The following is a 144179-nucleotide window of genomic DNA, read 5'->3' as shown; positions in this document are numbered from 1 at the left end:
ATAAAAGCAGACAAAATACAAGTCGAAATCAAGTGTCAAGTTCTCATTGTAACAAGATGAAATACAATGTAACAACACTTTAAAGTTTTCAGAGAAGAAAAATTGCAAACCAAGGGGATTTACTTTGGAAAACAGAAATTTAAAACCCATCTGGAATTTGTGAAGTATTTGAGTATATACAAGGCATAGGTTTACATTAAGCAACTGAAGACATACATAAGTGTTTGGTTTTGAGATATGATAGTTTCTAATATTGTAACAATATTAAAAATTAACAAAAGTAGTGATCTTTGTTTATTATTATTAAATTAATTTAATGGAATTGAATGAATTACAGAATTTAAATAGCATGAACAACTCAAAGTAGAAAGGTCCTGAATTTGGCATTAAATTGATAGGATGGGAAAATGTAGGTAAAGAAGGAACTAGTTAAAGCCAAAGAGGGTACAAGTTCTTTTCTATACTGAATATAGTAAAATCCAAAGTAATTAGTTTTGATTATATGAAACTTGCCACACATAAAATGGAATAGCTTATTACAAGTTTAAAGTATGTATAACTGTACCAATTTATTTAAAAGATAAAGTGATATAAAATATGACACTTATCTAAAATTCTGATAAAATAAAATTATAGCAAAGTATTAATATTAAGTAGAGATAAAAGAAGATGACAAAGCCAGTGACCTGTTGTTTACAAATGTAGCCAATGCTACTCTTGGTATTAACTTTACCAATTCCAACATTGGAAGTCAAAAGGTCTATAATACACTTAAAATGATGATATGCTGTGTATGGAGCATTGCAGCTTAAAAGTTATGGAATATTTTATCATAGATCATCAGACAAATATATTCAAATATGAGAAAATAAGGAGCATAAATGTAATATTATATGAAATAGAACTCAGTATTAAAAATTTTTGAACTGAGTATATTGTGGCAAAAATAAAAGAATAATGAAAATAACATTAAAAAGTGAAAATTCTGAAACAATACACTTGTAATTACATTTTGACAGATGTATAGTTGAAAATATTATGATTCTTTATTATATTTGGTGGGTAAAGTGAAGAAGAAATCAAGAAAGCTATAAAGAAAAACACAATTTTAAAATTAGAATTTTCAGATTTAAATTAGATTAATATTTTTCAAAGCAAATGAACATTTGGATGTTTTGTTGTCCATAATCCACCACATTATATCTATACGAAACCTTAATTGTTTTGCTAGATAAAATACTGAAAATTAGTTAAGCTTTAATTTTACATAAATGGTAAAAGGCTTCATTTTACATGTATGTTTGAGATACAACTTAGCAACAAAAAAGTGTGCAGTTCATCTGAAATTCATATGTTACTGTGTATTCTGTTATTCCTATTTGCAAAACCTGGTAACCTGGCTTTAGCAAGATCTTACTTGCTATACAAAATTAGAATATTCCACCTAATGACAACATAAAAATCTGAAAAGAGAAATTGATAACCAAATAATCACATAAATGAAACCCAATATTAATTTCAAATTATGAAATTATCTCCTAAAGTGCAATTGACTAACAGAAGAATACAATGCAAGAAAACACAAGAGATTACTCATAAATAATAATTGAAAAACTGTATGTTATGGTCTAGAATACTTGTTTTACAAAATGCAGTCAATTGGTGGAATATCAGAGTCACCCTCACACTGAAGCATATTAGATAGACAGAAACATAAGCCCTATCACCAAGTAAATCAATACCTGTATTTAACATAATGCCTACATAGATGATGGATGTATGAAAGTTTGAAAAACACTGATCTACATAATGATAATAACTTTTATTTAAATTAAAAAATAGTATCTTCAAAAGGTTTAATAATCAGAAAATTTTATTTTAATTTTGCTTTTACAAGCAACAGAGCAAAATATGAAGAGAAAATAATAAAATATAATGCATGAATAATTCTGTAATTTAAAGCTAAATCATTAATGACTAAAAAATCTAATAGCGACATCTTTAAAAATAAAACAGTATATATTTATGTCAAATAATAAGGCAATTATATTTTAGAAATAAAAATGTATAAAATAGCCCACTGAAGTAATTTAATGTATCATATGCATAACTAAATCATATACTTTAAGTGAAACATAATGGAAACATATAATGAGAAATCAAAACTTTCTTCCAATAATATAACTTAAGATTGAATATAAAATATTTTGCTAACACATTTCAAGGCAGAAATGCCTTTAAAAATAAAAAAGATGTACATGAAATGATTTAGCGCATATCTGGTTGAGTATTCAGTGGTGAGTGAGGGTTAGTTATCTGTCACCTTCCTCCTTTCTTCCTTTTCCTTCTAAGTTCATTGTTCTATCCTGTCTTTTTTACCCTGTCTATTATCACTAGTTTCTCTTTGTTTTCCTCTTATGACTTTCTGATGAAAAGAAAAATTATAAAAGTTCTCCTAAGAGGCCTAGAATTAAAAAGGATAATTTATAGATAATTTTTAAAAATTATGTGTGACATCTCAAATGCAGATTTAAAAATACTATTGTACTTTCTATTCAATAGAATTGAATAAAATGAAATTCTTATAAAAAATTGTGAACGCTTATTGATGAAAGGTGGGGGTAAACTGTTAGAACACATAAAGGAAATGCAGACACAATTATATCTTTCTCCTGTTCCTTTATAGCATCAAGAAAACCTTGACCTGAGCACATTGCATAAGAAATTAATGATTATTTCCACATTCTGTGGAATTCTTTCCACATTCTCCTCAACAGGCCATGAATCACAGGCAGGAAACCTATTTAGGTTTAACTTCACTGAAACCAAAATGGTGCTAACTTGATTCTATTTAGAAGGTCTAACATAGTGATTCCCTCACAAACCAAACACACCAGAGGAAAAAAAAGTCACTCACGACATAGACGAGAAAAGAGAATACTGAGGATAAAAAAGAAGAAACTTTTTACAGAAAAGTTGATTCACAAGTTGTAGGAACCATCGTGGACAATAGGGTTTGAACTGATATCATTTTACTAATCAATCCTAGTCATTCACACATGCCAGGGGATGTAAAACTGTGTTGAACATCTGCTGATTTTACTAGGCATTGTAGATGAAAACACCCTTAGAAGCTTGCTGTGATCTTTTCACTTACTTTAGTTACTGCTAATATTTAAATCCTTTCTAACTATCTTTATCCTACATTTTTTAAGAATAAATGAAAAAGCAAGGTAATTCTGTTTACTGGAAATAGATTACAAAACAAAATTGCTTTCACAACCCTAAGGCTATGTACAGAGAAGACAACTGGATTTGCAGTTTGACTGAACTGATTCATCCCTTTACTCAATGGAAAATGCAAAGTGCAGATCTCATAGGCAAAATAAGGCATATCTATGTTCTAATTTTATCTGTAACACAGACCTAGAGGAGATATCCATCTCTCTCAACCTCAGTTATTAAACTGCTAAAAGGGGATACAAATTTTCAATTGCAGAGGGTTGTTATGAGCATTTAATGAGATAACTATAAAGTATATCGAGTGTCTAGTGCCTATATGCATTAATTATTTTATCTTTAGTAACAATATAATTAATAATTTTTAATAAATTTAATTTTAATTTTTAATTTGCACAAAACAAAAAAGTTAAAAGAATATTATAATTCTTGAATTCCTATAGTTCAGAAAAAATCACTTAAAGTCTTGCTGTATTCTATTTGAATTTTATCATTATGTACTTTTCAATAAAAGTAATACATGCTCATACAATATTGTAACAATACAGAAAAAAATTTAAAAATAATAAAATAAAAAGCAACATATATCACAATAGAGATAGATATCACTTGCTTTAAATTAATATATTAATATAGACATATATACAAATAAATTTCCAAGGTTAGAAAGGGGCTGGATGGATTTAAAGTCAAGGTCAGCTAACATCTGAGCCTGGGGAAGCTTTTTTTTAAATTTACTTTTAATTTTTTTATTATTGTGCAATTACAGCAGTGCCCATTATTCCCCCATTACTCTCCCCCCATCCCCATCCCCATCTCTCATATTCAGTCTTCTCCCCACATGCTGTCTTTGTCCATGGGTCCTTTATATATGTTCCTTGAATACACTTCCCCTTCTTTGCCCCATTATCTCTCTTCTCTCTGGTCACTGTTGGTTTGTTCTTTATTTCCATGTCTCTGGTTATATTTTGCTCACTTGTTTTTTTGTTGTTGTTGTTGATTAGGTTCCACTTTTAGGTGAGATCATTAGTATTGGTCTTTCACTTCCTGGCTTATTTCTCTTAGCATACTTTCCAGTTCCATCCATGCTGTCGCAAAAGGTAGGAGTTCCTTCTTCCTTTTTGCTGAATTGTATTTCATTGTGTAAATGTACCACCATTTTTTCATCCACTTGTTTAATGATGGCCATTTAGACTATTTCCAGTACTTGGCTATTGTAAATTGTGCAGCTATGAACATTGGGATACATAGGTTCTTTTGCATTGGTGTTTCAAAATTCTTAAGGTATAATCCCAGTAGTGAAATTGCTAGGTCAAAAGGCAGTACCATTTTTAGTGTTTTGAGGAAATTCCATACTGTTTTCCACAGAGTGGAATACACCAGACTGCATTTCTACCAACAGTGCACTAGGGTTCCCCTTTCTCCACAAAATTCTCCACAAATTCTGAAATGTTTGTTCATTTGTGTATGATGGCCATTCTGACAGGTGTGAAGAGGTATCTCATTGTGGTTTTAATTTGCATCTCTCTGATGGCTAGGAGAGCTGAGCATTCTTTCATATGTCCCTGGGTCCTCTGTGTACTTTTCTTGGAGAAGTGTTTGTTCAGGTCCTTTACCCATTTTTTAATTGGATTGTTTGCCTTCCTGGTGTGGAGTCATGTGAGTTCTTTATATATTTTGGACATCAAAACCTTATCTGATGCATCATTTGCAAATATACATTTGTATACAGTTGGTTTCCTTTTTATTTTGCTGATGTTTTCTTTAGCCACATGGAAGCCTTTTCATTTGATGCAGTCCTATTTGTTTTTTTGTTCCTTTATGTCCCTTGTTTTAGGGGATATATCAGTGAAAATATTCCTGCATGAAATATCTGAATGTTTCCTGCTTATGTTCTCCTCTAGGACTCTTATGGTATCATGGCTTATATTTAAGTCTTTATCCATTTTGAGTTCATTCTGGTACATAGTACAAGTTGGTGGTCTAATTGCACTTTTGTTTTCATTTTTTACATGCACTATTCCAGATCCAACACTATTTGTTGAGGAAGCCATTTTTACTCCCTTCTATGCTCCTGCTCCCTTTGTCAAATATTAATTGACCATAGAGACATGAGTTTATTTCTAGGATCTCTATTCTGTTCCATTGATCTATTTGTTCTTATGTCAGTACAAGACTGTTTTGATATTGTGATCTAGTAATATAGTTTGATATCAAGGATTGTGATCTCTGCTACTTTGTTCTTCTTTCTCAAAATTGCTGAGGCTATTTGGGGTCATTAATGGTTCTATGTACATTTTTGAAATGTTTGTTCTATATCTTTGAAATATGTCGCTGTTATTTAATGACTGTGTTGAATCTAGATTGCTTTGGGTAATATGGACATTTTGAAGATGTCAATTCTCCCAATCCATGAACACGGTATGTGCTTCCATTTGTTTGTATATTCCTTAATTTCTTTCTTCAGTGTTGTATAGTTTTCTTAATAAAGGTATTTTACCTCCTTGGTTAGGCTTATTCTTAGGTACTTTTTTTTTCTTGTTGCTGTATCAAGTGGTATTTTTTCGTGATTTCTGTTTTTGATATTTCATTGCTGATGTGCAAAAATCCCTTCAATTTCTGAATATTGACTTTGTAACACTCTGTTTTGCCAAAGTCACTTATAAGGTCACATAGTTTTTTGGTGGAGTATAGGGTCTTCTATGTACACTATCATGTCATCTCCAAACAACAACAGTTTTACTTCCTCCTTTCCAATTTGTATACCTTTTATTTCTTTATCTTGTCTGATTGCTGTGTCTATGACTTCCAATACTATGTTGAATAGAAGTGGTAAAAACAGATACCCTTGTCTTATTCCTGAACTGAGTGGGATAGTTTTTAATTTTTGCCTGTTGAGTCTAATGTTGGTTGTAGGTTTCTAGTATATGGCCTTTATTATGTTGAGGCATGCTCCATCTACTCCTACTTTGCTGAGTGTTTTTATCATAAATGGGTGCTATACATTATCAAATGTTTTTTCTGCATCTATTGATATGAACATGTGATTTTTATCTTTCCTTTATTTATGCGATATATAACATTTATTGATTTGCAAATGTCCTATCTTTGCATCCCTGGGATGAATTCCACTTGACAATATGCATGATATTTTTAATGTATTGCTGGATGTGGTTTACCAATATTTTGTTGAGAATTTTAGCCTCTATGTTCATCAGCCATATTGGTCTGTAGTTTCTTTGTTGTATCTTAATCTGGTTTTGATATTAGAATAATTCTGGCTTCATAAAACAAGTTTGGAAATCTTCCCTCTTCTTGATTTTTTTGGAGTAATCTGGAAAGGATAGGGGTTACTCTTCCTTAAATGTTTGTAAAATTCTCCTGTGAAACTATCCGGTCCAGGACTTTTGTGTGCTGAGAGATTTTTGATCACTGCCTCAGTTTCACTAGTTGTTATCAGCCTGTTCAGGCTTTCTGCTTCTTTTTCATTCAATTTTTGAAGATTACATTTATCTAGAAATTTGTCTATTTCACCCAAGCTTTCAAAGTTCTTGGCATATAGTCGTTCACAGTAATTTCTTATAATCCTTTGTATTTCTGTGGTATCAGTTATAATCTCTCCTCTTTCATTTCTGATTTTATTTGGATCCTCTATCTTTTTTTCTTGATCAGTCTGTTTAAAAGCTTGTCAATTTTGTTTATCTTTTCAAAGAACCAGGTCCTGGATTTATTGATCCTTAGAATTGTGCTTTTAGTCTCTGTGTCATTTAATTCTGTTCTGATCTTGGTTGTTTTCTTCATTCTACTTGTTCTGGGCTTTGTTTGTTGCTGTTCCTTCAGTTCTTGTAGATGTGGGAGTAGGTTGTTTATTTGAAATGGTTCTATATTTTTAGATAGGCCTGTATTGCTATGACCTTCCCTCTCAGGACTGCCTTCACTGTGTCCCATAGGTTTTGGACTGTTTCATGTTCATTTTCTTTTGTTTCCAGAAACTTTTTGATTTCTTCCTTGATCCCCTTCTTAACCCATTCATTGTTTAATAGCAGGTTTTCAATCTCCATGAATTTGAATGTTTCTGAGTTTTTCCTTGAGGTTGGTTTTTAGTTTTAAGCCTTTGTGGTCTGAGATAATGCTTGATATAATTTCAATTTTCTTGAATTTGTTGTGACTTGTTTTGTGTCCTATCATGTGGCCTCTCTTTGAAAATGTTCCATGTGCATTTGAAAGGAATGTGTGTTTTGCTTCTTTGGGATGAAAGATTCTATATCTATAGATATATATGTCAGTTAAGTCCATTTGATCTAGGGCATTGTTCAATGCCACAATGTCCTTGCTGATATTTTGTTTGGAAGATCTACCTATTGTTGACAATGTAGTGTTAAATTCCCCTACTATAAGTGTGTTGCTCTCCATTTCTTTCTTGAAGTCCTCCAAGATTTTGCTTATATAAGATTTATTATTATTATTATTATTTACTTATCTTTAGAGGGGAAGGGAAGGAGAGAGGGAGAGAAACATCAATGTATGGTTGCCTTTTGTGTGTCCCCTGCTGGGAACTGGCCTGCAGGGAACCGGCCTGCAACCCAGGCATGTGCCCTGACTGGGAATCAAACCGTGATCATGTGGTTCGCAGGCTCACACTCAATCCACTGAGCTACACCAGCCAGGGCCAAGATTTTACTTATGTATTTGTGAACTCCTGTGTTGGGAATATATATATTTACAGTGTTTATGTTTTCTTGATTGATTCTTCGAGAATTATGAAGTGCCATTCTGTGTCTTTTTGTATGGCCTTTATTTTGAAGTCTGTTTTGTCTGATATATATATTGCTACCGCAGTTTTTTTTATTTCCTGTTTATTTGCTTGGAAAATTTGTTTCCAGCCCTTCACTTTCAGTCTGTGTAGGTCTTTTGTTTTGAGTGGGTCTCTTGTAGGCAGCATATGTGTGGGTCATGTTTTCTTATCCATTCAGCTACCCTATATCTTTTGAATGGAGCACTTAATTCATTCATATTTCATGTTATTATTGATTATCATTTCCCTCCTCTGTACCTGTGTTCCTCTCTCTCTCATTCTTTTTCTTCATTTTCTTAAAGCAATCCCTTTAACATATCTTGCAATGCTGGTTTGGTGGAGGTGTATTCTTTTAGCCTTCTTTTGTCAGAGAAACTCTTTATGTTACCTTCTGTTTTAATTGAGAGTCTTGCTGGGTAGAGAAGTCTTGGTTGCAGGCCTTTGCTTTTCATTACTTGGAATATTTCTTGCCACTCCCTTCTGGATAGTAGTGTTTCTCTTGAGAAATCAGCTGCTAGCTTTTTTGGAGCTTCTTTGTATGTAACTGCCTGTTTCTCCCTTGCCTTTAAGATTCTCTCTTTGTCTTTACGATTTGGCATTTTAATTATGATGTGTCTTGGAGTAGGCCTCTTTAGGTTTGTCTTGATTGAGACCCTCTGTGCCTCCTGAACTTATGTGGCTTTTCCCCTCTCCAGGTTAGGAAAGCTTTCTGCCATTATTTTTCAAACAGGTTTTCAATCCCTTGATCCTTTTCCTTCTTGTATTCCTATGATTCAGTTGGTTTTGCCTTTCATGTTGTCCTGCAGTTTCCTTAGCGATCTTCAGATTTTTTTAGTTTTTTTTCATGCTGCGCCTCAACTTGCATGTTTCTTTCTACCTTGTCTTCCAATTCACTAATTTGGTCCTCTGCTTTTTCCAGCCTACCTGTAATTCCTTCATGTGTATTTTTTATTTCAGATATTGTATTTTTTATTTCTTCCTGGTTTTCATTGATAGTTTCTATTTCCTTTTTCATGCTGTTGTAGTTCCTGCTCAGTTCCTTGAGCATCCTTATAAACCATTCTTTTGAATTCTGCGTCTGATAGTTTGCTTGACTTCATTTTATTTAGCTTTTTTACTAGATAATCTTCCATTTCTTTCAATTTTGGGTTCTTTCCTTGTCCATTTTAGGTGAGTCTTTTAGTTGGTTTCTGTGATTTCAGATGCTCTGTTTTGCCAGCTGTCTTTGTGGTGTGAAATCCTGTAATAGGGGTTCTGTGGGACTCAGTGGTATGGTCCCTTTGATCTCCTTGTCTGAATGCTCTAGGGTTGCCCTTTCTTCTGTTTGTGTGGGTTTTCTTGTTTTACTTGAGTTTTACCTGTTTTTTTAAAATTTTATTTAGTTATTTTTCAAGTACAGAGCTTTACCTGTTGATAAGTTATTCGTTGGTGGGTTCTCTCCATAGTGGACTTAACTGGTAGTCACAACTTTCACTTTGTCTTGTATGGGGTTGCTCTTCAAAGAGAATTTATTCTTAATTTGTAATATCTAAGAAAATGTCATATTTCTAAGTTGTGATTTTTATTACACACTGTACTATACCTATTTATAGCACTGAGGTCAATCACTGAATTTAAACTATAGCTCATTATTTTCTATTATTTCTGTGATCATTTGTCTTATTCTTATTTGTATTATTATTTTATGTCTTAATAAAAACATTTACATTTTTAAATTACTAATTTACTTCTATATCCAACAATCCTGCCATTCTTAAAATTTGAATGTATTTTGAAGTGGCTTATTGTGACTATCCAATACAAATATTAATCACCAGGCCAAGAATGTGTGTTAATTTATACTGTATTCCATACTATTGATGATATCTTCTCAACATTATGTATAGCAGAGAAAAAAATACATTCCTCAAAATCCTGTATTGTAATAGATGTTCCTGGTTTGTTATACTTGTATAAAACCTGTAGAATTGCTCTGATCATTTCTAGGGAGTTTAGAATCTCTCTTATTCTTTCTGGCCAAAGTGTTACAATTTTTTAACTTAGTACCAAACTGGCCATACATTATTTGCAGATACGATGTTTGAAACAGAAACAAGAGAAGAGGATGGTCTGATTAAGTTGTATCGTAAATTCATCACAGTTGAACAAGTTTAATGAAAAGTCATGATGATGATGACTTTAGTTTAGCTAAGAATTAACTATGATGTCTTATATATTAAAGAGTTTATGTATTTTGGACCCTATTAGAAACGTGTTGGTGACAATAAACACTTTAATAACACTTTAGATATTGCAACACTAATTGTAACCTCAGTAAGGTTTCTCCTCTCCTCCCTTCTTACTTTTCTTCTTCCTTATCCTCTTCCTCCCCTACCCCAAGTTTGAGCTGACACATGAAGCATGGCTGTTGTTCCTCCTCATAGTTAATTATGGCCTCATTGATTAAGTGGGGGAAATAATATCTTGGGAAACTGTCCTGCATGCAACTTGCAGGTTACCTCTTTGAAAATGAAGCTTTTCCCCTTAAGGCACCTCTTTTCCTATCCCATGGGTAGAAATGTGTATATGGCAGTGTGCCAGTTTCAAACACTAGGACAAGGACAACTCTTTAGGAAATGGTAAAGTCATACATTAATAAATATACAGTCCTTGAAAGACCTTTCATAAGTAGAGCTACGGTTCTCTTGTAAAGATTTGTTTATGCAAGTTTAGTCCATGGAAAACTGTTCATGGACAGACATTTGATGATCTATTTGAGAAAATTGCTCGAGACTCCTCAGTAACACTTCTTGTTAGAGGGAAATTTCTAGTCTTTCCAACTGAGTAATAGACATGGGAGAAACATAGAAATCAAAATGGCATTTGTCTCTGGTTGAACTTGATGAAAAAATGTGAATTTTACTACCTCTCTCCAGGGTAACTACCTACATAATTTGTCAAGTCCTGTACAATATAAAAATGCAGAATTCCTTGTTTTAAAAAAATAAAAAACTCAAGATGAAAATAGCAGAACATTAAACCAAGCACTGGGACCTTGTCATTATGGGACCCTGTACACCTGCTTAGGTCACTCAGGCATGATACAGGCCCCATCTTCTTATATTTTACATATATAATGTATAATTCATTAGTCAGCTTTTTAGATTTCTTAAAAATTAAACAACAAAAAACATAACCCAAGGATGTGTTTATTGATTTTAGAGAGAGAAGAAGGGAGAGAGAGAGAAACATCGATCAGTTGCCTCCCATATATTCCCCAACCAGAGATCAAACCCACAGCCTAGGTCTGTGCCCTAACTGAGATCAACTCACAACCTTTCTGGTACAGGGGACAATGCAGGGCTGGAGTGTGGATTTATAATATACCCACAAAAATAATCCTGACTTTTTTACTTGTCAATCTGTGTATGTTCATGAACCAAAAGGAGCCTAGTCAGGGTTCTGACCCAGTTTGTATAACTCATGGAAGTGAGAGTAAGAGGAGAAGAAACATCGTTTACATTTAGAAAAACAAGTCATAAAGAGAGAACCAAAAAGGACTTAGGCTGCATATTTATAATGGACTCTTTCCTTTTCTGAACAAGCAAATTAATCCTTGGCCTGGATATAAGCCATGGACTAGAAAGCTGTAACCACCGCCTCAATGCTTACGCACACCCACAGTTTCTATTTGCTGGGCTAGGTGGTGTGTGTCTATAGGGAGAAAAGTGTCTTTTTTCCCTATGTAAAATGTTTCATTCACTTACACAATGAGCAAACATTGGTAACACCGATCTTTTGATAGTAAAATTCTTCCTTGCCAAGCGTGGGACACAGGGAAACTCCTGGTCAGCACCAGGAGTGCTGGAGTTAAAGTGCCGGTACAGGAGTAGCAGAACGATTCATTCCTGTCCACTCTCCAAATTTTCACTCAGCTGAGTAATTTGAGTAACATTCAATGGACATCAGACATCAGTTATTTTAAATATTACTAATAGAGTTGAATTGAAGAAGTCGGGTTTGACTGAAGGCCAAAATCAAGTTTAATACTATTAACCCCTTTTATTAACCTTTGAACTTGCATGTGTAAAGATTTGGTTTGTTTCATAGCAGATACTCATCAAACCAGTCAGGTGGAAGATTCTGTTTTATTTCAGACTCTTTATCCCTACAAAAGTCAAAGAAACCAAGAGATTTGTGATTTAAATCCTCACCAGAAGACATGCTTATTGATTTCAGAGAGAGAGATGGGATGGGGAAGGAGAGAGAGAGAGAGTGGGAAACATCAACATGAGAGAGAAACATTGATCATCTTTCTTGTATACAGCCCAGTCCTGCAACCCAGACATGTACCCTGACTGGGGATCAAACCCACAAACTTCCAGTTTAATAAACCATGCTTCAACTGAGTGACCCTGGCCAGGGCATGATTTGGGATTTTAACAGAGAACTGTGGAAGGGGAATGGCTGACTGAGACCATGTACCTTTAATTACAATAAGCCAATGAACAATAAATGGAAGAATGAGGCTTCTTCCCATGAAAAAGGATGACGATCCAATCTTATGGCATGGTAGGACAACGTGGAAAGAGAAAGAATGGGTCCTAAGTACACAATGACTGTACCACTCAGCTCTAGCAACCTGGCCAGGTATTTTTGTCCTGCAGAAAGGAAACTTGCTTTCTTCTCTTTTTCTTTTCTTTCTTTCAACCCTTCTATTGTAGCTGAAAGTAGCAGCTCTGGAAAATATATAAACAAATGAAACATTATTTTTTTTAAAAAACTGCAGGCCTGTTTGCTGATCCCTCTTCTAGAGCTATTAAATGATTCAATTTAATCAACATTTTCTTAAGATTCACAACATACTCAATTATAAATTTTCTTTACAATCAGCTTATTTTTTAAATCATGAAATACAAAGCATCACATAATAAAACTCATAAATTTTAAAGGATTGTTTTGAAAAATATTTGATATAGGGTATAATTTTTAAGAAGTATCAAAAAAGTCCAGACCAAGTGAATCAGTTGGTCGAAGCATCATCCTATACACTGAAAGGTTTGATTCCGCATCGGGATACAGACCTAAGTTGTGGGTTTGATCCCCAGTTGAGGTGCATACAGGAGGCAATCAATAGATGTTTCTCTTTGACATTGATGTTCCTCTTTCTCCTTTCCCCTCTCTCTAAAAATTAATACACATATCCTCAGGTGAGGTTAATAAAAAAGAATTATAAGTAAAAGAGAAAGTGAACAATCAAAACTAGATTTTCATCATGCCAGACATCGTGGCTTGGAAACTACTGAGCAGATGAATTCATTCAGAGAAAAGTTAGTATAATGTATTGGTACATTAACATCAAGAGCAGTGGTTTTTTACTAAACTGTTAGTCCTCTTGCCATTTATAAAACTTGCTTAGGGCTTTATTTTTTTAGGCAAATGGAAAAAAGATTAACTCCATGACTTTCATTGACTTTAATGGATTCCATTCATTTACCTTTCTATACTCTGCTCAGAAATTTACATGTTAAGGCTTATATTTACAATTCTATGTATTTTCTGTGAGCTTGCCTTAGGGTACAGGAAACCAGACATCAACCAAATCCACTAACTCAGATTATTTTAAAAATAATTCCATGAAAATTTGATGTATTTGTTTCTTATTAAAATTATACATTTTTAGAACATAGTTTCTCTTACATTTTATTTTTAAGTCAAATGAGGCAAATAATGAATCTAATCTGACTTTGGTTCTGTAACCATGCAGAAAATGTTTTCCTTTCATACGACCTTCTCACCTTTCTTTTTAATTCAAATTGCCTTATCCAGCACCCTGACATCTTTGCCCTTGCACAACCACACCTTAATCATTAAGCCCTGAGGAAAGTAAGGCCCTGATCAACATCAAGCAATATTAGGAACAAAGCTTCAGGTCTATTGACGAGAGACAATATTTGAATCAAACTAGAGATAACATCTAGGCCTGAGTTTTATTTCAGCTCAAGTCCCAGGAGAGCAGTGAAACCAGACGAAGAGATGTCATGGCTAATATCAGAACAGATGCAATGACCAATGACCCCCCCCTACCTCAGTGCTGACCATTCAACAGAGATGGAAACCCTGACCATGACCCTAACACCCTCAGTTACCATGATTAGTGATTTTTTTCTCTATGTAACCCATTCCCTAGAAGACATCAGGGAGCCAGGTCTTTGAGCATTATCTCATCTGTGGCTCTGAGCATAGGCCACTTCCTGTGCTTTGATGCAATGCAGACAAATGGACGCCTTTAGTTCATCAACAATCCAATCCCTACTACTAACTAAAAAAAAACACTACTTTCATTCAAAGAAATTAAAGTGTACAAAATTCAAGGTACCTTTATACATTTGATAAATAAATTTCTTTAATTATAATAACTGTATGTTGGAATATCTTGAAATATAAATAGTTTAAATATAGAACTGTAATTTTTCATCAAACATCTGAATAACAAATCAGCAGCATTAGCACAGTTCCAAGTTAAATATTATAAATACAAACATTTTAAGTGGCAAAACAAAAATCTATCCCTCTAAAACCATCATGGAATACAACTGAAATTATGCTTCCTTAAGTTGAATATTGAGTTGCAAAAGATAACTGTGGTAGATTGTTATTACTGGTTGAATATCAATCCCCCTTCATTTGAAAGGATCAAGGATCATATCCTCCCACTGCTATGTGTTTTGTAGTGTCTGTTAAGGAAGTAGTATACCTCTTCTACCCAATTTTTGCTGGGCTTAGCCACATGGCTTACTTATCTGTGAGCACACATCACACACGCAATATCTCAAGTAGAAGCATTAAGAGTAACTGTGTTTCTGTCATATTCCTTGTACTTTTCTAATGTTACAAGATCAAGTCTACTCAATTTACAAATCCAATCAGCAAACAATCCATACAGTCTTATACATTATATGGGTGAGAAATAGACTTTGCTATTTAATGTAACACTGAAAATATGAAATTATGTGTTACTGGAACATACCACAAAAAAGAGTTACTGGTTCATGATAATTTTTATAGATAACATATTGCAATGGTATATATCACTAAATTTACATAAACTAGAGAAGTCATTTTTAACAGTATCAGTAATAATTGCCACTTATTAATATATTTGTTTATGCTAGGATTTTCCTGGAATCAGATACAGGACTCCGGTATTGCTAAATACTCAGTATTTTCTGTGCTGATTGAAAAATTAGATTGTTTTTCTCCCAGTATTTCACAGGGGCTATACCTTAGAAAATGTGGCTCACTTGGCTTTATAATAGTGCCATAAAGATCCTGATCTACAACAGCCCTTCTAGAAAGAAAAAGTATGTTGTAACAATATTTAAAATGTCAACATTTATTATGAAAAAAACATATCTTCTATATGAATTATTGTGATTATTTTGTACTTATATTTACAAAAACAGCAGTTATTCACTCTCTACTTTATACCAAAGTAGAGGTTAGGCAATCCACCATTTCGATCTTATTTATAGATGAAGGAATGGGAGTTAGATAAATGACTGCTAACGATTAGTAGTTAGTGAGGGGGCTACATAGTATTTTAGTGGCATGCCTAGGCTTAAGCCTCCAAATCTCTGTTTAACCACGTCCTTATGCAATTCTTCACTACATTAGTAGTTTTCCAAGTATTTTCAGAGCTTTTTAAATCTAATTGATTTATTATTTTTATAAAAACACTTGACATGAGAATTACCCTTTTAACAGATTTTTAGGTGTGTAAGATTGCTATCTGTAGGCTCAATGTTATATAGTGGATCTTACGTGTGCAACTAAATTTTATTTAAATTGGGGAAAATGGCATTGTAATTTCTGTAGTGGTTACATTGAATCTGTAGATTAAATTGGGTATTAGGGACACCTAAACATTATTAATTCTTCCAATCTCTGTACACAAGATATATTCTACTTGTGTCTTCTTCCTCAAAGTTTAATAGTTGGCAGTGTACAGATCTTTCATATTCTTGGGTAAATTTATTCCTAAGTAGTGTATTCTTTTTTGATACTTTTATAAATGGGACGGTTTTCATAATATATGTTATTTATTTATTTATAGAAAGGGGAAGGGAAGAAGAGAGGGAAACATCAGTGTATGGTTGCCTCTCATACTACTGGGAACCTGGCCGGCAACCCAGCCATGTGCCCTGACTGGGAATCAAACCAGTGACCCTTTGGTTTGCAGGCCCATGTTCAATCCACTGAGCCACACAAGCTAGGGCCATAATATATGTTTTGGACAGAGGAAATAGTTTGTTGGCTATAGTGGTAGTGAGATCAATGTCCTTGAAGTTGATATGAAGTAATTAAGAGGAAGAGAGTGAGGGGCAAGGTTCCAATAGGAAAAGATATCCAAAGGGAGATGAGAGGGCACTAGGCAAACATTATTTATCTTAACACTTCAGTTGACAGAACTACATTGATAATAATCACAGCAAAATAACCATTTATGGAAAACTTACCTGTATCAGGTACTGTTACAATGACTTTACATATTGGGTTGACCCAAAGTTTCTTTCCTTTTCTGTAAGATGGCTCTTACAGTCCTTAGTCATCTTTAACTGCGTTGGAAACAGTTTTGTTAGATTTTACTGTGACAGCTTTCATATCAACTTGAAAATTATCAAAAATGGTGAATTTTTGTGTAGCCATTTTAATATTGAAGATGGAAGAAAATATGCAACATTTTTGACATATTATGCTTTATTATTTTAAGAAAGATAAAAACAAAAATGAAATGCAAAAAAAAAAGATTTGTACAGTATATGGAGAAGGTACTGTGACTGATTGAACCTGTCAAAAGTAAAAAATAACTAAATTCCCTGGAAGACTGCAAAGGATACCTGGAAGAGTTCTTTGCTCAAAAATATAAAAAGTTTTGGGAAGATGTAATTATGAAGTTGCCTGAAAGATGGCAGAAAATAAGGGAACAAAACAGTGAAAAAGTTGTTCAATAAATTATTGGTAAAAATGGAAAATGTGTCTTTTATTTTTACTTAAAAACTGAATAAAGTTGGCCAAACAATTTCTCTACTAACCCATCCAACTATGGTCTCAGGTAGGACATTACCACCCCAATGTTATTAATGGCAAATATGAGAACAAGAAATTTAAGTAAATATAATAAATGTTAATTTTATGCACTTAATAAATGCTAGAAAGGGTATAAAAAATCAATTTGTCTAAGACTCCATAGGTCCGTCCTCACAGGGAGGTTACTGGGCTAAGACCCTTCCTCATACATGTCGAGGAGCTAAGTTCTTCAAATAATACTCTTCAGAATCATTTTAAGGCCAAGTTACTAAACTCTTTTCTCTGCTTCTCCATACCTCGGTCTCTTATTTTCTGTTTTTATTAAGTTGAATTATCAATATATTTACACTCAAATAAGCACATTTGTCATTTTAAAATTCCCATAATTAAAATTCTTGACTCTGTCTAGAGAACAAGTAAGAAGTGGGAAGCTTAATACACAAATTATAGCTATGCACTTAACCTTCAATTCACAGCTGACTTAAAAGTATCAACATTTTTTCCTTATAAACTTTAATTGAATAACTACATAAACATTCTTTCAGATTAAGGACACTTCTGAGTTGTGTGTGAAAGCTGTATGAGTAACACAAGCTCACATATATTAAAGCAGCCTGACATCACATGGCAGAGATCCATCGTGAATGCACACGGGTTATTGGACACACAAACCATAGTAATGCGTTAAGAAAACTGTGAGTGGCTCCACCGCTCATAAATACTTTCTGAAGTATACATCACCATGACATATTCTTGAGCAAAGAAAGAGAGTCCCTTAGAGACATGAGTTTTTATAAACCCATTAAAATGATATCTTGCAAGCTGCTGCTCCAGTTTTCCAAATACTTGTTCAGTATTCCTGGAGGTTTGTGGCATTTTATGTCCCTTTTAGGTGCCTATATAATTTCTGATATTTTCAAATGTGAGGATCAGCTTTCAATTTTTATTTTACAGTTCAGAGGTGAACTTTATGCCTTTATTTCCTTTAAAGAAGTTATTTCTTTGTCCAAATGGTTCCTGAATAAATAGCTATGCATTATCACACACTATCTGGATGTAGTATGAGCATATCTGTACCTGTTGGCCCATGTTTACCTCAGTCAACAGCACTGCCTTTAGAACAAATGTCTCTGACCAGCACAGACATACACCGATCACAGACTACGTGGCAGAGGAGAACAAAGGAATGTGGATTGTCTCACATTGTCCTTACATTATCTCATTGTTCTACCCTTCAATTTTGCTAACTCACTGAATAGCATTTTTTACCAGAAAAAATATATTAAGTCCACAAACTTGGAATTTGCTAATGCTGCTGAGACACAGTTTAGTTCAGTCAAGTTTATAGAGTGGTACAATTTAAGATTGAAATGTTCATTTTAAATCAATTTCACCTTCCACAGTGGTTTGAAGTGCACACTAGATCAAAGCTGTGTGTTAATTTCCTACACTCATATACATAAAAATTATATACAAAGAAGCCAAAGGTATAAAGTGGATGACTTATCTGTGCTTTAAAGGCTGTAAATGCACATTTAAGTGTTCAAGGGTTCACCTAAATTACTATAATTTAGCAGCCAGGCATTCACTGGTCAGAAAATTTTCTTAAAAGCCTTACCTTCCATCTTTTGCCCAGGAAATTGCTGTGTGAAGGTACACCTTTAAACCTCAAGCAGTTTATAAACAATGGTTTAGTTTTCACTTCCTCAGAAGTATGGCACCAAGTTCAGGAGAGGACAATGACTGAGGCCTTTTCCTATTTCAGTTCTACCTAGAAAGGTATACAGCTTTCTACATATGTGTAGCCTTCTAGATCTCCAGGAATATGTCAAAGCTACTTAAAGTCCCCTGTGTCCCATCTTGTTCATTGCTAATTTCTTTTGACTAATGTCTCTGATTAGTGACAGGTTCTTGTATACCACTATTGAAATCTCAGCCTGAGTGGCTGTGATGTTGTGAGGTGATTACTATAGTTTCAGCAATGCCCCAGAGACAGGCCTTTTCCCACTCCTACTGAGATCAGCTCTGAGTCAATGTCAAACATTTTGGAAACGGAGTTTGATGGGAATATTCAATGTTATTAGGTGGGTCTTATAACTGAGGTCCAAAAGAGATTAGTACTCTGTACTAGCTATGAAAACACTAGATTTCCAAAACTACTGCACCATGGAAATGGGGTTGGTGGGGAGCTTAAAAGGGCATGGGAATAGACCTAAATTGAGATGCCACAAACAATGCCATCTTCCAAAGAAGTTCAGTAGTTTTTCTTAGAATTTTTCCATTTGTTTTATTTCATTGGTTAATTTCCAGAGTTCTAAACTTAATTTAGTTTTCTTGCCAGTATTTTCATTATTTTCCCAGAAGAACATTTTGCTCAGGTCCTCCCACTGATATTCCAAAAGTTAATTTAACCTGTTGTACTTTTAAAAAATGCTTTTGCTCACTATTGGTAGGAAATTATGATTAACCATGGTTTGAAGGGAAGGAAACATATTTCTAGGCTTTGCTTTCCATGTTGCCTAAAATCTGTGTAATTTTCTGCTTGTGTTAGAATGAAAATAGAGTGAAATGTGCCATTTAAACCTAGAAAGGAAAGGCTTTTTGTTTATGCTGTTTATGAAAGAAGGCCTGAATGGTATAAAAGTTAAATTATTAGTGACTAGAAATATTTTATTCTTAAAAGTCCTAATTTGTTTTCTTCCCTAGGCATGTGTATGGAGTGTCTCTTCCAGTCTTTCCTGACTTTCTTGGGTTAATTCTCATACTCCAAAAATAAGTTAAACGCTCGTGCTGTGCATAAGACTGCAGACACAGACCATGATAATAAGTGTTCATTCTAATACCAAACAGTGTGAGATAAGAACAAAGAGGCAAGTAAACAAGAAAGGGTCATTTGAACTTGGCAAAACGTGAGAAAATAAAGCTTCCTGGAAATTCAATAGAAGCTACTTTCGCCCCTGCTTAAATTTGCTGCGGGAACTTCTCTAATAATTATAATTGAAAATATCACCTGGATGTTAAGTACATATTAATACATTGCTTAAGTACACTTCAGCCTAAGGGTAAAAATTACATGTAGCTACCATATCAAACCGTATCATATTGTAGTTTCAGTAATCAGCATATTTTCTCTACTTATAATATATTGAGGTAAACATTCCTATGTGATTATAGAAATAACATTTCTTGACACATTTTATTTTCTCAATTAGGGGCAGATAACCAAACTAATTAAATACCTCCAAATTACTTGCTACAGCATAAAATTGTTCATTTTGATTAACATTTTGAGGGTACTAAGTATAATTCATTATGTTACTGAATCAGGTCAGTTTGATGTGATGCAGTTTTATCAAGGTTCCAGAGAAGGTATAGGTATTTCTTTCAGTGCACTCTTTCAAGAGATGCATTGTGATGTGGGGTCCTATGACTAGGGATACTAACTTGGTCTCTTGGCTTAGGTGGCGTCTACCAGGATTCTCCACTGTAAAGGTACTGTTCTCCTTTATATTTAGTAAAACTTTATGGGGAAATACTTTAAAGACTATGCAAATGTACTGTTTTTATCCAATCTTCACTCACTAATCATAGGTTGTATCCATGATTTTTGCCTGGAAAATTATTACTGGAGTTATTGCCTAATGGTGGTTTTCTATTTCTATAAATTGTTCTAGCTTTATGAGTTGAAGCCTGCTATAGGGAATAACTGTTCCCACATATTATTTATATACTCTTACAACTACACATTTATGCATTTATTCTGTTGTGCATATCAGTGTGCACTAATATTTTGTTTATTTTCTGGGTTATATGACATTATTGTCATTATTTATTTTGTTGTTAAAATTCTCAAAAACTGTACAGAAAAATAAATTTCAAGTTTGTTCCTCTGTTTTAGCTGTATATATATATATGTATGTATATATATATATACATATACACACATATATACACATATATATGTATAGACAACCAAATATATAATATATACATATATGTATATATGTATGTGTGTGTATCCCATTTCTCATTTCTAGATTTCTTGGGTGGTTGAGCTGATCCTTTGGTAGATACTTTGAGGTGACTAAGGGTGTGCAGAATTTCCTACATATATTGAAACCTGATTTTCCCACTAATAGCCTTAATATTTAATGGACAATTTGGTTGTATATAAAATGCTTGGTTCAGATCTTATTTCATTGTGCTAAAAATTAAATAAACACTGTCCAGTTGCTGTCTTCTTGTGCGTGTTATTTTTCATTAATCATTGCCATTTTAAGTTAGTTTTATTCTTTAAAGTTCTGTACTTTTTTTGCCTGGAAATACTATAAATTGTATTTTTTTTTAATCCAGTAACTTCATTGCGATGTATTTGAGTAGTTTGTCTTTGGTTTATTTTCCAAGAATCTGGTGGACCTTACAAATATATTAATTTTAAAAATATTTTGCTAATTCTGGAAAGTTTATTGAATTCAAGTTTTAAATATTCCTTTTTTCTTGCCCTGGCCAACATGGCCCTTCTGGTGGGAGCGCTGTCCCGTACACTGAAAGGTAGTTGTTTCCATCCCAGTCAGAGCACACACCCAGCCTGTGGCTTCAGTCTCCGCCTGGGGCACATGTAAGAAGGCAGCTAATCGATGTTTCGCTTTCTCCCTTCTCTCTTCTTTCTCTTTCCTTGGGTAAGGAAAGAGAAGTGTCCTCGAGTAAGGATTTAAAAGTTTTTAAATATTCCTTTTTGTTTCTTTTGATTTTTGTCTTCAGAGTCTCTAATAAAACAAATGTTATCTTTCTTTTGTTTTTTATTTTTGTTACTTCCTTTCTGACCCTTTTTGCTTCTTTACTGCATTTCCATTGACTTGCTCTTTTATAACTTCCTTTGATGTTTCTTACTAAATTTTCACTTCAGTCTTTTCTCTTTTAGGCACCTTGCAATTCATTCTTTACTTACGACAGAATTCTACAACATTCTTCCTGTTCTTTCTGGTGTTAATCGGCACTAATTTCATTTTTTCCTCCCTTTTGACCAATTTTCCATAGTATTTTAACTTCTGATTTCAAGTTGTTTTTCATGTTTACATATTTCTTTTAGTTTATTTATTTGTCTTTGAAAGGTTTCTTACCAGTTTCTTCTCTTTATGGCTGTTTTTCTTTTAGGAGGAATTTTCTTCACTTCATACATGTTGGAGTTTGTGTTCTGATCAAACCATTAACTATTTCCTAAAAATTTTTGTCTTACAAAATGAGGACTTTAAAATTGCCTATAGCATGACTCTCTCCTCTGTAAATACAGCAAAATAAAGGTATTTTTTGTTTTTTTAGTTTTTTATAATTTTTTATTGTTTTTCTATTACAGTTGTCCCACTTTTCCCCTCTTTGCCCTCCTCCCGCCCATCCCATCCCCCACTCCCATAGTCAATTTCCACCCTGTTGTCCATGTCTGTGGGTCATTCACGTACGTTCTTTGACTAGCCCCTTCATCTTTTTTTTTGTTGTTTAGTTTTAATGGTAGATGCAGGAGTTGTATCTATTGAAAGTTTAGTTCTCTTTTGTGCTCAAATTTTCATGTGTTCTTTACTTTTCCCTTAACCACTCAATTGTCAAATAAAGTTTCTAATTTCCCTTTCCATTTTTCTCCTGCAAAACTACAAAGTGTCATCAAGTGACCTATAGCATTAATTATATTCCTTACTATTGAGCCTCTTGTCTCCTCTGATACTCTCTTTAGTGTTTTTATACTTACAGTCAATTAGTCCTTCTGATGGTGGTTTTAGATCTGACTAACATAAGCCCTGATATTTACTCCCATTTCCTCAATTCCCTGCATTTTTTCTCAGTCTCCCCTTACTGCCCCAGAGACTGGCATTAGAGATCAAACGCAATGATTTTGTATTTTTTCTATTCTTACCATCAAGTAATTTGGTGTCTGGGCATTTTTTCTCTTGATATTCTGCTGAGCTTTTTCTGTAGTGTTGTTTTCTCCTGGTTGTCCCCTAGTTTTTGGAGAAAATAGAGACAGGACCTAGGCAGTCATTGTTAATCTTCAGCTATCAAGAATTTCTGATGACAGCTCCTCTTTTAATGCTTAAAAAAATCAAACTTTGTTAAAGAAGAGAACTTAATAAACTTAAGAATGTTAAGATTATTTGAAAGGGGATGAAACTGTACCTGTGGAATAAGACAAGTTAGTACTACTTCTAAAATGGCTATATAGCTTCAAATTTTCATTAGTGTTAGAATGTTTCAAACACTTCCCAGACACAAGAAAAATATACAAGCTTTAAAATACCAAGAGAAGTTCTTTCTGTTTCACGGTACTTAACAGAGATAGTTGGAGGAAACTCTATCTTTATTAAGAAGCAACCACAATAGACCAGCTCTATTAGATTGCCCCCACACTGAACATTCAACATTTAATTTCCTTACAACTAAATCCCTCACTAATAAATTAACTACAAATTGAAAACTGTATGAGGTAAAACTGAGTGAGACAGCTATCTCAGTTCTGGAAAAGAAAAAGGCCACACAATAACAATGGTCATTTAGATATGCCATTAGCCATTTGCCTATTTGAAAGATACCATTTTCAATGGGAGCGATACCATTCCACTCTTTAAGGTGCCCATAAAATTATTCAAATACAGAACATTCAACCCCATCTTATGACTGTGGCATTTGATGTGGTTTGAGAAGTAAACACGAGGGAAAGAGTAAAAGGGGAAATGAAAATGAGAATTGCTAAATAGATACAGAGATTGATGGATAATGTATTCTGAAAATCTCCCAGCAGTTGGTTATCACTTGCAACTTTTGGGTCTACACATTCTATTACTCTTTTTGAATTTCTTTCAAATATATAGACCTAATTCATTTCAATCAATTAACATTTACTGAGGCCTTTCATTAGGTTAGGCATACAGAAGTGAGATATAAAGGTTAATACAATTACTTTGAACTCATTCTCTTTTAGAAAGAAATTAAGTGGTGTGACCATATGCCTGTCTTTAAGAGTCTATGTGGTTTACATAGACTATGTGGTATTTGTAAACAAGACATGCAGAAAAGTAGTTAAGGAGGTAAAGATGTTATGAAAACCCAAGAGAGTGATAGAGTAATATTAGCTAGTGAGATGGCCTTTACACAGAATGTATCCTTGAGATAGACCTGTAAGAACTGGTAAGTTTTTAAAGAGAAGATAGCAGTGTGAAGTAATACTATGGAGAAGGGGTGGCATCAGCAAATTGTCAAGGTAGAAGGTAATTACCAAATAGTAGTGACTAGTTTGAAAAGTGAAAGTGTAGAGGGCCTTCACCGGATTGCAAAAAAACATTTTGATGTGTGGTTGTGGAGTCTTGGTTGTCGGGTTAAAGTAGTTGGATTATGATTTAAGTACTATGTATGGTGTCATGTTATTTTAAAATTTTGCCTGGAGTTTTTCGTTTTTTAATGAATATTTGTCCATTAAATGTTTCAACTAACGCACATTGTGTATCTGTCATGTGTTGAACACTGTTTTAGGTTATGGACTTTCAGGAAGGTAGCCAGACAATAGCCTGGTTTTCACCAGGTTTGCCTTGGAGTTGGAGAAGCTAGATTAGTAAAGATAAATAATTTTTGTACGTGGTAAGGGCAGTAAAGATGATAAGTGAAAAGCAATTGACCGATTGAATGGTTTGACTGTGTTCATGTAGCAGGAGCTTTTTGGGCCTATACCAGTCCCCTGCATTGCAGCTCGGGCAGAATGAGCTCTTGTGTGCAATTAGTATCCCATCAAATCCACCTTATCTCTGTTTTCCCTTCTGAGAGTTTCTTTAGAAGCCATTGAACTTCTTGAGCCTTTGTGCAGGGAAGCCACAAGTGTAAGAAAAAGACAGAAATTAACATCCCTAAGAGAGGAGACAGATCAATGGATCAGTGTCACAGCCTCCCTTCTTTGCTTTGATGGGACAATTCTAAGGAACATTCTAGATATTTCTTTGGAGGGGGAGGATCAGAGCAGGTTTAAATCTGTTTCCAATAGTGATAATATATGCGAGAGTGCTTTTATTTGGCTTCCTCCCACTTTCATCTCTCACTTTCCTTGCTCCAACACAGTTGTTGCTTGTTATCATTTCCCATACATTATCTGCACCAAAGATAGTTACACATAGGATGATTGTAGGGAGAGACATCCTGAGAAAATTAATTACCCATGCAAAGACCTAGTGAGAAGCACTAAAGATAGAGAAAATAGCAAGTGCAAAAGTCTTGAGGCAATGATAGGTGTGATATTTTTGAAGAAAAAAACTGGTAGGCTATGATGTAGAGCTAATAATAATAAAGGAGTAATAAATCATTTTATAAATTATAAGTTTATACGATATAAAATATTATTAAATCAGTATAATAATTTCCACAAATAATTGTATTTTTTAATCATTTGCTAAGAATTCATAAGGAGCACCAGACCATTTAATACAATCTATCACACAGCCAGAAAATTAGCCTGGCACCTGAAGAGAAACATCTAAGCTCAGTTTTAAAAACCTTTCTCCCAGTATAGGTCCTTTATCAACCTGATGACTCTCTCCCCAGAAAAAGATGCAAAGATACGAACCCTTTTAACATAAAAGAAAGCGTTCAGAAACCTTTAAAATCTTGTGAGTCCATGAATCCCTAAGAATCTACAAGCCCAGGTTAAAAGCGCCCCCTGTGAATAAACTCCAACAGGAGTTCATCTGGGCTTCTGTGCTGAATCTCAATCCCTGGAGCATCCCAGGGTAACATTCTCTGGTGCCCACTTTAGTCTCTGGATGAGAAGTGATTTTTTAAAAGTATGTTTTATTGATTATGCTATTACAGTTGGCTCAATTTTTCCATTTTGTCCTCTCTGCCAAATACCCTCTTCCCTCCAGAAATCCCTCCCCTTAGTTCATGTCCATGGGTTGTGCATATAGTTTCTTTGGCTTCTCCATTTCCTATACTATTCTCTATTCTTAACACCCCCCTGTCTATTTCATCCCTACCAATTTGTGCTTCTTATTCCCTGTACCTTTTCTCCCATATTCCCCCTTCCCTATCTCCATTGATAACCCTCCATATGATCTCCAAATCTATGATTCTGTTACAGTTCTAGTTGTTTGCTTAATTTCTTTTTCTTTTTGTTTTTGCTTTTCTTAGATTTAGTTGTTGATAGTCATGACTTTGCTGTTATTTTACTGTTCATAGTTTTGATCTTTTTCTTTAAAAAGTCCCTTTATAGCCCTTACTGGTGTAGCTCAGTGGATTGAGCATGGGCCTGTGAACAAAAAGATCACGGTTCAATTCCCCGTCAGGGCACATGCCTGGGTTGCAGGCCAGTTCCCAGCAGGTGCCAGTTCCCAGCAGGGGATGCACCAGAAGCAACCATACATTGATATTCCTCTCCTTCTCTCCTTCCTTTCCCTTCTAAAGATAAATAAATAATTTTTAAAAAATAAAAAAGAAACTATGAAGAAAAAAAAGTCCCTTTAACATTTCATGTGTATGGGCTTGGTGATGATGAACTCCTTTCTCTTTATAGTGTCTGGGAAGCACTTTATCTGCCTTTCAATTCTAAATGATAGCTTTGCTGAATAGAGTAATTTGGGTTATAGGTCTTTGCTTTTCATGACTCTGAACACTTCTTGTCAGCCCCTTCTGGCCCGCAAAGTTTCTTTTGAGAAATCAGCTGACAGTCTTATGGGAACTATTATAGGTAATTATTTGCTTTTCTCTTGCTGCTTTTTAGATTCTCTCATTATATATAACTTTTGGCATTTTAATTATGATGTGTCTTGGTGTGGTCCTCTTTGGGTCCAACTTGCTTGGGACTCTCTGTGCTTCCTGAACTCCTATGATTATTTCCTTCACCAAATTAATGAAGTTTTTTTCATTAATTATTCAAATAAGCTTTCAGTTCCTTGTTCTTCATCTTTTCCTTCTGGTATCCCTATGATTAAGATGTTGGCACTTGTGTAGATGTCCCAGAGACTTCTTATTCTTTCCTTATTTTTTAAAATTATAGTTTCTTTATTCTATACTGGTTCACTGTTTCTTTTTTATGTTCCAAATGTTGATTTGAACCCCAGTTCCTTTCCTCCATTGTTGGTTCTCTGTGGATTTTTCTCTTTTTAAATTTTATTTATTTATCTTTAGAGAGGAAGGAAAGGAGAGAAACATCAGTGTGTGGTTGCCTCTCTCGAGTCCCCTGCTGGGAACTGGCCTGCAACCCAGGCATGTGCCCTGACTGGGAATAGAACTGTGATTGTGTGGTTCACAGGCCCACGCTAAATCCACTGAGCTATGCCAGCCAGGATGGATTTTTCTTTATTTCACTTAGTGTAGCCTTCATTTTTTTCCTTATGTGTTTGCTGTATTCAGTGAGTTCTCTGAACATCCTTATCACAAATGTCTTTAACTCCGTATCTGATAGGTTGCCTATTTCTGTTTTACTTACTTCTTTTTCTGGAGTTTTGATCTGTTCTTTCACTTAGGGTATATTTTTCTTGTCTCTTCAATTTGGCAGCCTCCCTATGTTTGTTCCTGTGTATTAGGTAGAGCTACATTGACTCCCTGTCTTGGTGCACCTGCTACATTGTAAGAGGCAACCTCCTTCACCACTTTTTGGTGCTGTATGTGGGGGAGGAGTCAGAGGAGGAACAAAACTCTTGCCCTGTTTCCGGTCACTTCATCCACTTTCCATATGTGATTGGGACCCCTCTGGCTGTTGCTCCGTGGTTGTTCCCGGAGTGGGTAGGTTTGTGTACATTCTAGGACTATGGGGGCCTTTTATTTAGACTCTCCAGAGAGGCCAGCAGTTTCTTCAGCCACCCAGAATCCACTTGTTTTTACATCCAGAAGTTACGAGGCTTTATTTTCCTGAGCTAGAACCCTGGCCACCAGGGTCTGGTCTGGGGCTGGAACTGCTCACTCCCCAGGTGTCCCTCACCGTTTTTATCTGCCCTGTGTGAGTGTGGAACTGCCCATTTCACCAGCCAATGCCACTGTTGCCTCACTGCAGCTGCCTCACCGCCACTGCAGGACATCCTCTGGGCCCCAGCTCCCTGACTCTGCCCCTCCTTCCTGTCTGAGTGAATATTTTTCTTTAACTCCTTAGTTGTCAGATTTCCATACAATCAGATTTTCTGACATTTCTGGTTGATTTTTGTTTTGAAGTTAGTTGTGATCCTTCTTATTGTAGTGCAAGGAGGTGAAGCGTGTCTACCTATGACTACATCTTGGCTACAGTCAAATAATTGTTTTTTATGTTAATAATTCTAAACCTCTCCAAACCCCATTTTTTTCAGAATTATTTCCCTATCATTGCCTCAGTGGTATCTTTAAGACATCTGGAGCAAAAGCCACCATGTGTCCTCACCAGCATGGCTCAGTTGGTCGGGCATTGCCCTGCAAAGTCGAAGTTCTCCTGTTTGATTCCAGGTCCCTGTCAGGGTCCATATGAGAGGCAGCCAATCGATGTTCTTCTCCCTCTTCCTCTCTCTTCCTCCCTTTCCCTCTCTCTAAAAATAAATAAATAAAATATCAATTTTTTTAAAAAGCCACCATGAATGTGCAAAACTTAAGATATTGAATTATATGCCTATTATAGAACCATTGCTCATGAACCCCATATTTTACTGCACCTTTTTCGTTAGAGTTTTTTCATGTCAATGAAGAAGGTCTTCATTGTCTCAGGAAATGCTTAGTTGCAACCTTTGTTTCATGTTCTCAGTGCATAGGTTTTATTCTTATTTATTTATTTTTTTATTCAAACTGACATTTCTCAAATTTCTAGCCGTATCTTCCATAATCTTGGGAAAGGCATTTCCTGGGATTTATGATTTAAAAGTACTTATAAAAACATAAGTGTGCAACATGTACTTAGTAGTTATGGAGACAATAAACCAGTAATAATTAACATCTCTGCAAAAATTACTTGAGAACAAAATTCTAGGAAAAGGGGACTAAAATGAATTAACTCAATGAAACTGATAGAAGGGAAAGAGCTTAGGAAGAGAACATCAGGCCGAGGAGGCACGAGTAGTGGAGGTGTGTGCTGAGAGCATCCTGAAGACACACAGTGTACCCAGAGAGCAAAGCAACAGTGGTAAGTGAAAGCTATGACTGAATGAGTGAACAGGAACACTGAACAAGAGCCAGTCTCTGGCTCAGAAAAGTTGTCCTCAGGCCATTTTCTCTGGAGTGTGTCAAAATCACCGAAGTCATTCATGGGTCAGACTATGTCCTCTAATGTCACCTCCAGTTCTAAGGCTCTGCAATTCTAGTTCCTTTTTGAGGTTTGTTGTATTCATGAAAATCCCTCAGTAGAAATATTTGGGATTATTAACTTTAACACTTATGGACAAAAAGAGCATCAGGCTAATAGAGATTTAAAGAATGTTATTGCAATTTTATGTCATGCAAAAAGGATAAGAATATCACACTAAGAGAGTCTAGTAAAATTTTAAATTTTCTACGTTAATAATAGCATACCCAAAATGGGTCTTTTTTATTCTTAACATAGATAAGCATGCCAAATCTTTAGCTGAACTAAAGATGAGATGTATTTACTCCTTGGTGCAGTTCTTTAATGACGACTTTCACAAAGATGCTTTCTCTATTCTGTGTGTTTTAAAAATAATAAATATATAATTATATATCTTTCCCCTGGAATTTGTGAAAACACAGCCATGCATTCTGCTGTGTCTGGCTGTTGGCTGTTGATTGGGTCACATAAAGTAAGAAACACAGCACAAACAAGAAAATTTATAACCATCAGTATGAAAAGTTTTCTCCTTACTACATTTTTCTAAGTCACTCATTACATTATGATAATAAAAAGTGTATGATTTTTGAGTGGTTCAAATAATATTTTTGAGTTTAAGTATGAATTTAAGAACCTTGGAATAATTGTGTGGAAATTGAAATTGTCTGTTGGTTTAATTCTTTTAGAGGGAAATATTCCTAGTATATCTTCCCACAACTTTTTTTCAGTATTGAAAGATCAGATATACATTAAAATATATAAATATTTATCTTTTGCTAAATAAAAAAAACTACTGATAATTTTTATGCACTCACATTTTAAAACTTATTTAACCTCCTTATAAATATGTGGATCTCTTAGACTGTCACAACAATGAATGTCCAAGGATATTTAAAAAAGTGTGGTTAATCCAAATGTGTTCATGTTTTATTACTGGAACATCTGGCATCCCATTACTTACTTGACTGTCCATCTTCAAAGTAGATTTGTCCTAAAATTCTTTAGTTTGCATGATACTATAAACACATTTCTAAACTAGATAACAATAGCCCTGGCTGGTGTAGCTCAGTGGATTGAGTGTGGGCCTGCGGACCAGAGGATCGCAGTTCGATTCCCAGTCAGGGCACATGCCTGGGTTGCAGGCCAGTTCCCGGCAGGAGATGCATGAGAGGCAACCACACATTTGATATTTCTCTACCTATCTCCTTCCCTTCCCCCTCTAAAGATAAATAAATAAAATTTAAAAATATATTAAAAATAAAATAGATAACAATATCATGTCTGCAATTTTTTTTACTGTCTCTCCCCAGTTTAACAATAATATTTTTGTTATTTTCCAGGTATATATAGAAAGAACCTAACTTTGCCTTTTTATTGCCATACTGGTCACTTTTAATTTCCATTATACTTTTACTTTCCTTCAGCATGGTTTTTAAAGTTTGATTTATTTTAATCTCTTATATTTTAAGTCAGGATTATGTACCCATATTCCACAAAGGTCTCAGTGTTTGAGTTGAGAAACAAAGGGGGTCAAATACTTATGAATTACTAAAAATTCATATACCCAGGAAATGAAAATGACTATTAAAATAATATACAATTGGCTGTAGCAATGAATTTATATTCCAGAAGATCCAAATTCACCCTTTAGTCATTTGTTGACTTATAAATTAACGTATACTCAGCCAAAACAATTAATATTATTGAAACTGCAAAGATTTCTCAATCCTCACAGGCTTTGGAAATGCTTTTATAGCTTCCTGGAATTTTAGAAACACCTCTCTCTCTCTGTTTCTCACACACACAAACACACACATGAATAAATGCTCATTTTATGAATGATACACAAATATGAATTGCAATTTGAGAAATAGTAAACTTTGGGGCAAGTAGAATTGTATACATATACACAATGGAATCCTATGCAGCAGAGAGAAAGAAGGAGCTACTACCCTTTGCAACAACATGGATGGAACTGGAAAGCATTATGCTGAGTGAAATAGGCCAGGTGTTGAAAGACAAATACCATATGATCTCACCTTTAACAGGAAGCTAAACAACAAAACAAACAAGCAAGCAGAATAAAAACAAAGACACTGAAATACAGAACAAGGGGACAGTGACCAGAGGGGAGAGGGAAGGGAATTTAAGGGGAAAAAGGGGAGGGATTTGGAGGAACAAATATGAAAGACACAAGGACAAGAAGTAAGGGGGGTGGAAATGGGAGGGAGGTGGGGAGCACGGGGCGGGGGAGGCTGGGATGGGAGAAATAGAAAACTGTACTTGAAAAATAACTAAAAATTAAAAAAACAAAAAAATAAATAAGGTTTCAACATCATTAATATTTTCAAAAATTCAAACAGACGCATGCAGTTATTTTTATACTGTGATAATTACACTTAGTTACTCTTCAGGATTATATTGGCTTTGAAGATTTCCAACTGGCTTTAGCATAACTTCAACACGCCACATCTGAAGTTCACTAAGCATTTATTATTGTTCCTTCTGTAGTGGTCATAGTTACATATGGCATCATTTAAAGATGATTTGCTATAAGAGTTCTGTCCAGAAAGTATCCAACCACGTCATATGAAAAATAGAAATATTTACTGAAGAAGATACAAGATACAAGAAACATTGTATACAGGACAACGATGCCTCAGTCCACTTCAATGTAGGCACCTTGAGATGTCACACAGTTCTCCCAACCACCATCAGCTGCCCCATAGTATTTTCCTGAATCTCATTGACAGTCTGAAATCTTTTCCGTTTCAAAGGTGATTTTAGTTTTGGGAAGAGCCAGGAGTCAAAAGGTGCCAAATCTGAGCTATATCCTGGCTGAGTCACTTGAGTGATATGATGTTTCACCAAAAACTCTGCACAAAACATGATGCATCAGTGGGTGCATTGTTGTGATGAAGCTGCCAATCAATAGTTGCTCATAGCTGTGGCCTACTGAATCATTCAAATAGTTTCCATGAAGAAATGTTTAAGGGTAACACAAAATTTGATGAAGATTTATAACTCTAGTTGCTCAGTCATTTTGAATGTGACAGCCACACAGTACACATGCTCACTCTACAGTGTCTACCACCCCCACTGACTAGTGCAGTGAAGTTGTTATTATTCACTCATGTGCATTCCAGCCCACTCTCCTTGGCTGCCAGGTTACATCATGCAAACCATTCTCGTTAACAATGTCTGGACTTTTTTCATATATAAAAATTTTATATATGTTAATACTGTTGGCTTAATCCTCATAAGATTCAAATGTGTAGTGTAGTGAAGACCAAAAACTTCTATAATTTTTATACTAAAAAATCTTAAAAGGGAAAGCCATTAATACAAAATTGATACAGACACAATATATGTATTAAGTATATACATGTAATCAAAATCCAGAAGATGAAAAAATCATGTGCAAAGTCAAGTAGACATGTCCACTTATCTTAGATATTGTTCTTGGAATAGATGGTCAATCCATTTGTAAGCTGAAACTAATGCAATAATGACTGCTTGTCATATGAATCGTCTTGATTAGAAAAGATTGTAGGTTTCATTGAGACTCAGAAAAGTAAATAGTTTGACAGCGCTGCTCAGAGTGCTGTCTTGAGAAGAATTCTAAGATCATATATTTCATGTCTGGCTGTATATGATTATAACTCACTAGGAACATATACCATGGTTACTGAATGGAGGAGTGATAGCAAATGTAGAAGGGTCTTAACAACCCTGATCAAACTGTTACAGACCTATCCATTAATTTGAGCCTCACAGGATCCCAAAGACCAAGCTGTGAGTTTCCCTGTTCTTTCCTGACCTGCACCCTACCCAGTAGGGAAGACTCCCTGCCCACCTTGTACTCTTATTTTTTTAAGATTTTATTTATTTATTTTTAGAGAGGGGAAGAGAGGGAGAGGAACATCAATGTGTGGTTGCCTCTCACATGGCCCCCACTGGGCACCTGGCCTGCAACCCAGGCATGTGCCCTGACTCACATGCTGAGTGAAATCGAACAAGTGACTCTGGTTTGCAGTCCATGCTCAATCCACTGAGCTACACCAGCCAGGGCCTGCTTGTGCTCTTATAAGCCAGGCCACCTGTATTCTACCTAGTTCTCAACCTAGTGGATTTTAGTTCCCCAACAGTCTATTTTATTACCCTGTTCTTTTGACACTAACAACTCTGCATTCCACAGCCTTTGCTGGGTCATCTGCTCATAAGCGTAACCTCATGGGGTCCTGCATGGTGCGTGCTATCTTACTACTTTGAGCTGTGAGTGTACCTGACTAACAAAGCACCGGCAGTCTCACCTCTCTACTGTCAGGGGTCATGCATTCAGACAACATGCTTTCAGATATCGCATATTACTCAGGGTGAGGCACCCCTCACTGACCGATGGGTGGAGCAGGAGGGGATGAGAATACGAACATAACCACTTTGTCAAACAATAGACTATTTCCTTAATTCTCCCATTGTGCAACCCGATGCATAAATTGTTTTAACATATTATTCAAATTATTCTCCTTGTATATTAGACTAATAAAATAAGAAGTGGTTAATTTATTCATATTAATTGCATAATTATTTATGACTTCTATATTTGTAGTTGCTTGTCTAGTTCTATACAATGACATGTGAATAAGCAAATAAACAAAAATAATAGTTCAACTCTTAAAAGTAAGGAAATAAATCAAATCATTAAAGGGCATAGTCTTCCTAGCAATATGGTGGGCAAAATGCCTGAAAAGGAAAACCTCCTGGAAGAGAGCACCTGTAATATGGGTAAAGAAGAAAAAGACTATATATATGTAGACATATATATGTATATATGTATATATATGACATATATATGCCTATATATATATGAAATAGTTTGAGCTGAGGAAATAGTAAAAAATAATCCCTACAGAAAAAAATAACAAGAAAGCACAAATCTAGAAAATTAACCAAATACTGAAGCTGGCATCTACCCATCTCTAGTGTACATGGACTTGTTTTTTAATGGACACACCTGAGGGATAAGTACAAAGCTTAATTCAGCACAGTGAAAGATTAGAAAAAGAGGCTGGTACCCAGGGTCCTAAAAGATAACACTTAATACAAGAAGTAGGATAAACCCTATTTGGTTATAGAGATAGTGAAAATGCTTGTTTTTTCTCAGCCTTGGCTCTTTGTATAAGACAAAATACACACACATGCATGCACTTACACAACTCAAAATTCTGGAAAGATTTAAGAAGAACTATTTGGCCTTTATGTGGATTTGAGGCTAGACTTTACAATAATTCTGATCTTACAAACACAAAATAAATCATTGAGTCAATGTTAGTCCCAGAAAGATTAGTGCCCCCAGGCACTTGGTGGAAGCAAAGGTAAATTTCTAGGAAAGGCAATGCAACACAAACTCCAACTTGTTTCCTTAAAGACATAAAGTAAAAAAAAAACAACCACAAGACACAATCTGTCATGAGCAAAGCCAAGCAGAAACGGCAAACTACAGAACAAGACCCTTAAATAACTAATAGTGGGATTATCAGGTGAAGGATATACAGTATGCTTTAAGTTTTTTAACAAATAAAAGGAGACTATCTATATCATTAAATTGCAAGGGACTACAAACATTGGCCATAAAATTGAAAACAGGAATATGTAAAACTTTGGAAACTAGGAATGCAACAATTGCCATTAGAAATGGATTGACAGGAACCCAGATGCCTCGGGTTCATGACAGGCATTCTGAGAGCTTTGCCACAGCGCCCAATGACATGCTGCAGACACTCTCTGAACCACTGCTGTGTCGGAGGGAACAGAAGCATAACTTTCCACTTCCGCTTATTTTATTTTTTGAAAGTGTATTTTATTGTTATTCAGTATACATTGTTGCATTACAATATGAATATACTTAATGCTGTAAATTCTATATATTTACAGCATTAAGTATATTCATATTGTAATGCAACAATCACCACTGTCATGGTCACAAACTTTTATTTTCTCAAACCACAACTCTAACCCATTTAACAATGTCTCCCCATGTCCTCCTCCCTCGAAGCTCCAGACACTCCCTATTGGACTTCACGTATCTGAATTTGACTGTTCTAGGTGCCCCATATAAGTTCAATCATATTTTGTGACTGGCTTATTTCACTTAGCGTGATGTCTTTAAGATTCATGCATGTCACAACATGTGTTAGTAGTTCATTCTTTCTAAGGTTGAATATTCAATTTACGTATATACCATATTTTGTTTATTTGTCCATCGATGTACATTTGAGTTGTTTCCACCTTTGATGATTGTTAACACTGCTGAATAGTGGTGTACAAATACATGTTTGAGTCTCTTCTTTCAGTTAAGTTGATTACATGTCCAGAAGTAGAATTGCTCGGTATTATCATATTCTAATTCTGTGTTTAGTTTTATAGGTAAATGCCATACAGAAAAAGTCATTGTAAAAAGAAACATTTTCAGAAGCAATGGTATTCAAATTCAAATAAATATGTGTCAGAAAACTGTACTTGAAAAATTAAATTTAAAAAATAATAAATAATAAATTTATGTACAAAAGTTACATCTTTTATTGAAGAACTTAAGAATAACATAAATAAATGAACAGACATGCTGTGTTTATATATAGGAAGATTCAAAGTTAAAAAAGACATAAATTCTTTCCAAATTAAACTAAATGATTAATAAAATCAATCAAAATAGTCATATGATTAACTTTTAGAAACATGACAGTTTAGTTAGAAAAAATTAGAGTCAAACGCAAACATCAAAGTACCAAGTGATGCCCCTGACAAGGAACAGCCATTGGGTTATATTGCCTCACCTATTAGCATAGTTTTGATAACGATACCTTAACTGTAATTTTAAAACCTCATATTTCCCTGCCCCCTCAACATTCTCACATACGAGACAGTGAACACCCCACCAGGAAATCATCAATACCATAAGTCTCCCCAGGGACATTCAAATACACCAGTGGACTCCCCTCATGCATTTCATGGTGTGCTCTACACTGACCTGCATTAATGAAACTTGTGCCTGGGCACTCACTCTCTCCCAGAGCCTCACCTGCTCAGTTGAGCCCATTCTCTTGGCACTATATCCCATGTGACCCCCTCTTGTGCAGTGACTCTGTCTAGGACTTTTGAGTATGATAATTTTTAAAAAATATTTTCTTTGTTTTTTCTGTATTCCTTCTTGCAAACACATTTGAGTAACCATCATCTAACAGAGCACAGAGAAAATCAACACAATATTTTAGTGATATTGAAATAAAAGACATTGATCAATTGAATTAAGTCAAAAGCTAAGAACTAAACCTATGCCTATGTGAAGACTTTATGTATCATCAGGACAGCAATGTCAACCACTGGTAAAAGAGTTATTATCAAATACATAGCTGAGACATTTAATTATACACAGATTTACAATAAAATGTTATCTCTATCTCACATCAAAAACAACATTAATTCAAGGAACCTCAAACAAATGTATGTGAAGAATAAAAGAGTGAAACTTTTACTAGAAAATATAAAGATTTTTTTCTGTGAAAGAAAAGTAATTTTCAAAAGTGACAAAAATGTACAAAGCAGAGAGAAACAAACTTAAAATTAACATTTTATAGAATGAAAAGAAATAAGCTACAGCTAGTTGCACCAACATGAATATCTTCAGAATACCACATTGAGCAAAAATTAAGTAAAAAATCATTCAAACTATTTAGAAGGGGCAAAACTGGACTAGGCTTTTTAGATAAAGTTACGAGTCATAAAAACAAGTAAAAAATGCAGTGAGGGAAGGAAAACTCTGGGAGAAGAGCATTTTGAAGTTCTCAGTTAGTAGTCATATTTTCTATGTGAAGTTAGGCTGTGGGTACACAAGTTTACTTTTATTCTTATTCTTTAAAATCTACATATCCAATATATAAACTTTCTTTTAAATCACTGTATTTTAAGAACATTTTTAGATTCACAGAAAAATTGAGAAGATGGTACAGAGTCCATATGCCCTGAACCTCAGTTTCCCTATTAATAGCTTTCATCAGAATGGTATGTTTGTTGCAGTTAACAAACCAATACTGATATTAACATGAACAAACATGTCCATTTATGATTCAGATTTTCTTAGTTTTTACCTAATGTCCTTTTCCTTCTCCAGGAACCCGTTCTCCTCAGGATACCGCATTGGATTTAGTAGTCATCACGTCAGGCTCGCCCAAGCTGTGAAAATTTCACAGCTCGCCCTTGCTTTTGATGACTTTGAGACTTTTGAGGGCTCTCAGTCAGGTATTTTGTAGAATGTCCTGCAGTTGGAGGGGGTTCAGTGCATTTACCATGATTGGATTGGGGTTACGTGTTTCAGGCAGGAAGCCTACAGTGTAGGTGCCATTATCATCACATCCCATTGAGTAAACCCTAATAACATAACTCGTCACTTCTGATGCTAACTCTGATCATTCCACCTTTGTGTGACTATTTGCTCAGCATCACCTCCCTAGTAGATTCTCCTCTCTCCCCCTTAGAAATTCTAGAAAAGCAAGCTGAAATCTACCCATGTTGTTATCTTTATCAAACAGCAGTCATTTAGAATAATAAGTATGCCTACATGAGTGTTCTCAGAAAAACAATGATTTTGGCTTTTATAGAATAATGTCAGGTTTGCATATTGAGACTTAGCTCTCTAGTATGAGGCTTACTTTTTCCTGTTGCACCCTACAGATGGGGACAGAATACTGGGCTTCATTTTCTTCAGATTGCTCGTGAGTAAATCCACTTAATCTTTTAAAGGATGCATTTTATGTCTTTTTTTTCCTGGGAAAGTTATCCTGGAAAGCATAAGGGGGTGGCGACTGCAACAGACCTGGGGGTTTGGTTTTCTTCCCACACTCCCAGCACAGACTTTCTTTTATGGCACTGTCACAGCTATGCTTCCAAGCATTAGAAAAACTTCTGTGGAGGAAGGTTCTTTTTTTTTTCCTTGCCCAATATACAGATTGTAATACTTATGTTGCTTAAGCCCTTGTTTTGTTGGAACAAGGTTTTAGAGCATATTTCATAAATCTAAGATGCCATAGATTGCTAGACACACCAGAAAAGACTACCATTAAATGGGGACATATCAGGGATTTTGAAACACATTTCAATTTCAAAGATGTTAAAACATGAGGAAAAAGTGTAACTTAGAATCAGTGAAAATCAATGCTTATATTCAGCTACATCCTCAACCAATAAAGGATAAGATAAAGACTTTTCCAAAAAATGGAAGATGTCTCACTTTTCAAAGTAAATCTTCCAATATATGTTAAGTTCTCTTTTCATGCTAGACCTTTGGTTGGAGTAATTCCGTAAGAAATTTAAATTGCTTCATTGCTAGGTGACAATCAGTAAAGTGGTAAGTTTTTCAAAAGATTCTAAGAAAAAAAGATCATCCCATGTTTTCAAAGATAATGCTGTGTTCTGCTTTAAACAACAAGATTTACATCAGTGTGTCCTTTTCCCCCCCAGTAATTCAGATGGGACAGGATGACAGAAGGGGATGGAACCAGAAAAGAAGAAGGAATAAACTGAAGGTCATGGCAAGTCATCATTTTTACAAATCACACGTCACGTTCTCCTGTGTTCTCATCCCATTCAGCTCAGCCTGTCAGTCAGCAACTTCCACCGTGCTGTTTGAAAGTCCATTGTAAACCTATATTTCCAGGCTATTTTATTTTTTGCATAAAACCTTTTTTCATCCTTTTTTTGTGTGTCAAACCCTGCCATATCCTGATAATATTATTTATCCTTTGGACCAACTCTGAAACAATTTACTGTTTCTTCTATTTTTTTTTCTTTTCACAGGCTGAGAGAGAGGGGACCAGCATGCTCTTTGCTCTCCGCTGATGCTTCTAGTCTACACCCTTATTCTGAAAACAACGAATAACTTTTTTTTTAATTCAGTGTCATTCTTCATTTTTATCATTGTCTTTTGAACTCTATTCACTCTTTTAATTTCTTAATTGTTTTGCCACTTAGATCACAATTCTCCAAACAAATGTCCTTTTATTGATTTCCCTTATTTCCATGTGTTTATCAAAGAGCCATAGAACACTTTGTTTTATAGTACAGTATGGCCCTCAGCAATAGACGCGCATCTGAGATACTTAGGCTGCTGCCATTCCTTTTGAATTTCCTTGATCTTTACCAAGTTTCCAAATTATCTCTCCTCTTTCCTTCACATCCACATTTTAACATAATATTTTTCTACTTTAGTCACGTCTATTTCCTTAATCTACCCTTCATAAAACACACATGACTTAGTACTTTGCAATCCAACCCTTTATAGCCAGTTTTCTCTCCATGGTTTTTGATCCTATAGTTCTAGATCTAATGATTTTTCTCTCAATATTAAAATCTACCTAGCTTATGTGATGCTATAGTAACGAATAAATCACTGAATCTCAGGGTCTACCAATCTTTTCTCATGTATGGAAAAGGGATGCAGCTTGATATTCTTGGTCCTCTTGCTACTTTCTTTGAATAGTTAACCGAGCACTGATTCAGGGGTTCAGCTTATTCTATGCTGTGGATTCTCCACCTTCAAATGTGACTTACCTGCTACCCTGATATTATTATCCAGCTGAGTTTGGGTAGAAGAAGCAAAGGGAGGGGAATATGCGGCATTTGAACTCAAAATACCAGCTGTTAATTGCACTGGACCCATCACATTTGCTCTGTTATAAAGAACTAGTCATATGATACTATGTAGATTGTAAAGAGATTGGGAAATGGACTTTGTCTGTGATTCTAGGAAAATAAAAGCCAATCTCCATCACAGTGTTTCTATGAACAAATATAAAAAAACAGAAGAAAGATTAATTATGCTTTAGATATGCTGAAGATCAAGTAGAAAAGGGATGTATAGGAATATCATCAGGTTGGTATTTAGAGATCGAGGGATGGAAGCAGAGATGTATTTGAAGGCTTTAGATAAATTTGAGTGATTTCAAAACATGCATGCAGAGCTGGACCAAGGTAATTGAGGAGGAAAAATGAGGCTTTGGTAATATGTTGGAGACTTTTAGTACATGGACATTTAGAGAAGTAAATAGCAAGGAAGATTTCGAGATGTTAAAAAGGAGCCAAGGAGCTAAAGCTGAGGTGGGGATGTTAAGAAACATGGAGACATGCTCAGCTTCAGATATTAACAGTGAGGTAAGCTGAGCCGCTCTTAAATGGATGGGAATGCTCTTCAGTTATTTTTAAACCTCTTCTAGATAAGTTTAAATTTTCTCTTCAGGCACTCCCCAAAAGAGCTCCATTTTGTGCCTGAATGGTCCATACCAACCCACAGAGGTCACCTGGAAAGCACAGAGGTCTACCCTGTCCCCGTGTGAGGAACTCAGCAGTTCTGAGAACCATACTCTTTATTAGTGTTTGCTCCCTTGAAGCCTCAAGCTCCCACCCATTCTCCTTTCCTTCCTCCTTGTTTCCAGTAAAACTCTTCTCTTTAATCTGTTTCACCTTTTTTCTTGATTTCTGTCTTGGGGTGGGGTGAGCAAGAAGCCCTTTACCGGTGACAACAGTACAAGAAAATGTTAGTTACTTATCCATTCCTTTAATGAATTTGATAAAAATCTATAGGAGAAGGTGCTTTTGTAAGAATCGTGAAGGATTCAGGGTATCATCATTTCGGTCAAATGCAGCAACTTAGGAGGTCAGAGTCCAATCTTCTAAATACATTATGTATACTCTTGACTTGGGGAGGGCTTACATACTCCTAGGTTGTGTCCATGACTCCATGGTGTCTAGAGCAGTTGAATCTCTCAGAGTTGGTTCATACCATTTGGCCACATTTTCCAGTATATAAAGCATTTCCCAATATTATAAAGCATATACAAGTAGGCAACATTTCCCAATATATAAAGTATTTTCAAAGAAATATATATTTAATATGGACATTGAGGATAAGCATCTTTTATTTTTGTCTCTCTGAATAGTGGTCCTATTTATTTATTATAGTGTATAGGTTGTTATGATGATAGAAGGGAAATGAATTTGTAAGAGTCCAGAGAATGTATTATAAAACATAAATACAACCTAGTTAGTATATGTCTATTCAGGGGTGTTCAACCTGCACCCCTTGGGCCACATGCAGTTCAGGATGGCTGTGAATGCAGCCAACACAAAATGGTAAATTTACTGAAAACATCATAAGATTTTTTTGTGATTACATGTCACAGTGTATTTAATGTGTGGCCCTGGACAACTTTTCTTCTTCCAACATAGCCCAGAGATGCCAAAAGATTGGACACCCTTTATCTATTCCTTTATCTTGGTTTGTGATATTCCACAATATATTATTAATTCTATGGTGCTGGTATTTATTATGAGTAAAATATCTTAAAATTCTGCATGCTAATTTAATATCTATTCTTTCTCCAATCACATAGTTCTAAACAAGTTCATTTGTTTTGGGAGCTACTATGGAGTGCTGAGGTGGTGCCACAAAACTTCATTTTTCACTCCTCTACTTTTCTACTTGTTTCATAAACTCTGATGAAGGTAAATGTGACTATGAAATGTTCCACTTCATTGCTGACATACATCACGGACATTCTCCTTTTCTCTCTCTATTTTCTTCTTGGATTCATAAAAAACCAACCCATGAGTACCTACTCTGTGAAGTATTTCCATCATATTTTTCCACAAAATTATTTTTCATTAAATATCACTTTAACTAATTATTCAATAGAAATGCTATTAATAAAAAAGTAATACAATGATTGCAGACAGTTTGTTGTAAAATGGACTGTAACTCCATCGTGTTAGTAAGCCTCATGGAGATTTCAAAGTCATTTTCTGTATATATTTTTCCTAATTCACTTGAAAAATAGTGTGGGTTTCCTAAAAGGTAAAACCGTGTTTTGCATGCTTCATTTGACAATAGCTTCAATAAAATTCAGTATTATATTGTAAAAATGTTTTTTAATATAATTATTGAGGAAATAGAAGAACTTTTATGAGTTTGTGGCTTTGCTTGCTACTGTTGAGATATTTGTTGTGTATTGGAAATAAAAAACACTTCAAGTGTTTTTTAGAAAATTTTAGCTTAAATTCTGCTTCTGCACCTTTCTACTTACAGGGATGCAAACCTTTAACCCTCTGTATTATATTCTTTCACACAAAAAATATATTCCTCATTTTCATAAAACGAGAGTATGAAAATGTACCTCATAGAAATATGTGAAACATTAAATAATCATCCAATGAAAACATCTTAGCCTAGTACCTGACACATATTAGTCACTCAAAATTCACTCATTTTTCTATTGCTTAATTCATTTACCTATTCATTTCTCCAATGACAAGACAAAATTCCCATCTGAGCAAAGTGCCTCCTACCTACGAACAAGTTAAAACTAATATAAACACATTCAACATTTTACCTTATCGTCAAAATTCAACATTTGTAAAGTACAGAATAAAAGTGATGAAAATATATAGACTAAATTAGGAAAAGCATAGAACTTGAAGCCATTCCCATGCACTGTTTTTGAAACTATTACCTTGATTCTACATCACTTATCCCCAGACTGAAATTGAAAACACTCTAAAAGTGATTGACTTGCATGGAAATAGCTGGGGCTCCTGGTATGAGTGCTGCTCCCACTCACTCAGCAGCAAATGATACTCTGGAGCACTTTCTCTTGAAACACTCTCCTCTTTGTGTTACTTCATTCTCTTGATGGTTGCCCAAAGTCCTCTCCTCAATTACCCCAGGTCTTTTATTATTGCAGCTTCCTTTCATCTTTACACGAATGACCACAAAGTGATCTCAAACTTAACATGTGCAATAGGACTGTTCATCTTCTCCTGTCTTATAATTCTCCCCTGACCAAATCATTCACTTATTTTGTGTTTCCCAAATCATTCAATAATTTATAATATCATACCTACAACTGCCAAAATATTGAGAGTCAGCCAAAATTTATTTTTCCTAATTTCTACTACAATAAATCTATCAGCAAGTCTCTTCAACTTTTTTTTTATCAAATGTTTACCACATCAGCTCCCTGCCTCTGTGTCCATTGTTGACGTGCTTATTCAAGCTGTTTTCACCTCTGTCCTGAAATAAATGACAGCCTCTAACTGATTTTTCTGGTTCTGTACCTATCTTCTACATTACAGCATCAAGAATAATTGTGATAAAATAAGAATGGTCGGAAAATAATCCTATTGGTTACCTGTTGTCAGAAAACAATGCACAGAACCACTTACCATATTGTCTTGCTCATATTAGGCCTTAAGTGTGTGTTTTTTCTTATCTCTCCCTCTTTTCCAAACATGTTAATCTTTGCATTGTTGATCTGTGTATAACTTTTGGCTCTACAATAGACCCTATGGATGCTCTGAATCAACCAACTGCAGATTGAAATCAGTGTTTTCGATCTGCAGTTGGGAATCTGCTAATGAGAAACCGTGACTGGGAATGGAAAATACTGTTTTTAATCAGCAGTTTGTTGAATCTGCAGATACAAATCCAGAAAGGCCACTGTATTTAAATAAATCCACAAGAAAGTGGACCCCTACAGTTCAAGCCCATGTTGTGCAGAATCAGCTGTGCATGCCATCTGGTAGGTCTTAAGTGTTCTTCAATAATGTAGGTTAGTTATTTTCACTGGGCAGCTTTTCCTAAAAGACTTGCTGACTTTACCCAAAATGAAGTTTATTTCTCCTTTCTGGTGTCACCAGAGGTAGATATCTGAGTTTTTGTAACAAACCTAGTGACAATCACTTCCAGTTTAAAACAGGATGTAAATGATAATGCAAATAATAATATATATGTGATTTTCTTATGACTAAATGCTTTTTGGACTGATTTTTGCTTCCTTGCTATATCTAATACATAGTAAATGATCAAGAAAATTTCATTAAGTGAATGAACTCTTTGCAAATTTAGTACTGCCATTGATTAATATATTTTCTTATCTAGATTGGATTAGACAGTATAGGAGAAAAAAGTTTGAAACTAGAAAGAAAAGAGTGAGATGAGATAAAACACAGGGTATTAAAATATGGCATGCACCTAACTTTGAAATACAGTGAATAAGTTACCAGAATGTTGGGAGTATACACAGCATTCTTTGTCTAAATAAAAGACAAAAATCTCAAGATTTTTAAAAAAGAAAATACTATAATATGTCCTATAAATAGGCAAAGATATCTATTAATAGAGAATCTTTTTCTTTTAGATAATTATATTTATGCATATAGCCAAGTATATGAAATGCTTCCTTCAGGAAACATGTGGTTCTTAACTGATACTTAAATGTTAATATTACTAAGCCACTTTTATTCAACATTAGCACCTAACTTACCTAGAACTAAAAGTTCTAGAGAAGTTGTTATGCTGATAATATAACCAACATAAGATCTAATATTTAAGGACACTAAGAAAATTGTTTCTGCTGTTTTGTCTTACAAATATTTTTATTTTCATTACATTAATTTTGAGATGGCCATAGAATGAATATTTAATTATGTATAATTGAGATATTATGCATAATTTTATATATTCAACAACTGTGGGAAGTTAAGTCCGTAACTGGCAGTTAAAATAACCACTTGACAGTCTTAAATATCTTTAAAATAAGTAAGTACTGGTACTTCAGAAATTTAAATATAATCTTACTTTATGCAGCACCTACATTTGGGTATCTACATAATGAGTGTCATATAATATAGTATAGTCTTTTTTTAATTGAAGAATGTACATAGCCATTCTTCTACCCATTATATACTGTTATTCAAGTAATTTCAAAGAATAGGACATTTTTTAAAATTTGTTCATTTTTAGGAAAAGAAAGAAAGAGATAAAGAGAAACATCAGTGTGTGGTTACCTCTTTCAGGGACCCTACTGGGGACCTGGCCTGAAACCCAGGCAAGTTCCCTGACTGTGAATCGAACCAGCAACCCTTTGGTTCATAGGCTGGTGCTCAGTCTACTGAGCCACATCAGCCAGGGTGTCATTTTATTTTTTATATTAAAATAATGAAGCCCTGGCTGGTGTAGCTCAGTGGATTGAGCGCAGGCTGCAAATCAAAGTGTCGCTGGTTCGATCCCCAGTTAGGGCACAGGCCCGGGTTGCAGGCCAAGTCCCCATTTGGGGGCACACAAGAGGCAACCATACATTGATGTTTCTCTCCTTCCTTTCCTCTCTCTCTAAATATAAATAAAGTCTTAAAAAAGTGTTAAAAAATAATGTTATAGTTATCCTTTTCCTGGTCCCTTTTGCTCAAAATTTAATTATATGCATAGAATAAATACCTACACTACTGACTTCAAAATGTATGATATTAATAATTAAAACTTCTACCAGTGGAATATAAAGGCCGTCCATTTCTTATATGTGCATATCAAAATTTGCCCTGACTGGGGTGGCTCAGTTGGTTCGGCGATGTCCCAAAAAGCAAACCGATCAGGGGGCAAACCTAGGTTGTGGGCTCATCCATATCTTTCTCACATGGATGTTCTCTCCTTCTCTTTCTCCCTTCCTTTCCCCTCTCTCTAAAACTAAATAAATTAATAACATCTTTAAAACATTCCTTACAACTATCTCTTGTTATACTATTATGCAAATATCCTAACAATTAAAATATTTTCAAAGTAACTGAGAAAGGTTTATTATAAAGGAAAGAAAAACAATTCATTAGAACCTAAAGTTAAACAATTATCATATTATAAAAGCTCTGCCTTATGACAGGGTGAGTAATAATTAAAGTAAGTCTTCAGAGATATAGCTTACAGCTCAAATTACACATTCACATAAAAATGCCTCTTGGTAATGTAAACACTGAGGCGCAAAGAGCTTATCTATGTCCTCAAAGATGCAGAGGCGTGGATGAGGTACTAGAGTGAAGAAGATTCTAATTCAAGCCATCTGGCTCTACTCCACTTTTCTGTGTCCAAATCATTAATAAAATTATCAGTAGAAATTGTAATGATAAAAACAGATGTGTGATAATTTAATTTTTAGTAATTCAAACTAGTGTGTATTTTAAATGACTAGCTAAGATCTGATTTAATATCAGATATGAGATTTCAAAAAATTAAAAGGAAGGAAATATGGAAACATACTTCCTTTTATGTATCTGTTACTCAAACTGCACTAACAGATAAAGGGTGCTCAATTAAAATAGAATAATATCATGAATCTAAGAAAACAACATATTATGTAATGAGGGTACAAATATTTCAGAATCACTGTTAGATCTCAGAATAAATTCACTGAAAATAGTTGCTGCGTTTAGTTTGTTTCTGTAAAGGGCATTCTGGCCAATAAAACAAATAAGGAGAACGACAACAATGAAAAACAAATTGTACGTGGCTGTTGATCTAGACATAACCACTCTTAAGTACTGACTTATAAAGTGGTGGATCACATCTCTGTCTTTGGTGTATAAAAATTATGAGTAATTTTAACATGGCAACCCCCCAAATTAAAAAATCAGCAAATCTAAAGTTTATCTGTGGGACAGTTAAGGAAAAAAAATTGTCTTCATTTTGCTCTGTGATTGCAGAGTTAGCTCTGCACCAATTACTTGTTTTACAAAAAACATTATTTTCTTATATGTTTAAATGCAAGAATGATGACTTTTCTATTAAATTTTTATATATATTATATACATAAATATATATAACAGTGCATGTATAAAATCTTGTAAACTAAACATTATTTAAAAGCCACAATTCTATTATAATAATTTTATTTTGTTAACAATAATTTAATCAAATATAAAAGGAGTATATTTATTTAAAATTAACACAATATAAACGTATCACTAAAGAACTATTGCAATCTAAACATAAATACAACTTTTAAAAAAATTTGGGTAACTGGATTTAGATGAACTGGGTTCATACCTCACGAGCTATGTGACCTTGATCATGCTGCTTAATATCTCTGTGACTTTGTAGCTCAGTGGACTGAGCACGGGCTGTGAACCAAAGGGTTGCCAGTTTGATTCCTAGTCAAGGCACACGCCAGGGTTGTGGACCAGGTCCCCAGTAGGGGTCAGATGAGAGGCAACCACATACTGACATTTCTCTAACTCTCTCCCTCCCTTCCCCTATCTAAAAATACATAAAATTGTAAAAAGATAAATAATATAATCACATCTAGGGGACTATCTGGCTCCTAGTAAATTCTAAATAAATGTAGAAGTAAAATTGTTATCAATTATCTAGGACTATTAATCATTCCTACAGTCTCAAGTACTACATTTTTATTTTTGTTATTATTTTATGCTCGTTTTATTATTTATCTCTCTAATTTATTGAATTATTATCAAATTTACTATATATCTTAAAACTTGATTTCTGTAACAACTTTGTATGTTAAACACATTCTTAATAAATATCCTTATTTTTATACAGTTGACAAATACACCAGTAAAACCTTTGTTTTATGAGATGGATGATTACAAAGTGGGCAATATTGATTAAGTTTAAGTACCACCCAAGTTTTTAAAATTTGGTAACATGTCAACAAAGAGTTAATGGGGAGAGAATTTTGTGTCCCTCTTTTCATTGGTTAAATTTGCATTTTTAATAAAACGTGTTTTAAACTCAACAAAGTCCGCAGCACACCCCAATATACCAGGTTGTACCACTGCTGGTGAAGACGCAGACAACCTTCGCCTGGGAGTTGGAGAATCAAGGCCTTCAGCCTTTTTCTATCTAGATTCAGTTTTCACTCCTTCATGACCCATACGCAAGACACTTGAAACACTTACAGAGACATACCCACCAGGTACAAATGTTTATGCAAACACACACATGCGCACTAATATGGCCAGCCATTCCCCAACTAAAATGGTGTTTCTTAATTTTCTAAAATGTATAGACATTTTCAAGTCACTAGTTTACTATATTGCTTGCTGAAAAAGTAATAAATAACTGTCTCAAAAGTGGGTAATGTCATATGCCATCATCTATCTTTGGGACTGAACATTACGCCCTCTCAGTGAGACTCTGATGCCCATTTTTAGTCCACTTTTAAAGCTATGAATAAGAAAGTTAACTTTTTAAAAATATGAGGCTTCTGGTTTTTGAGTTATGAAACAAATCTCAAGAATATAAAGAGCTGTATAACTGTGCTCTCCAGAAATGGAAAAGCCTAATTATCTTAAGAGTGAGTTTCCTTTCCCTGAGGTGTTCAAGCAGAAACCACACCGACACTACCTGTGAGCCTTTCAGAAGGCATCAATCCGCAAGGCAGCCCATTAAATTAGATGCCCTCTGAGGTCACTTCCAAACTGTAGTCTCTATAATTCTACCACTTTCTCCTGATTTTAACATCTCAACCGTATTTCGTTAGCATTAAAGGGCCTCTCACATGATAGTTTTGCCTATTTTATTGTTTGGAACAAGATGGGGACATACATACGTGCATGTTACAGTGAAGAGGAGACATGAATAACTGGTTAGCCTCTAATTATTTACTGTGAATCATCCAACTCTCTGAGGCTGAAATCCTTCCTTGGAAGTAACCACTTATGTCTTTCAAACATACAGTTTTCAACTTCAAGTAAGCAATTAACTCAATTATTTGATAGTATTTAAATATTCAAAGCAAATATTTAGATCTTTATACCATTTTTCACACAGGCAAAGTATATTAACACCTTCATTATGTTTAGAGGAAGAAAAAGTACTTATATCACCAATATGCTCAATTAACAAATTAATTACTCAAACATTTTAAGTTTTGAAATCCCGAAGATTTGTAAGGTTTAGCTAAAGAAAGGTTTTTGAGAAAGGTGAAATAGAGAAGAGCACTGACTGACCGCCTCTGGTGAAGTAGATTAAAAACCACCAAAAGAAGCAGAAAGGGAAAGACAAGTATAATTGGGTTTTTAATAGGATTGCTGTGATAGATTCAAGGTCGAAATCTTACGAAGCATTCTGATTTCTCAGTTACAAGGTAGCAAAAGATATTTTATAGGTAATTCATCTTATTTGCAGCCATGCACACATTTTTAATTAATAAAGCACATTCTCTTTTTAGAATACCAAAGTAAAGAAATTGTAAACACAAATCATTAGTTTTTACATAAAAATTCAAAAACTGTTTCTCTGCATTAATTCAAGAAAATTATCTGAGAATATGCTTAACATATCACTAAGCTATCCACTGTTTTTATTGTTGTTTTGTTAATATTTAGCAAAGCATTGAGGAAAAAAATCCTGATATACTATCCATACTATCCAGATGAAAATCTTGCTCAACCTGTTTTATTGCTTACACATTCAGTTTCACTCTCTTGTTGTGTTCTTGAGGGCACATTATTTTTCAGCTGCATTCATAACACTTCCTATCATTGTCCAGTAAGTTTCTGCCAATTTTAAATATCACCTTTGATAATTGAACAATAATTCCATAATTTGTTCTTTCAAAATAAACTTCAGTTAACAACACAAAGTACACCCCTAAACATATGTATACCAATCTTATATATTTTTTCAATTTATCAACGGTTGATAAGCAGTATGTTTTTTGTTATCATAGCCAAAGACAAAATTTAAAAAAAAAAACTAATCTCACTTTAATAAAATTGAAAACTTCTCAAAGTTAGGAGCCATTTGATTTCCTCTCCTTACAGAGCTCACCATCAGATGCTCAATTATAATGGGCTGAATTGAATCAGATACTCTGGGTAAGTTTATGTTAAGTATAATTCTTTAGGAAATACACAATATAGCACCTAGTTGTTTAAGCGGCAAAAATGCATAGTTATATATCTTTCAAATCATTTCACTCAATTTCTTCTTTTTTTTATTTTTGCAAATGCCAGATATAGGTCCTTAAGAAGATCCTAATTAACAATACAGAACATTGATGAGTTATGAAATGCATTCTCCAGTGTCTGGCTTTGAAGCTACCCATGAAATATCCCTTCCTGATTTTCATGTTTCTCTATCAGACAGTATCAGAGCTAGATGCAATTTAGTAAGTGCTATGGTTTTTAACTGTTTACTTCTGAAGTCCAAGGACTTTTAAATTTCTCATTTATTTTTCTGATTTCACTGAATTATGTTCTGTATAAAGTACATATTAATTTAAAAATTAATTTATACATTCTATTTTATTTAAGATATTGGGTACAAAATTGAAATGCAATGTATCTGTAATCTCACAGTAGAAGATTATCCACCATTTACATTCTAACATATAATATTCCCTGCCACCATTTGAGTGTGTATTTTAAAATAAAATCATGATCAGCCCTGATTGGTGTAGCTCAGCAGACTGAGTGTGGGCCTGAGAGCTAAGAGATTGTGGTTCAATTCCTAGTCAGGGCCCATGCCTGGGTTGCAGGCCAGTTCCCAGAGAGGGATGCACAAGAGGCAACCATACATTGATATTTTTCTCCATCTCTCCTTCCCTTCCCCTCTAAAGATAAATGAATAAAATCTTAATATATTAAAAAAAATAAAATAAAATCATGATCATCCTGTGCATAAAGTGTCATGCTGTTTCCGTCTATATAATATCATGACAAGGACAGTTTCTCACCTCAAAATTAACTTTCTTTCAAAATATTTTTACTGAGACTTCCACTGAGATGGAGGCATAGGTGGAAATACTTTGCTTCCTCGCACAACCAAATCTAAAAACAATAAAGTTTTAATAATAATAAATGCAACCAACCACAGAAAATCGAACAATACAGAGTCCGAAAATAATGAACTGCTCAGCTAAACTGGTGAGAGGGGCAAAGCCATCAGTGGAGCAGCAATAAACAATCCCCCGACCCAGGCGGTGCTCAGGCAGCCCAAGGCACAGATCCCAGGTGTGGGGTAGCTACAGGAAGGCACGGCGAGGCGAGGCTGGCTGTCTGAGGTCAAGCATTTGTGCGCAGATAAACCAGTGAAGAGACGAGCATTGAGACAGACCACGCAGGCCCCGGCCCAGGGCAGTGGGCTCGCATATTTGCGCTCAAGATAAACAGGTGGGGGCAAGTGGTGAGGTGGACAGGGCGAGCAGAGAGGACCACCATTGCTCCCTCTCTGACCCCACCCCCACATACAGTGTCACAAACCAGCGACCTGGAACATCTAAGGCGCCTCTCCACATACGTAACAGGCACAAACAGATCAAAACATGGCTCAAGAACAACTCAGAGCTCCAGAGCTAATGAATCTAAGCGATGAAAAAATAGCCAAACTTTCAGAGGCACAGTTCAAAACACTGGTGATCAGGATGCTCACAGAACTGGTTGATTTTAGTCACAAATTAGAGTAACAAATGAAGGCTAAACTAATTGAAATGAATGGAATTGCACAGGAAACCAATACTAATGGAAAGAAAACTGGGACTCAAATAAAGGCAGCAGACCAGAAGGAAGGAAAAAATGACCAATCAGAAAAATATGAAGAAACAAGAATTTGAAAAAATGAGGAGAGGCTTAGGAACCTTTAGGACATCTTTAAACACTCCAACATCTGAATTATAGGAGTACCAGAAAAGGAAGAGGAACAGTCACCAGTGGAAACCTTATTTGAACAAATAATAAAAGAGAACTTCCCCATTCTGGCAAAGAAAATAGACTTCCAGGAAATCCAGGAAGCTCAGAGAGTCCCAAAGAAGTTGGACCCAAGAAGAAACACACCAAGGCACATCATCATTACATTAGCCAAGATTAAAATGAAGGAGAGAATACTAGAAGCAGCAAGAGCTAAGGGGACAGTCACCTACAAAGGAGTTCCCATCAGACTGTCAGCGGATTTCTCAAAAGAGACCTTACAGGCAAGAAGGGGCTGGAAGGAAGTATTCCAAGTCATGAAATCCAAAGACCTAGAACCAAGATTTCACTATCAAGCAAACCTTTCATTTAGAATGGAAGGACAGATAAAGTGCTTCTCAGATAAGATAAAATTCAATGAGTTCATCATCACCAAGCCCTTATTATGTGAATGTTAAAGGGACTTACCTAAGAAAAAGAAGATAAAAAAGATGAACAGTGAAAGGACAGCAAACTCAGTTATTAACAACCACACCTAAAACAAAAGCAAATTAAGAGGACAGCTAGATCAGGAGTGAACCATAGAAATGAAGATCACATGGAGGGTTAGCAATAGGGGAGTTGGAGAAGGAGATGGGAGAGAATGTACAGAAAATAAGTAGCATAGACAGTAGATAGAAAATAGATAGGGGGGAGGGTATGAATAGTAGGGGAAATATAGAATCTAAAGAACTTGAGACACGTGTTCATGAACTAAAGGGGGGGAATGGTGGGGGAGGGGTGTGCAGGGTGGAGGGGAATGAAGGGGGAAGTAGAACAAGTGTAATGGCATAATCAATAAAATAAAAATATTTAAAAAATATTTTTATTCATTTATAACATCTCATCAAATATATATAGATTTGTGTTAGGATTTGTGTTTGTTTTCTATCACTCTGACAAATAATACCATAGTACATTTCCTACTAGGTATATCTTTTTGACTGTCTGCATATTTCCCTTAGATAATTCCTAGAACAGGAATTATCAGACTAAAATTGTAAATAATTTTAAGGCACATTATCAACACTATGTACATTGACATGTAGATGTCAATATTTTTGTTTGTTTGTTTGACATTGAAACATACCAAAACTATGCCCTGGCTGGTGTAGCTCAGTGGATTTAGTTCAGGCCTGTAAACCAAAGGGTTGCAGGTTCAATTCCCAGTCAGGGGACATGCCTGGGTTTGCAGGCTGGGTCCCCGGTTGGAGACACATGAGAAGCAACCACGCACTGATGTTTCTCTTCCTCTCTTTCTCTTTCTCTTCCCCTCTCTCTAAAAATAAACAATAAAAAAAGAAACACACCAAAACTATACATTTTCCTTCCTTAATATTTGGTCATATCACTGAAACTTTAGTAAGTAATTTCATATGTTCATACTAACACTGACTATGCATGTATTTCCTGACATACCTTATATAGCACACACATGGGCTTGTGTACATACGCATGTATACAAGATTCTAAAAAAAGATGTTTTCCAAACATAAACACAAGATGCTGATAATTCTGATTGTCTGAGTTGCTTCACTTACTAATTTATTTTTTTTTAAAGATTTATTTATTTATTTATTTATCTTTAGAGGGGAAGGGAGGGAGAGAGGGAGAGAAATAAGTATCTTTTTCCTGGAGTTTTAAGGTGATATTATAAATAAGAAATTCTCTAAGTAGAATTTTATATTGTAATTTTCCAATACAAATAAAATATTTATATTGTTTTTGTTCATGATTGGATTCATGAAAAAGAATAAAATAGTAAGAGAAAAGGAAGATACTAAAAAATCTAGTAATTGGCTTAAATTGAAAATCTACATCTCTTTGAAAAACAGACTTCTTCAAAAATATATCTGTGAGAATATATTATTCACTGTTAATGAAATATTGAAAAGTAGAAATACCTGAATTATTCTAAGAATTTGAAATTCAGGTATTGTTTATTGAATTTAATATTTACAGAAAAGTGTAAGATCAAGCAAGCTGTGTTAAGATAATTGTCAGTAAATATTTTTGAGTGTCTTCTCTCATTTGCAAAGGTTTTGTATTTCCTTATTTTATTATTTACTTCATTGGTCCACTAGATGGTATACATATTGTTGTATTATATCTGTTGACTGGCTCCCAGGGCTGACAATAATTAGTTTATTCAAGTATGCTATGTATACAGAATGGGATATCTCCATTAGTGATTAGTTAACTACAATTTAGATCTCTGGCTTCTGGAGAACAAACACAGGCTGCTCTCCAAAGCCACTGTTTGGAACACTCTACAATAACTGAGTCATGAAGAAAGGGAGTGGCCCAATTACTTAAAAGAGGTATGTTCCTATGTTTCCTTGCCCATCAGAAAGGAAAACAAATCCCATCATGTTGCCTGCTCCATGAATATGATAGGAGAGGAATTCTAGGCTAATAAATTAAATAATGTAAATTAGGAAATTTGCAATTCCCTACCGATAAATGACATTGAGCATCTTTTCACATGTTTACCTATTGTTATATCTGTATATTTTCCTTGGTGAGGTGTCTGTTTAGATCTATTGCCAATTTAAAAAATTGCATGATTTGTTTTGTTATTATTAAGTTTTAAGTATCCTTTGTATATTTTGGATATAAGCCCTTTAACAGATATATGTGTTTTGCAAATATTTTCTTTCCATGGATTGCCTCTTCATTTTCTTAACTATGCCTTTTGAGGAGCAGGAGTTTTTCATTTTAATGGAGACAAACTCATCAATATTCCATTTCACAGTGCTTTTGGTATCATATCTAAAAATTCTTCACCAGACTCAAAATTTTGTCCAATGCTATCCTCCAGAAGTTTTATAGTTTTGCATTTTACACTTAAATATATGATGCATTTGAGTTACTTTGTGTAAAAAGTGTCTAGATTCATTATTTTTTTCCATGGGTGTTCAGTTGGTCCAGTACTATTTGTCAAGAAGGCTATTCTTTCTTTACTTACTGGACTTTGCTCTGAAAAATCCCAAGGCAATTAGAATCTGACAAGAGTCTTCTTTAAGGGCAGGCTTTTGTTAAGAACAGAGTGCTTTAGGGACATTTTTAAATGGTTACTTTTCTTTTTAATTTTTTTAAAATTACAGTTCATGTTCAATATTATTTTGCATTAGTTTCAGGTGTCTTTTTCCCCTTCCTATCTACGACACATAACAGGATTCTTCTCCAATCTTTACCCTGAGATCCTGTTTAGTTTCCTGGAGGTGAAACCCATGAATGTGTGGGGCCCTTTTAAACCTGGGACCCCTGGGATATTTAACTGAAGCTTCTCCACACTGAGACTCCAGCCATTCATCAGTGTCAGTTTAAGTGTTTCTACTTGTACTCACTCTCCTCAGCGGTGAGTTTCTGCTAATGGTAAGCTAGGGTCATCAACATTCATCTTTTTCTCCATTTTTTTTAGTATGGCAGCTTACTCTGTGACCTCAATTTTCTGATGAATCTAAGAAGAGTTGCCATTTTACAAATTGTTCAGCTTTTCTCTTGTAAAGATGGGAGTGATGGCTCTAAGCTCTTTACTTGTCAAACGGGAAACTGGAAGTCTGTATCACTTGTTACTTTGGACTTGACAGTAAGTTCCAGGTAGCCTTATGTAAATCAGTGTCCTGGCTTCCAGATTTTAGTATGTACAAAAATATTGAACCAGGTCACTAATTTCCATATAGTTTTCTATAAAATGTAACCAGAGGAGAGGTGGAAGGAGATAATGGAGGAAGAGAGGGAGGAGTTTTCAGGAACATCTATCTATAAAGGACCCATGGACAAAACCAAAGGGGGTAGCATCAAGGGTGGGAAGTGGGGGTGCCAGAGGTGCAAGAGTAGTGGGTGGAAAATGGAAACAACTGTACTTGTACAACAATAAAAAAGTTTTAAAAATGTTAAGAGATATACAAGTACAACATTATTTTATGGTAAAACAAAATCGGTACACAGTTGTTGAGGTCTCTCAAAGGCCGCGGATAAATAGCATCTCTCTTTCCCAGACAACTTCATTTGAGAAAGACAATGGAACAGCAAACTGAAACAAATATATGATTCGCAGAATACTCATTTATAGAAATTATTCTCAGTACATTGGACAAGAAGACTTGCTCAAGCAATATCCCCAAATTAAGCAAATTACTCAATTGCTCAGACCAAGCTTTGCCAGGTCTGAGGCAGCAAATTCCTCAGCAATTTCCTCAGTGAAAGCACCAGGGCAAACAGTGGTAACTAACTTTGCCCTCTGAACAGTTTGTCCTCAGGGGGGAAAAGGAAAGAGTAGGGCCAAGCAAAGCAAGTTCTTGCTCTCACACTCACTAACTCAGACTCACTTCACAACCCATTGGGGCAAAGTGAGGAATGACACACAGAGAGGCCAAGAGTGCACTTAAGCAAATTCTGTCCCTATAAAAACTAGTGAAGTGGGGGAAAGCCATTCGACTCTAACACCAGTCTTCAATAATGTTCAACATTACTGAGACTTTATTGGGCCAATTCCCACAGAGACTTTGCAATATGGTCAGAGTGAGACATTGACTTCACAACTCAGCTTGTCTTACCATCTAAATTGATCTCTCAAACGGGCATTCTGCAGACAAGTGCAGACTTTGTTCTGTTATTCTGCACAGAGTATCAGTCTTTCTTTCTTAATTTGTGGCAGCATTTTAATGGAAGATATCACCTTAGTTGTAGATATGCGGCTCCTCTTTCCTCTGCAGATGGCAACACTGGGCCTTGTTTCCACGTGGTGGTCATTGCCGGCACCTGAGTAACCGCTGCGCCCACTAAACACGGTGAGTACTCTTCATTTGCCAGTTTTCGCCAATTACCCAATGTGATCATAATGCTCTTACACATTCATTTATGCATCTTTCCTCTGTAGACATTTGGATTTTTTGGCACTGCTCTAAAGAGAAGCAAGTGTTGCCACATTTCAGCACTCCTACCTTAACTCTAGGTAATACCTGGAATTGTTTGGGCAATTCCAACAGACCCCCAAGCTTCCTTTGCTCCTCTCCGCAAACATTTCTTCTCGCCATCCCATGTGCTTGGTCCCATTATTTTGCAACCTGCCTCTTTCCCTGAATTTCCCTCTAGGATTTGCCTTGGAAACACAGTTATGCCCATAGAGCCTATGCCCAGGCCCCAAGATCTTGTGTGTATGACCTGTGTTTAAATCTCTGAGTCTGCTTAGTTGAACTCAGGATGGCCAGAAGTGAAGACTGCTATGACTTCATTTTCTAGAGTCAGCAGTGTCCACATGTGGCCCAACCTGTGGCCCAGGATGGCTATGGATGTGGCCCAACTCCAAATCATAAACTTACTTAAAACATTATGATACTGTTTTGTGATTACTTGTCACAATGCATTTAATGTGTGGCCCAAGACAACTGTTTTTTTTTTTCCCTATGTGGCCCAAAGACACTGAAAGTTTGGATAGCCCTGTGTCTAGGTAGAATGTGGACACCTTCCCCTCCCGTCTGGACTTGATGTGAGTTCGGGCCACGCTTCTTTATGCTGGAGTGTGTACCACTGGTCCTAAGGCAGAGGCAGAACAGCAGGGCTGTGAGTCAAAAAAGGGGATCATGATTTTAAAGTGGAGGAGCCAGAGCAGATGGGAAGCCAGAGGAATGAATAAGAAAATTTGACACTCAGAATAAGAAATTTTAATAAGCATAAAGTTATTCTGGCACAGGGAAAGTTATATGTTTAAATTAGATCTTTAGTTTTCATTATAATTGATACCTAGAAAAAGAGACAGGAGCAGACTTAGCCATGGACAATACAAGATTATCTTAAAATGAAATTTTTAATCTTTTCGACATTGGAACAACTCCCCCCTCTTTCTTCCTTTTCACAAAGATAGTGATCGTTTAATTTATACAGTTCCAATAATGCTTACTTTTACATTAACACAAATGAAACTAGCCTTTGGTTACTGAGTTTGCTTTTGAACATCTATCAAAAGGCATTTGTATGAGTTTTCTCTCAAGTCTTTTTGCATGAAGCAGATGTGAATCACAAGCAGCCCTTGCTGGTTTTGATTTAGTACTCCCTAAAATTTCTTTAGGCTCTGACTCTCCTTAAACATAACATTTTTCAACAAATAAAACAAAATGCCTCTTAAGAATTCTGTAATATAAAACTGTTTTCTCACCAAAGAAAGGCAAGGGTTGTGTGGAAGTAAAGAGAGCATTTGCTAGCCCTATAGGACACAGGAATTCCTGTGGTAGCATTTCCCCCCAACGCACAGCACTGGTGAGGGTCAGAGGAGAGAGGGAGGTGTCAGTGCAAACTGGGGTGGTGGTGGTGGCAGGGGGTGCACAGCAGAGTCTCCTCACTGAGCACATAGCCCAGGGCTCCAGGAAGTCCCGGACAGAAGGCGATCACCATTTTATGGACCTTAGGACTGGAAGGGCTTGATGGGGAAGGGTTAAAAGTGAAGAAGTACTGAGAACTGAGTAAAGGTGTTTTCAAGCTCCCCCTGTTTTCCTTATAAGAAGATGTTGCAGAGGTGTTTGAACAGGGTCTAAAGCAGAGTCCACCATCAGGCGGTCTCACAGAGGATTACCTCTAAGTGGAGTGCTAGGCTAGGGATCTAGATACAGGTGAGGCCTGAATCCTTGATTGCAACTCTGCAGACACTACAGTGAGCTGGCCGTGCACCAAGTCTGCTATGAGCAGGCAGCTTTTCCCTGTGAGGTCTGTAAGGTGAACTCCACACAAACCATTGTCTTTTTTATCTCTGTGCCTTTGCTCATGCTGCTCCATGTCCTCAGGAAAGCCTCTACCTTCTTTTTCAGATGAACTCTTGCCCATTCTTCTGACCCATATGTATCTCATCTATGTTCAGGCGTTGTGTGAAACGGTGGCTTGTAATTGATTTGAGGCTCAAGAGAGAGGGTCCCCTGTTGTCGGCTCCATGTTTTAGAGAATCCTACTCTGGAGGTGGTCAGTCTGTAACCAGAACTCATATCCTCCACATTTTTAGAGAATGTCCGATGGTGTTGTGACACTTCAAGCCTGGGCGGATCCACTCTCGCCTCCGGTAGATGGAAGAGAAGGTGTGGAGCCATGGGAAGCTCGGCAGGCCTTTACCCACGAGCGGACAAGCCATGCACGCTGCACGCTGCGTGTCTCCCTGCGTGGCACACGTCACAGCCCTTGCTCCCTGGCACGGTACCCATCACGACACCTGTCCCCTTGCATGGCTCTCATCACCATCCCCCCGGCAGCAAGGAGTCCCTATTTATTTGAGTACTAGAGGGGTACGAAGCCAGGAAAACTGACAGAACATTACATAACATAGCATAATTCTGTGCACGTGAACCCACTTCACATTATAGGATACGTTCATCGAACCCAGTCTCAAGGCTATGAGAACACTGGCTATCAGGGCCCTCCAAGACGACGGAAGCACCGCTTCCCTTAGTTACCCAGACACCTGGCTGAGGAAGCCAGACTGCCTTCACTTACCCTACACCAATGTGCTCAGAAATCCAGAGGTCGTCACCCAAAGTTCTTTGCCCAACAGTTTGTGTAAGTCATGGCATGGTGGGGCATGGTTAAAAAGGGGCTTTGTGGGGTGGTGATGGATGAAGGTTTAATAGTACAGGTGAGTGGTTTGTCCATAGGTCTGTGTTCCACGGAGCCTGGGATAGGAAAAGAAAAGGGGCTTCTGAACCTGGGGGCTTAAATCCTGTTCTTTTTATACCACCACGTTCCCACAGAAAACTCACTAGAGGTAAGAGAAATTAAATTCCCACTTGGTTTTCAATATTTTTATAAAAGTCCATGTGTTCAATAGCAGCAGTTTGAAACATATGTTGTATAGAATTTTGTTAGCATGATTTATACCTTTTAAATATTTAGAAGAATGGTGTGCAGTTTCAATGTGCATTCTTGTCCAAGCCTTGCAAACACTAGGAGCCAGCCTGCACTTTCTGCAGTAGGGATTTTATCCACAGTCTTTAGATTTAACCACTTTCTTTGGGGGCTCTCCTAGTATGACGTGTTCATGGGCTGAATGAGTTGCTCATCTCCCTGAAATTTTCCTTCACTGGGATGCAAGTGACATCACTGCGCTCCCGCCTCTGCCTGCATTGATGGCACCACATTAAAATTACAACCAATACTAAAATTTAGACTCTGATTTCTTTCGCCTTTACCTTTTGGAAGTTCTTCATCCAAATATCCCCTCATTTTCTGGTGCTCTTAGCTTTACACATTATCTTGCCCTTTTTGTTTTGCACTGTTCAGTGTTGGCAAACTTATCCCTGAATGTTCACTTTGTTACCAAGGTGAAAATGTCATAGTGTGTCCCTCCTTAAAGTTATTTGCAGGCTTTACATGCCACATCTGAAACAGATCCCTTTCAGGCCAAAGCCTTCAAGACGTGTGGGGATTAAATCCTCAGCCACCATGTGGTCTGCAGAGAGAGATTATGCAATGTGTACAAGGAAATGACTCATAGTGATTATAATAACAATACAGCAACTAATAAGGTTTAGCATTTATGATATACATTGCACTGTATAGTTTATACTTCACAATTATCCTGCAAAGTAAAAATCATTATTTTTCTATTAAAGTTGAGAATAGAAACATATAAAGATGAATTAACTTGCCCAAAATCACGTAGTTAGTAATTAACGTATGCAGAATTCACACCAAGGTACATACATACTCCTTAAAACCTGATTCTCTCTTGTATAGTCTGCTTCCTTATAGTCTTCTTTTTTGTAGTCATCACTATCAAATGCTTAATACATAATTTTGGTCAATAAATATCTGTTAAATTTATGAATGAACAAATTAATGAGCTAGATGGGTGAATGGATGAGTAGATAGCAGGTTTATGGTCAGAAATAATTATAAAATAAAGACCACATGCAAGTGATTAAAGTTCTGACCAGATAATGCTGGTCCTTAATGAAATATAAGACAAAATATACCAAACAGGAAACAGAAACCTTTAAATGTCTTCATTAACTAAGCTAAGTAATAGCTTTGTCCTGGAAATCATTAGGACAGAAATGATATCAGAGTCTTTAAAACTTTAGTGTGCGTAACAGCAATCTATAGTGTTTTTTAAATGCAGATTCCTTGGCCTCACCTCCACTTGTTTGGTGGTGTGGCTGAGGGGCATATATTTTTACACCAGCAGCCTGGCCAGACCAGGGGAAAAGATGGACAGCAGAAGGAGACTGTGAACTACCTGAGACAGCAGGTGAGACCACCTTGCCCAGGGAACCAAGCTAGGCCTCAGGAATGCTATGCCCCGTGTGTCCTGACAACAGATCCCCCCCCCACTCCGGGCAAGTCAGGGGCAGGAGGAAACATTGCACTGAGCATACGCAAGGCTAACAAATATAGTTGGATAAGGGAAAAGCCCTTCTACCCCAGTCAGGTCCCTGACTGGGGGTTGAGCCAGCAGAAGGCAGGCATATGCACCATAGAGGTCAAAATAGAGCAGGGGAGGTGCTGTACCAGAAAAACCTGTCAGTCTAGCCTGGAGAAAAGAAGGGGTTGGTTGGGGGCAAGATCCTCCCCAGCACATGGAAGTTTGGGTGGAGAAAAGCACTTGGTCAGACCCACATGGGAAAACTGTCATAAACCCAGGGTAAGGAAGGGATGGCCTGTTTGCCCATCTTGTGACCTACTGGCTGGTGCATTTGCAGGGACCTTTTGGGCCTAGAGCCATGTGGCCAATGGCAGCACTAGAAATACACACAGCCTCTAGGAGGGAGCCCAGAAGCAGGTGGCCTCCTAGCATTGGTCTCCAAAGGACAGAGAAGGATACAGTGGGAATTCTGGGCACTGCCTTTGGTTTAGGCCTTGCTGGGCATGGCTGGGTTTTGCCTGCATTTTGCAGAAGAGATGAGCCTGATGAGCCTGGAGACAGGAAATCCCCTCTTGTTCAAGATCACTGAGCATTTGAACAAAGACATCTTTCCTTTTTCACCAACCTTTGCCTCCAGAATTTGCCTCTTGGTGATGGTGGGCAGCTGAACCCTACTTTTGTTCTGTAACAGTTTCACAATCACACCAGCTGATTCTAGTATAGAAATTCATGGATTACACTTTGAGAACCTGTTCCTGTGAGAGAGTAGCCAAGATATTTTCTCCTTATTATTAGAAAAGGAAAAGAATAATTTAATTCTAAACAGAGTCTTGGCTAGAATGGTCCACTGGCATTGCCTTGGCCCATGTCCCAGTATCAGTTCCAGGATGTGAGGACTGTCCCTCGGCACTCCAGTGGGGTTGCTCACACTCCACGGACTGGTGACACTGCAGGTCTGGCTGCACCCATGGCAGCAGCAACCAGGATTCCGGCAGCTCTGTGCTGGCTGGCCTCAAGCTTTCCTCTCTAAAGTCACCTCCACTCTCTCTTTCTCTCCCTCCACTTCTTCCTTCCACTGTAGTACCTTTCATCTGATCTGGGAATAGAAATGTTCTCTCTGCAAAGTTTTATGAATCTGTCTGTTGGATGAACCACTAGTTTTTAAACTGAATGAAGTAGTTAGTCTTAGTTTTCTGGTTCAGCAGAGGATTACTGGAAAGGGGAAGACAGAGCATGGGTGAAGGAGTTTCCTGAGGGACCATGGAAACCCCTTAAATAAAACTGAGGTGTAGTCAAAGGGCACTCTGAGTCCACAGAAAATAACTTGATAATTAGTATCATGCCCTCAGTTATATTAAAGAATCTGCCCATGTGAATAGAAAGGGCAAACTACTTTTTAAATAAGGACTCATTGCCTTTGGTGATATGGTTAAACTTTTCTCCAAAATCTAGAGACTTGGAAACCAAATTAAGAAATAGTAATATGTTTTTTAAGCCCTGGCTGGTGTAGCTCAGTGGACTGAGTGTGGGCCTGCAAACCAAAGTGTCGCAATTGCAGTTTGATTCCTTGTCAGGGCACATGCCTAGGTTGCAGGCCAGGTTCCCAGTGTGGGGCGTGTGAGAGGCAACCACACATTGATGTTTCTCCGCCTCCCTCCTGCCCTTACCCTCTAAAAATAAATAAATAAAATCTTTTAAATAAATAAATAAGAAATAGTAATACATTTTTTAAATGGGAAATAATCATCAAAAGTTTGGCCATAAAATTTGTAAAATCTTTGAAAATATCATTCTTTCTTAGTACTCCTGAATGATCATGCTTGGATCTCATCTTAAAAAGTACATTGTGAACTTTTGTCTAAATATGATATATTAAACTCTTGTTTACCTAGCTCTGTTGCCTTCCAAACTCCTTTAAATTGATGAGGAGGAGATTTTTAAAGGGAATCCATTCCAAGTAAAAAGAAAAGAAGAACAATAACATTATTTAGCTGAAAAGCAGATGGAAAGGCATTATCTGACTTAGCAAAATAAAAAATCTGACACTGAATCCCAGTCATAAGAGAGCTCACCAGCAGAACACCAGACAGTTTCAACAGTAATGCCTACCAAAAAGCTGTGGAAGTGTCAATGAAACAGAAAGCATTTTGCCTAACCAATTCCTTCCCTTCAATCCACACAGCAAAGAAATAACCTGTCTTCACTCCAGCAGAAGACCAGCAGCTCACTCTCTGGAGATACTGGAGTCAGGAAACTGAATTCAGGGACACTGGGCACTAACAGGGACTGGAACAGGAGGTGTGATCGAATGACTGTTCCAACCCACGAGACTCCCCAGATCTTCTGACTATGCCCTCAGGATGGTGGCAATATTCTCTCCCTCAAGCCTGAGGTTAGAGACCTCTCTCAGAAGAACTTACCATAGCAAGGGAAAAAGAATCTATTAATGCTGAAAAGCAGACACCGTTCAACTTTGTTGAGTGATTTTTCAAATTAAGGTACTACTTGCTGCTGAGAAATCCTGTCCCTGTGTTGAGAGGTAGCAATCAGCTTTGCCAGCGAGATATTGACAGAGACTTGAGGAAAGGAGTGTCATGAAATATAGACAACAAAACACACATGATAGAAGAATTAGAAATTAAACAGAGCCAATTCAGAATAAGAAAAAACATTCAGTAATAAAAAAAAAGTCATAAGGAATATCCAGTGACACAGGATATAAGGAGGGACCAAAAAATAAAACAACCTGGAATTATCTTCTGAAGGGCAGGCCCCTTGTAGTACAGTCTTCCCTGCTAGGTGAGTGTTCTAGGAACCACCTGTCTCAGTGTAGCAGCTGGTGTTGTTGTGAGAGGCTGCATTCAGCTTCAGCAAATTTTTCTGAAGACCTTTGCCCATTTTATGATGGGTAATTTATGAATGCACCTGCTCAGTAGTTTTTGACCAAAAGAGATATGACCCCCATACCCCACCCTCCCTATTCACACAATCTGGCCCTGAGCAACATGTTTTGTTGTTTCCCTGGGTGAAAAAAGTCCCCAGAAGGAAACGTTTTGCTGATGTGGAAGAAGTGAAACCAAAAAACCACAGAAGCACTAAAGGGCATCATAACTGATGAGTTCAAAAACTGTTTTGAGCAGTGGGAAAAACATCTTGATAGGCATATTACATCAAATGGAGAGTACTGCGAAGGTAACTGAAGTTTAAACATGTAAGAATCAACATACAATTTTTTATGTTGTTATTTTTAAGTCCCCCATCATATATCCTTGGGGAAAAAAAAAAGGATGTTACTTAAAAATGAAGATCTGGCCCTAGCTGGTGTGGCTCAGTGGTTGAGTACCAGCCTGCAAATCAAAGGGTCGCTGGTTTGAGTCCCAGTCAGGGCACATGACTGGGTTGCAGGCTAGGTCCCCAGTGGGGGCCACGTGAGAAGCAACCACCCATTGATATTTCTCTGTCTAAATATAATGTAAGGTTAGGAGATAATATCTATATTTGAATGAAAGTCCATCAAACATAAACTTGTACATATAAGGATGTATACAAATAGAGAAGCTTAATTAAAATGAAGTTAGCTGAGGGGTAACTAGCTCTGTGGAGTGGGAATCCAGTACTGGAAGGGGGAGCAAGGAATTGCTGTGTTTTGTGTGTTTTTTAAAATAAACTCTGTAAAATAAATTTTAAACCTACTTCTTTGTATTATCTGATACTATGTAATGTTACATTACAAAGTATTTTATTGATATTTAGAAATTCAAAAGTCTTCATTACATGTGCTTATTTTCGGATAAGTGGAAAACTGTGTGCAGCACCTATTTCTGTTGCCATAGCTCGTAATCTCACCGCAGCGCTTGGACATACACGTTCTGATCAGGACACTGTGGGTGGCAGAACTGTACACGGGCAGCATGCAGTCCCGAGAATTACTTGTAAAACTACTGGGCTATCTGTGTCAAATGCCGCGTAATGATAGCTCAGTCTCTAAAGGCAGAGTCTTACAGCCTGGTGCCCATAACAGGAGCATGACTGTGCGGTACGCATTGAATATATTATTCTTCATTTTATGTCAGAGACTTACACGTATAACATAAAGGAAAATCCATTCTTTATAAAACTAGGATTCCAAATGCATCACACACATCAAGAGAGAAACAACCAAAATTTAGTTTACCGGGATTGCTGTTGTAACAGGCTCTTGGAGTCCTTTGATACACTATTTAAACATTTATTATACGCAGGGTTCCGGGAAAGCACGAACAAACCAGGACAAATTCTTTTTTCTCCCTTATGACAGAGCAAGCTCTGAAGAAACTGTTTTGTCTATATGTGTTTCTATGCATTGTAGACTTAGGACTAAGGATGAAAACCTGATTTAAAACTGGTTTTCTGTGCTTTGTGAGGCTAGCAGATAAATTCCCACAATATTTTTCCTTTGGTTAATAAAAATGTGTCCATGGCCATTAAAAATATAGGGTCTCTTTTGAAGATTTTATTTCCCACTCTTGCCAGAAGCAAATAATCAAGTTTAACGGTTTAAATAATAGAAATTACTCTCAGGGACTTCCGCCAAGATGGAGGTGTAGGTAGAAACACTTTGCTTCCTCACACAACCAAATCTAAAAATAATAAAGTTTTAACAATAATAAACATAATCAAACCACATAAAATCTAATAATACAGAGTCCGAAAACAATCACCGCTCAGCTAAACCAGTGAGAGGGGCGAAGCCAGCAGTGGAGTGGGTCTGGCAAAAAAGATCCCCTGACCCAGGCAGTGCGCAGGCAGCCGAGGGCCTGGATCCCAGGTGCGGAGTAGCTATGGGCAGACCCAGGGAAGGTGTGGCAGGGCCAGCTATCTGCAGTCAGTAGCGCATTTGTGCACAGATAAACCAGTGAAGAGACGAACATTGAGACTGACCACACAGGCCCCGGCCCAGGGCAGCGGGCTTGCACATTTGCGCTCAGATAAACAGGCGAGGGCAAGTGGTAAGGCAGACAGGGCGAGAGGAGAGGATGGCCATTGCTCTTTTTCTGACCCCGCCCCCACATACAGTGTCACAAACCAGCAACCTGGGTGGCCCCGCCCAGGTGAACACCTAAGGTGCCTCTCCTTATACATAACAGGCACACACAGATCAAAACATGGCTCAAGAACAACTCAGAGCCCCAGAGCCGATAAATCTAAGTGATAAAGAAATAGCCAAACTTTCAGATGTAAAGTTCAAAACACTGGTGATCAGGCTGCTCACAGAACTGGTTGATTTTAGTCACAAATTAGAGGAACATATGAAGGCTAAACTAATTGAAATGAATGGTAATGCACAGGAAACCAATACTAATGGAAAGAAAACTGGGACTCAAATCAAGGCAGCAGACCAGAAGGAAGGAAAAAAATGACCAAACAGAAAAATATGAAGAAAAAGAATTCAAAAAAATGAGGAGAGGCTTAGGAACCTCTAGGACATCTTTAAACGCTCCAACATCCGAATTATAGGGGTTCCAGAAAGGGAAGAGGAACAGTCACCATTGGAAACCTTATTTGAACAAATAGTAAAAGAGAACTTCCCCATTCTGGCAAAGAAAATAGACTTCCAGGAAATCCAGGAAGTTCACAGAGTCCCAAAAAAGTTGGACCCAAGAAGGAACACACCAAGGCACATCATCATTATATTAGCCAAGATTCAAATGAAGGAGAGAATCCTAGAAGCAGCAAGACATAAGAGGACAGTCACCTACAAAGGAGTTCCCATCAGACTGTCAGCGGATTTCTCAAAAGAGACCTTACAGGCAAGAAGGGGCTGGAAAGAAGTATTCCAAGTCATGAAATCCAAAGACCTAGAACCAAGATTGCTCTATCCAGCAAAACTTTCATTTAGAATGGAAGGGCAGATAAAGTGCTTCTCAGATAAGATCAAATTCAAGGAGTTCATCATCACCAAGCCCTTATTACATGAAATGTTAAAGGGACTTGCCTAAGAAAGAGAAGATAAAAAAGATGAACAGTGAAAGGACAGCAAACTCACAGTTATTAATAATCACACCTAAAACAAAAGCAAATTAAGAGGACAGCTAGATCAGGAGTGAACCATAGAAATGAAGATCACATGGAGGGTTAGCCACAGGGGAGTTGGAGAAGGAGAAGGGGGAGAATGTACAGAAAATAAGTAGCATAGACAGTAGATAGAAAATAGATAGGGGGGAGGGTATGAATAGTAGGGGAAATATAGAATCTAAAGAACTTGAGACACGTGTTCATGAACTAAAGGGGGGGAATGGTGGGGGAGGGGTGTGCAGGGTGGAGGGGAATGAAGGGGGAAGTAGAACAAATGTAATGGCATAATCAATAAAATAAAAATATTTTTAAAAAGACTAAATAAAGTAAATAAAAATTTAAAAAAGAAATTATTCTCAATGTTCCATAGAATAAGTGCTTCATGAATGATTTTTAAATGGATACTGACAATCCTTGTAGGACTTTATTGTTTACAGTACATAATTATATGTTATCTCACTTGATCCCATCAATGCTGTGTGGCAGGCAAGATGGTCATTTTACTAAGATAGAAGTTTAGGTTCATGAAAATATCAGATATTGTTCAATGAACAGGAAACAGAAATCAGTTCCAGATTTATGACTTCTGACTCTGACTCTAGTACTGAGTTCTATCTCTTTATAAATGGGCTTTAATAGACTATAGATGCTTTACTTGAACAAGAGCAAGAGGGTCTGATTTTTACATTCACTTTTGCGAACAGATGCCTAACTTGCCTTCAAAGCTCAGTTTAGTATTTGGGCCCCAGGAAGTACTTCATCCTGCTCATGTGTGATGTCTCTGTGTACATTGAAAGGCCCATGAGGGAAGTGCCCTGAGTTCTTTGCAACAGACAGCTGAGATTGAACAGTAATGATAATGATAAGGACAGTGCTGATAATGACGATGATGTTGGCAGCTAACAATGATCACCTACAACATGACAGGCCCTACACGGGGGCTGTAATACCCTAATTTACTCAGTACTCATTACATTCTTATGAGAGGGGCGCTGGAATTATACTCATTTTACAGGTGAGAAAAATGAAGGCCAGAGACGAGTCACTTACCTAAAGACAGGCAGCTAAAACATGGAAAAACCATGTGATCTGGCTCCAAACACTATTTATGCCTGAAGCCTCTAGTTAGGTCTTTATAACATTGTCTTTTTTAGGGGCACATGGAAGTTTAATTTGTTTCAGGACTTAGAAACAATGATCTGTCCTGAAGCCTATATTACTTACCTAATAGTACAATATTATGTATATTATTATACATGATATGTAATACATTATATATAATTATGTATCATATTATACTATACAATAATATATACTGCAGAAATGCCTTTTCAATATTCTTACAGTTTCCGTGGTACCCAGTTAAGTCCTGAGTGAAGATTACCAAATTTGGCAATATTTGCTTTTATACCCATTTGATGCCTCATTAGGTGATAGCATGCATACGAATGAAAACTGTGAGTTATTAAATAAGCAAGACCAGAGATAGGCACTAATTAGTCAGGAAGCAATTCTGAGCTCTGAGATACTCACTGGGTTTCAGATTGAAGGTTATAAAGCCACATGTGTTAACTACAAATGCTATCAGGTAAGAGATACCTGGGTGGAAATCAGTCCAGCTTTGGAAATCAATGTTTTCAACCACAAACACTCAGAGTTTTCATATCCACTTTATTTTTTTATTGTATATATGTTTTATTTTTTGTTGCCATTCAAGTATAGTTGTCTCCATTTTCGCACCAACCAAACCCCTGCCCCGCCCATCCCCGATTCCCACCCTCCAACTAACCCCTTTGGCTTTGTCCATAGGTCCTTTATACATGTTACTTATATAAATATTGATGGCCCTTCCCCTATTTTCCCCTATTTTCCACCATTATTCCCTCTTGCCTCCCCTCTGGTTACTGTCAGTTTGTTCTTTATTTTGATGTTTCTGGTTATATATTGCTTTCTTTTATAGCAACACAAATCATAATAGCCAAGTGTTGGAAGCAACCTAGGTGCCCATCAGTGAATGAATGGATCAAAACAACATGGCACATTTACACAATGGAATACTACACAGCAGAAAGAAAAAAGGAGCCCCTGCCCTTTGCCACAACATGGATGGAACTAGAAAGATCTATGCTAAGTGAAATAAGCCAGGAGGTGAAAGACAAACACCTATAAGTGGAACCTAATCAACAAGACGAACAAGCAAGCAAAATACAACCAGAGACATCGAAATAAAGAACAAATTGACACACCCACTTTAAAAGCAAAAACACGTTTCTTATCCTGCACATAATCATATGCCATCCTGGAGAGAAGTCAGGAAAGCATTCGGAAATTGGATCTCTGTTAGACTACGAATTTTTTTCTATTTGACTGAATACTACAAAAAATAAACTATTTAAGTCACCGGTTTTGAACATGATAGTACTGACAATCAAATCTCTGATCCCTTTAGTTGTATTATGAAAACTGAAGAGGATTGCTCGGTTAGTCCAAACGAAACAGAAACCCTATATTTTCACTGAACACAAAGTGTCATTTGAATACACTTGTTTAAATATGTATACACCTCATGAGACCAGTCGATGATGCCTGCCATTGAACCATGCCTCCGTCGCCTTCCTTGTCTGTGCCAGTGTCCGTGCTCACCTGTATCATTCTGTGTGTGTGCCCTTCCCCTGCTTGCCCTCCTCCCTTCTGCCACAATCTGAAGCTTCAGTGAATTCACAACTTCAGTCTCACACCCACCTCCCCTCCGTCCCTTCTCCTTTCAGTTTCCCCTTGCTCTCCTTTTCTTTCCTAGTTGGTTAATTTTGTGCTTATCACAGAAATTACATTCACAAAAGAAAATCCGTCAGAGACAGATTTTATTGGAAAAACGACTGAAGACTGAGAAGTGGGGTTGTGAGGTGAATGGGAGAAGACGAAAAATAAAATGTCTGCAATGCAGTCTCAGAATGGGAGACAAAGACGCCTGGGCCGAGATGTCAAAGAGGAGGTGAGGGACGCACATCGGGAAGGTCCTGCCAGACTTTGCTGTGCTCTAAAGGGAAGGTGTCATAAACACAGTTAAAAGTAGAGCTGCCCTCTTTAGTTAAAGGCAGGTCAACAGTGAACAAAAGATCAGATGACATGTTTTCCATGAAGACTTCCAAATTATCCTGCAGTTTGCAGCAGTCACAGACAAGCGGAGAGCCCCTTTGAAGCCGTCAGCCCCAATTGCCTCATGCTTTTGCAAATGTAGGTACATGTGCACTGTCACGAGATCTGGTCCTTTTTGTCTGACATGAATTTTTGCTGAATAAGCCTTTTTACCTGGATGTCTTTTCCCCACCAGTTAACAGTATCTGGGTAATTCTCTGCTCTAAGTAAATACTCTAAGGAAAGAAGGTCAGGGCCTGGAGTCAGGACGAGTATTTCTGAAGTTTAGTCAAGCTGAGGGGAATGAAGGTTAAGGCCGGCTCGGTCAGGCCGCGGTCACAGTCAGTGCTGTGCACACATCAAGGCCGCTGTAACTCCCAGAAGGGAGTCCTCAGTTGTTTGCATCGCTGTTTCAGCAACATCGTGTTGACTTTCTTTCCACTATCACAGTGTCTCATCAATGTCAATTCCATTCATTGTCAAATGATTATTTATTTCATACCTACTTCATTGAAAGCTCCATACTAAGGATGAGCAGCTGAGGGTAGTCGTTCTCATTGAACATGCTCTTGTGGCCACCATAATAAAGTCCCAGCCTGGAGGTAATAGCAACTTCCTTCTCCTCCCTTTTTTTATGATAAAGGCAAAAACAAAAGCAGAACTAAAAACAAAAACAAAAAATAAAGTAATAAAAAGTGACAGGGAAGGATGACTAGCTTCTCCATCTTGGGCAAGTTTTATACTTTCCCTCTGACACTCAGGGCCATAGAAAGATCAAATAATACTGAAGAACTTTGGAAAGAGAGAAACAGAAACACATCTTGGCACAACAACTAGAATAGTTATACAGTACTAAATCTCAACGTTAGGAATGTTTTTCCCTGTGGGTTATTCTCTCAGTAGAGGGACAGCATCTTTCCCACATTCATTACACCCATTTAGTGGCCATGAAGCCTTGATCCTCCCCCAGGTGCAGTCGTGTTTAAGGAGAAACCACGTGTAACAAAATGCCTGCAGAAGGATCAGGGACTAAGCAACAGGAGGACCCTGTGGGGGATACTAAGAGATAAGGGACCGAGAGAGATGAGCGCAAACGAAGGGACACCAGTGAGGTAGGTCTCATGTATCTCTCCACGGTGCATTTGTTCAAGGGAAACTACTGAAGAAAATCCTTTTAAAATGATTTGCCTATTTTCTGGGGTCCATGTAACAGTTTCCAGCAATGGGCTATACTTTCTTACATTTCTGAACATTGATGGCAGAACAGTGTCTAATTAGAAAGAATGGAATTGGGTATGGGTAGGGAGGGAGGAAGAAAGGATGGTGAACTGTTTATAAGATTCTATTTTTTTCCAAATAACAGATTAAGGGATTTCTAGGTCACGGTTTTTTATTTTTGTATAGGAAATTTCATTGCCTTCACCATTCTAAGCCTGGCGTTAAACTAATTGAATTACTCACCCTCTGAGGTAGGTAGTATTATTTCACTCCTTTTCTAGGAGAGCAAAGGAGACAATTGCCCAGGTTTCCTAACAGGTAAGTAAGAGTCAGAAATGGAGAGGAGACTCTCTGGCTCCCACCCCTGTGCTGTAACAGGAGACTGCTGCCTCCTGAGGCACTACTTCTCTATGTGAAATAGCACATCTTACAATGCTAGAAAACCAGTTAATTCCAAAAATTAATTAGGGCAATAATTCTAAAGGATCCCATTTGATTAAGGCCCCTCTCTTACCTTCTCCCCATTTATCATAGTGGACACCTCCCCTCTGAAAGGAATCACACTCATCTTGACCATGGGCACTGGCGTGGGATGCTAGCCTCCAGAGCTTTCTGTAGACCATCTGAGATGATTTGACCTCAAGCTTTGAGTAGTTGAAGGATAGAGGCATAAAGTATCTTTGGTTGTTTTTGCATGTTCGCAGATCATCAAATTCAGTAGAGCTATGCTGAGCATTCAGAGTGAAATGTGATAGCCACAGGTCTAGAGAATGTACTAAGAAAGTAAATGAACAAAACAACACCAAACGCACATTGAAATCTGTTGGTAAAGAGTGTTTGTCTTATATCATTCAGGAAGTAAGAAGCTTAAAAAAAATGAATTGAGCACTCTATTTTTAATGAAACTATTCAGAGTCAGAAATGCTGTCCATAGGAACTGAAATTCTCACCATAAGGAAGATTTATAATAAATAAATAAATATTTTTATAGAATATAAATATATAAGATATTTATTGTTACAGGTTGATTATAGATGAGGACACCCAGCATGGTGTTCAACGTATTTTACACACCTGCACTGACTGACGAAGAACACTGTATGAGGTTATCCCTAACTAACTCCTAACACATCCTCCCCAGTCCTATCGGTGTGTGAAGGGGCCACACTGAAAAGGCAAAGGTCAATGAAACTGGTCAATCATCTTTTTCTCATTGGGAGGGTTTACATAAGCAATACATCCACAGTTAAGTAACTGACAGGAAAATAGTTTATCCACCTGAAAAAATGATTAGGTCATTTTTATAAAAATGTTCCTTGAGCCAAGTTACAAAGAGAAGTACATATTCATCAGGAATGCAGGTTTAGAGAAGAATATGAGTTAAAAACAATGAAGGCCTTGAGAATGTAAAGGATTTATGCATGGCTAGATTCAAAATGTGTATAACTGCTTCTGTGTGATGAAGTTGCAATGAAGAATAAGGGTGGTATGGTGGATGAGGCATCCCAGCCTGACACCAGGCTTCACGGGCTAGAGCACCAGTTCCAGAAGAGGATTCCCCACAGTGTCTGGTTGTGAAAATTAGCAGGGGGTTTTGGGGGTTGCACTGCTGTAGGCTTAGGCATCATCTTAAAGGCCCTCAGCACTGACTTACTTGGTCATAGTCTCCCTACCCTCTAATGTAGGAAAGAAGCCTAAAAAGCATCAGCTACATACTGACGTATCACCATACGGACATACTGACACACCTGCGGAGAACTGAATTGTCTGACTTTGGGACAAGGGCTGGAGGGGTAGCTCTCTCCAGGACTATAGTGCTGGCAAGTGCCATTGTTCCTTTGTCACACCTCCTCCTCCTCTGTCCCCAGCACAGCCTGCAGGAGCAGGTGGGCAGCAAATCTGAGTCTCCATCAACCTGGCCAACACTGTTCTCCCAGCCCTGAAGAATCTCTGAGACTGCCTCACCCAAATCCACACAAGTGGATGACCCAGGCTGCGGACTTCCCTAAAGTTTCTCAAAGGTCCACAGACCCCAAACAAATAGTAGCTGGCCTGGGTATGCTCTGTACTTCTTGCTAAGTGGCCCCAAGCCAAGCACTAGTGGTGGCTGGACTTACTTCATAGAATAATCATACCCAGGCACCTCTAAGCCCAGGAAAGGCAGATACCAAATGCAGACCACTTTGTAGCTCCTACCAGGTGCCCCCAGGCCCAACAGAGGCAACAGCTGGCCTTGGCCTCTACCCGGAGCCCGTATCTAGAGGCACCAGAACCAACTCACCTGATGGCAATTTCAGACTACATCAAAGCATCATCCAATTAGTACCACAGATGACACACATGAAGGGTGAGGGATTCAGAAGGCACCAGAGCTCCCCACTAAAGCTTATCCAGCATCTTGGGGTCGCCCCTGCATAACAGCTTGTCCACTATAATCCCAGACAGTCCTTACAGCCAGTCAAACTGAGAGTCAATCCCACCCACTGACTTGCTGGCAGCAATTAAGGCTCAGGGACAACAGGAGAGCACACATGACCCATACGAGGAGCATCCTGGAGCATCCAGGTGAGCAAGCAGACTGTGCCACTGGGATCTACGGGACACCCACCACATTAAGCCACTCTTCTAGACTGGAAGGCCTAACAGATATATCTAATACATAAACACGGGGAAGCAGCCAATATGAGGAGACAAGAAACATGTCCCAAATGACACAACAGGACAATACTCCAGGAAAAAGGGCAAAGAAAATGGAGGCGAGCAGTCTGCCAGATGCAGAGTTCAAAACACTGGTTCGAAGAATATCAAATGAACTTGGGGGAAGAACTGACGACCTCAGTGAAGACTTCAACAAAGGGATAGGAAAAATAAAAAAGAACATAGAAAACATAGAAAGAACCAGTCAGAAATAAAGAATAGAATAACTAAAATAAAGAATACATTTATTGATATAAATACCACCCCCCACTTCCACCAAGATGGAGGCATAGGTGGAGACGCTGTGCCTTCTCGCACAACCAAGTTTAGAGACAACTGAATATTAGCAACAGAAAACATAGCCAGAACACAGAAAATTGAACTTTTCAGAAGTCTGATAACAACAAATTCTTCAGCCTGACCTGTAAGAGGGGTGAGACCAGCAGCTGTCGGAGCAGGGTTGCACAGGAAAACTTGGTCAGACGGACTTGGGTGCGCAGAACCCAGGCGCAGGGTTGTACCTAGTAAGCGACTCAGCGAGCGACCATGGGAAACAGCGAAGGAGCAGGACTGCGGGTTGACTGTGGTCGCACTTTCCTGCACAGATAGACAAGCGGGGGAGTGGGTGGTGGGACTACGGGACTGAGCAGACCCCACGGCGAGCGGCAGCACAGGCGCCGCCATTTCCCCGCTCTGACCCCGCCTCCACATACAGCGTCACAACCCAGCGACCTGAGAGTCCAAAGCTCCGCTCCTCATACTTAACAACGGGCGAGAACAGACCGAAAATGGCTCAAGAAGATCTCAAAGCCCCAGAGCCTATAAATCTAAGTGATGAAGAAATAGCAAAACTCTCAGACGCACAGTTTAAAACACTGGTGATCAGGATCCTCACAGAACTGGTTGATTATAGCCACAAATTAGACAAACATATGAAGGCGAAACTAATTGAAATGAATAGAATTGCACAGGAAACCAATAGTGATGAAAAGGAAACTGGGACTCAAATCAATGGATTGGACGAGAAAAAAGCAAATAATGGCCAAACAGAAAAGAGTGAAGAAGCAAGAATTCCAAAAAATGAGGAGAGACTTAGGAACCTCCAGGACATCTTTAAACGCTCCAACATCCGAATTACAGGGGTACCAGAAGGGGGAAAGGCACAGCCACCAGTGGAAAACTTATTTGAACAAATAATAAAGGAGAATTTCCCCCAATCTGGCAAAGGAAATAGACTTCCAGGAAATCCAGGAAGCTCAGAGAGTCCCAGAGAAGTTGGACCCAAGAAGAAACACACCAAGGCACATCATAATTACATTAGCCAAGATTAAAATGAAGGAGAGAATCCTAGAAGCAGCAAGAGATAAGGGGACAGTCACCTACAAAGGAGTCCCCATCAGACTGTCAGCGGATTTCTCAAAAGAGACCTTACAGGCAAGAAGGGGCTGGAAAGAGGTATTCCAAGTCATGAAATCCAAAGACCTAGAACCAAGATTGCTCTATCCAGCAAAGCTTTCATTTGGAATGGAAGGACAGATAAAGTGTTTCTCAGATAAGATAAAATTCAATGAGTTCATCATCACCAAGCCCTTATTATATGAAATGTTAAAGGGACTTATCTGAGAAAAAGAAGTTAAAGAAACATGAACAGTGAAAGGACAGCAAACTCATAGTTATTAACAACCACACCTAAAACAAAAGCAAACTAAGAGGACAGCTAGATCAGGAGCAGAACCATAGAAATGAAGATCACATGGAGGGTTAGCAATAGGGGAGTGGGAGGAGGAGAGGGGGAGAGAAGGTACAGAAAATAAGTAGCATAGACAGTAGATAGAAAATTGATGGGGGGGCAAGAATAGTATGGGAAATATAGAATCTAAAGAACTTGAGACACATGGTCATAAACTAAAGGGGGGGTAATGGTGGGGATGGGGGGGTCGGGTGGAGGGGAATGAAGGGGGGAATAGAACAACTGTAATGGCATAATCAATAAAAAAATAAAAGAATACATTTATTGACAGATTTTCAGAATCTCTCCCCTTTCCCCCCCAATGTATAATTAAGCTAAAATGCTTGTTTATTTTACTTTAACATAAGAAAAAATGCTGTCAATCACATATTAAATGAAACTATTGCTTATGTAAGGAACCATGGATTTTGTCACATGAATTAAAATAAATTATTCCGAGCCATTTAGAAAAATGATACATTTTCATCAGTTCTTTCATGCATTTACAAATTGAAAACATTCAGTTTTTGTGTTTCTTTTTGTTTTTTCCTTTCAGAGTTTACAGTTCTGCTCAGAACACTTTTCCTATTTCTGCTATGCTTTTCTTTGCCTTATTTTCCTTTGACATGTGACTCTGAGGTACCTTTAATAAGGGTGATACATTGGAACATTCTTCAATTTAAGCTAAATCTAGGCCTCTAAGAATATCTGTAGATCTCTCTCTACATAAATATCCACTGTTAATGAGTAGTTTATAATGTCGCTTCTCTTATGAATCAAAATATTTTAAAGAAAGAAACTTATTGGATTCATAAGTAATATATAAAATGATATATGCAAAAGAAAGTAGTTAATAAACTGATAAAGCAAAAACTGCATATTTTGGTGCCCCCAGGAAGCTAATAAAGAGAATTTTGAGTCACTCCCTTCCAAGCAAAGTGTTGATTTACAAGACTCAGGAAAAATATTTCCAACTGAGCCCAGAGTCCTCATCTTAAAAACTGAGTAACTATGTGAATTCATCGTGTAAATCACATTTCTACATCAAATTGAGACCGGATAGTAAGAAGCTAGGAAAATTTCTTGGCGAGTCAATAGGGAAACAGGTCGCTGAACACAATGACCAAGCAATTCGCAGCCAGGTGCAAATGGTCACCGGGAGAAAGGCCTGGCCAAGGCAAAACTGAAAAAAACAAGAACCGTGCCCCCAGGGTAACCTCTTCTCCCCTGGCCTATCTTTCTTGGAGGTAGCATCTAAGCCTCATTTGTATTTAGCTCCAGGGCCAGAAAAGCAGCAAAACCAGGCAACACAGAACCAGCTGCAATGGCAAAAAAACAACCAACCAACCAAATAAACAACCCTGCCCTATCACTGACCAATCAGAGGAGACCCTGGCTCTAAAAGGGGACACCTGGAGAACTGCTGATTATTCTGCTGAAACCCTCCCCTGAGACCTTCCCTAAAATTCCTACAGGCAAGACAAAGACCAAAGCCTCAAGACAGAGGACCCAGTATGGGAGTGCTCTCCCTCTGGGGAACAGAGTGTGCCATTCCCCTTCCTTTCTTTTCCCCACCCCCAACTTCTTCCTTCACAGGCACTTGTCTTCTAAACTCCAAGGCAATGGGCTGCTGGCAGTTCGTCCCAGGCTAATCTCCTGAACCTGTCGCCAAAGCCCCCTTCTCTCTGACTTCCCAGTGATCTAAGGCAGCCAGGCCCCGGCTCTCCTGTTGCTCCTTCTGTGCTAAGCCCTCCCTTGTTTCCCTGTGCCCAGCTTTAATAAGTATATCCTCACAGTCACCTGGACTTGTGAAATTTTCCCTACACAAACTCAAGAACCCACTCAATACAACTGGCCCTAATAGACCCACTCAGGACGAGGTCACTGTCTGGTAACAAAATTAACTGGAGATTCTGCCCGTTAATAGACAATTTTGGAGGGACTCATCAAGAAATTAATTAGTGATGATAAACAAAGTTAAATGCATTTCCTGGAAATCGTTGATATGTATTAGTGCAAACATCCACAACAACTAGTTGTTTATAACCTTATGTTTATTTGACCAAAAAGAGGGTATATGATTTTACTAATTTGAACACTCAGCTACCTGAGTATTCCCTGGGTTCCTGTTGTGTTAAGATCTTAAAATACAGTGTATTCAACATACAATTTTTTTTTAGTATTTTATTTATTTATTTTTAGAGAGAGGGGAAAGGGAGGAGATAGAGAGAAAAAAAAACAATGTGTGGTTTCCTCTCAAGCATCCCTTACTGGGGGCCCAATCTGGCTAGCAACCCAGGCATGTGCCCTGACAGGGGATCAAACCTGTGACCCCTTGGTTCGCAGGCCGGCACTCAATCCACTAAACCACACCAGCCAGGGCTCAACATACAATTTTCATTACAAAAGATTCTAAGAAAAAAATCTGACTTCATAAAATTACATCAAAATTCTAACTACGCGCGCGATACAGTTGACTCTTTCCATCTTAAATCTAAAGAAGGGTAGGAAATTCATGTTTAAATGAATGAATCTATAATCAGGCAAACACATAAAAATAAAAGAAAAACTACAAGTACTTTCTTAAAGATTTTGGACCATGAGATTTGATTGAAGAAGCAACCACAGTACAAAATATTTCCAGAGAAAGCAGTAAGAAGGCAGTGTGGGAATTTAAAAAAAATTAATACATGTGCATGGGGAATTCACATAGACATGATAATTCCAAAGACAATGAGGTAACTAACAAATTTTTTGAAAAAGCAGAAAAGAGGGATGGGGATTAGATTTAAGAAGCAATAATGTGCTACTAAAGGTAGTTCAGGGAGAGGGGAACGTGTATGACAGGAAAGTTTTTGATAAAGACTCAGAAACAATACGACATGGGGTACTAGGCGAACAGCTAACTGTTTCTAAAGCCTCCTTGCTACTGTACTTAATTCTTATTAGGCTAATGACAGCTGCTAAGATTTCCATCCTGAAGCAAGTTCTTCTGAATTTCTTGGGCAGCAAGAGTGGGGTGGCGGGTCAAAGGCTCCCTCCAAGTCTTATGTCTTAATAAGCAGCTTAAAATCAATTCCCATAAAGGCCACTTCAGGGTGGCCAAACTTTGGTCCCTTCAGCAGGTATCTTTTTAGAGGCAAGGGAATCTTGGAGGAGTTAGATGCAGAGACCACAAAGAGGTCGGAATAAACTTGCCTCACATTTTGGGTCCCAGCCCCTAGTGCAGGGCAGCAAGGGACACCTTGGCCCCCAGGGTGGGGACAGAGGCAGGAGAGTGTCCTGTGGGCATGAAGATGGATAGGAAAACCATATCCATTGCTAATTTTTCTCCTTTGTGTTTTAATATATTTTAGAATTAACTACTAATTAATAATTGTAAAGAACTATTGTCATTTTGGGTTGGCTTGCACTACATCTAAAGATAAGTGCAGAGAGAATTGACATATTTAAATATTGAATTTTCTTTTTCATTTCATTTATCTGAAATCTTTTAATTTTGAATAGTGTTTTTTTTTTTAGTTTACACATGATCCACTAGATCTATCCTTACATTAAGTGGGATCTTTTAATTTTTTAACAGTGCTTTTATAGTTTATACACAATCTGCTAGATTTAGTCCTAAATCTTTGGTATTTTTGGTAAAACTGGAAATGGTTCATTAAATTTAATTTTCTTTGTTGTTGTTACTGATATATAAAGTTAGAGTTGATAAAAAGTTAATAATTTTATGTAATGACCATTTTCCAGTGAACTTGCTAAATCTGTTTATAAATTCTAAGAGTTTACCTGAGGAGTCACTTAGGTATTAAGATAAAAATAAATGTGTGTAATTGTAATTATTTTTTTCTTTGCCCATTAGACCACCCACATAGTGGTATACAGAATAGAAGTTATGATGTTTGATTTTTGGCTTATGTGCTTATGAAAGAGATTGGTTCTAGGCAGAGGCCAGAAATAATAATTTAGACTTGCATATAGTAACATGGGTACATCTCAAATGCTTAATGTTGAGTAAAATGTCAAAACTGAATGAAATTTGTAGCAAAAAACAATTTATGTAAACTGAGAACTTATATATGCAAACATACAAAATATATTCTAAATAAATGTTTGGAAGGGAACTATAAGGTATACAGTAATTACCCAAGAGAATGGGGATGAAGAATAAAAAGAAGTAAAATACAACAAGGTTAAAGAAGAGCTTTACATATACTGATAGAGATTTGTATTCATTTAAATTAGAGGTAAGGACAACTTATTTCTCTACTTTAAAAGTAAAATAATTTACTTTTACAATCAAAATTATTTACAATAATTTACAATCAAAGAAAGTTGCCTTGGCAGATAAGAAAAGTGAAATATCAAGGCCCTGTACCAAAACATTACAAAAGAAAAGGTCAATGAAACAGAATAGGATATGCAAATAAGAATAGGTAATATACAAACTTGTCATATAATAGAAGAGATATTTTAAATGTGTGAGGGAAACATGCATTATTAAAAAGTTATGTTATCAACAAGTCTCCCAGACAGGTAAATAAAGGAAATTTTATCATCAACATTCTCTAAAACTTATGGTAAGTACTATTACTATCTACATTTTGGAATTAATAAACTAACCACAGTGAATATATGTCCTGGGAGACCATGTAGTTTGACAATCCATTGAAATTTCACAAATATAAACAAATTAGAATATGCACTATAAAGTATGTCTGACATTACACAATATTAAAGAAATTTAAAGACAAATGCCAACTGAGAAACAAAATTCAGTAGGGTGGTAGTCAACGTTAACTCCAATTTTTTATATCAATATTAATTAGATGTATAGATTTTAAAAACATGGAAAAGGAGCCAATAAAAATGCAAATGGCTAATAACCATGTAATTGTTACCATTGGTGTTTGTCTAGATATTGAAAAAAGGGAGCAGAAGGAACTTAGACACTGGGCTTAACAAGCAGGAAGAAGGAGCCTGCCTGTAATCAGGGAAGCCATAGCTTCACACCTCATGGAACAACAGCATTGCTCTGCCAGCGAATTAACATTCCCCCCTTCCCTGCTTGGTCCTGGATTGTTGAGGGGTGTAAGGCAAAGTGCTGGGCCAAAGAGGCCTGTCAGTCTAACTAGGGTGTAAACCTATATAAATCTAATGGAAGTTAGGGAAGTTGACTAGTCATTTTGAGAAAGTACCTGGTCCATCCCAAACCCAAGCTCCTGGATATCACCTCAATGGAACAAAGAAGCTCTCGCTTTTTCATGTGACCTGTGGTGCAGTCACCTGCCTCTCCATGGCCTCCAGGAGGAAGCCTGAATACCAAAGCACAGCAATGGACTACAACTGGAAACACATGCTAAACCAGCCAGATGCTAGACTGGACTGGACTTTAATACAGAGCATAAACTCTGGGCAGTGTCCTTCATCCGATGCAACTGAAGACAAGATTAGATTTTCTCTACAGTGAGACAGATAGAGATAGGCCATTGGGAAGTCAGGAGGGCAACCCCTTGATGGTACATCACCAATAAACCATACCACAGAGCCCCATCCTCCTGTGCAGGTCTCAGGGGATTCTTTTTTTTTTAGAACCCCACTTCCAGAGATAACATAATCAGATGTCCAATCTAGTTTATTCAAAGAAATATTATTTTAAAAAGTGAAATTTTATGTGTCTTCTATTATATTAGAAAATCTAACAAAGTATACAATACAAATTTATATTTAAAATGTTCAAAAGAAGTTTTCCTTACAACCTATAACATGGAAGTTAATGCCTATACTTAAAATAAAATTAGCCATTTTCACAGAAAATAAATATACATATGCAGTTACTCGGCATTTTTAAAAAAATTATCATGTAAATGTAATTTGTAAATGGGTTAGAAAGTCATTTGTAAAATTGCAATATTTTCCATATAAAAACAATGTTCCTTATAGGAGACTAGTGACCTAACTATTTTAATAGTATCTGTCCCTTGAAATAATATACTATGTTCATATTTATCACACATATATTAATCTATTTTAATGGAAAAATCTAGTTACAGAAATAACATTACATATTATGTATATAAAAAGAATGTGAAAAAACACCCTGGCTTTCTGTAATGAATAGTACAATATGAATAGGTTAGAATGAGTAGGTTAAGATACCTTTGAGCCACATCAGTATATTATGAACACTTTACTTTTAATGACTCAGCATCTGTAATTTAAAATGGCAAAGTTATACACTCTTGCCTCTACTCAAGGACGGGGAGAAAAGGAGAAAGGAAGAGAGAAGAATCCACACAAAATGGCTGCACGCAGGTCCCTCTCCTTCCAGCAAGTGCACTGTAAGCACTTGGAGACTGTTCCCCGAGCGCACTGGGTGGTGCGATGTTCCAGCAGAGAGCTGTCTGATGTTTTGTGAGCAGAAGCTGTAAATGCCTGCAAATTGATGCTATTCTCCAATTCGGGTTATAAAGGGGAAGCAGATGTTCATGAGCAACTAACCCAAACACATTGAGAAAGGCTACAGACATTTTCCCATTTCAATTACCATAATTTAATGTCTAGAATACATTCCCAAATGCTTTTCATGGCAGAAGATCAGCACGTCCCCTGTAATGCAAACCAAGTCTCCACACTCTTTTGTATGTATTGCTCATTTTCAGAGATGGAGTCATTACACTGAATATGAGTTCAAAATGTTCTGAAGTGCTTTTGTTGGTATATTTTCAAAGATTGCAAAGGTTTGTTACCCTGTAATTTTCATTATAGATTCCTTATAAGAGTTTTTACTTTCTAACATTTTCATTCTGTGACTTTTTGCAATTGCTAGTATTTAGTGGAATTTACCAGACTGGTTCTCAAGTAATTATGATAAAGTCCTGTTATCTGATGCTTCTCTTTTCAGGAAGTTGCCGTTAAAGGGCAAAGGTAACTTCTTTTGGAGCATGTAAAATGATTAACAATCTTAAATATGAACAATTTAGTGTAAACTGCAAAATATTTTATTTTTCTAAGGTAAAAACAAAGAGCATTATATTAAAATAGAAACACAAATGTGAAAAAATGGAAATATTCACAGTGGTTTGTGTACAAAAAACTTAAAATGAGTATAATTCATACAGATGTACATCAAAATGTATTATCCACAAAAATGGGTTAGTCATTTATCATTGGTAGTTACTCTGAAAATTTTACATTTCTCTTTTTATTAACATGTGTATTTTATAAAGTCTCTGTTAATATGCATTAAGAAAAATTCTAAGTATCTGAGGTGATATAGGAAATATGCTTTGGAATAAAATTTAAAGAGATATAAAACTTATACAAAATTGTCATGTTCTCTCTCTAATACCTTAAACTGAATAATTGCTTATATTTGAATATAGCCATGTATTTTCATAAATTCTTATATAGTAATATAACAAATTCATTGCAAGAACAACAACAGACAACAATCTCACCATCATAAAAAGGTATTTAGATTTCGTGTATTTCTTTAACATAGTTTTTTGTTTGTTTTTATTTATTTGTTGGTCGTTGGAAAACCTAAGAGGTTTTTTTTTTAAAGGAAGAGAGCATTTATAGGGAAAATAATTGAACATTACAACTATGATAAGTAAGCCTTTTCTCCCTGACCTTCAGTTCTTTAATCTTTCTTCCAATAATGAATAGTTACCTATACATAATGTATTTATCTAGTTAGATTCTACAGATAAAATAGGAGTAGTGTCTGTGTTTAATGAGCATTTATATAAAAGGATAACATAATGGTTTTACTGTGTTCTTTACTATTTTTCATTCACTACGAACATTTGCTTTTAATTTTTTCATGATTAAGTGACCACATATCTTTCTGTTGTTTGGCTCTAGAGTAATTTAATAGGGTCCATATTGTTAGATATTTTGTTTATTCATTTCAGTGTCTTATACTTCACAATTTAATTAAATGATTAGCCTCTGTGCATACATGTGAGTCTGTTCACTGGATATATTTTTGAAAAGGAAATTTCCTGGTCAAAAGTAAAAGCCTCTTTATATTTTTAAAATTTATTTTTTTAATTTCAGAAAAGAGAGAGGAAGGGGAAAGAGTAAGAAATGCCAGGGAGAGAGAGAGAGGAAAGAGAAACATCATTTTGTTGTTCCCCCCATTCATGCATTCATTGGTTGTTTCTTCTTTTTTCAGGTTTGTTGTTGTTTAATGTGATTATTATTGATATCATATTCTTTTCTTTTTGTTTTTAATTTCTTTTTCTTGTATTTTTTCCATTACCATTTATCCTCCTTATACCTTCCTCCTTATTCTTGGATGTGCCCTGATGGGGTTCGGGATGGAACTCACAACCTCAGCATATTGGGATGGTGCTCTGATCAACTGAGCTAACTGACCAGGACTCAGAATCATAACCTTTAAAACATATTTTTGATATATAGTATAAAAGTGTTCTTAATACATTTTAAATAATATATATCAATATATCACTGTGGCAGTTCACATACCTTTGCTAACAGAATGTATTTTTTACTATTAAAATATTTTAGGTAACTATGATTTTAATCTGTATATTTTTTTTGCCCTGGATCTTGGCAGTCATTTAAAAGTCATTTGCCTATTTTGTGCATGTTACGTATATGTGTATGCAATACCTGTTTATGTCCTCTGCTATTTTCTATTAGATGATTTGGGTTGTTTTACCACATTACCTGTAAGAAATCATTATGTACTAGAAAACTAGTCCTTGTTAGCCATATTCTTTGCAAATATTCATTTCCTATTTTATTATTTATATCTTTGTGTCCAGATTGCCTTCAAAATTAGAGTTTATTGGCCAGGCTGCTGCTCTGAGCATTGTCAGTGGAGAGTCTTTAGCTGCCAGCCCCCTTACACGTGGCCTTCCTTCATTTCCTTTGCTCTCTGCAGGACAGGCCCTTCCGGAGGCCCAGTATGGGCTGATGGAATGACTGATTCATGTTGGGGTTAAAAGGCCCAGAAATTTGGCCTAATGTGAGACAACTCTAGGGACCCCATAGGATCAGCTGAGGCTGGCGTAAAGTTTGCCTTTTAGTTTAACTTCTCTCTCTGTCCTCACATATTTTCTTCTCCCTCCAACAGATGTTAATTCTAAGGACACTTCTTAATAAACACCCTGCACACAAAATTGTGAATCAGAATTCACTTCCCAAAGAGTACGATCAGTGTCCTCCCTTGTCACACATACAACATTACAGATACACTTGAGACCTGCTTTACATTCTCCCTCAATCCTATATCTGCCCATCCAGAGTTAAGTTCATTCCTTTGTCCATATGTAATCTTTTATATACTTTTATTAAATATATCTATAAATAACATAAATTATACATTTTTGTATTTTACTAAAAATCAGAATTATCATCTGGAGGGTAGGTCCCTTGTAATACAGGCTTCCCCCTGCTAGGTGAGTGTTCTAGGAACCCATCTGTATCAGTGCACCAGCTGGCATTGTTGTGAGAGGCTGCGTTCGGCTTCAGTGAGTTTTTTTTTCAATGCTCTTTCAACATATTTGTCCTTTTCATGATGGGTTATTTACATGAACAATGTGTGGCAATAAAATTTTGTTTCCTGTTGGAGAAAAATGTGGCAGAAATGGTTGTTGCACTACAGAGAGCTTACAAAGAAGGTACTCTGAGTAAATCTCAAGTTTACAAATGGTTTTCTCATTTTAAACAAGGTGAAATGTCAACTGACAATCAAACCTGTTCCAGGTGTCCTTTGACCAGCCAAAGTGAAGAAAATATGGTAAAAAATTATCGAGGCATGTCAGAAGCCTGCCGTCAGACTATTGATGAACTTGTAGAGTTCCTGTCAGTGCATTTTATGTGAAGATTTAGGCATAAGATAAGTTACAGCAAAATTCATGCCTTGCTTACTCACAGAACAGAGAAAATCACCATGCTGTGAAGGAACAGTTGGAGGCTGACCCTGATTTTTTTTCCAGAGTCATAACTAAAGATAAATATTGGTGCTATCATTAGAACCCTGAAATAAGTGCCACATCCCACCACCCCAAAAATTGTTGTAGGAGGGATTGTGCATTCCAAAAGTGTTCCTCCAGGTGAAATGCTCAACTAAAGTTTTTATCTGGAAATTTTGAAAAGGTTGCATTAAAATTTGTGGAAGAAACATCCCAAGTTGTGGCAAAGAGGTGACTGGTTGTTCCACCGTGACAAAGTACCTGCCCATACCTCACTAGGTGCTCAGAAGTTTTTGACCCAAAACTGAAACATCATGACCCCTGCCTCCTACCCTCCCTATTCACCAGATTGATCTTACCCCCAGCGACTTCCTTTTGTTTCCCTGGTGAAAAAAAGTCTTCAAAGAGAAATGTTTTGCTGATGTGGAAGAAGTAAAACAAAAAATGGCAGAAGTGAAATAAGCCAGTCAGTGAAAGACAAATACCGTATGCACTCACATATAAGAGGGATCTAGTGAACAAAATAAATTAATGAGCAAAACAGAACCAAAGACATGGAAATATGGAACAGACTGACAGTGGCCAGAGAAATGAAGGAGGTAAGTAATGGTGGGGAAAAAAGGGAAGGCAGTAGTCAAAGAACATGTATGAATGAATGACTTGTGGACGTGGCCAATGGTGTGAGGACTGACTGTGGGAGCGGGGGTGAGTTGTCAATGGGGGGCAAAGAGGGAAATTGGGACAAGTTTAATAGAATAAACAAAGGTTAAGAAAGTGACAGAAGCACTAAAAGGCATCAAAATCAATGAGTTCAAAAACTATTTTGAGCATTTGGAAAACAGTGTTTCAATAATGTACTGCATCAAATGGAGAGGACTTTGAGGGTGACTGAAGTTTAAACATGTAAAATAACTATACAATTTTTAATAAAAATAGCTTTTGCCCCTTGTATACATATACCTATATATAATGTGGAATATTTTTTGCACACTTAAAATTATTAAGTCCTTTATCAAAATATGTCAGCACTTTATTGTTTTCACTAACGTTCCCTTAAACTCTTAATAAAATGGCTTAGCTCATTTATTTTATCTGCTATAAGTATTCCATCATATAAGTATATAAGCAAATGTACATGAGTGCCTCTAGGTATACACACACACACACACACCTATATATACATATATGTGTGTGTATTTGTGTGTGTATATATACACTATGGTATATACATATACACACATATATACTACCATATATATACCAGGTGTGGAAATGCTTGTTTCTAAGAGATGGAAATTATTAATATTACTCATAAATTCTAAATTTCTTAAAGCTGAGGTCTCACAATTGTCATGATATTAAAACATGTTCTCCAAACAATTCCTTGCCCATCCATTAGATAGGCAGTTGGATGGAAAAAACATCTTCTGTTAAACTAGATTGTATCTGCACAGCAGATGGAAGATGAATTTGTGACATTAGCCCTATTAATGATAGCACCTTCATTCCAGTCCCTGAAGTGGGACATTTGAAAGCCACTTCTGGAAGGCTTTAATTGTCTTATAATGATTTTTAAATATTCACTGCTTATCATTGAGCCTTCTTTTTCTCCATTAACCTCATAAATCTCATGCCGTAATAAGTTCGAGGTCCTGGCCTATTTTTTTTAATAAGCACCATTAGCTTCTATGTTAGAAAGAGTCTCCAGGCTATTTTGGCTCTTTTAGGATCTCGGAATTCAAGGTATTTCTGCACTTGCTATCTTCAATTATTAATAAAACAAGGGAGAAAGCAAACATTTCTAAAATATTTTTTCAAATGTTAATTTGTGAAAGGATATGAAAACAGGGCTTTGCATCTCCTCCCTGTTCTCAGACACTGGCATTTGCCTGGTCTCCCTGCGTCACTATTTCAGTGAGTGCCCTGCTCTGGGAGACCAATGGGCCAGGAAATAGCACCCGATGGAGTCTCTGCACACTCTTCACTGTGCCATCCCCGGTTCCTCCTCATGGACAGCTCTTACTGGCCAAACCTCCTCTCGTGTAACGGCTCTTCCTCACGCTATAATTAATAATGGAGGAGTATCTAATATCTCCGCCTCGAGGCTGCTCCAACTGAAACAGCGGAATGTTGTCCTTTAATGCAGGTTCAGATCCTCCCCGGTGGCGAGCACGTGAGATGGTGCACATTTGGGGATCCCTAAGCTTCCTTTGAGAATGTGAACTGGTTGAAATCTGAATTCAAACTCCACTAGCATTTGCTTGTGTTTCTTTAGGGGCATTAATCATTTTTTAAAAAATTTTAATTGCTTCATCTGCAAAATGACAATATTAAAACCTGTCAGGCTATCTGAACTAGAAAAATTCATGTGAAAATTTCTAAAAGACTGCCACACAGTAGTCACATAATAATTTTTTTCTTCTTTCATGTTGTTTCTTGTTTCATTTATCTGGCATTTCTGAAATTATTTCTCGTGTACCTTTAATTGAATGATAAACTCATTTTATTTAAAACATTCATGATCAACTTCAAATAGCAAAATATAGGAGGTTTCAAATGCTGCAATACTAAAATAACTATAATTGTTTACTTTTGCATCAAAGAAATTATTTTATTTTTGTTTATTTACAGGCATTGTAGACTTTATGTTAATATTTCTGGCTTTGTCGTATTTCCCACCACTTCTATTTCTGCTCCATGGTGATTATATTTCCAGTATGTTGTATTTCTAACACGTACCCTTATACTTCAGTGCATACAGGGTCAAGTACATGAGTAGGCAAAAGCAGGCTTACAGTTGTGAGTATATGAACCGCAGAGTTTATTCTTGCATTATTATTTATTCATTATTGTGTTATTTGTTATTATTTACCTACTTTTGCCAACCCCTGTATTTCTCTCAGGGACTCCAGTAAAATTTCCAGTTTCTCACATTTTGTATATACACCAGGTAAATTTATCATGTTTTTCATGACTTATCCTGAAAAACAAGCTCTTGAAAAAAATTTTATTATTGTATGATGAGTGCCCACTCATGGTCATTTCAAAGTGAATGCCCTTATGACTACATGATTTATATGCATTCTTTCTGGTGATTAAAACTTCTGGTGAAGTTTTATAACTAAGTCAGTTTGTTTTCAGATTACTTCCTTCCTTGCAGAAACAAAAGATTCGGATAAATAGCAATATATTTATCCATGCTGTTGGAAATACATGCTCTTGAGAATGCAACACAAGAAATAAGTACAAACTTTTATAAAAGAAATCAAAGTATGTCATCTAAATGAACTTTGAAAATTAGGAGGGAAGCTAAGAATATGTCACATTTGTGGGTAAATGTTTCAAGAGAAAGAATGTTTATACAATATTGAATATGCTATGGACCATATTACCATTGCAAAGCATATGTTCTATGAAAGTAAAAGAACACAAACCCACTATGTAGATTAAAATAGCAAAATTTGGACTCGCATGAGAGAAATGTTCAACTTCTAAACTTTAACAAATCTATAATGAACTTACAAATTGAGAATTAACACCTGTTCTCGATCATTATCACTAGTAAAGTGCCAAGTGGAGACTTGTTTGTATGTGGGAAATGCTATTATTCTTCAAGGTCAGCTGCTAATATGTATCATTTACATAAATGTTGCCATTAGCAGCCTCATATCAATTTTGGAAAAAAAAAACAGGTAGAGTATGACTTATTTGCCAATTTTTTCCACTAGGACAAATTAGAAGAGTTATTTACCCAGAGTCACTGACCAGAAAATTTCCACAGCTGTAACCAGGATAATACTACCATGGAACAAAGTGATGACAGATGGACAAATGATGCCTAATGGGCAGCCATATTCAGAAGTGTACTGGGTACTAGCCACGAGGACAATGAGGGTGTTGAAAGAGTTCTCTCAGCACTGTTCAGGAGGGATTGGACCAGATACAGGAGCCTCACTGACTATTCTTCTTTGTGGATCAAACACATACTGCCAAGTAGATTCTCACATTCTAACACCGGGAATCAAGATCCATAATCAATATACTTCTATATAGCAATGTATCCCCCATTCATACCACTGACAAGTTTGAGTCATATGAAAGGACAAAAGAGATAAGAAGCAAAGAATGGGTCAAAAAGGAGGAAAAGAGAGAGACACTGTGGAGGCAGTACTGTATTTCTGTCTCTGTGTGATAAGTACCCAAAAAACCAGTTTTGACAGATTATGTACTGCTTAGTTCAGATGCTAGTGATATAATAAACACTTATTATATCACAGTCATTCTTTCAAATCCATGTTTAATATCTACCTTGTGCAAGGCAACATCACAGACACCTTAAGAGATGTAAGCTTATATATAAGCTTACATAGCTTATATATAAGATATCCATATCTTATATATAAGCTATGATCACCAATCTCAAAGAGATGAATTTTCAAAGAGAAAATGCTGTATAATATATATAAGCAAATATATATATTTATGCATATACATCTACATAAACAATAACAACTCAGGTTGAAAGTTTTAAAGAACATAAGAAACAGAAAAATAAATGGCCATGTACATTCAGAGAAGAGAGGGAGTTTACGGGAAGGCCCAAACTAAAAGAAAAATCTGCTACCAGATTGTTTTCTTACCTGACCAGGTGGCTCATTTGGCCATCTTGTACACCAAAAAGCTGCACTTCAGTTTTGGTCTGAGCATATCTCTAGGTCCTGGGTTTGATCCCTGCCTGGGGCACATACAGGAGGCAATAGAAAGCAGGAAGCCATTGAAGACTTTAAAAAAAAGCTTGTTTTATGAGCGATCTCACTGCCCCCAACTCACCCTCTGACAGCTCCCGAATCTCCTGTCCTGACCAGTCTCCACCCTCCTCCTGTGTTCTGCTCCTCTCTGTCTGAGAAACAACTGCCAGGGCCTTTCTTCAAAATAATCTCTCCGAAGTAAGGGACTTGGGTGCAGTAATCCAGTTTGCCAACACACATTGTTTGAATGTGGAAGGTTATTTAAAAAGTTGCTGAAAAAACTTCTTTGTTACTCATTAGCCCTTTATTGTAGGGCTCATAAAAAGCAGTAAGGTTCAAGTAGAGTACATCATGGTTACAACAATCAGCCACGTAGTTTGACTTTCTTTAGGAAAATTAACCAAGTCAGAAGCAGTAGTGAGAAAACAGATGCTGGACAAGTGAGAAAGAGAGAGAAAGAGGTACCTCCTTATACTGAGTCACTATTTTTATTCTCTTACTTTAATGCAGCCTGTATGCTTTATTCAATTACACACAACTTTCTTTAAATTTGTTATGTGTTATAACAACTGTGTGAAGCTGTATCATCCAAGCTTTCCAATGTGTGTTAATTTTACTGTAACCTAGGGTTGGGGTGTGTGTATATATGTAAATTAACCATAAACTACACACACACACACACACACACACACACACACATACAAGTTAACCATAAATCACTATGTTCTCTTCTAAGACAAGGTAGTATATATAGAATTATAAATGTGGGGTAATTAATTATATGTTTTATTTTTAATTTTTTGGTTGGCAGCATTTGAAGGGTGTTTGAAAAATTTCTGTAATATATTTAAATAAATTTTGTAGATTGTCATTTCTTATCTCTATCACACTGCCAATTGTACATAATCACAGAAAAAATAAGTGGAAAAATACTTAAATTTTGAAGGCACATTTAATTTCAGTGAGATAAGTTATATCTGTTTGGTTGTAGATATGAATAATTTCTGTCACTTAAGGGTCTTTTTTACTTACAGGTACAAAGTCTGTATGAAATATTCTCATCAAACTACAATACATTCAGGTCCATTTCTTGGTTTGGTTTGAGGTTAAACTAAAAAAAAATGATATGGTAGAAATTAAGCATTTTTAATTATTATATTAGGTAACTCCAAAAAATTTCAAATTTTTCAGAGAATATTTAGATTTACAGAAAACTTGCAAAGATATTACAAAGTTCACATATACATATACCTCATTCAATTTTTCCCATTATTTGTGTTTTATGTGATTGCAGTACAAGCTAAGTTTTGTTAAAACTAATAAATTAATCTTGGTATTGACTATATATTAAACTCCAGACTTTATTTAGATTTCACTGGCCTTTTAACTAACATCCTTTTTCTCCTACAGGGTCCAATTCAGGATACCACAGTACACTTATTAATGTAATTGTGTGTCCCCAGTCTACCCTGGTCTGTGACATTTTCTCAGATTTTTCTGTTTTTTTCAAGAGCTTAACATTCTTAAGGACTACTATCCAGGTACCCAGTAGCATGTCCTCTAATTTATATTTGTCTAATATTTATTCCATGATTATATTGGGTTTTTTTTAGAAGAGATATTGAGATAAAATGCCCTTTTCAGCATATCATATCAGGGTATACACAGTATTCATATGACATCACTGGTTAGGGTAAATGTTTACCAAGTTTCTTACCAGTAAATGTACTATTTTCTTATCTCTAAATTTAATTCTTTGGAAGTATGTCTTATGTTTAATCTACTTCCAAGAGGAAGGGGTATCAAAACCAGTCACCCTTCAACACTGATTTATAGCAAGTCTACCCTATACCTGGCCTGGAGAAAAATGTAGATCCACAGTAATTTCAGTATTCCATACATATATGTGTGTGTGTGTATACTATATACACATATATAATTTTACACACACACACATATATACACTCATATACCTGTGTGTAGTGGAGGAAACATATGCTAAAAATTGGGGAAATTAGGGTATAGGATAATTGGCATAATTGTTAGAATCATTCTTATTAATCCTTAAGACTTCCACAGAGAAAAAATTATAAATCTTTTCGCAATATCTGCTTCTCTCAAAAATAATTTGAGTCTACCACAGAATTCAAGAAGATTGTATTTAAGTAAAAGTACAAAAACTAAGTTAGAAATCTGTGTCTTTTTCAGAATTTGGCTGTACAATTAAAAAAAATACCTGCTGCAAAAACATTGAGGCAAAGCATCATTCCATGAGAAAATCTTTCTTAGAAAACCTTTCCCCCGTCTGAGACCAGTGACGTCATCTCTGTACCCCAACAGTGTGTGAACACTCTACCCCAGTACTTGCCATGTTACTCTGTAATCACTGACGTTCTATTTCACTAAATAGACGCAAACAGTAAGAACAGTGTTTTTGTTCATCTTTCTATGCTCAGGGCCTGACACACAGCAAATATTTAATTGGATGGATGTTCACTGAATAAAGGAACACATATCCTATAAAATTTCCATTAGTGAACATTTAACCCTCTCCAAAGAAGTGTTCATATTTATAGTCAGGATCCTTGTAGAAATTCACTATGTAATTTAATCTTTTCCTAAAACACTGTTATTAAGCTTGTTACTGCAACACATCTGATTCTAATAACACCTGCACAGATTTTTTTAAACCATAACTCTCTGGTAGTGAGTACTGTCTACTCTTTTTCATGTTCTACTGACTTTCTCTAAACTTAAGACTAGATTGCAGCTCTCAACCTGCACCTATTTTACTTATGCTCCATTGTCTGAAAATTAATGCACAGCAACCACGCTGGGCCCAATGAATCTACTTTTAGGTTGCTGTGTTCCTCTGCAAGGAGCCTATTATCCTTCTGTCTCTGTGAAGTCGGTAACTGCAGGAAGCTTCTGCTGCAGCTCAAAGTTCATTCAAGCCTTTTAGCTTATATATGTTTGTTTCCATCTTAAAGAGACATTGTTTTTTTTCTTCATGTGTTTTCTATGAATTGAGAATACTGACATTAAATGCCAAATATTTTCCATAAAGGTTTTTATATTTTCCTCAAGTTATCCTATGTTAGAATTCTACTAATGATATGTCTTTTTTGTTAAATGAAATTCAAATCTAAATATCTGATGTATGGAAGCTTGTTTAGATGCAGTATGATATGGGGTCTGTAGATCTTAATTTCATACAGCTCTTCTTCCAACTACTGGTTCACTACCTTTATAATACTCCAGATAAAATAGTTCCCTACTACCTAGGTTTTCAAAAATGAGAACTGTCTTCAAATTCCAACACACTCATTGAAGTCTAAGAAGTGTCATTCTTATTTTACAAGAAGAGAATTCAATAAAAAATTTTGTGTCCTAAAAGTTGCATAATTATATAGCACTAAAAGATAATACACATGCCAGGTTTACAAACTCGATGTAGCATTCCATACAACGGTGTGAACAAAAACAAATTCCAGTAATGTGATATACAGGATATAAATGCTTCAGCTTTCATCAGGTTGTTGTAACATGAACATTAATATGTAATTAGTTGGGACTAATTTTTTTCTGAACACCCATGAATCAATCAGATTGATTGTAACCCAAAGTGATGAAATCTCAAAAAGACTAGATTTCAAGAGCAGAGGGATGAAGCTGGCCCATAAAGGGGCCAGAACCAGGGCCTAAATCTCTGTCAGTATCCTAGGAGTTGAGGCAGCCAAAATTCACACAGTGAATGAAAGGTTAACACCCTACAGTTACCTGGCTTACATTACCTGCATTGCAGTAACTTGCATCTTTGTGCCAGATGTTCATTTTGTTTCAATCAACAAGGCCCAAGATGTGGAAACACTTAGCAAAAACGTTTGGCCAACTAAAATCAACCACTTTGTGTGCCAGAAAAAAAAAATGAGAGGGATTATTTTGGGCTGGACAGATCCGTTAGGAAGGGATTACAATAATGAAATGACAATGGCTATTGCTGCCACGTCTAGATGGAACTTTGGCCCCTTACAAAGTTCCTGTGTCCAAGATCATTTCAAAAGCCTTCCAGGAGTACCTCATCCCTCCCTACCCATGAAAAAAAAGTTACGGTTTCTGCATTCTGTTGGAGTCAGCCAAGGCAGGACTCTGGCTGCCGGCTGTCATAGCTCCACAGAGGTGCCAACCATAACAAAGAGCTTCGCTTCAGCAGTTCTCTGCTGCTAAGCCTCCAACACTCACACAACCTTAGTCCTTGTCAGATTGGAGTTGCCCCACTGCTACTGATGTTAGCATTAGCCACACAAGGATGTGACAGCCATTGGCCCTAGTGATGATACTCTGAATGGGACCACGGTATTTCCCTCTCTCCTGTGCACATATTTCTGTTAATTAATTCTGGATACCAATATTGTCATGAAACGCAAAGGAAAAATTTTTCTTCCTTTCATTTTCTCCCTTAGGAAAAAAGTACAGAAGTGGGTTTAGAGATAAACATCACCATATTTACACATCCAGCCTTTTACTTTTCTTACTCAGTGGGCCATTATCTCCAAGAAACATGATTGTCTCACAAGGCAAGACACGATATTAATAATCCCAGAAGCCGAATGGGCCTGCCCTGGTTTATATATTTATCTATCTCTTTCTTTGTCTTCTGTAATTATTATACATATTGAACAAGACAATAAATATAAAAGTGCTTCAAATCTGTGGTATTACAGAATTATAAATATCATAAGAAATTCCCGTGAAGATAGTATGTTCTTTGTTCTTATATAGTCTCTCAATTTTCTTCCTAATATTAGATTAAATTGTGTTTCCTTCCTACTTTGTTAACACAGTAGGCTTCTCTCAGGTAGAAAGAGTTCTAAGGAGTGGGATCCTCAGCATTGTCAAATGCTCAAGAAAATATTTACATTTAAATCTTACTTTATTTTGCCAGATCTTTTTACCAGAGTCCATGTCTCTGAATTAATTGCTAATATAGTAAGCCAGAATGGGTTTCTCAATCTTCATCTCCCCAAACCAAGTATGGAAAACCTCTAACTTAGTTATTGCATGAGCACAACAATAAAAATCTAGAAAATGATCCCTGACCAGTGTGGCTCACTTGGTAGGAGCATCATCCATAACCATAACTGAAAGGTTGTGGGTTCAATTCCTGGTCAGGGCACATACCTAGGTTGAAAGTTCCATGCCCAGTTCAGATGGGTACAGAGGCAACCAGTCGATGCTTCTATCTTGCACCCATATTTCTCTCTCTCCCTTCCTCTCTAAAATCAGTGAGCCTTGGCTGGTATAGCTCAGTGGATTGAGAGTGGGCCTGGGAACAAAAGGATTGTGGTTCGATTCCCAGTCAGGGCACATGCCTGGGTTGCAGGCCAGTTCCCAGCAGGGGACCCTAGAGAGGCAACCATATGTTGATATTTCTCTCCCTCTCTCCTTCTCTTCCCCTCTAAAGATAAATAAATAAAATCTTTAAAATAAATAAATAAATTCAATGAAAAAATGTTGAGGATTTTTAAAAATACAGAAAACTCAACCAAAACAAAATAGAAAATGTAACATATTCAATTTCATTAGTAATAAATAAAATACGTATTATAAAATTAGCAAAAACAAAACATAGTAACATTCAACATTGGTCAGTGTGTGTGAGGCTTTTTGTTGGAATATAAGCTTGTTCAATCTTTTCATGAAGCAAGGGTCTCTAAAATGCCTATTTTTTGAACTAGTAATTATAATTGAATAAATCTCTCCTAGGGAAAAAATCAAAACCTAGGCAAAGATTTTTGATAGTGCATTTTGTGCTTAGTAAAAAAATGAATTAAATGAAATGTTTAACAATAGGGGAGTAATTAAAACAATCAGGTTTAATTCATATAATGAAATATTGTCTAAAATTTAAGATTTTGTTCACAAAGCATTTCAGTAAGTCAGGGAAATTATCTGGAATAATTGGTGAGAGCGTATAAAAATATCTCCATTATTCTGAGTTTGTACTTATCTGTCCTTTAGACATGCTGAGCCCCATGACAGGTTCAGTGTTGAATACGTTACACATTTGTTCCATTTAACCCTCTAAAAACACTGTTATGGAAGTATTATCAATTACTTTTTAGATAGGAAACATGTTCAAAAGGTTTTATGATAGACAGCAATCTGTAATTGGCAAACCGGTAGAGTATTCACATTGAGGCTGTTCTGATATTCTCTTTCTCTAGTCAGTAGTATTTTGGTTGGCATTAGACCCTGTAATAGAAAATCATACCTTGGGCGTTATAATTACTAAGTATATGTATCATCTTGACTAGGCTTGAGATATCCTGATATTTAATTAAAGATTATTTCTGGGTGTGTCTGTGAGTGGTATTTCTGGATGAGATCAGATTTGAATTTATTATATGTTGCATAAAGCGGATTTCCCTCCCCAATGTGGGTAAGCATCACCAAATCCATTGAAGGCCTGAATAGAAAAAAAGAAAAAAAAAAGTGGACTATAAGAGATTTTATTATCCCTCTGCCTGATGGTCTTCTAGCATTGAAATTGGTATTCTGGTCTTGACATTGGTATTCTTATGCTTTCAGACTCAAAATGAAACTTACATCATTAGCTCTCCTGTTTCTTAAGTCTTCGGATTGCAGATTTGGGGATTTGTCAGCTTTCATAATTATGTGTCAGTTACTTATAATATGAACTGATTCTAATTTCAAATGGCCAAAATCTTCATAATGGTCCACCTTACAGAAGATACTAGTGTAAGTCAGGTGATCAATAAATTTTTATCTCCAGTCCATATATCACATGGGCCCAGTGGGTCCCTGAGTTCCATTGGCAATGGTTATTTCCCCAGGTCTGGAATGTGTAATTTAAACATGTATACTCAGGGGCTGACAGAATCCCCACATTGGTTCACTAACCTGTGAAGTGAGGGTGCGTATGGTTGAAAAGGCCAAGTGGAAGACACTAGAACTGCCTCAACACAGGAAAAAGTAAATCAAGAGCAACACTACATACAGTTCTGGATGGGTAGCTGACATCAGTGTCCACATCAAAGACCTGAAATTTTCAGGGTTAGTGATTCCCACTACATCCCCATTCAACTCACCTATTTGACCTGAGAGGAAGTGAGATGGGTCTTGGGAAACATCAGTAGATTCTAGTAAACTTTACCAATTGCAGCTGCTGTACCAGATGTGGTTTCATTGCTTGAGGAAAATTAACATATTCCCAGGTATCTGCTATGCTGTTATTGATCTGGTATATGCTTTTCTCTCCATCCCTGTCCATAAATCTGCCAAAATTACATAAAAACCTATCTGAATGGGCAAACAATGTGAACATATATGGGTCCCCTATAAATGTTCACCCAAAGGCAGCTTTAGCTGAGATGGATTTTAATAATCCTAAATGGATAGGATGGTACTTTCTGTGGATACCAGCCACCTTTGCCCAGCTACCCCAGTCATCACCTGATGGGCTCGTAAACAAAGTCACAAGCATAGAGGTTATTCCTGAGCTCAGCAACATGGACACCCAGTCTCAGCTACCAGGTGACCTGGTTACGCCGGTTGCTGAGTGCTAATCTGTCAGCACTGAGTTCTTCATATGGCATTATTCGGCAGGGTGATTAGTCGGCTCTCTGGTGGCAAGCAGATTGGTTACATTAGACCATTGCCTCATAAATGAGGCAGTGTTTCATTCTGCCTGAAATAGATACCTACTTTATATTTAGACTCACCTTGCCTGAATGCAGTGCTTTGGCCAAATCCACTATTTGCAGACTTATAGAATGCTAGTCCACTGACATAATATTCACAAATCATTACTTCCAATCAGGGAACTCACTTCACACCAAAACAAGTGTGGCCATGGGCCCATGCTCATGGAATTCATTGATCTTACCATGTTCCCCACCAACCTAGCTTGAAAGAATAGTGCAATGGCCCTTGTAAGACAGTTAAAGTTCAAGTTGTTAGTAGATTCACAACATTTAATAACAAGCTGAGGACAACCCTGACATGAATGTTTGAGAGACTGTGCAACATAGAAATGTATACATGCTAAGAACTGCTAAATTTAATTTTCTTACAGCAGACATTCTACTTTCTGTGCTGTGCTACTCAGAATAGCATTTAGCAATAAACTAGCCTCTGGTAGAAATCCCCTGTGGGCTTTACTTGTTTGAGCTTTTAATTAAATTGCTGAAAGCAAACAATAATCTCCACCATATTATGTGAGAGTGATCATTCCACAAAATGAGGAACCCAGCTCCTGTTTTTAACTTAAAACCATCTCTCGACAAGTTGATTTTGGCCTCCTCTTCTCACAAAAATAATGGAAAGGGAACATTCTTTGACAAAATTGCATTATAAATATGAAAATATAAAATATGAATTTTGTGTTGGAAAATACAACATAAAGCTTTTTTTTCACCTGAAACCACATGGCCAGGCTCAAGTTTTATATCCCTAATTGACTTGAATATTTTTTCATTGTTTGTGTTTTCCATTTGATTAATAAACAAAATTTAATAATTAAAGTCTCTGAAAAAAGTGATTTAGCATTGAAATCTGAATACCATGTCAAAAAACAAAACATTTAGCTGCATTAATTAAAAATGTGACTAAAATATCACACAGTATAAAATGTAATCAAGATAACAATTCTTTAACTTGACAAGTGAATCTTTCAGAATAGAAATCATGTATTGTGTTTGAACATATCTGTTCTTTATTATGTTGCATCTTTTCTCAAATATTCATGTCAGGTTTGTCCTCAGCTAATGAGAAGATAGAAGTTCCTGTAATTCATGATGTACTTGAAGAACGAGTGTAGGTGGGCTCATTAACAATAATAAGGTACACTAAAGGGACCTACCTTTTCCCCCAGGTTAGTCCCCAGGTGGTACTGAAAACGGTATATAGCTCTTCCTGTTTTAGCTATTCTTCATTGATGATGTTGCAGAGGAATGTTGGATGCTCATTTTAAAAAAGCACTAGAGCACAACTAATTTCAAATGAATAAATCTACAGAATGGAGTCATTAAATTGTGTATAGTTACTCATTTATTCAACATTATCTACACTAGGTCTACACCAAGCAGTGTCCTCAGCACTATGCAAGGACATTCTTCATAACAAATTGATGGAGGAGTACTAAAAAGAAAGGCATGTGAAAATACAAAAATAAGAAAATCTTATATCGGTTATATTAGTTTTAGGTATACAAGATAGTTACCTATCCATCCACCCCTTTCTATCCACCCCTGTTTCCCTGCCGCTAACCATTCACTTAATCACTGTTTCTATGAGTCTGCTTTTGTTTCATTTTTTCTTTCTCTTTTTTTTTTAGATTTCATATATAAGTGAAATTATATGATATTTGTCTTTCTCTGTCTGACTTATTTCACTAACATCATGCCTTCTAGATCCATTCATATTGTCACACATGGCAAGATCTTATTCTTTTTAATTGCTCTGTAATATTGCATTGTATAGATAGCTAGATGATAGATAGATAGCATATTTTCTTTACCCATTCATCTATCGATGGACATGTAAGTTGCTTTCATATCTTGGATATTATAAATAACGCCACAGTGAATATGAAGGTGCAAATGTCTTTTCAAATTAGTGTTCTCATTTTCTTTGGATAAACACCCAGAAGTAGAATTGCTGGGTTGTAAATTTATTCATTTATTTAACAAAACACTTTGTCACTTACTATGTGCCAAAGATTTCTAGATTCTAGAAATAAAGTTTTAAAGATGTCAAATGATTTCATTGCCTTCATTAAGCTCAAATTGCATTTGGGATAATAAGACAATAAGAAATAAAGTAAATAAATAAGGTTATGATAATGTGCTATTGTGCAAATAAATAGGAGAGATCATAAAACTGTGGAATTTCATGTCAGCTGAGAAAGAGCAACCTTTTCAAAAACTGGTGCTGAGAAAATGCACCATCTATTTAAATAAAAGTTTAATATCTGTCTCAAATTATGTACACATTTTGTATAAAGAATTAAGCATAAAAACAAAATTAGGGTAGCTTAAAATATAGAAAATAATAAATATAAAAACTATACATATATATATTTGGCAATATAAACTTATATTTCTGAAAGACTATACCATAAATATTTTTAAATCAGCAGATGAGGTTAATATTCTTATCATATATTAAAAAGACAAATTTTAGTGCCAAGAACTAGTCTGAACCAAAAAGAAAAGGTAAAACAGAACACTAGGAAATAGGCAAAGTTATGATGAAGCAATTTATAAAAGAATAAGTATTAATGACCAAGAAATATTTGACATTATCTCCAAATGCAAATTATAGTTATTTCATTTTATATCACAAACAAACATTGAAAAAAATTATTGAAGAGATAGGAGATGAAGGGACAATCACAGGCTCTTAACAGAGAGATGAATGGATCATTATTCTTGTGGATAGTAAGGAATCAGGAACCTTCATAATATATCTTCAGTAAGAATATCTTTTAATAATATTCACTGAAAGATATGATAGTATCCAATTTTTATTCCATTATCCTGCCATTCCATTTGAGAGGTGTCCAAGTTTACAAAAATGGTTATGAGTCAGCATCTTGACTATATCCAAGTGAAAAGTATATTTAGCAGAAGGATACTCTAGGAATAGTATTGGTTTCCACTGTGGGAGAGTAGGATGACTTCATTTCCAAGCACACAAGAAAGATAATTACCCAAGATCTTTAAGGAATGGGCTATGGATGACAAGTATCAAAAATAGCCAACATTCACGGGTCCTTTCCTTTATGCTGTCTTACATTCCCTTTCTTCCTACTTTTGTTTCTGCTGTTCTCCCATATAGAATAACAAGTTTATATTTCAACCTTGACAATACCTGCTTTTCAAAATGAAACAAATCTCATTGTTATTATAGTGAATTCTATGTCTAGAAGCTACATTTGATACAGTTCATTTTTTGTTTTTCTTTCTTCTACAAACTTGTGATGAGTGTTTGAATAGGCCCCAACACTTCTTTGATGCAGCAAAAAGAAAAAAAAAGAAATTGAGAAATAAAAGTAATTAAATATGTGTATAAAGGAAAGACAAATAAGTGAAATAGATTACCTCTGCAGTGCTATATTTTATCACATTAAGATATTTGTAGATTTTTTTAATGATTTTCTTTCTTAGCCATTCATTGCATTATAGTCTTGCCTTTGGCTGCACCTCTTATTCATCATTTGTTTAAAATTCACATTAGAATAGAAAATAATTTTAGATGGACCATCAGCTCTATGCCTCTAATCAATTGATAATTGGGTTTACTGCAAAATAACGAGCATACCTATGATAGCAGCTAGAACTGGAGTCACCATTTTATTATGCTTATAAAAAATCAAATGTCATTCTATCAGATGTCCTGGTGCTTTGTACAAGTCAACCAGTAGATTTAAATGGCAGGTAGTTGTAACCATATGTTATTCGTTTTTCAAGTCTCTGGGTAGAATATTATTGTCTTACTGTACGAACTGAGCCTTTTTAAACAACGCCCTTACTGTTTTGGAGCATTTTCTCTGCTCTTCCCTGGCAAAGCACCTGTTCTCATAAGACTTACTCCTGTTTCATTCAGGCTCTGCTTAATGTTGCTTCTTCAAAGAGGCCTTCCTTGGTCACCCTGCCTTGCAAAACTGCATTTCCTATTATTGTTTATTCTGAACCCTGCTCTTTTTATTCACAATACTCAGTACTACCTGAAATCACATTGTATACTTATGTTTTTCACCTTGTCTCTCCAACTAGAATATAAACTCAATATATAGATTAAAAAATATCTCAAAATTACAACTGAATTTAAATTGCCAAGATCATGACCTGGGACAATGGTTTCTAAAGTGTGGTGTACAAACCAGCAGTATCTACATCAAGCAGGGAACTTATTTAAAAAGCACACCATGGAGCCCCATCCTAGACATACTAAATTAGAGACACTAGTGGTGAGTTCAGCAATCTGTGCCATAGAAGCCCTCCAGGTGATTCTGATGTCCTCTAAGGTTTCAACAAGTAGCCTGAAAACTGTCATAGCAACGGTTCAATAAATAGCTTACCCTTAATGGCAATTCCACAAGTCAGGAATTCATTGACAGAAACTCCCCCATTGAATAGTTATCTAGTTTAACTCTATAATCTGTAACTGGGCCAATAACCCTACAGTGACTTTCAAGTACTTTTGAATCTTGCAGGATTAAATGAGGATTAAAATTACTCGACTACCATAAACTACTCTGTTCACAAAGAGACTGTAGCAGCACTCGCCTGAGGTTAGAGTTAGTTCAGATCTAAACCCAGTAACTCCTTTTCTTAATTTTTAAATTTATTTTTATTGTATTTTTCCCATTATCTTTTATACCCTTATTAACTCCTTTACTTCCAAGCACCCCCTGCCCCCAGCAATTACCCCACTGTTCTCTGGGTCCATGAGTCCTTTATCTTTCTTGCTCAGTCTTTCACTCCCCGAAAACCCAAACCCTAAAAGCCATCAGGCTGATTTTTATCTATGAGTTTGTCTGTTTTATTTGTTAGTTCAGTTTGTTCATTAGATTCCAGGTATGAGTGAAATCATATGTTTATTGTCTTACTCTGACTGATTTATTTCACTTAGCATACTGTTCTCCATTTTGTAAACATACCATAGTTTTTTCATCCACTCATTTACTGATGGACACTTGGGCTGCTTCTCAATCTTAGCTATTATAAATAACACTTCAATGAACATAGGGGTGCTTATATTCTTTTGAATTAGTGTTTTGGGTTTCTTTGGATAAATTCCCAGAAGTGGAATCACAAGGTCATAAGGCATAAAAGTCAAAACCCCAAAACAAACAATCCCATTAAAAAATGGGCAAAAGACCTGAATAGACACTTCTCCAAAGAGAACATATAGATGACCAATAAACATGTGAAAAGATCCTTAACATCACTAATTACCATAGAAATGCAGATTAAAACCACAAAGAGATATCACCTCACATCAGTGCAAATGGCTATCATCAATAAATCAACAAACAACAAGTGCTGGTGAGGATGTGGAGGAAGTGGGACCCTTCTGCACTGCTGGTGGGAATACAGACTGGCGCAGCCACTGTGGAAAGTAGTATGGAGATACCTCAAAGAATTATAAATCCAGTGATTCTTAGAAGACTTTGCTTTTCTCCTTGCTCAGGACACATTGTATTTGAGCATGATAAAAGGTATCTTAGAGGAAGATTAGAATATTTGCAGTGCCCACTGTTTTGTTATAGGAGTGTCCTTCCTCAGGTCTGAGTTTGTAGAACTGACTCAAGGGTAAGAATTGGTAAAGGATTACAACCTTATTGGGACAATTCTGTAAATTCTTATTTAATCAAGTCTCAATTTTTTGGTGGGTGGGGTGAACTACAGATCATTAACTTGATTTTTGTAAAATGCTCAGAAGTTTTATTTCTAAAGATGTTAGCCATAGCCAGAACATTTTTAAAAGATTATGGATGTCTAGTTTTCAAATAATAAAAATTGGTTAAATTTTTATTTATGCTACCTGTGGCCAGTTTCTGATTGAAATGATACATGATTAATCACAGAATCAACAGAAAAATAAATTTAGAGGTAATTGCAATGTGTGCTTCATATAGTTTTATTTTAATTATTTAAAATATATTTTTATAAGATTCAAAATACTTGTGCATAGTAACAGATTGGCTTAGCTTTGTACACTTTGAGAAAAAGAATTCAAGACACATTGTATTACAGCACCACCAAGAGTGCAAAAATGGGAGTTTCCCAGAGAACCCCCCACTGCATTAAAATAAATGAAAGGAAACTGATGCCTGATAGCAAAAACTAGCAAATGTCTACTAACCTTGTTGGTGTAGACCACTGGGAAATAAGTCAAATACTTGAGCATATATGATGTCTGTCCAGGAAAAGTCCGGTTATTGTTAATATAATGAGAAGAATTTGTACGACATCAGTGTAGCCTGGCAGCCAAGGAGAGTAGACTGGAATGTGCACACACATGAACAATGACAACTTCACTGTACTAGTCAGTGGGGGGTGGTAGATGCTGTTGAGTGACAGTGTGTAATGTGTGGCCATCACCTACAAAATGACTGGGAGAGTAGAGCGATGAATATGCATCAAACATTGTGTTAATCTTGAACATTCTTCCATGGAAATTATTTGGGTTATTTCGAAGGTTTTGGGAGGATGATGCCATGAGTGCAGCACAAATAAAGGTGGGGCACAAATGCTTCTAAGATGGTGGAGAATCCGTTGAGAGGGATCCACATTCTGGAGGGCCTGCAACAAACAAAACACCTGAGAATGTGGAACACATGGGCTACAATCAACAAACATCAGCAACTGACAAAGTGAGACCTGGAAGTTGATCTGGGGACTCCAAAAACCACTGGGTCTGAGATTTTGACATAGAATGTTGACATGAAACATATTGTGGCAAAACATGTTCAATGGCTTCTTCTACTAGAGCAGAAGGAACATCGTGCTGCAGTTGCTAGTGACTTGATTCAAACCGCTACCAATGAACCAGATTTCCTCAAGGTCATAACTGTGGGTGAATCGTGGGTCCACAGCTCTGGTCCGGAAATGACGGCCCAGTCATCCCAACAGAAAGCACTTGGTTCTCCACACCTGAAGAAGGCACAGCAAATTCACAACAAGATGAAGGCCATATTAACTGTGCTATTTGATTGGGAAGGTGCCTACATTGAAGGGGACTGAGGCATCATTGTCCTATGTACATTGTTTCTTATATCTTGTATTTTCTTCAATAAATGTCTTTTTTTCATATTATATGGCTATATACTCTATAGACAGACCATACATTATTTGAGAGCTTCGTCTAAAATCTCTTTTTTTCATGGTCTCGCCAGACAAAAAGTTTTTGAGGTATTTTGAAAGAAAAGGAAAAAGAATATATTTTGTACATGAATATTTTTTCCCTTTAAAAGTTCTCTGAAATGCATTAGTCTTCACCATTAGTCTGAGAAGGAAGAAAGTAGTATGTTTCTCATTTTTCAAATGAGAAAAGCAGGACAGAAAGTAAGTGCCTTCCTAAAGAAGAAGCATTCGGTGCAAGTCAGGATTTGTGGATTTGAGCTATTTCCCTGTTGCAGGGCTCCTCGGTGTAAGCAGGATTAGAAGCTGGGTGGAGGAGGAGGTTTGCAAATTATGGAGATTTTTTTCTGCAAATCACTGCCAACTTGTCATCAAAATTCTGACGTTGGTCCTTAAACACAACGGCAGTAGATGTAGCAAGAAATGTTCTTGCCAAATACACCTCAGGACTGCAGCATTCTCCTTTGGCCCAGTTTCCACTGGCCCTGGTACAGAAAAGCCCTGAGGCCCTTTCTGCTGTGCTTCAGAGCTGCAGTGCCCTCTTCTGTGCAGACCTCCCAGGAGCACATTCCCTGGCAGAAGTTTTCAGGTTCTCCCCCTGCAGGCAGCACTTTTTTTTTTGGCGGGGCAGGGGGGTGGGCGTCTAATCCAGCTATTCTCAGGCTCTGTGAGGCACATCACCAGACTGCTCTTTATTTCAGAGCTCAGAGACTGTTGGAAATTATCTTCCTCATCCCAGTAAATAATTTGCAAATAGTCTTTGAGACAATTTATTTTAATAATTGCCTAACCCATGGATATGGTAAATAATTATGCTGAAATAAACATAGGAATACATATATCTTTATGAATATGATTTCCCATTTTTTCCAGGCAGATACCTAGAAGAAGACTGCTGGGTCATAGGCAGCTTTATTCTTAACTTTTTGAGGAACTTTCATACTTTTTTTCCAAGGAAGCGGCACCAATGTATCTTCCCACCAGCAGTGAACAAACTTCACTTTTCTCCATATCCTCTCTTAACCAATGATTTTTCTTGTCTTACCAATAGCAGCTACTCTCAGGGGTGTGAGGTTTTATTTCATTGTGCCTTGGACTTGCATTTCCCTTATAGCTATAAGTAAGGTTGAGCATCTTTTCATATGTCTGCTGGCTGTCTATATGACTTCTTAGGAGGCCTATCTCTTCAGGTACTCTGCCCAGCTTTTAATTAGATGTTTTACTTCATATTGTCACATTTTTCTTTTGTACTAAGCTTTTGAAATCTAATTTTATCTTATACATATGACACATCCTAACTTGAGCCAGTTGTGTTGTAAGTTTTCAAAGACTTCATACTGGCTAGTAGCTATCATATAGGACAGTGTCGGTCTAGAAAGTAATTCAGGGAAAGGTGGAGCTGGTCAGGAAATCTGAACTCTGTTTTTTACATCCAATGCCCAGATCTTCAGAGGAAGTGGGCAAGCAGTTGTGCTGTAGCAGCAGCTACATGAAACAAAGTCTCAGGAGATTATTGACTGTGCAAGAGTTTCTGTCGCTTCATCACCAGGTCTCTCATGGCGGGAACTGGAATCCATGTTTCTATTTGGCAGTTCCATTGCCAGGTTTCTCACCAGAATTCTCTTTTTTTCTTATCAGAGTCTAATTTCTATTATTTCCTAAATATCTCTAACAAAACCCCAAATTATGATTTTTCTCTATAGATAAATTTAAAAGTCCCAGAAATGTGTTAATTCTAACATATTTATTGACATTTCCATTACGATTTTTAAAACTACAGTCCTCTATTTAAAAACAAAACAGAACTGCAGAATGTGCCTCTGCAAATCTGGTTTTATTCTTTCTCTATTTAGGAAATTTCTAAGAAATAGGTATGTTTCAAGAAGGGGGCTTCTTCGTTAAGAGAGTTAGTACTGCATAACCAATAAAAAATGTCAAATAAATGGATGCAGTTTCCAAAATCTAAGGAAACTGCACAACCACAGTGCTTTCATAGAAAAGGTATTTTTCATCCTCTATAAGCACCTAAAGTTATCCGTGATCATAATAGGTAATGCAAGGTAAGTTTTAATACTTCAAGCACATTCCAATCTCTATACTTCATTTATTTTATAAATTAGTGTACTATAAATCCAACACAGTAACAAATTTTACACATTGTTTCATAAAAACGATTTCTTTTATTGCTTATTACATTTGGAACACTTTCTCCCCCCTCTGCTTTTTCATACCCAAGTAAACATATAGATTTTATCATTCCATTAAAATGGTGCAAATTGTACAAAACCTGTCATCATCCCTAGAAATAGTTTGACACATTCCATTATGCCAAACACCATCTGGGTGCCTTATGTCTTCACATTTATAGATTTTTATTATAATCAGCATGAGACCAACAGAAGTCTGGTCCACCAAATAGATGTAAATCAGCATGTTCTATGGCTTTAGAATGACTTTGCTAGAAATTAATTTAACTAAAATCAACAGCCTATTGAGAAATAAGAGTGACAGTTTATAAGCCTCTTCCCTTCTGAATATAAATATCATTTGAAATGTAAATCTAAACCAACTGAATAAAGACAGTCTGGGATAGAAATTTAAACATTTCTTCTGCACTCAGTACTTAGTTGACACATACAATTTTATAAGTTAGTATCTTTCTAATTTTTATACCTTTCAGGGTAAAAGCCACCAAAATCTTTTTGAGGACACTCCTTTGCAGTTATGGAATTAGAAATAATTTATCTTGTTTTCTTCTGCTGTAATGGAGGTTGTTGGCTATTTACTTTCATATGAACTTAGGTATATATAAAATAGAGAGAATAATGAAATAGCATGATAGTTTTATTAAACTTAATATATATAAGGAAGTTTAGATTATGATTTTGAATCATACATTAGTGTTTACAAGAACTAACCAGTATGAAAGATGCTTTATAATTTAAATGCTAGTAAAATCAAGTCAAGTGTAGTCTATCTTTTTAAAAGGTTTCTTTAGATAATGACATTTATTTAAAACACAACTAAAACCCAGTGTAGTAATTCTCAACCATTGCCATATTAATTTCATTAGTTACTCATCAATGTAGAAGATGAATTTTTTCTGAAGAAACCATATTCGTGAAAGCATTATTAACTAATATTATAAATATAAATGGGTTGTTGACCAGGCCTGCAGCCGGAGGTGCGTGAGAGGCAAGATTGATGTTTCTCTCCCTTTCTCCATCCCTTTCCCTTTACCTAAAAATAAACAAAACTTTAAAATAAGATTTGAATAATATTATATTTATAAAATAAATGTCATGTTTATTTATTTATTATATTTATTATAAAATAAATATAATATTTTATAATATTTATAAAATAAATATAAAATAAATATAATAATTAGCCAACTACACTAGTATATGCATTAGGCCTAAAATGTCACAAATTCATCCAATTTAAGAGATTATATCATTCAAATCATTCACATCATAAATTTTTTTGCTTGCTTGATTTTAAAAATTCATTTATTATTGTTTTTTATTCTTTAGTGTTTTTCATTACATTTTACTTTTCATTTCATCATTGTGTATTTTCACATTATCACTGAGTGCCCTTAAGCCCATCTCCCGCTCCCAGCAATCACCACACTGTTGTCCATGGCCATGAGTCCTTTTTCCATTTTGCTCAGTCCTTTCGCACCCTCACCTCCCCCCACCACCAGCTGTCATCTGCTCTCCATCTATGAGTCTGTCCCCATTTTCCTTGTTAGTTCACTTTGTTTGTTAGATTCCACATCAATGAAATCATATAGTATTTGACTTTCTCTGCCTGACTTATATCACTTAGTTTCATGTTCTTTAGGTCCATCCATGCTATCACAAAGAGTACAATTTCCTTCATTTTTATGGCTAAATAGTAGTCCATTGAATAAATGTCCCACACTTGTTTTATTCACTCATCTATTGATGGACACTTGAGCCACTTCCATATCTCGGTGTTTGTAAATGCTGCAATGAACATAGGGGTGCTAATGTTCTTTCAAATTAGTGCTTTGGGTCCCTTCAGATATATTCCCAGAAGTGGGATAGCTGGGTCCGAAGGTTTACCCATTATGAATGTTTCGAGGTATCTTCATGTGGTTTTCCACAGCGGCTGGCTGCTCCAGTCTGCATTCTCACCAACAGTGCAAAAGGGTTCCCCTTTCTCCACATCCTCACCAGCACTTGTTTGTTGATTTATTGATGACAGCCATTCTGACAGCTGTAAGATGATATCTCATCGTGGTGTTAATTTGCATTTCTCTGATGATTACCAATGTCGAACATCTTTTCATATGTCTACTGACCATCTGTAAGTCCTCTTTGGAGAAGTGTCTAACCAGGTCACTTGACCATTTTTAATTCTTATTTTTTTGGTGTTGAGTTTTGTAAATACTTTGTAAATTTGGGGTATTAACCTCTTATTAGATGTATCAGCAAATGTGTTCTCCCATCTTTGGGTTGCCTTTTTATATTTTGATGATTTTCTTTGCTTTGCAGAACCTTTTTAGTTTGATGTAGTTCTTTTTTTATGTTTTTTTTTTTGTTTCCCTTGCCTGAGGAGATATATCTGATAAAAAATTTTTATGAGCAATGCCAAATTTTGCTGCCTATGCTTTCTTCTAGGAATTTTATGTTTCAGGTTTAACATTTAAGGCTCTGATTCATTTTGAATTTACTTTTGTGTGTGGTGTAAGAAAGTGGTCCAGTTTCAGTTATCTGCATGTACCTGTTCAATATTCACAATGCCATTTATTGAATAAACTATCTTTAGCCCACTGTATATGCTTGCTTCCTCTGTTAAATATTAATTGACTATAACAGTGTGAATTTATTTCTGGGCTCTCTATTCTGTTCCATTGATCTCTGTGTCTGTTTTTCTGCCAGTACCATGCTGTTTTTATTACTATGGCTTTATAGCATAGTTTGCTATTAGGTAGCGTGATTCCTCCAACTTTGTTCTTCTTACTCAGGATCACTATTGCTATGTAGGGCCTTTGGTGGTTCTATATAAATTTTTGAAAAATTTTTTTCAGTTCTGTTAAATATGTCATTGAAATCTTGATAGAAATTTTATTGAATCTACAGATTGTTTTGGGTCATGTGGACATCTTAATAATTTTAATTCTTCGAATCCATGAACACAGTATATGCTTCCACCAAGAGATACAGATTAAGAGATACACTAGACTAAAATTAAAGAGGTAGAGAAAGATATTTTATTTTATTAAAATTGAAAGAAAAAAAGCTGGGTAACAGTACATGTATCCAAAAAATAGACTTTAAACCAAGGCCATAGCAAGATACAAAGAAGGGCACTACATAATGATAAAGAAATAATCCAACAAGAGGCAATAATCCTAGTAAACATTTATACAGCCAACATAGGGTAACCTAAATATGTGAAGCAAATATTGATGAACATAAAGGGAGGTATTGACAGAACTAAAGTCATAGCCAGGGATTTTAACACTCTGTTGACTTCAATATATAAATCTTCCAGACAGAAAATTAATGAGGAGAAATTTTCTTTAAATGACACACTAGGTCAAATAGATTTAATTGATATGTTCAGAGCATTTTACCCCAAAGCAGCAGAATATGTATGCTTTTTAAGTACACATGGAACATTTTCTAAAATAGACCATGTTAGGACACAAAATAAGACTCATTAAATTTAAGAGGATCGAAATCATATCAAGCATCTTCTCTGACCACAATGCTATGAAACTAGAGTTCAATCACAAAAAAACAACACTGAAAAGCACACAAAGACACAGACGCTAAATAACATGTTATTACGCAATGAATGGGTCACAATGAGATCAAAGGAGAAATCAAAAATTCTTTCAAACAAATGAAAATGGGGACATAGCAATCCAAAATCTGTGGGACACTGGGAAAATAATCCTAAGAATGAAATTCATAGCACTACAGGCCTATCTCAAAGAAAAAAAAGAAAAAGCTCAAATAAAAAATCTAACTTCATACTTAAAGAAACTTGAAAAGGAACACCATACAAAGCCTGAAGAGGGTAGAAGGAAGGAAATAATGAAGGATCAGAGCACAAACAAATAATGTAAAGTCTAAGAAAGTACAAAATACCAATGAATCCAAAAGCTGGTTCTATGAAATGACAAACAAGATTGACAAACCTTTAACCAGAATCATCAAGAAAAAAATGGAAAGAACCCAAATAAATAAAATCAGATGTGAAAGAGGAAAAATAACAACTGACCAAAGAAACACAAAGGATTATAAGAAAATATTAGGCACAACTGTATGCCATCAAACTAGACAACCTGGACAAAATAGACAAATTTCTAGAAACATACAATCTTCCAAAACTAAATCAAGAGAAATTAGAAAATCCGAATAGACAGATTATACCTAATGAAACAGAAGTAGTAATCAAAACCTCCCAACAAACAAAAGGCCTGGATCAGATGTCTTTGCAGGGGAATTTTACCAAACATTCCAAGAAGAACTAACACATCTGCTTTTCAATCTATTTTGTAAAATTCAAGAGAGAAGGTTCCCAAACTCATATTATAAAGCCAACATTGTCCTAATTCCAAAACAGATAAATACAATACAAAGAAAGAACATTATAGGCTTATGTCTCTGATGAACATAGATGCTAAAATCCTCGACAAAATATTAGAAGACCAGATATGCCAGTGCCTCACAAAGATCATACACCATGATCAGTGGGCTTTATTCTGGCAATGTGAGGTTGGCACAACATTCACAAATCAATAAATGTGATTCACCACATAAACAAAATGAAAGATAAAAACCACATGACCCTATCAACAGATGCAGAAAAGATATTTGATAAAATCCAGCACCCATTTATGATAAAAACTCTCAGCGAAGTTGGAATAAAGGGAACATACCTAGAGATAATAAAGGCCACATATGACAAACCCATTGCCAGCATCATACTCAACAGGCAAAAACTACAAGCCTTCTGCTTAAGTTTGGGAACAGCACAAGGATGTCCGCTTTCATCTCTCTTATTCAACACAGTACTGGAAGCCCTAGGAACAGCAAAAAGACAAGAAGAAGAAATAAAAGGCATCCAAATTGGAAAGGAGGAGTAAAACTGTCTTTATTCTGCCAGTTCAACAGAAAGGAAAATTAAGAAAATAACCCCATTTAAAATTGCTTCAAAAAAGAATAAAATACTTAGAAATAAACCTCATCAAGTATGTAAACATCTGTTTTCAGAAAATTATAAGACATTGAAGAAATTAAAGAAGATACATTTGTTTTATTATTTTGACTAGTCAATTTAATACAGTACTATCCAAAAATGGTTAAGAGAGCCAGAATAGGAATCATGACATACCTTCTAACTCTGCATTATATATATATATATATATATATATATATATATATATATATATATATATATATACACACACATAACTGTTTAACCAATTCTTTTCTCCCTGTTATATTTGTTTATTTTTAATTTTTATTGAATGTATTTGGGTTACATTGGTTAATACATTATATAGGTTTAAGGTGTACAATTCTAATACACCATCTGTATATTGTATTAAATGTTCACCATGCCACTGATATTATTAAACCGCATGGTGAAAACAAATTGATCAGTTCAAGCATGCACACATACACATGAATTCACACACACAGTAAAGTGCATTTTCCAGATTTTGTTAAAAATAACACATTTTGGAGATTAAGAAAAAGTAAAATAAATTTTCTCATTTATTCTTGAGTTTCCTGAATCTTATCTTAATTCTAGTTAATTAGTGCAGAAATTTGTTCTTTTCCTGGTCAGCTATACATTAGTGATATTCAAAAATATTTAGTCTACTAACAACTTTAGTAGGTTTGAGAGCATCTTAAAATATCTTTTGTTCCTTCTTTTAAACTTCCTACTATCAAACAAAATAAACTCACCTCTACTTAGAATTAAATGGGAAGCATTCCATTTCTCTCAGATTTTGCCAATATAATGCTACCACATTAATATTAAGTTTGATAAGTAGATTATGATTTCATATCAGAGACAAAACAGAAAGTTGAAGGCAGTTGATCAGGTTTGATAAGCACAAATGCTTTTGAATCAGATCGCTTGTGTTCAAATCTGAACTCTGCAGTGTGACTTTGGACAAGTTATTCAAATTTTTGCATCTTAGTTTCCTTATATGTAAACACAGAATTCTTGGAGGGAAAAAAGAGTTAATATATGAAAACTTATCTTAATTTCTGCTACAAATAACTTAATGATAAATGTTATGATAAACTTTATTAAATATCATAACAGGGTCTTTTTCTTAAAGGTGCTTAAAATGTCTGCTTCTGTTCCCTGTATGTAAAAAAAAAGGTAATACACTTATAACTAAATTTAGAGGAATTAGACAGTTTTATACTACACAAATTAATTTGACTCATATGAGTGATACCCTTTGTAAAGAAGAGACCCATCCATGTACTGTCTCCCAGAGAAATCATTCTTTATTTGTCCTTTCTTTAATAATGGAGATCACTATGGTTGTTCTGATGAATTCAGGATCACAAAATATTTTTGTGTTACTGATTCTAGTTGGTACTGAAATCCTAATAGCTTAGTGGAAAATGTCCAGCATTTATATGAAGACGTCTGCACCAACAAAGATTAATATTTATATGACCCAAAATCAAAGTTTAAAAAGCTTTTGGAAATTCTTTCATAAACTTTGCATATTATATGAATGAAAAATGACATGTTAGCCAATCTTTTAATGAGATTTAGAAATATATTTATTGAAGAAATGGTGTCAAACCAAGACAAATGGGGGAATCTTTTTTTTTCATTTTATACCATCATAATCAAATCATTTCTAGAGTAGCTAATGCAAAAATCACAGTTGTTTGAGAGTTAATATAATCCACCCATCTATGTCCTATGTTTTATCTTTAATATTATTCTGTCTGTATTAATAAACTCACTTTAAAGCTTCCAAAATCAAGCTTTTTAACATTTTAAATGCACTCAAAATGATTTATAACAACATACAACAGTTCAATTAACTAAGTTATGTGAGATATTAGAAGTGCAAAATTTTGAGTAGTTCAGCTTCCTCTTTTTGCAGCCTCTTAGAATATTAATCACCTAGTATATTTGGGGATCTTTTAAAAAATGAATGCATATATTTCCCTGTGTTATTCATAGAACATATATTTATTTATGTATCTATCATCTCTCCATTTATTCATATATATATCAGAAGAGTTTTTTTGATGATTGAAGTTCTTTTTAGGCTTTTGGTTCAGTATATTAAAATAAACCTGCTTAGAATAGTTTATCAAGAGCCAATGCCTTCTCAGATTTATATAACACTTTATTTAGAAACACTATTGGAAATTACATACATAGATATGTATTTCAAATTTTTTTAAACTGTGGGATAATGTGGCAAAAAACATTTAAGGTAGCAACTAATGAGGTGAAAATGTAATACCTCTTACCCTTTAGACTAGAAGGAATTTAAGACTTCCTAATAGTCAACAGACTATGGTAAAGGTGAGGGGATATCATTCCCTTGATTAGGTTCCATTGTAAGGCAACAGTGATGGGAGGTCGCACGTGTGATTACACTGTGTTATATACAACTCCAACTCTGCACTGGAGCAAGATATTCTGCTGCCCCCCTTGAAGTTATGTTGTGAGTGGCTCTGTGGAGAAGCTCAGATGGCAAGAGTCTGCGTGCAGTGTCTGGGAGCTGAGGGTAGCCTCCACCCCATAGCCAATAAGAAACCATGGGGGCAGGGCTGGGATGGGAGAAATACACAAAAAAATGTACTTGAAAAATAACTAAATAAAATTTTAAAAAAATAAAATAAAATATATTGTGCTTCACAACTGAAAAAAAAAGAAACCATGGCCCTCAGTCATACAATCACAAGAAAATAATTTTTCCAACAACCTGAATAAGCTTGGAAGCAGATCTTTGCCCAGGTGAGAATGCCCAACTGACACTGTTATTGCACCCTGGTGAAATCCTAGGTGAGGGCTATTGAGTCAAGTCTGGAAGGCTGACCTAAGGAAGCTATGAAATAATAAGTAGGTACAAGTAAATGGCACTAGCTTTTTAATTATGCTACCAACTTTCTTCCAATTTGATATGCAGTCACAGAAAACTAATATGGTTAGATATAGTCATCTTCATCTTTATTTTATAGGTGTGAAAAGTAAGGTATAGATATTTTAAGTACTTGCTTGAGATGACATTGCTAGTGAGTTTTTAAGCTAGCTCTTTATCCTCATCTTCATTTTTCCTCATTTTCTTCTTCCTACACCTTCTATGTATAGGTATCATTTATTGACTGTTAGCTGGATGTGAGGCAATTATTGACTTTATTTAGGCAATATCTCAGTTCATTTTATTCTTACAAAACCCTTTGAGGAACTTCTATCTTAATATCTCCTTATTATGGATGAGAATTTTTATATTATTGCCTCCCTCTTGTAGATGAGAGGTTAAATATCTTTCTAAAAGCACAGAGCAAGAATTCAAGTGCTGTTTTAACTCCTGAACACATGCTATTAAGCTCCCTGTTTGACTCCAGTGCTTTTTTTATCACCTCACCGCTGCCTAAGAATGGTGCAAGTACAATAAACTACAGATGCAATGCTGCAGTTTACTAGGATGAATCTGTGCTGATACCAGCATATCCCTTGATCTTTTTTCTAAAAAGCCAATCACATAGACAAGGGACATAGATATCTTTTAATATCTTAAGCCCCTCTCAATGGAATGACAAATATTTCTGAAAATATAAATTTCTGACTTATCATTACTTCTTAATATCAATATCTAGTGCATTTGAAATTATAACTAAAATATAAGGGTACAAACAGTGCTCTTACACACCAGTTTTAACCATTAGTCTCCTAAACATAAAATCATTATACTGGATACATGTGCAATCAAGACAAAACTTTTTCTTTCTTGAGAAGTATGTATTCTGTATTAAATAAGAAAAAAATCACAGCTGTATTCATATAAAGAACTCTAGCCACATAAAACAATTTCTTTTTTCCAAACACTTGAACTAAGGCCCCAATTGGACCTGCAAAATAGACTTTTATGTTGCTTTGGTTTTAGAGAAAAATAATAGTATAATATTTTAAAGTAATATTTTGGAGACAAGAAAAATAAGTAGTTTATTCAGCCACAGCATGTGGGGATAAAGGCAATTAAAAAAGGAGATTCAGAGAATACATCATTTTCGTTTTATACTAAAGTTGCAATGAGCTGACCTAGTTAGCTTCTTAAATAGGTAGCACATAGGCCATTTCTTCTCTAGATTGTCACTGGACACATGAATGAAACACTCCCATATTTTCTACTGTAATCTGATGAGTGATTTATATAGCAACCAACTATTTCAGAGGCTGAGCCCAGAAATCACATCAGAAATGCTTTCTTTCCTTTTGTGCCTCACTTCTTTAGAAATCAGCACAGTGACAGAATTCTGCTTCAACTTACTTAATGGATAAAGAATCAGGATACTATATATTAAAAGATGCATGTAAGGTTATGCAGCTAGAGTACAGCAAGAATAGAACTGAAATCCAGGATCTCCCTGGATATATAGTATAATATCCAAGGATATAGTGAATAATGATATACAGTATTCCATTAGTTTCAAGTGCACATTATGGTGATATGGTACTTTATACTTTAAAAAAATGGTCTCAATGATAACTCTATTTACCATCTGTTACCAAAGTTATTACAATATTACTGACTATATTCCTTATGCTGTATATTACATCCCCCAACTCATTTAATTTATAACTGGAATATTACACACACACACACACATATTTCATGTGTTGGTCATTGCACACAATACTTCAGTGAATATAGGAGTGCATGTATCTTGCATGTTAGTTCTATATTTAATTTTTTAAGGAGCCTCCATACTGTTTTCCACAGTGGCTGCACCATTTTATATTCCCACCAACAACATGGAAAGGTTTCCTTTTTTTTGCATCCTCACCAACACTTGTTGTCCTTTGTCTTTTTAATAATAGCCATTCTGACAGGCATGAGATGGCATCTTATACTAATAAGATGATATTATTAAATTGCTGTACAAAAAAGAGTTTTTATTCCATCGCATAGTTTCATCAGCTAGGCAATTCAACAGTAAAGAAAAAAGGCCCTTTTCATTTTAATGTATTAATTATTAGTTAAGTGAATGTTATATCTCATGTTTTCCTATCATTTGTGGAAAGAAAATGAGGATTCACCCACTTGAGTTTACTATTTTTAAGTCAAAGCTCAAGAAAAGCCAAACATGTTTTTATTTTCTAGTTATAAACTAATTTTCGCCCATTACTTTTGCTCCCAATTTTACCGCTTTGTGGCTAGCAAGTGGTAGTGATCTAATTTTGAAACCATAAATTATTGAATTTTTAAGAATTGAAGCTCTGGAGCATTATCATCTCCTTTTGGCGTTTCTCTGATTTTATGCACTAGTACATTATCTATGCAATTTGAACAATTGGTTTTACTTTTCTGTCTTACATTCTTCAATTTGTGAGTGGTTATTCAGAATAACCTTTTCTTCAGGTTATTCAGAATAACTTCCCAGCTTTGTTGATAGCATTATACTACAGGAGAAAACACTTAGCACTAGTACTTAAGCATAAGTTTAATGACTTAAAAATTGTAAGTATAATAATATATTGATAAGATGATGATGGTACTACAAAATATCTATTTGTGTTCATAGTGCCTATGTGTATATGTTATTTATTTCTAATAAAATACCAACATGAATAGTTCAAAGAAACTTCTAAAGGAAGGGTGTAGAAGTCGACAACCATCTTTCTCAATATTTGTAATTTTATGTGTAACCACATAATAAGGTTTTGCTTTTGACATGAGAGCTGTTCAACAAATCAAGTTTTAGAAAATATTTTCCTGAGCTTAAACTTTATAGTTTTTGCATTTAATTATACAAATTTTGGTAGTGTGCATTAAACCCAAGCTTGTCTATTTGCTGGCTATGTGATGTTACCCTAACTGAAAAAAGTAGAAATTAATTAGTATAAAAATATTAGGACAAAACAAAATGTTCACTTGGACCAGAATCAGCATCATGTGTTCAAAGTCATCCCTCATTTTTGTCTCCCACTTCAACAACAAAAATTTGGCTTCCATTCACAAACAGAAGTGCCTTGTGGGAGCTGTGGGATCCAGTACCATACGCCGAGGAACCCAGGAGAAGTCATCCACGTGAGGATTGGGTAATAGGCAGACAGGCTGCAGTACCGGCTATGGGAACTACAGGAAACTTCAAACCAGCTCTAGCCCCTCAAGGCTATGACCTGGGAGGGCCTGCAGAATACTCTTGTGAGTGGTCACCAGTGGACAGGAAACCCTTTGTGGAAGTTCACATTTCCAGAGGAGAAACCCCAGAACACCATTAGAGAAGAAAAACAAAATAATGAAAGAGTTTTGATGTATTGGAGTTCCTAGGGAGAAAACCTTGACTTTACCAGCGTCATCCCTGTCCCAAGATGTCACAGCAGAGGGCTAAAAGACAGGCTGGAGATTCCTCCCACTGTGGAAAGAGAGAGCCAGTGAGTGAATGCTGGGCTTTCCCAGCTTTGCAGGATGCAACTGATGCAACTACTTTCTTCCTCACAGCATCTAGAGCATTGAAGTAGAAGCTCCATAACTAAGTGGAGGAAGCAGACAAGGGGAGTGGCTTACAAGACTCCCAGAGAGAATTAAATGAACATAGCTCCTGTTGACTGCATTCAGGGCTCCCTGTGTACACAGTCAGTTAATATTGGACAAAGGAGCCAGTATGGAAATATGGCATCTTATCAGATTTCGGTATGAAATATGAACATATTGAATATGTTCATCTGTCCATACCCAATATGGAAAGGGCAGCCTCTCTTTCATAAATGGTGTCGGTAAAACTGGATAACCACATGCTGAACAAAAATACATTGAGCTCTTCTCTTAGACCATTCACAAAATTTAATCCAAAGTTGATTATAAACTTAAAAGATATGACTCAAAACAGTAAAACTAGTCATTGTTTTTACTCTTTTAATGTAAAAACTACAAAAGAAAAAACTCCTAGACATAGATCTTGTCAATGCTTTTTTAAATATGACAACAAAATCACAAGCAACAAAAAACCAAATAAATATGCAGTGCTATCTCGAACTAAAAAAAAAAACCAAACAAACCCTTCTGTGCAGCAAAGAAACAATAAACAAAATTAAAAAGCAACATGTGGGACACAAGAAATTATTTGCAAATCATGTATTTGATAAGGAGTTCATATCTAAAAATATATAAAAACCTCAATAACAAAACAAACAAGCAGTTTAATTAAAAATAAGCAGAGTAACTGAATAGACATTTTTACAAAAATGGCATTCAAATGTCTAACGGGTACATAGAAACATACATAACATCACTTAATCAGCAGGGAAATGCAAATCACAACCTCAGTGAGATATCACCTCACACTTGTACACTGTTCACAGGAATGTTTATTGGTGCAGCCACTATGCAAAACAGTATGGAGCTTACTCAAAAAATTAAAAGTGTAAGTACCGTATGATCCAGCAACCCCACTTCTGGGTATGCCCCCAAAGGAGATAAAAATAGAATATCAGAGAGATATCTGCATTCTCATGTTTACTGCAGCATTAGCCAAGATATGGAAAGAACCTAAGCGTCCATCAGTGGATACATGAATAAAGATTTGGTGTATGTGCACAATAGGATTGTATTCAGCCACAAGAAAAAAGTCTTGCCATTTGTGACAACACGAAAGGTCCTTGAGGACATGATGCTAAGTGAAGTAAGTCAGGAAGACAAAGACATATTCTATTTGATATCACTTATATGCAGAACATGGAAAAGCCTAACTCACACAGAAGGAATGGCAGTTACCAGGGGCTATGGATAAGGGAAAATGGGAAGATGTTGGTCAAGAGCTCAGATTTATAGACAGAAGATAAATCAGTGTTGGGAATCAAATGTACAGAATTGCAATTATAGGTGACACTGTACTATATACCCCAAAATTGTTAGTATGTCTAAAATGTTCTTACCAAAAAATAAACGTGGTAAATTATTTCGCATGATGAGCTGCTAGCGAACACTTAGTTGGTAATCACATTACAATATATGTTTATCAAATAAACATGTACTCATTAAAGTTACATGTTGTTATATGTCAATTATTTCTTAATAAAGTTGTCAAAAATAATAAAAATAAATGATTTAAAAATTTTAATAATAGTTTTAAATGATATTTATTTTATCTTTTTTAAACTTGGACTTATATATAATTAGCACTTAACCACATGTGGAGTCAACATTTTATGACTTATTAGACTTTTCTTAAATATTCCGACTATGAATTATTTCAGAAAAATCTTTAAGTATCTATAAGAAAAGTGTGAAAGTAAGGGCAAATTGTCATAATTTTTAGTGTTTTAACAATTTGAGAAGAATCATAAATATATCATTTTTTCTCTCCTTTCCTGTTATACTAGCATTTGAAGAGCTGTATTCACTTAAAAATGTGATAACTCATCTTGTAAAATATAAACCAGAATTATTCTAATTGTTATGGACAGGAGAAAAAACAAAGAATCTATTTCAGTGTTCTATTAGGACTAATTGTAAATATAGTGTTGACATCAGCAAAGCTCTACATTATTTAAAAACAATCATACTCTATTGAAATGAGCATTGTTACTGTAGACACAATACAATATACTTTAATGATCTCATATATATTGATTTATTATCATCCTTGGTCAAGATAAAACAGTAAAATAACCATTTAAATGAAATTATTCACAGTACTGATTTTATTACTCTTTCTACAAATAAAGCAGACTGCTATAATTTTAGGTTCAAATATAAGAGGATACTTTAATCCTATCAGATTTAAGCTGTCTGTGGGTACTCTTGAAGTCTAAAAATATTGAAAAATTTAATTTCTTACTGAATTTCATTAACCTTTTTTTTAAACCAGAAAAATGTTCCTAAAATAGTTTTCTGAAATTTCATTTGCCTTCTCTTTGTACTGGCTTCCCTGTTTGTTCCAACTTGCAAAAAGATGATACATATAATCTTTTTGCTTATGCTTATATACATAAGTGCTTATGCCTATATACATAAGCTCTGTATATGCTTATATACATAAGCTCTTATCTGTGTGTGTGTGTATATATGTGTGTATGTGTATATATACACACACATATTTTGCCTTTTGTTTGAAAAATTACCTACTACTATAGATGGGTGATACTTTAAGTAATCTTACATATTCCAGAAAGTTTTTCAAAGATTACTATTAAATGAGTCTAAATATACCAACCTAAAATATCTACTCTAATTTCTAATAATTTATTTTTAAATTAAACATTTAAAAAAATTTTAGGACTGATCTTTGAAGCACCTAAAATGGGCCAAATGAGGAATCAAGTTAAAAGAAGGTACAGAAAATAAGTAAAGAAGTAGATAGATGTGGGGGGGCAAGTGCTGGGAAATAGATCTGGGGGGGGTGGTGGGGTGGGGGGTAGTGGGGGAATGAAAGGGGGAAGAACCTTACAGCATATCTCAAAACAGGATTTACATTCTTGAGAAACACTACTGTCTCACATTATTGTCAGATATCTTGGAATTTAAAGGGTTTATTGTCTTATTGTCCATGAAACCCTTTTTAAATTATTAATAATTATGTTTATATTAGAAATGATTTTTTTATTTTTTTACTCATAGCACTAATGTTGACGTTTAGGAAATGTCAAGAAAAAAATTGTCTCACAAAGACTGTAATCAATTAAGAGATGTACTTCACTATGAAGAAAAGCTAATGTAAATTAATATTCACTTTGGGAGTGAATATTAGAACCAAGAAAAGGAAGAATTTTTATTTCCCTTTTTCTCAGTTCTAGAGGTTTATTGATATCTTTAAAGATTAAGAAAATGTGGAGAGATCCAAAATGGTGGAGGTGAGTGGAAGCTATACTAGCCTACTCCTAGGACCAATCTGGAATTACAACTAAATTGTAGAGAAATCATCCTGAATAATCAACTGAACATTACCTAAAGAGAAACCTCAAACCGCAGACAGACAGAATAAATTACTTCACCACAGTGACACTGATAGTGAGTGCAGAGGGGGCACAAAATGGCTGGCTGGGCTCCCATGGGTGGCAGCTAAAGTTCCAAAGGGATATTTCAGTGGCCAGAGTCTTCCCCTGGGAAGTGTGGGGTCTACACACCAAGCTGGGCTCCCCAGCCTTCAACATCAGAGTCAAAGAGGAACCCAGATAACATCTAGCTGTGAAAAGCCATAGGGCTTCTGTCTATCAGGGAGAAACCAATGGAGACACAGAGAGCTTTTTAAAGGGCTCACACACAAAATTTTGTTTGTAGCCAATTATCCTGGGCTCCAGCCAAGGGAGGACAGAGTGAATTACGGACACTTGAGGAGAGTTTGGGTTTGGTGGCTCTAAGGAGAGATCTGAGGGAACAGCCACCAGGATCCCCGTGCTATGTCCTGCCCATGTAGAAGCCAATTTTCTCAGGCAGAGTGCTCCTCTATGAATGGCATCATCTTGAGGGAAAGCAGTAGCCATCCCCCTGGCCAACAGAAATTACTCTGCCCCACGATGTGGTGCTTAAGCTGGGCTGCTGACTATGGCTTGATTAGTTTAACAACTGAATAGTTTAGCAATTAAGGCAGAAAAAACAAAGCCATAGCCAAAATAGAAAGATAAGGAAACAAACCCCAAAAGAAAGAACGAGAGAATTCACCAGAAGAACTAGATGAAATGGAGGCAAGCAGTTTAAGAGTTTAGAGTAATGATTATAGAATACTCAACAGCATGAAAAAAGATAGAAACCATAAAAAAGGACAAGTCAGAAATAAAGAATGCAAGATCTGATATAACTAATACACTAGAAGGAATAAACATTAGGTTAGATAAAGCAGATGACCAAATCAGTGATTTGGAAGATAAGATAGAAAAAATCAGCAGCAAAGAGAAAAAAATAATTCAAAAAATTGAGGAAAGCTTAAGAAACATTTTGGACAACATGAAGCATAAAAACCTCCACTTCATGGGAATACCAGAAGGAGAAGAGAGTTAGCAAAGGACTGACAATCTATTTGAAGAAATAATGACCAAAAGCTTCCTTAATCTGGGGAGGGAAAAAGATCCAAGTCCAGAAAGCTAAGAGAGTACCAAACAAGTTGGACCCAAGGAGGCCTACACCTAGACAAATCAAAATTAAAATGACAAGGCTCAAAGACAAGGAGAGAATTCTAAAAGCTGTAAGAAAAAAGCAGGCGGTTATATACAAAGGAGCACCAAATTAGACTGTCAGGTGAATATTCAACAGAAACATTTCAGGCCAGAAGGTGATTAAAAGTAAGTACTTACAACCAAGGCTACTTTACCCAGCAAGAATGAAGATCACATGGAGGGTTGGCAACAGGGGAGTGGGAAAAGGAGAAGGAAGGAGAAGGTACAGAAAATAAGTGGCATAGACGGTAGGTAGAAAATAGATGGGGGGGAAGGGCAAGAATAGTAGGGGAAATATAGAATCTAAAGAACTTGAGACACGTGGTCATAAACTAAAGGGGGGAATGGTGGGGGAGGGGTGGGGAGGGTGAAGGGGAATGAAGGGGGGAATAGAACAACTGGAATGGCATAATCAATAAAATATATTTTTAAAAAATAAAATAATCAAAGGAGAAAGAAGTAGCTTCCAAGACAAGAAAACACTAAAGGTGCTAACACCAAATCAGTACTGCAACAAATGTTAAAGGGCTTGTGTTAAGAAGAAGAGATTAAAAAAAGAAGAAATAATCAATCAATAAATAAACAAACAAACAAGTAAATAAGTGGCAGTAAATACATATTTATCCAAGTGTAAATGGCTTAAATGCTCCAACCAAAACACATTGATTGGGTAGCTCAATGGGAAACAATATCCATGTATATGCTTCCTCCAAGCAACTCATCTCAGATTGAAAGATACACACAGAATAAAAGTAAAGGGATGGAAAATATATATTCATAATATGGGAAAGAGATGTGAATGAACATGAATGAGGGACCCATGAATGGAGACAAGGCAGGTGGGATTGAGGGTGGGAGATGGTTGGGGTAGGACTGGGGAAAGTGGTGATGGGAAATTGGAGACAACTGTATTCAAACATCAATAAAAAAGGAAAAATATAAATTGCTAAAACAATAAAAAATAAAAAGATATTCATGTAAATGGAAAGAAGAAAAAGCTGGGGTATAGTACTTATATCCGAAAAATAGACTTTAAAACCAAGGCTCTAGTAAGAGATAAAAACAGACATGGCTGAATGATAAAGGAAACACTCCAACAAGAGGATATAACCCTAGTAAACAATTACATACCCAACATAGGAGCACCCGAATATGTGAAGCCAATCTTGATGGGCATAAAGGGAGAGACTGACAGAAATACAGTCATAGTGAGGGATTTTAATATCCCATTAACTCCAAAAGATAGATCTTCTAGACAGGAAATAAATCAGGTGACATCGATCTTAAATAACACACTAGATAAAATGTATTTCATTGATATTTTCGAAATGTTTTACCCAAAAGCAGCAGAACATTCATAGTTTTCTTGTGCACATGAAACATTTTCTAAGATAGACCACATGTTAGGATACAAAACAAGTCTCAATATACTTAAGAATATTGAAATCATATCAAGCATTGTCTCTGACCTCAATGCTATGAAACTAGAAATTAATCACAAAACATTGAAATACATGCAAATACATGGGAGCTAAATAACATGTTATTAAACAATGAATGGGTCAACAATGAGATCAAGAAAGAAGATTACTGGAAATAAATAAAATGAGGACACAACAATCCAAAATCTGTGGGACACTGGGAAAACAATCCTAAGAATGAAATTCATAGCATTACAGGTCTATGTCAAAGAAAAAAAAAGAAAAAGCTCAACTAAAAAATCTAACTTCACACTTAAAGGAACTTGAAAAAGAACAACATACACATTACTTCCCTCTCCCCTCCCTTCTGGTTACTGTCAGTTTATTGTTAATTTCAATGTCTCTGATTATATTTTGCTTGCTTGTTTGTTTTGTTAATTAGGTTCAACTTATAGGTGAGATCACACAGTATTTGTCTTTCACCGCTTTTAACTTGGGAAATAACCAACACCAAAGAAATACAAACAATTGCAATTTTATGCCAACAAACAGAACAACCTGGATGAAATGAATAAATTTCTAGAAACATACTATGTTCTAAAACTAAATCAGAAAGAATTAGAGAATCTGAGTAGACAAATAACTCTGAGTGAAATTGAAGCAGTAATCAAAAACTCCCGACAACAAAAAAGCCCTGGACCAGATGGTTTCACAGATGAATTTTACCAAACATTCCTAGAAGAACCAGCACTTGTCCTTGTCAAACTATTTCATAAAATTCAAGAGGAGAGAAGGTTCCCGAACTCATTTTATGACACCAATATTATCCTAATTCCAAAACCAGATAAATATGCTGCAAAGAAAGAAAATTATAGGCCATTGTCTCTGATGAACATAATGTTAAAATAAATACAGCAATAAATCAAGAAGATCAGACACCATAATCAAGTGAGATATATACCAGGAATTTAAAGTTGGTACAACATTCACAAATCAATAAATATGATTGACCACATAAACAAAATGGAGGATAAAAACCACATGATCGTATCAATAGATGCAGAAAAAACATTTGATAAAATCTAGTACCCATTTGTGATAAAAACTCTGAAAAAAATAGGGATAGAAGGAACATACCTAAACACAATAAACCTAACCAAGGATGTAAAACAACTGTATTGGAAAATTATAAGACACTGAAGACAGAAATAGAAAATATACCAGAAAGTTGAAGCAGATACTATGTTGGGGTGTTTTTTAGATTTTATTTATTTATTTTTAGAGCAAGTGGGAGGAAGGGAGAAAGAGAAGGAAAGAAACATCAGTGGGTGGTTGCCCCCCATGTACCCCTTACCACAGTCCTGGCCAGCAACCTGCACATGTGCCTTGACTGGGAATCAAACCAATATACCTTTGGTTCTCAGGCCAGCACTCAATCCACTGAGCCAACAATTAACATCATTAGAATTTCCGTATAACCCAAAGCCATGTATAAATTCAATATAATTCTTATCAAGATTCCAATGTTGTATTTCACAGAACTAGAACAAATATTTCAAAACTTTATATGGAACCAGCAAAGATCTTGCATAGCAATAGTGATCCTGAGAAAGAAGAACAAAGTGGGAGGAATCATGCTACCTAATATCAAACTATGCTACAAGGCCATCATAATCAAAATAGCATGGTACTGGCAGAAAAACAAACACATAGGTCAATGGAACAGAATAAAGAGCCCAGAAATAAATTCACACTTTCATAGTAAATTAATATTTAACAGAGGAAGCAAGCACATACAATGGGCTAAAGGTAGTTTATTCAATAAATGGTGTTGGGAAAATTGGACAGATACATGGAGCAAAATGAAACTAGACCACCTTCTTAAGCCACATACAAGAATAAATTCAAAATGGATAAAAGAGTTAACTATTAGACCTGAAACTATAAAATCCTAGAAGAAAAGGTAGGCAGTAAAATCTCCTACATTGATCATATCAATTTATTATCAGATATGTCTCAATTTTCTTTGTATATATTAAAAACATGAAAGAAAAGATAAACTAATGGGACTACATCAAGCTAAAAAGTATTTTTACAGCAAAGGAAATCATCAAAAAATAAAAAGACAACCCACAGGAAGGGAAAACACATTTGCCTATACACCTAATAAAGGGTTAATATCCAAAGTTTATAAAGTACTTACAAAACTGGACACCAAAAAACAAGCAACCAAATTAAAAAATAAACAAACGACTTGGTTGGACACTTCTTCAAAGAGGACATAGAGATGGCCAACAGACATATGAAAAGATACTCAATGTCACTAATCATCAGAGAAATGCAAATAAAATACCCAATGAGATATCATCTCACATCTGTCGAAATAGCTATAATCAACAGGTCAACAAACAACAAGTGCTGGTGAGGATGTGGAGAAAAGGGAACACTTTTGCACTGTTGGTGGGAATGCAGATTGGTGTAGCCACTGTGGAAAGCAGTATGGAGATACCTCAAAAAATTAAAAATAGATCTGCCTTATGATCCAGATATTTCATTTCTGGGAATATGTCCAAAGGAACCCCAAACAGCAATTCAAAAGAACATAAGCAGCCCTATGTTCATTGCAGCATTATTTACAGTCACCAAGATATGAACACAGCCCTAGTGTCCATCAATAAATGAGTGAATAAAACAACTATAGGACATTTACACAATGGAATACTACTCAGCCACAAAAGTGAAGGAAATTTTCCCTTTGCAATTGCCAATAAATTAACTTTGATTACTAACAATTAATCTGGAACATCAAATTATGTAATATCAAAGTGAATGTCAAGCCAGCTTGGAGCACACTTTTTCTCCTTAGAAGGATTGCTCATTTGGTTTGGTTTAGTTTTAAAGTACAAACTCATCAAAACAAAACCTTCTAACATTTAAAGTTGCACATCTGTGTGCAAAAAAACAAACAAAAACACCAAAACATCTTTTGCTTATTCTACTAAAAAGAACTAACTTCTGAATAATTTCTATGAGGTTTCAGAATTACTTATAATTTGGGAGCAGAGCAAGTTAGAAGGTTACATAACTAATAAATTTCCAATTCAATTTTTTACTGAGATGATTTGAAATAACAATGTGTTTCCTAGGCAACCATAAGGACTAGATGCAAAATGGTGACAACCAAGTCAAAATTGGCTATGGTAAGAATCCCAAGAGAAGAACAAAGAGAACAATAGAATTGAATGTGAGGGAACAAAATATCTATGTAATACTGTTATTGAGTCAGGAAGTGTGCCCAACTTTTTTATTCCAAAGATCAGGGAAAATTAAATAGTTTTTCCAAATTCATATAATAAGGCAGCAAAGCTGTGTCTAGTTTCCTGAGATTTCCTTTTCAGGGAAGAATAACCAGACACCGGACTACTCATTCCTCTACTCTGCCCGAGACGATCTAAAATTTGAGAAGGTCTTATAACAAATTTATTAGGAAATTAGGTAGCTATGTTGCTCTTTCTTTACATGTGACCATGCATTTACTCCTTGGTTCATTCATATATAATAGTTACTACTTTGAAAAAAATGTCTTTGCTCTTACAGAGTGTACATTCTTATTGGGGAAACAAAGAGACAGTATTATTTCAAATCAGAGCCAGTGCCATGAAATGATGAAAGTCAGGAATTTTTTAAGAGATCTTACAATAGAAAGAATGCCTTCTTCTGTTGCAGTGAAGTGTGCAGTAAAGATTGGCAGAGCAAGTACAGATTTTTGAAAATGCTTTATAAAAATACATGACTCCCAGAAAAGTATCTCCATGACTCAGCATTTTTCCAAAGAGTGGTAATTATGCATATTTTAATGGTCTGTTAAAGTCATAAATGCATGCTTTTTATGACTTTAATTACAGAGTAAATTTTCTAATGTTATAAAACCCTGAATTGCTGTTGGGAAGAAATCCTTATTGTAGTGTGATAGTCTTCAGACAATACATAAAATGACTATTAATAAGTTCTGTGCAAAATGCATTGTCTGACTACTTGCTTGCTTGAGGCAACTTGACATAGAAATGAAATTATTAAATGAAATAGGTTTTAATCCTTGGCCCTACTAGATGAGTGTGAAATAACTGTTCTGAACCTTATTTGTGAAACAAGAAGATTATTTAAGAGGGAATGCTCAATACTCAATCTTGTATTAAAAAATGGTTAAATGAAAAGAAAAAAGATACAGTGATTCCTTCCAGTCTCTGGTTAGGATGGGAATACAAAGGAGTGCTGAGGTGTGATGTAAGAAGAGTACTGTATTGGTACTTCCAGTTAAAAGAGAAAAATGATAAAGCACCCTGATTTGCTGATAAGGCTGTGTGTGGATAGAGTGGTCTCATTTCAGAAGGGCATGAGGTTTTCTAAGTAGAGAACCTTTAATATGCCTTCCATTGCTACATTTAAAAAATTTATTGCATTCTACATGCAGTTTTTACTCAAAAATCTTCTCTGACTTTAGGACAGGAACATTAATCAATAACTCTCTCTTAAACTGATTCTCATGTTCTACTTCATTTGGGGTATTATAAAGATATGAGTATCTTTATAATTCATAATCTATCTGAATGTTATGTCATACAACTGAAAACTTGTGGATAATATTTGTCTACTAATTAAAAATATATATGTAGGATTGTGGTTTTACAGATGGCCGTTTTAAATGCCTTATTTGATGTAAATGAAGAACAAATGCAAACACATGTTTGGTTTGCTCAGATGAACTAAAGCCTGTGCTGTAAAGAAGGGAGTATGTGTGGGGACTGGTCAGCTTGTGGTCTGATGTAGGTCATGGTTGCAGACTGGCTTACTATCATATTCAGTACTTCCATTGTCTCTTCTTTCACTCATCTTACTTTTGAAAAGATTTTACTTATTTAGTTTTAGACAGAGAGGAAGGGAGAGAGAAAAAGAGGGAGAGAAACATCAATGTGTGGCTGCCTCTAGCACACCCCCAACCCAGGCATGTGCTCTGACTGGGAATCAAACCAGCAACCCTTTGGTTTGATGTCTCGTGCTCAGTCCACTGAGCCCCATCAGCCAGGGCACATCTCATTTTTTAACACACATTAATGAGATTTCTTTTCTCTTCATTTTCCTTGATATCTAAAGAAATATTTTACTCCTAACAATTTGTTTCTCACCATTTTTTGTTACTTAATTAAAATCTACTCCACTCTAGGAAGACATCGAACCCAATTAAAAAATGGGAAAAGGACTTGAACAGACACTTCTCTAAAGAGGACATACAGAATATCCAGAGACACATGAAGAGATGCTCAATATCATTAGCTATCAAAGAGATGCAAATTAAAACCACAATGAGATACCACTTTACACCAGTCAGGATGGCTATAATAGACAAAGCAACAAACAACAAATGTTGGAGAGGGTGTGGGGAAAAGGGGACCTTAGTTCACTGTTGGTGGGATTGCAGACTGGTACAACCATTATGGAAAACAGTATGGAATTTTCTCAGAAAAATAAAAATTGACATGCCTTTTGACCCAGCAATTCCACTGCTAGGATTATATCCCAAGAATCCTAAAACATCAATTTCAAAGAACCTATGCACCACAATGTTCATAGCAGCACAATTTACAATAGCCAAGAGTTGGAAGCAACCTAGGTGCCCGTCAGTAAATGAATGGATCAAAAAATTGTGGTACATATACACCATGGAATTCTATGCAGCAGAGAGAAAGAAGGAGCTACTACCTTTTGCAACAACATGGATGGAACTGGAAAGCATTATGCTGAGTGAAATAGGCCAGGCATTGAAGGAAAAATACCATATGATCTCACCTTTGACAGGAAGCTAAAGAATAAAACAAACAAGCAAACAGAATAAAAACAAAGACGCTGAAATAGAGAACAAGTGGGCAGCGACCAGAGGGGAGAGGGAAGGGAACTTAAGGGGAAAAAGGGGGGAGGGATTTTGAGGAACAAGTATGAAAGACACAGAGATGAGGACTGGGGGTGTGGGGAATGGGAGGGAGGGGGGAGACCGGGCGGGGGGGTGGGGTGGGATGGGAGAAATAGATTAAAAAAAAATGTACTTGAAAAGTAACTAAATAAAATTTAATATTAAAAAAAAAATCTACTTCTACCTATTGCAAGTAGAATTTGGGGGCTTTATATTTTAGAATTTGCTCTTTTGAATTTCCCATATTTATGACATATTTAAAACAAATCAAGGCATTATATAAAAATATATTTAATAGGACATGGCATATATGTTTTATAAAACTATATTTGTAAAATATACAAGGTATTATATATCAGATATTGATTTTCTCTTCACTTTTAATTGAGTGCACAGCTGGAGTTGATGATGCACATATCAGAATGTCCAGGTCTAAGGTGTATGGTGGTTTGACTATTAAGTATATAGTTTTTATTATTTAATTTTCCAATTAAGTCCTGGGTATGCTATTTGATATTTTTATGAAATTTCAAATTAAATAAGTTTATTAAATGGCTAGCTTTATCAAGAAAGAGCCAGGTATTAAAAAGGATTAAAAGCAAGACTAATTAATTGCTCACTTTTTATAATAGATAATAAACATAATAAACAATAATAAACATAATAAACATAATAAACAATTCTAGCTTAATGATATTGGCCCATGACCTGCAATTCATGTCATCATCTGCCCAACTCTTGGACAAATGTTAGGTCCAGGACCACCGTGTTCCACAGAACCATTTCACATCCTAGATCTTAGTAAAAACAAAGGAAACCAAGGCAGCTCCAGGAAGGAGGTGAGGCCATTGCAGCCACGACTTCTGCAACATCACAAATTCATTCAGCACACAGCACCCCAATGCATGGGCTGCCCAGAAAACAGACAGACTCAAATAAATACTGTTGTCACCCAGCAAAGCAACACTCTCTCTATCCTTGAGGGTAGCCATAGTTTTTTATATAGACGATGTCCCATTTACAAGAACATATTCAAAGATGATTTAATGTGATACATTTTCCAGTTAGGGTTTTTCAGAAATAGAAACAGAGTTTTGACAGGATTGTTTTTCTTTAAAACCCCGAATAGACTTCAAATTTACTTAAGCAAAACAAACAGTTCTACTTTTCAGTGTAACAGAAAAATGTAGGAAGACTATTTTAGTAATCCTCAAGTAACTTTTATCCTTTCAAAATATAGACACAGGGACAACAGTGAGGGAAATGACTGTGGAAGCTGGTGGGGGTGGGTGGAGATGAGCAGAGGAGGGCAAAGGGGGAAAATGTGGGACAACTGTAATAGAAAAACAATAAAAATAATTTAAAAATGAATATACATATAAACATATTTTAAAATAAAAACGAATTGTCTCAGTTCACAATAAAGGATCCATTACACACTTGTTTTGTCCTCAATTACATTTAAGTGCATCATATAACATAATAACAATTATGCTCAATGAAGGTAAGTGCTTTCCCAAGGCACTTTTTGTGGTATATTATACGTTTACAATATTTTGCTCCCTATTAGAGCTGCAGAGTTGCAACCACACTAGCACTCAGTAACTGCAGGTCGCCTCTTAAGGAACTTGGGAACTCTCAATTAGTTTTACCTCTGAAAAGCCAGAAATTGCCTCTTCTCTTTTCTCAGTAGCAAATTTTATTTTCCAGTGTATAGACTGCGTAGGAGCTATTTTTCAGTCTGTTTCAGATGTGATGAATACCCACCATTTTCACAAATGATTTTGATCCACAGTCACAGAGCTAACTGATTAGCAACCTAGCCGAGTAAGCATGTGCTAAGGCAGAGAAAGCAGCGGTAAATAGATGAGAAATGTTTCCAGGTTGCACTGGCTGCTCAGCTGATTGGGTTTAAACTGGAAAAATATGCTTTATTGAATTGTGACTTTGGAAATCAGTGAAATTTGCCTGTCACCTGTGGCTCTGTTAGATCCAATATGGATTCCTTCCCAGCCCCTCCTCATTCATTAGATTCATGAAAATAGTTACCCAGAACTCTTCAATTTCAGTGATAAGACTAGTCAAAAATCAGAGTATCTCCTGGGTGAGCTGAGACATGTACTTATATCTAGTAAATCTTAGTCTCTTGTATCTTCTGACACTGGAATCATACATGTTGTATATCTCTCTTATCTCTCATCTTAAAACATCTTCAGGTCATGATCAGAGAGATCTCTGGCTTATTTGCAAACCCATAAAAATAAAGAAACTAAAACCTCTAGAATTAGATAATAACAGAAAAATATTCCCCAGAACAATATATATGGGAGGAGACACGTAAACGATACAAGTAATCATGACTACACAGGGAAAGTATTTAATATTCGTGGCTTGTTATGTACATATATTTACAGATATTTAAGTTAGTATAGGAATAATAAGTGGCTCTAATTAACTGTAAAAGGATATCAGAAATTTATCTTTCATTGATTTTTAATATTTGGCAAATATATCTTGAGTGAGAATTAAAGAAATAATCAGCCAGAGATGGTTTAGTCACATAGTCTGTATTCAAGGCACTAAAGCAGAGGAAAGAAATTGAAAAAAATTAAATTCAGAGTTTATATATAGAAAGGGGAAGTAGCTCCTCTTATGTAAAAGTGATGATTTGAGTATGAAGATGCAAGAAACTTCTCTGTCTCGCCACCCACCCCAATCTTCCTCAGGTTTCTCTCTTTCTCTCACTCCTTCTCTCATCGCAACTTCAGACTTATTGTTTTTAGGGTTTTTTTCCTGAGAAATGGTATAGACTTAAATACATCAAATGCCCACCATGCATTAAATGGACCCTTGTCACCTATCACATTCTCAATTCAAATGTGCAAGCTATCAATTTTAACAAGTGATATAAGTATCACCACAGTAAACACTTTACAAGCATTATTTGGTGGAATTTTCACACATATATTATAAGATGAATAGCATCTCCATTTTGCATTTTTAAAAAAAGATTGATTATAGATTAGGTGTATTTCCCAAAGTCACCCAACTAAACCCATGTGCCACAAAATCTGCTGATCATTCTGCAATTGGCATGATGCTACAAAAAATTAGTATTTTTAAAGTCAGATTCTTTTCACTTTATTTTTTCTTCACTTTATTTTTCAAAAGCAAAGAATTAACCAGAATATTTAACAAGATAGAAGAGGACATCTACCCCCTAATATTGCCAATTTGAGGATATTAGTAGCTAAATTACCATGGTTTGACAGAAATCAGTGTTATAAAATGAAGGCAAATGTGAGGCTGACTATTGTGAGAATTACGCCCATGACCAGTTATGAAGACAACCTCTTTCACAAGAGTGGATTGGAAAGTATATTCCATTTGGTTTTAGTCAAAGGAAAAAGCTCTCAGTTAAATCAAGGTCTCTTCTAATCCTATAATTATACCAATAAGATAAAATTATCCAATAAATCTTTTATTATGTTGTATATCTCATAAGTAACTCAATAAGCTGATACGTTCATAAATTGATACTCTGAAAATCTTCATGGATTGGAAAGTTTGGCCTATTAAATGAAGAAATTCCCATTAAGTAATTAATGCATAGTCTCTAATTAATGCATAGTCTCTATCTGAACTTCATCACCATTTTATTTCCTATATATTAATTCATGTGACTACAAACATACACAGTTATTGACCAGTGTCCTTTGCAATATTTGTATGCCTTTTCTCTATTAACTGGTTGGTTTTTTTTAATGCTTAGTGTCTTAGTTTGTTAGGGAAGCAATAACAAAATCCCACAAACCGGACAGCTTAAGCAGCACAGATTTATTTCCTCACAGTTCTGAAGACTCAAAGTCCAACATCGAGGTGTCAACAGGCTTGGTTTCTTTTGCTGGTCTCTCAACAGTGGCTTATACGTAGCTATCTTCTCCCTGAGTCTTCAGGTGGCCTTCCTTTGTATCTATTTGTGTCCTAATCTCTCTCCTCTTATTAAGACACTGGTCATATTTCATTATGCCCCACCCATATCACCTCATTTTACTTTATCTTTATCAAGACCCTATCTCCTAATAAAGTTACATCCTGAGGTATCAGGGATTAGGACTTTACCATAGGACTTTAGAAGGGAAATAAATTCAACTGATAACACCTAGCATATTTATTTATTTTCTTACTGCTGCTAAGTCACATTTTAGACCAAATTTCAAATGAAGTGGGCATAACAAAGCTGTTTGCATCCCTTTACTCTGGGTACTGGCGGGACACATCCCATTTCTGCTAAGGCTCTGAGTGAAACTAGGTGGTGGCGGAATCTGCTCCATCTTTCTTGAGTTTCTAGAGTCTAAGTATCAGCTGTGTTCTTATCTATAAACATGTATTTTACAAATTTTAATGCATTTGATTGTAGAGAAGTTTCCTAGAGTTTTGGGAATAAAGTTTTATCAAAATATTACTTAAATAATTCCTTGTAATTTTAAGCATTAAGATAAAAGTCATTACATAGGATGGTTTATATTAGTGGGGTTGTTTTGAAATACAGGTGCTAAAACAGGACCTCTAAATAAGTTTGTGAAGTGGAAAATAGGCATTTAACTAATGTCTGAGTCGTGAAAAAGACAACCCTGACTGCCGAATGGGTAATTATGTTCTCAAACTGCCTCAAGGACAGGCAGGCACCAATTTTTATGTGCGATCATCTGTCTAAATGTGCAACAACAGTCTTGTGTAAGCATTCCAACGGGGCAATTTCTGTTCTGTTTCTCTCTCCCCCCTGTCCTCTCTGCCTCCCCCTTCTCCTCCCTCTCTCTGTCTCTCTTTCCCTCCCCCTCTTTTTTTATCTTGCAATATGACTCTTTGTCTAGTCCATAGAAAATGTTATGTATATTTTTCTTTCAGTCTTCTGTATAATCAGAGGGAAAAGTAGTATCAGCAAAGTTAATTCTGCAAAAGAACAATGGAACTACAGGTAATAGTAGAAATAGTAGAAATTCCACCTAAGAAAAAATTGCTAATGCATCCTATTGGAGCATTCTTGACTCACTAGGGGAACTTTGGCTTTGTTCAACTGATACAAATTTTTTTTATTGTTGTTCAAGTACAGTTGTCTCCATTTTCACCCCACAACACTCCCTTGTCCCACTCATCCCTGCCTCCCACCCTTGAACCTACCCCCTCTGGCTTTGTCCATGTGAATTTGAAGTATCACTTTCTGGGGGTGAGGGACAATTCAGTGGAGATTATCTGAACAGCACCAAACTGAATGATCAGCATGTACATGTGGACCACTGCAGTCGATAACAGGTTGTTTCCTTAATGTGACTCTGTACAGTAGCAGCATCTCCAGCAAGGGGGGTAGAATTGGAGAAATTGAAGTGACTTTTCAGTTTTGTCCTATATATGTGTGTGTGTCTTAATGTAAATTTTCACATTGAAAATGTTTTTTTTCCCTAAATGACTTATCTAGTAAAAATTAAATATGAATAAGTAAAACAATTTTACTATCTATATACAGCATTGCTATAAGAATTGGAGGCTATGTTACTATGCAGAGCAGAGTATGTGGTACTTAGACGACAGTTGTTAAAATTACCATTTGTTGCTATTTCCAATCTTACATAGTAATTCTTTTATCATGGTTAAAGTTCAATCAAAAAGTGATAGCTTATTATTTTTAAAAGTTTGTTCTCTCTTCTGTATAAACAAGGCAAAGTGAATGTTTGAGTTTATTTCTCTGTTCTTGCAAAATAACATTAAAATGATGGTGAGAGCAGGATAAACCCACAAGAAAAATGTTGCCATTTTATATTTTACCATCATTTTGGTGAACTATTAGGAGTGAGGGGTGATCAGTGCCAGGGTCTGGTCTCTGATGTTTAACCAGAAATGCAGAAGGATTTAAGTCTGCTTCAAGGAACATCAAACCCCAACAATAGTATATTTCAAATGTAGAAAAAGAAAAAAAAATAAGAGTAAGAATACATATGACAATCTTCTAAACATTGCCTTTTTGACTGTAAGTTTAGCAATAAGTTTTCTAAGGGCTAATGTACAAAAAGGGAAGGTTGATTATTCAGGAAACATACAAGGTCCCACAAAAGAAAGACCAAGCAATGGTCAAGGAGTAATTCAACTATCATGGAGAATAACTCTGTGGTACAACTTCATGAAAACTTCTGGAGAAGCTATTGAGTAACATAAATAATACTGAAAAGTGTTCTTAAATAAATATATTACTTAGTTTTATAGAAAGAAATCTTAATAGAGAACTTGTAGTATCTTAGAGATCAAAAGAGTTCCACAAATAGCAGTAGGATTTGTTTTTTTGGTGCCAAACTGGCTTTAAAATGTTACATTCTGTGTCTTCTGAGCAGTTTCCCAAGGTTTTGGCTATTTCAACTGACAGATGAATGCTCATACATTTTCCCAGAAGCACAAGACCATGTCAGGTACTTGATCCATCGGAGCTTTCACCTCCAGCACGACATTCCTGGAGCTAACCAACTGCCCACAAATGCTCAGGACCCCACTGCTGTGTCTGGATCCCCAGATCAGAGCCATCTTCTCACAGTGAGGGACCCGTGGTGACATTCTTGCCAACAGACCTCAGTCAGAACTATCTTGATGAGCCTGAGGAGTTTTAATTATATTTAACCACCAAAGACAAGATCAGAGCTTTAAACATTTCCTCCCTTGAAGATTTTTACCATATCTAAACATCCATTTTCTTCCTAATGACTAGAACTATATGACTAGGAAGCGTTCTTTGTCAAGAAATATTAAATGGGGATAATTTCCAGGATGACTAGACTGTCTTGTAGCAGTGAATCTTGGTTTTGTCTTAGGGACTTGTTCTCTTTTTCCCTAAATGAGCTCCTATGGCTTTAACCTCCAGTGGGGAAGAGACTTTTTGGACATACAAGTGAGACATTCTACTTCTATAAACACACCACAGGGACTTCAGTGGGTGAATAACATTTAAACAGTAGTGAGCCTTCCCCTTCCAGAAATATATGACTACATAATTACATTGTATCTGGGTTTGTCTTATGTTTCCAGTAAAATTTTGTAATATTTTATATGGAAGAACTTGGAACTACTTTTTCTAGTTTATTTTTATGTATTTTTGTTTCTGTAGTAATTATTCATATAACTTCATTAATTTCATTTGTTACCTTATAAAATAATATTCTCTTTTTTGTTATGAGATAGTTTGCATCTTTTACCATTACTGAATTTTCTCCCATACTTTAAAAATTTTAGTTATTTCTCTTGAACATTCAGGGTATACCATCATACAATCAGATGCATACATTTCTAGGCATTCATTTATTAAGAAGCTGCCTTTCAGCAAAAGCCTTTATATTACCATAAACAAATAAATAACCAAACATTCACTTCACTGAAAAGTGGGTCATACAAAATTGAAAAGGCCAATGGATAGTTGATAAGGATTTTAAAAACATACTCCCACCCACTTCTTTGAATTAGATGTCATGATGAGTTTGATCCTTACCTCTTATGCCTCTATATCTCAGAATTGTTGACATAACATACTACTTGAAGTTAGTCCTTTAAACACAAAAAGAAACTGGCATTTCTAATATACTGTTGAGTTATCCCATCTAAAGTGTAATAATATTTATCTTCCATTTCAGCTGCCTGTAATCTTTGTGACATTTGTAAACGCATCATGTGATATAAGTTGTAAAGGCATTAAAATTATCAGACAAAACCATTTTGATTTTTCTTTTTTATACTGATGAATTACAAGACTATTTCTTTTTTGAATCTCTTAATGCAATATACATTAAATGGTTGAAAAAGTACCACATACAAAATGCCAAACTTAAAGCTATTTTTCTAAAATGATTTCAGTTTGTAAGATGCTTCTATTAAAACTCATACTATGACTGCAATTTTTTCCCTTTTAGTTTTCCCCCTACCTTATCTAAGTTTTTATTATAGCACATGTGAAAAAATTGTTGGCATTTGCAGTCAGTGTATCATGCCTACTCTAACTTTAGAATTCTCTCATTACTATGCTTAATTTGAATTTCTTTTGTGTCTTCCAAAAACTGTCAGTAAATAACAGTTTGGTGGGCCTACGTGACTCATAACACCAGAAATTATGTAAAAAAAAAGTGATGTATTGAACACTGTAGTTAGTTTTAAAAGGTTTTAAAAAGAAGACATGAAGATTTTTAATACTAATAGTGGGTATTCATTAAAAATAATTATTAGAACAGTTTCAGTAATTTAAAAACTTGTGAGCTTAGTTTGAAAATCAGGGAAAGGTATATACAAATTCTTCTACTCATTTTTTTCCTTGATGAATAAGAAATTGCTATAATGACATTTATTATTTTATTAACTCCTTAAAGAAAGATGTGTAAGGGATATTTGAGAAGTTCTTTTTTGTCTAATTATTTAATACTTAATGTTTAGCTGCTTTTATGTGCTCACATTACATTAGACAAATAATTATACATACGAAATATATCTTTCTAAATCCCAATTTAAATTTTTGTCTGCCTAGAATCTGTTAAAAATAGGAAAATGCTCTTTTGTCATATGCCTAGTTATCAGATATAAAGAATTTATTGATGTAAGAAATTATTCAAGATACTCTATTTCACACAAATTGCCCTGCTGAGACAAAAGACTGCCAAAATTTTCACCATCAAATATTAATTGCATGACTTCAGAATTCCTCAAAAACCAGGACCATTGAGAGGCAACCCCCCCCAAATCACTCTGCAAGCGCCCACCAGACCTTTATAAGCGGCTGCCCCCTAAGCAGTGAACTTAGTGAGGAGCTGGTCCTGGTGGGTGGGACAAGGGCTGGGAGCCAAAAACCCTGAGTTCTGGGGTCACCTCTGTCACTAGCTGTAAATTTTAAGTCAAAGTGTAACTGACATCTTTCTCTTTTTTAACATGTAAACTGAGAATAAATGTTACCAAGAAGTCAAAATGCTTTGTAAACTGTAATGTACTACATAAATGCAAGGTGTTACAAATAATCACAATACAAACTCCTTTAACCTAGGCCTTTAACTCTGAACTGGGGTAAGAATTCAGAGCCAATTAACAGCTTGCTCTGTCTACACCATCTAGGATCTCACATAATTTTTGAATGATTATTTTGCCTCTCGACCAATTACTACACATTATATTTTAATTATCATTGAATTGATTTCATCCCCTTTTGTCATTTTGTAACCAATTCATTGAGGAGGCAACCTTCCCACTTCTCATTATTATTAACTAAATCATCATTATGATTTTAAATAATTATTTATACATGTTCAGTATTTTGTGAATGATAGAATTGGTTTGTAGTATTGTAGTTGTTTTTTTCTTTTTACATTTTTGTAAAATCTACTTTGAAGACTCTAGGGACCTTTTAGTCAGTTTGTCATTATAGACATGACAGTTTCACACTGAAGGCCATACCATTACCCTGGCCTTTGGCCTAACGATGTCAGTGGCATACAGCTGTGATGACAGTCATAGCCAGCAAGAAAAATGAAGAGGGAGGTATGGATGAAGCAATGAAAGAGATTAACAGCATCCTCTGATGCAGAAAAAAAAAGCAAAATCACAAGAGAAATATAAATATCATCTATGGTTGGGACACTAAAGGATCATTTTTTCTATTATTAATATTTTATCTCCATAACATCTGATAATGGCATGATTTTAATCAACTTAAGTTGTCAAATATATTAATTAAATTAATAGCCAGGTAAGAAATCTTTATCATGCCCTGGCTGGTGTAGCTCAGTGGATTGAGCACAGGCCTGGGAACCAAAAGATTGTGGTTCGATTCCCAGTCAGGGCACATGCCTGGGTTGCAGGCCAGTTCCTAGCAGGGGCCAGTTCCCAGCAGGGGACACATGAGAAGCAACCATACATTGATATTTCTCTTTCTCTCTGCTTCCCTTCCCTTCTAAAGATAAATAAATAAAAATTTTTTTAAAAAGAAGTCTAGCCCTGGCTGGTGTAGCTCGGTGGATTGAGCACGGGCCTGCGAACCAGACAATCGCGGTTCGATTCCCAGTCAGGGCACATACCGGGGTTGCAGGCCGGTTCCCTGCAGGCCAGTTCCCAGCAGGGGATGCATGAAAGGCAACCATACATTGATGTTTCTCTCCCTCTCTCCTTCCCTTCCCCTCTAAAGATAAATAAATAAAATCTTTAAAAAGAAATCTTTATCACTAAGAACAAAAATAACAGTGGCAAAATAGGAAGTTGTTTAAATCTATAAAAAAGTCATAAAGTTGATCAAATTATATTGTCTTTAACATATAATTTAGTACAAATACTTTGTTTTTTTCCTAATGAAACTGTACACTTGAAACCTTTATTTATTTATTATGCCACATCACCCCTCTAAATTCAATACACAGTAAATAAATAAAGACTCCTCTACATGTTTCTTTGGTTCTTGTTCTGGAATTCAAAAACCAAAAACCGAGGTAAAATAGCTATTCTCCAAAATACAGAAAAAAAAACATCCTGCAACTCTTGAGAATAAGTGTCACCGGTGAATTGAAGTCAGAAATTTCCAAGGTCACTCCCTACAATGCTGCCACCTTTGAGAACAGGAAGCATTTCCCTTCTATCCCACACTGGGCCTCTCAGGCTAATCAGCTCTGATCGGCCACAGGGGCCTCTAAGTGAGAGCAGCACCAGTCCTCTTAGAAACCCAGGTATGGTGGGCTCATGGAGGTCTTCCAGGCCCTTGTGTGCTTATTTCCTCTTTTGGGAAATAGAAACAAGCATTTCTATTTCTCCAGTGTGTGTTGAGAATGTTCGCTTGTCTGCCAGTTGCACACAGAAGTCTGTGTTATAGTGGAGCACTGTCCAATGTTTGGCTGTGTGCTTATCAACAAACTAGGACCCATCCTTGGTCCAGTATAGACACTGCCCACCACTCCACATCGTCCCTTTGGCTAACCTCATTATCTCATTTTTGGGCCATATTTTGTGCAAATACTTTGAAAGAAGAAATCATTGTTTTTAGAAATGCACTCAAAATTAATTTAAAATACTTGTAATGATTTCTGTTTCTGATTCTGTATCTTGGAAGTTGTAAGTAAAACCTGAACAGACTGAAAATCAGCTCTACTTGTAGCCGTAAGAGCAGAAGATAAAGGTCAAACCACTGTCCCCACGACTGGCATGAAAGGCAAGAAATATAAGGAGTTATGGTTGACGAGTGTGGAAACTTCTGAGCTGAAACCCCTGTGGGCCAGGGTAGGGATAGGAAAAGTTGAGAAGTTGCTGGAGTCTCAATGCTGACGTCTCTCCAGTGGGACAAAGTCATGGGCAGATGAGAAAGAATATTGTGAGATTAACCTCCAGGATCTTGACCAGATTTCACAATAAACATAGTCCTTCCTACTCCCTGCAGGAGGGAGGGAAAAGGAACCATTTTAAAATACCCCAAAGCCCTCTGTTCTTAATAAACCTGATAGTAACAACAATCACTAACATTTATTGTTGTTCAGTACACACCAGGCACTGTGAAGTGCTTTCCATCTATCACCTGCTTTAAAGATGTGGAAATTGAATCTTCAAAAAAATCAGAACAGAAATTAGTGAAATTGAAAACAGGAATTTGATACAAAAATCAATTATATTAAAAGCTGATTCTTTGAGAAGATTAATAAAATTGATAAGCCTCAAATGAGGCTAACAAAGAGGATACAAATTACTAATATCAGAAATGGAAGAAAGGTCATCACTATAGATCAATAAAAAATGACAGTATAACAAAGGACTACTACGACAAGTTCTATGCCCACAAATTTGAGAACCTAGATAAAATATACTAATTTCTTGGAAGACATACCTGCTAAAATTCACATGAAAAGAAATAGTCTGAATAGGCCTATATCAATGAAAGAAACTGAATTAGTAATTAATAGCCTTTCAAAACAGAATGTGTTAGGCAAGATGGGTTCACTGGTGAATTCTACCAAACATTTAAGAAAGAAATTATCCTAATTCTCTACAAACTCCTTCAGAGGATGGAAGCAGAATGAATATTTCCTAATGGATTCTTTGAGGCCACCATACACCTAAAACAAGGCCAGACAACAATATAACAAGAAAATTATAGACAAATATCTCATGAATGTTGATGTAAAAATCCTCAACAAAATACTGACAAATTAAACCCAAAACAAGATAAAAATAATTACATACCATGACTAAGAGAGGTTTATGTTGAGTATGTACAGTTGGCTTAACATTTGAAAAGAAATTAATGTAGTCCATGACATTAACATTGTGAAAACGAAAAAAAAATCTTACAATCATATCAATAGATGCAGAAAAGGTATTTCAGCACTCATTTATAATAAAAAGTCAATAAACTAGAAATAGAGGGATACTTCCCCAACTTGATAAAGGCCATCTACAAAAAAGCTGTATCTAACATCACAGTTAAGAGTGAGAAACTGAACTTTCCCTCTAAGATATGGTACAAGTCCCCTCTCACCAAATGCTTTTAACATCAAATGGAAGTCTTTGCTAATGCAGTAAGGTTAGAAAAAAGAAGCATACAAATTGGAAAGGAATTCATAAAACTGTTTATGTTGACAGATGACTTTATCTGCTGTCTAGAAAATCTGGAGCTTCCAGTCAAGATGTGGGTGGAGGTAAATGCGATACTTCCACCCTCCCACGGCCACATCAAAATTACAACTACACTACAGAA

Source organism: Artibeus jamaicensis, unplaced genomic scaffold, assembly GCF_021234435.1.
Source record: "Artibeus jamaicensis isolate MK-2021 breed Jamaican fruit bat unplaced genomic scaffold, CSHL_Jam_final contig_332, whole genome shotgun sequence".
NCBI classification, from domain to species: Eukaryota; Metazoa; Chordata; class Mammalia; order Chiroptera; family Phyllostomidae; genus Artibeus; species Artibeus jamaicensis.
This window is presented reverse-complemented; position numbering follows the sequence as displayed.